This window comes from Dermochelys coriacea, chromosome 12 (assembly GCF_009764565.3).
Source record: "Dermochelys coriacea isolate rDerCor1 chromosome 12, rDerCor1.pri.v4, whole genome shotgun sequence".
NCBI classification, from domain to species: domain Eukaryota; kingdom Metazoa; phylum Chordata; order Testudines; family Dermochelyidae; genus Dermochelys; species Dermochelys coriacea.
This window is the reverse complement of record NC_050079.1, coordinates 16,806,564-16,950,742: the sequence shown is the minus strand read 5'-3', so window position 1 is coordinate 16,950,742 and position 144,179 is coordinate 16,806,564. Positions and strand designations below refer to the sequence as shown.

Genomic DNA, 144,179 nt, shown 5'->3' with positions numbered 1-144,179 from the left:
TGACCTCTTCACCAAAACAGTTGTTCCCCTGGGACACTATCATACTCCTAAAACCATGCAAGGCCAGACAGCTATACCTACTGCAGCTGTGACAACACATCAATGGGGACAGGGTGCCTGAAAGTGTCAAGTTTCAGGCCCATGTACTAGCTATTTGTATACCACCATCTGGTGGAAAACAAGAAACATGAATAGCCTCTGACTCTGAAGCACAGAGTCCTTTGGATGGAAAGAGCGGAAATATATGTGTGTGTGTGTGCGCGCAAAATGTTTAATTTTTTATTACTATACATATTTAGTCAATACAGTGTCGCCTGGCTACATGCAATCTTACAAATCATTCTGCTGACTCAGATCTAAATGTAGACTCCAGAGTGTGGGGATTTGTTACATACTCAGAAGGTCCTTATGTCCAGAAGCTAATGCATGGATTACACTCACTCACATGAATATCTAAATCTTTGCCAGACATGACCAATGCACTGTACAGGTAAACTGTAGTCTTGATTTCACCATGAAATGTGTCAAATTTTTCAGCAAAAACTGATGGTCTGGCAGAGACAGTCTTTATCTAAAGGTCAATGCAAATTTCCACTTGCAAAACATGTATTTCCCCCCCAGATAAATATAGATTCTAGCTCTGAGTTAGCCAAATGTTTTCACTTCCTAATAGCTGTCTGCTACTACAATTGTATGCATCTCTTTTAGCTCTAGCTATCCCTGCTGCTAAGGAGTTATCACATTTCTGCTACAGTGGGAAATCTGACATCAGATCTATTAAAAAAAAAAGGCTGTTGATGAAGCACTGTCATTTTTAAAATACAGCACAGCAAAAGTTTTGGCTTCTTCTCTACTGCCAGACATAGGTTTGCTGCAACTCCATATAAAGTTAGCTCAATAGAAATAGCACCCCTGCACTGAAGGAAAGAATTGGGCCCCTCTGATCAATTAAATTGGAGTTATTCATGATTTACACTGGTGTGAGTGATAGGAGACTCCGACCCTCTGTGACTGCTCTGCATTTTGTTCAAAATGCGTGACTGCCCATGGTCACTTCTAGAACTGGTGGTAACACCCATGCTGGTAATGGGAATGCAGATGCTGATAACAGGTGCCTCTGAAGTACTGACTAGTTTGTCCAGGTCATTAATTGTGCTGAAGAGGTGGCTATTTATTGTTGACAAAACAACAAGCCGAAAAGGTAGAAGGATATTTTAAAGTGGTTGCATAGAACAGGAGTTTGCCTAATGGGGCTGTCTGCTAATGCAGCTTGCATTGTAGTTACTTTTTCCCCCAAACATGATGGGTGAATTCCTGGCCCTATTTAAAGCAATGGCCAACTCCCATGGACTTCAGAGGGATCAGGATTTCACCTCCCTCGTATGAGAGCAAAACAAAATGAAAATTGTTCCGACAAGAACAAAAGAAGAGGTTGTAGCATTTTGTGGCATGTAACATGCCTCCCAGTAAAGAGATGAAAGCATGCCACAGACAGCTCTGACTGTAACTTGTCACTACCTCGGACAGAAAACTGCTCTACAAAAAAGTAAGAGGGAGCCTTATTTCTGGAAAGGCCATTCTGATGCAGTTGCAGATTGTGCAACACTTGGAATGAGGAACAGCATTTTTAAATGGCATGAAAGTCAGTCTAGCTTATAGGGTCCAAGAATGTAATTATATTTGGATTGTGGGCCTGGTCTTCCTCAGCATCATGACAGTTAAAGTGATTTTTTTTTTTTTTTTCAAAAAATAGGAGCTTGGACTGCAGAGTGCTTTTCCCTGCCAGGCTGAAGGTCTGCTGTAGAGGCCAGACATGTGTCTTTCTTGATCCCATAAACGTTTTGTGATAGGAAGCAGGCAGACTTTGAAGAAATGCCTTTTGTGATTCTGACTAGCAGAGATCTGTTCCCTCATGGAAACAGATTAGTTTTGGGGGGTTTTCCCCCTAAAAGTCATCTCTACTGAATTGTTATAACAGGATTTATATGTTGTTGAAAGTGTCCTTATTTATTGTAAGGACTGTTTCTTCTCTAGGAGGAATCCCAGACACTGATGAAAGTAGCATGTGTGTGCCCTTCTGTAAGATGTTTTTTTTCTAAGGCCAGATGTGCAAGTCAGAGCTCTGTATGCATACATGCTGCCCCGGTTTGAAAAAACATACAGCTCAGTTATCCAGTGTTTCTGTTACAGAACCAACCCTTATCAGAATGAGTACCACCTTTGCACAAGGTGTGGAAATGGGTCTCTCACCAATCTGTGTATATGATCATATTTCCACTACAGATGGTTCACTTTTTAAGAGTGACATGTAAAGGATAGATGTTGAGTTTGTGCCCTCTTGGCTTCTCTATGGGCTGTAGAGGACCCAACTAGTTTTTATTTTGTTACTCTGGGGGGAGGCTGGGGAAGTGTGTGCAGATCTGCTTAGTGATTAAGAAATTCAGATCTTGCTTACTTTGCAAGACTGTATGGGTTACTGGAGAACTAGAAGTTTATGACAGATATCAAGGAAGTCAAACTTGATTAACTGAAAAGGGGAGTGATTTTTAATTCAGATTGTTTAAAACTCTTGAACACATTTTTAACTAAAATGCCCTGGGCAGAAAGCTCTGCCCTAGTACCCATGCATCCCCTTCACAGTTAAGGGCTGAGAAAGTTCCCAATACTCAGCTGAGTCAGCCAATTGGTTCTCCAACAACAATCAACCCTTCTCCTCGCTGCACATAGGGTTGCCAGGATTGTCCTGGAGTCTCCAGGAATTAAAGATTAAACTTTAATTAAAGATAATGTCATGAGATGAAACCTCCAGGAATTCATCCAACCAAAGTGGACAACCCTAGCTGCACACAACATGACACTTCCTGATATTTTTTGTAAGGGAGATGGGCAGAAGCAGCAAAAAATAAATAAATAAATACAAATTAAAAAAACCCCACACACCACACACACAACACTCAAGGCATTTTAGTTCATTATAAAGGACACCACCATTTCTCCCCTCCTCCCATTCTAGTCACCTTGGTGTGTGCTGTACATTAGTCCACAGACCCACTTTGGATGGAGAGCCCTGAAGGTGCCTTTTGCCTGTACAAAGCAAACTATTACTTCTTATGTCTCTAACACCAATGCCAGTGTTAGTGCTGCTTGAGGGAAAATTAAGCACTCCATCTTTCATAAGATGACTTATGAAAGATGGTGCAGTAATGACACCACATGATGCTTTCACAAGCTAATGATCCTGAAGGAATTCTGGTCTTGCCCACATCTTGTATCTTTGTCCCACACCCTCTTCAGATAGATCATACTGGAAATGAGTCAGTGGCTGACATTGCTGATATAGTCATTGCTAAATCCAAAGTATTTGTAGCAGCCTGACACAGGGCAAGTGCACCCCATCCCCCTTTGGGGGAAGGGCAAAGGCATCATAGCCTCATGGTTAAGTCTACCTAACTACCCTTATTTTCAAGGCAGTGAGGGCAAATGGCCAAAGTCTATATGGTCACCCTTCCTCACACGGCTAGGTGACCTAGTGGCCATCATCACTAGAGAGGTCTGCCCTCTCCTTCAGGGCGGAATGGCCTAATGCCCAGAGCCTATGAGGCCACCCTCCTCTGCAGGGCTGTGCAGCCTAGTGGACAGAGCCTATGAGGCCACCCTCCATCACAGGGCTGCGCAGCCTAGTGGCCCATCAGAGAAGTGGACCACCACCTAGGTCTGGGCCCTCCCTACTCCACCAAGTCTCAGCCCAGGTCTCTGGCAGCAGTGCGTGTGCTTGCACTAAGTCATTGGGGATCTGACTGAAACATGCTAATGTCACCTGGCCCAAGGGCTAATCTCCCCGGGCTACTTCCTACCCTGTCCCTGATGCTGTGGTCTGGGCATCTCCAGGGTCTCTAGGTTCCTTGGTCTGTGCATAGGGTTGCCAGGTGTCTGGTTTTCAACCAGACCACCTGGTCAAAAAGGGACCCTGGCGGCTCTAGTCAGCACCACTGACTGGGCTGTTAAAAATCTGGTTGGCACGGAGCTGACAGGCTCTTTACCTGACTTCGAGCAGCTCCTGGAAGCAGCGAGTGTCCCTTGGCTCTAAGGCTGAGGGATGGCCATGGGGCCCCTGTGTGCTGCCTCCACCATGCCACGAGCGCCGGCTCCACAGCTCCCATTAGCCAGGAATCACAGCCAGTGGGATCTGCAGGATCAGTGCCTGCAGGCAGAGACAGCACACAGAGCCTTCTGGCCACACCTCTGCCTAGGAGCAGAGGGACATGTTGCCACTTGTGGGGAGCCACCTGAGGTGAGCACCACCCAGAGCACACACCCCAAAATTCCTCCCATACCCCAACCCCCATCCCAGCCTTGAGCCCCCTCCTAACTCTGAGCCCCTCGGCCAACCTTGAGCACTCTCCTGCACCCCAAGCCCCTCTTCCCCAGCCCCACCCCAGAGCCCCCACTCCCAGCCGAAACCCTCACCACTACCCCATACCCCAACCCTCTGCCCCAGCCCAGATCTCCCTCCCACACTCTGAACCCCTCATTTCTGGCCCCACCCCAGAACACACCACCCAGCCTAGAGCCCGTACACCTCCCACACCCCAACCCCAGCCCAGAGTCCCCTCCTACACTCCAAACATCTCGGCCCTAACCCAGAGCCTTCTCCTGCACCCCAAACCCCCCAAGTCCCCACACTCCAACCCTACAGCCCATATCCCCTTCCATACCCCAGCCCCCTGCCTCAGCCCAGAGCCCCCTCCCACATCTGAGCCCCTTACCCCACCCAGCCATAGGCACCGACTTCTGCTGGCGCCGGTGGGTGTTCAACCCCCCTCTGCCCTGACTCCATCCCTGCCCCTCCCCCATTCCAACCCCTTCCCCAAATCCCTGCCTCCTCCCCTGAACACAGCATGTTCCTGCTCCTTCCCCTCCCTCCCAGAGCTTGTTACACCACAAAACAGCTGTTTTGTGGTGGCAAGCGCTGGGAGGTAGGCAGAGAAGTGGGGACATGGCATGCTCAGGGTAGGAGGCAGAGGCCAAGGTGAGGTGGGGCAGGGAGCTTGGCTGCCGGTGGGTGCAGAGCACCCACCAATTTTTTCCCCATGGGTGCTCTAGCCCCAGAACACCCATAGAGTTGGCACCTATGCCCCCAGCCCCCTTCTGCATCCCCAAACCTCTCATCCCCAGTCCCACCCCAGAGCCTGCACCCCCAGCCAATGTCCTCACCCCCCTCTACACTCCAACTCCCTGCCCCAGCCTGATGAAAATGACTGCATGAGTGAGGGTAGGGGGGAAGAGGCAGTGAGAGTGTGAAAGGGGAATGGAGTGAGCAGGGGCAGAGCCTCAGAGAAGGGGGGGCAGGGCAAGGGTGTTCAGTTTTATGCAATTAGAAAGTCAGCAACCCTATCTGTGCAGCTTCCAGTAGCTCTAACCCCTCTTGGGTGTCCATAGGTACCTCAGCATCCACTTGGGTCTCAGCGCTTCTGGCTTCCACAGTCTGAGGCTTCAGGAACGCCCAGGCTGGAGCCTGCAAGGTACATCCTCTCTCCTCAGCAGTCAGCCGAGACTGAGCTTAGCTGCTCCCTTTTATAATGGTGCTCCGGTTGGAGCATACCCAGCAGGGACTGGGGGGAGAGGGGGGCGCGGAGCTTCTTCCACTCAGAATATGGAGTTAACCCCTTCTTGGCCAGTGCGGGGAAAGTGCACCCTGGCACACAGCCTAAGTTTTGGTGTTATTCATATATAGTACAAATCGAAAAGAACAGTGGTTGAGGGGGAAAAAGAGAATGAGGCATTTGGTTAGAATTGTGTTTTTTAACTTGTTCTGTAACGGCACGTCAGAGTAGCTCACAATAGGCATTGAAAGAAGAGTTAAGTCTCACTAATCCTCAGGTGGGAGAAAAGGTCATTGGCAGGATTTTCATTACAGGCTGCTGGCAGGAGGTGCGGGCTCTACCTGCTCTGATCTAACGTTTTTCTTTCTACATGCCTACTGATGCTTCCTCTTTAAGAGGAACAAAACAAAATGTTCTTTGCACAAAAATGTCTTGGTATCATACCTGGGTAAAGGAAGGCCAACCCTCTGCATCTTGCAGGAAGTTTAGCATCAAGATGACAAAGCAACATAGTGTTCTATACTAATGGTAGAGAAGCTGGGATGAAATGTCTACTAAGCCTCCAGGAAATTATAGCAAGCCATTGCTCTTGCTATCTATGGTACTTCTATAGCTATCCCCAGAACACCCTTGTGAGCTAGAGAAGTACTCTTATTTACCTTTTCTTCGGCGGGGGGAACTGTGGCAGAGACACTTGCCAAAGTCACACAGGAAGTCTATGGCAAAGTATGGAATTGAATCCTGGTTTTCTATGCCCTAACCACTACCCCCATCATTCCTCCTCTCCAGTGCACAACCTGCTCCCACTTGTCTGCTTATCTTGCTATTTCTTCTTGTCAGAATCCAAGATGCGAGCTCTTGGAGCATGGGCTGTCTTTATTTTACTGCAGTGAACACTGCCTATCACAACAGGATCGTGATCCTTCACCGAGGCCTCTTGTCAATACTGCAGTATAAGTAAATAATACTGAACGGAAAGGGAGGAAAATAATAAATAAATCATAAAAATATTTAGCATTTCTATAGCGTCTTCCATCTGAGGAAAGCATTTTGCAAATCTTATTGAATTCAGCCTTAATCAATGAAGCCTTCATTTCTTAATTAACAAATTAAAAAAACCACAATACTGTATATCTTATAAGTGGTGTAATAGGATATACTGAGTACATTAAATCTATTTTTTCTTTCTGTATGAAAAAAATTAATAAAAAAGGAAAATAAAAAACTAGTTTTATATTGAGTGGGAAGAGAGGGAAACTCAGTTCCCTTTGTTGCAATAAATTATGTATATATGTACATAACAATCTTCCCATCATTCCATTCAGCAAAGTACTGCAAAGATTTCCATTTATTTAAGTATGGACCTTGCTATTGCTGTTAGGAAATTAAGGATTGTGCATGGTCTTCAGAGCTGACGAGTTAAGAGGTTTTTTACTGGTGTAACCTTCATGCTCTACCCAGTTGGTCATTGTGGGTGGTACGGATTTGTCTCAGCAATATGATGAAGCAATCAAAACAGTAGGCGCACACCAATTAGCATAGATAATTGGTTTTTCAGCATAAATGCCCAAACGGTTAGTTTCACATTCAGGAACCTTGTGACACTTAGAAAACTAAAGGTTGAAGGTTCATTACTAGGGCAGGGAGAGTATGAAGTCTTTTGCAAAAGAAATCATCACTGGAATCATCTCTTGATCTAAAAGATAAACTCTTATGAGAGCTGATAAGAAGAACTAGATTCCTGTTGGGGTTTATTGCCATTAGGTTTCATTATAACTGACTTTTTCCACATTATTTCACTCTTTAAGAAACAGTCTTTATTTTTTTAAATAAAGAGCTGTTAAATGTATTACGTATCAACCAGGGCCTGGATAAAGCAATTCTAATAACAAAGCAAAATAGAATTGCAGATGTAAATGCTATTAATACATTCTAATTAAATTCCATCAGAAATCATACAGGGTATTTCTGGCCCCATCCTCATTCTAGTCTCATCATTTTTTGATTAACTACTCTCATGCACTAGGAATTAAGGTGTGTCTGCTAACTTTTTTGTGAACGATGTGCTGTTTTTAATATTAACAGCACCATCTTTTCACTATTCTCTGAGCAGGGTTGGGAGGAGAAATATAATTACACACAATGGGTGTATAATTCATACATTCAAAATAACATTAAAATGATAGGTAGCAAAATATAACAATAGAGCAGCTTGCCTGTCATTCTTTTATGGGTTACTGGCATCCTCCAACCCCATTACAAACAACTCTCTTGAATGAATATGTCATGAAGATGTGAGATAGATTAAAGCCACCGGGCATCCTTTGGGAACTCAATACCTAGGGGATCCTTCTGCATGAGGTTGCAAGATATCTAATTTACATTTATGCTGAAACTGTACTTAGGCACACTCTGTCTATGGGGCCAAGTGGCTGGAGTCCACAGTGTGCTAGAAATAATGTGGGGAAGTGAGCACCTATGACATATTTTCTGATTTTGCCCCTGTAGTCAATCCTTATGGAAAGGTATGATAGACCAAATATTGCAAATTTCTCAAATGTAATCTCAATGCTTCTACTGGGAGATAACATTATGCAGTTTGATGTATCTGGGGAATCAAAGGCCCAGTACATAGCTGACCTTTTGCATCCAGAAAAGTAATTCTGTTGCCCTCAATATATCCTCTTTCACCAGAAAGACGGAACTAAATTACCTCTAGTCACCAGGAAACCTAAGCACTCTCTTAAGTATGGAAGCATTTAAAAAATTAGGATTCTTTATGCACAACTGATTTATAATTACACAACCTCTACTGCTGGCATCGAAAGTTGAATGGAGTTGCACAGGGTGTAAATCAGTGGCTAAGGTGCATATCCTGAGTCCTGTCCATTGAATCTAGTCACATAAATAAAGGTTTCGTGCTTTTTATTCCTGTTAGTCCTATGGAGCCAACACAGCTATAGGAGATAGCAAGTTGGATTCCATTCTGTCTTGTGTATCATTAGCCAAATTGTTAACAACATTCCAGTTGCAGAACGTTCATTACTGGTTATGATGCATGAATTAAAAAGAACCCCAGCTTAACAGTCAGATACCATCTATTTACTTGTCAACCACACAAATGTGATATGAAGTTACTGAGAACTAACAAACAAGATTATCTTTTACCTACTCAGTTTTCAGAGTTCAAAGGTTTATAACTTGGGATAGTGGTGTAATTGAAAACAAATTGTTCACCTTTGCAGGGATGGAGAAAATTTTTAGTGATGGGCCCCTTTCTGAAATCTTGCTTCAGTCTTATAAATGGTTGGGACTTTTTTAAAAATTATTTGCATACTGCTTCATATAGGTGCATTTAAGCACAATATTTAATTCACAGATCTCATTCACTTCTTCCAGATTCTGCCCAGAGTAAGATTTATCTAAGATTTTCATAAATACATTACAGCAAGTTTTCTAGCTCTCATAACTTAGTGCATAATATTGGAGATGTACATTTCAGAGTAACTCAAAATCTTGGAGCACAAGAAACATGAAATATCAAGGTCTGAGAATAACAATACTATTACATTTTTTCCATGTTTTATCACCTTTTCTTTAAGTATAATTTCACTTTCCATTCTCCATCTCCCCATGTATATGTGTTATGTGGACGTGAGTAAAAGAAAGTGTGTGTAAGTGGATATATTTTCCAACTTTCAGTAGGCAGACATTCATGTATCTGTGCACCATAGCACCCTGGAATTCTTATTGCAATATTTTTGCATTAGCTATGTTTGTTTTGACCAAAATGGACCTTAAAATTCTGTAACACACACTTAGGACTTGATTTATTGGTCCACAAAGCAGCCCTCAAACCAGAGGATCCAGCCACTGGAGGATTCTCCCTGTGTTGGGGAATCCTTTGGGGGGTGTACAGCAGCTGGGATAGGAGACATGGCTGGCAGAAAGAGATTGTGCACTCCGCAGTCTTAAACTGCCTTAATAGCCTGTTGATCTCACATGAATTAGAGAATTTTTAAGATTACTCTAGTTTATGTCAGAGACCACCCTGGCATCTGGACAGCCCCCGCGCAGGGGCAGTACAAAGACAGTTTAATCCACTTTTGTACTTCTTTCTGTCTCCTGAGCAGCATTGAGTGCTTCTCAGCCATAGTCCACGACTGGGCCCTAGAGTTTTGGGATAACGACTTTTCAGTGTTGCAAGACTAATTTAATCCAATTTTATTAACAGAATATTTTAGTTTGTCTTTTTAATACTCTCTGCATTGTATAAATGTAACACATTTAATGACATCAGATGTAAGAATTTGATATGTTAATTACAATAGTTCCAGTGTTTTTACAGAGCTATATGGAAAAGTGCTGATTGTAATAACCCCTGTGGAAAATAGATCACTGGAAATGAAAATGCACTATTTCAAATTGCAGCACTGAAAGCAATCAGAAAGAAATGGGTTTTCTTGAAATCTAAAATTAACTGAAAACTTAATAATTGCCATGATGTCTGTCCCAAGTAAAAGCAACAGACTTTATATGACAGGAATTTAAATAGCTCTTAGATTTAATTTGTAATTTGCAGATAAATTAGATCCATCACACCTAAACTATGCCTCAGCCTCACCAAAACCACAGAACCTATGTGACTTCTTCAATATCTAAGACACTGATCCTGCAAATGGACACTTATGCTCATGTGGGGTCTTGCTTTCGTTATCGGCCCTTGGAGATAAATAATACAGTAACTGGTACCTACCTAGCACTTATCTTCAAAGTGCTTTACAAACATTAACTAAGCCTCATAAAAACCCTTTGTGATAGTCAGACGGTGCTAATAATATCTGGCTGAAGGGGAAACTGAATCACAGATGGGTTAAATGATTTGCCTGAGGTTATCCAGAAAATCAGTGGAAGAGTTGGGAGTAGAACTGCTGATACCTGGTATAGTGCTCATTCTTTTAGACCAGAAGGTCAGGGCCAAGAGTTTTAGAATTAGGAACCTCAAGTTAGGCTCCTAATTCTATAGTTAGCACCATATCAGCATTCTGACAAAAAAGGATTAAGACAGACTTTCATGACAATTTTTCCTTCAGTCCTATTCCACTTATCTGTGTATATAAAAATACTGTGTGCCCCTAAAAAGAAAAGCGTATAAAACACGCTCAAGGGTAGAAATTACAGTCTGTGAGACTTATTTTCTCTCTATGCAGACTCGAGTGAAATACATTTAGCAAAACAACGGTTGAATTTCATGCCTCTGTATTTCATTGCTTTGTACATCACCAAAACTTTCATGTCAGATGGTAAATTGTGATTATTCAGACTGAACGAGCCCCATAAAAAGTACATTTGTGACTTTGTTCCAAACAGCACAACTATATATGTTCTAGTTTCTAATGCATGGCACTGCAATAAATGGACTTCACATTAATTACTGATGGTCCATTTAAAAACGGTAAATGTGAGGTCGAAGAATAATTGACTCTTGGAAAAATGGAGTGCTATTGGAATGTGAATACAGGTTCAATTTTGTGATTTATAGCAAGACATGGTTTCATCTGGTATTTGGGTTGCATTTCATTTTCCTTGGGCTATTTGTTGCTAACAATTGATTAATTGTTAGTATGCCAAGAAGGTTAGATTAGAGAAAAGTTGGCTGTGCTTTTGAACTTCTATAGGAATAGCATCAGTTCTGTATTTTTAAATAAGAAAACTGTAAAATGTTTTCTGAGTACAAGTTTACCTCAAAGCATCTGTAGTTCTTTCCCTCCCCCTCCCCGCAGATCCCCACATACAAACACTTATGGTTTCCAAAAACTTATTTAGTGTTTTCTTGTGCTACTTGAATAAAGTACTATTTAACAGCATCAAGGCAAAGGGCATGAAACCCTCTCCATTTTACTGGTTTTATGGTAATGTGATGCCACTGACTTTAACTGAAGTACACCGGCAGAAACCGGGTGTAGCAAACTGGAAACTCAGTCCCAAAGATCCCAGCATAACAGCTGGAACAAGGTCCCTGGTAATAAAGAATGAATAGCTATCTATGTAGGCAATTATATCAAAATCATCACTCTGGCATCTAGCAGTAACAGGTGGCTGACAAGTATGCAATGCAATAATATCCATCAACTGCTTTTTTTACTAGAAAAAATTACTATGATTTTTTTTAAAGTATTTGGGGACCAAATCCTGAGGTTCTGTGCTCAGTCTCCATCTGGGAAAAAAAATACAGTGTTCTTCTTATTAGAGTAAGAACTGAAGATGAATCTCAAAGTTTATCCCAGTGGAAGTTTTAGATGTATATCCTCAGCTGGAGTAAGTTGTCATAACTTCATTGACTTCAATGTACACCACCTGAGGGTCTGCCCCTTTGTCAAAATAGGAACTTCAGGGTTTGGCCTATACAACTTGGAATAAAGTCTGTGATTTCCATATATAAGAGGCTGCTCCCTTTAAATGATCTGAAATTAAAATAATTAGAGCTATATCCTGAGCAGGTGTAAATCAAAGTTGCCTTTAAATCTGAATTTATGAAACAGCTTCCCTGTATTTATTTTACTAGCATAACTTAGTATCTTTAACTGCTCTAGATATGCTTCAGAGAGCCAAACTGTATATGTGCATTCCAGGAAACAACAAAAGCTAGCCATAAAAACATAATGGGCCATATTTTCAGTGGCCTCAACCCAACTTCTGCATTTGCACGCACAAGGTTTGGGGGGTGTAGGGAAATGTGCCTGGATGGCAGCTACCAGCCCACACAGCTGCCATTTGCACCCAGCCATCAGAGTTCTTGGGCACCCACAATTGCTTACCCATTTACTTGTGTGTACTATTCATAGCATGCAGATTTAGAGGTTACTTTTGAAAGCTGGTCCAATAGGGTTGAAATGCAATATCCTGGCTAGGGCTGTGCAAAGCTATTGCATGCTACTGACAAGTACAATTGTTAGGTTAAATATCTTACAAATACAATGTAAATACATTAAGGGTTTATGTGAAAGAATATGGTACTGTAGTACAAAGAATGAAAAGACCGAGGTGGATCCAGCCTGCTGGCTTTGTAGTAGCACAATGCTCTCACTCTCCAAGGGGGGAAAAAGGATTTGTTTCACTACTGAGCATCTCTGAGAGGCTGATTCTGATGGCATTATGTCAGACTTTGAGATGGTTTGGTTCTCTCATTTTCAGGCTCCAGGGAAGTTCAAGTCAGTATGTGCCTAGGGAGGAGGAAGGTTGAAATTCCAGCCCAAATCGTGATTTAAATTTTCACATTTACTTCAGTGGGAGCAGGATTGGGCCTTTTAAAAGGAAATTGAGCATGGTGAGTGAAATCCTGGTCCCCCCTTCAGTCAATGGCAAAACTCCCATTGACTTCAATGTGGCCAGGGTTTCACCAGTTAGAGTGTAAAATAAAGCCCTGCTTGACTTGTCCACAGCCCCACTTGAATTCTCACTGCCTTCAGGAGGTGCTTTTGATCAGCAAAGTGGCAAAGGAGAGCTAATCCTCAGGTCCCTGAAAAAGAACATAAGGAGAGCTTTCCACTGACTAAAATGTAAATTGAATTGGGCACTAAAAAACTGTCCACACACCCTCAGCTCCAGGAGCTCCTCCATTTGAATCTTAAGATGTACATTGTACAGCCTGTCTAGCCTGATTCTTCACCACCTTGCTCCTTGTGGAATCACCCAGATCTGCACAAAGTGAACGTAAAACAATGGCAAAGCCGAATGGCAGCACTTTAGCCCCACTTTACTCAGTGGCAAACCTTTATCCTTCAACATTTCTACACTTATCTTAACCACGACTGGGTGTGTGGCTTACTAATCCATTATCTTAACATGCACTTCCAGGAAATAATAATAATAATAAATAATTAATAAAAAAGACTCCTGGGCCAAAAGGAGGCTTCCAGCACAGTGCAACTACTTAATAGTGCAAATTCCTTTGTATTTAGGTATCTGTATTTAGGAATCATCTATCTCCATGTTTTGCCAGTTTATTCTTCTCATTCTCATCTTTAGAGTAGAAGAGTTTATTTTTGTTAGGGTTGCTGAATAGCATGATGAACAGGAGACCAGTCACGTGCCAGCAGGTGGTTTTATCAGCAGGTTTTACAAACAGAAGTGGGATCAATACAGCTCAGGAAATACTCACTACAGGTTCAAGATTGGTTTTGTGTACGTACTTTGTTCTAAAAAGAAGAGGAGGACTTGTGGCACCTTAGAGTCTAACATTATTTGAGTACTCCTTTTCTTTTTGCAAATACAGACTAACACGGCTGCTACTCTGAAACCTGTACTTTGTTCTGTAAGGTTTCAGAGTAGCAGCCGTGTTAGTCTGTATTCGCAAAAAGAAAAGGAGTACTTGTGGCACCTTAGAGACTAACAAATTTATTTGAGCATACGCTTTCATGAGCTACAGCTCACTTCATCGGATGCATTCAGTGGAAAAAACAGTGGGGAGATTTATATACACACACAGAGAACATGAAACAATGGGTTTTTATCATACACACTGTAAGGAGAGTGATCACTTAAGATGAGCCACAAGGTGCCACAAGTACTCCTTTTCTTTTTGTTCTGTAAATCCCCAATACATTTGTCTATTTAGTTGACTGTAATAATCATAAAAGTATTTTGCTGGGTTTGAATGACTCAGGGGATTAGGAATGGGCTAGGCTGCAGAACCTTGCAATTTTGGATTGCAGGTTTAAATCCAGTCAAGGTCAGTGATGACCCAACAGTGACACCATTGGATGGCTCTTTGGTGAGCTTTGAGAAATGCGTTGGATATCCTGAATCCAGTTCCCAGCTGGCAAGTGTCCACATCACAAAATGCACCACCACAATTGACAATTCGGAGCCACCTTATTGGTAGTACTAGCAAAGAGGCTGAAGATTTAATTGGCATAGAGCAGGTCAGGTCTGAGACACAGTAGGACTGTATGGAGATTCTCACTGCCTACAGAAACCCTTCTAGCTATGGATGCAAACAGAGTCTTCTCCCCACAGCTGGCAGGAAGACTGTCCCATTGGCCCATGAGCCCAGTGCTCTGCTTGCTGCATAGGCTCCATATGGATCTCAGAATCAAATTCCAAGTTTTGTTCCTGAGACTGGCACAGGTTACCTGAAGAACCTACTACGCACAACAGCTACCTTCCACTGGAACAACAGAATCTAAATCTGGGTTCTTGGCAAGGGTGCATACCACATAAGAACTCAATATGGTGTGAACATCACTTTGCTCACAGATATGTATTTGGCAACAATAAGTCCCATGGACAGACATTCATAGTAGGATGATTTTAGGAAGGAGGTTCAAGGGATGCACAGAGATACTGAGACAGAGTGAGCAGGCTGGGATTGTTAAACATCCTCAAAGACAAGTAGGCAGACAAACCAATTCAGAAAGAGAGGATAATATTTTGGTATAATCCACCTCTATATAAATCCACCTGTTTTTCCACTGTTTCTAATAGAAGGCTACTATACATTGGCTTTCACTTACACTAACCTTTAAGGTCTTCTGTACAGGATCCTGTATTTTGAGGAGATATATCAAACTTTGTGAGCCCAATTTTCAGAGATGATGAGCACCTGTAACTCTCTCATTGAAGTCAGTGGGAACTGCATGTGCTCACCAGTCAGCACCTCTAAAAATCAGGCCATGGGCATATCAGATTTGGCTTAATTTTTCATAAGAAAGAGTGTAAGAGGGAGGGGGAGAAACTATGTCCAAATCTTATGGTCATATGGTCTTAAAGCCCAATAACACACTTGTGACCTGATGGGAAAACAGTAAACCCATTGGATTGACTAATACTTCTAGGTCTTGGACTCCCACAGAGAAAATATGATGAACATACCAGAACCAAGAAATCTTGTATCTTGGGATCAATAGAGTGCTGCCTACATGGCAGAATTTATCATGAGAAGTTACACTTTGTTTTTCAGAACGTGTTCTAGAGAATGGTACATCAAGTTGACTAGGTATGTGCCCAGATTGCGCCTCGCCCAGTTTCTATTAGCCAGAGTAAGTATGTTGTTGCAACATATTTTCATTTACAGAATTACTTGATGGCAAAAAATAATCACAAAAAAATAATTGTTTTGTGACCCCATTTCCCCTGGTTTTGGGAGCCAGTGATTTCTTTTATTGTTGTTCATCCACATCTTTGTCTCCACAAGAAACTACATATTAAGGGAAGAGACTATGCAGCTTCTTAGTGATACATGATCACTAATATTTTGTGCCAATTTGTATTTTCATCTTCTTCTTTCTTAAGCTAGACTTTACTTCAAGAAAAGTGATGATCAGTTCTTGGGAATGCATTATTATGTAATGATATTTATGAAAGCTGATACTGACTTACCTCTTCTATGAAATCTCTTTTTACTTTCTAATTCTCCCAAAAAACTCAGTGACACAAAGCTCCAGGGTGCACTTTTGAGATATTGTTTTGACAATACCGTTCAGATGTCTTTACAGAATTGGCAACGCCGCAAGAAAGTTGCTAGGAAAAGTTTGTACAATGTTCTCCACCTGATAGTTGTATATATAATGGGAGCCCAAGGAGAAACCCACTACAGATGGCCAAGCAGCTAACATTTGCGTTGGATTAACCCAGGGATCCGAACTGTGTCATACATCCACATGCACAGTGCAAGGAAAATAAAACAAAGCACTTTAGTCAAGAAAATTGTTTTCTAAGTTAAGAAATTGATTCAAAACAAAGAGCAAGGGAAGAAAAAGTGGCAAGACACACTATGATTTTAACAAAATCAGTTTACAGCTCTTGTGCATGGAGACTCTTGGTGGCTACTTTTCTCCTTCTCTTCTCACAAGCCTTTGGGAAAGAGCAATTGCGATAAAGGAGATTCAGAATGCTGAGCAAACAGAAAAGTGGAGACTTGTCATCTTTCTTCTGGGGACAGTCTGATTTAGTTAGGTTTCAGAATGCCTTGTAACTTTCATTCCACCTCCTCTGGGACATGAGCAACTGCAGTAAGGTGGGGTTGTGGGGCTTACCAACTTGATGGTTGCCTGGATAGTCACCTGACTATTCTATTTAGTGTCTTGCTTATTGACAGTCTGCATTTATGAGTCTATATTATGGAAATCATGGACCGCAATAATAGGCAGCATCCTTGCCTCAGTGGCAGGAAAAGTTTTGCCAGTTTGTTCCCCTCTCATCTCTGTCTGCAGTTACCCTTCCTTGCTCTAAAATAAGAAGGTCAGCCAGACCCACACAATTAGAGGAGATTGTATAAGGTTGACCTTGTACCCTGTCAAATCCTTTCATGTGTGGGCAGTCCTTAGCAGTCGCAGCATAGAAAACAGAGTGAAAGATGTCTTATAGGTGTGAGAATGAGATTGTTAAGAATTTTTTTTTCCCTCACTGTCTGCAAACTAAGATAGTACCTCTGCCACTTGGGTGAACTTAGGTTATTCCCACTCATATCTAGCAGCCCATGGTTTCTTCCTTTATCTTGACTTCTGCTATTTTTGTTCTGTGATGTCTCTACTTTTGCACTATTGGGAGTGGATTGTGTGTGGATCACTAACTTTTGGACAGGTCAGCTATCTCAGCCTGAGCACCACTAGAAGGATACTAATAAGAGGAAACTAATACATCAAAAACAATTCTCCCTTTTTCACTCCATACCCCTTTCCCAGGCACACTGCTTTCTTCTGCTCTTGTTGTTGCTGCCCTTTCTCGCTCTGTGTTTATACTCCGGTTTCTGTTGATGGTACTGTACCAAGAAGAGATGAAGATTGACTTTTTAGGTCTGCTGGTCCTGCCTGAATAAGTCATAGTGGAGCCTGCAATTCAAAAGGGACAATGCAAAAAAAGATAATGGATATTACAAAATGTGCAAAATTATTTCAATATATATATATATATTTTTAAACGGTTGCTGTTGGAAGAAAAGTGAAGACGTAGTAGGGAATGTACCCATGGGATTTGAAAATGGCTCTCTGAATGTCAGATCTGATCTCTGGGGTGTTCTGGGCCCTCCAGTGCAATTAAGAAGCAGTCATTGACCACTGCCTGTTGCTGAAGGTTGTCCTAGGAAGACAAGGAAGACCTAGGATACATAAACTGTATCTGTCAATTCCTTGACTGAAGCGGAGGTGCAGAAACCTTGTAATAACTGAGCATGTGGAGGTAGCAGCTTCATTTTTCACGGCAGAATCACATGGAGTGCTGAGAACAGAAACCTGAGGGTGGGGTAGGATAACCAGATGTCCCGATTTTACAGGGACAGTCCCAATATTCAGGGATTTTTCTTATATAGGCGCCTATTACGCCTCCCCCCCCCCGCGCGCGCACGCGCACACACACACACACAGTCCTGATTTTTCATACTTGCTATCTGGTATGGGGGTTGCTTCAGTATTTTTTCATGTGGCTGGGAAATGTCTAAGACCATGCCGATATACCGGCCACACACTCTTCTCTCAACCTGCAATCTTGTGAACGCTTCAACATTTGCTTCAGTTTATAGAAAAAGGACTGTGCAATGCAACCCAAGTCCTGGTTTTTCCATGAAATCTGTAGAGAAAAGTATCTACAGCTAAATCACATGAGTGTCACATAAAAGGAGAGGTATGTGGAGGCCATTAGGAAAGGTTTGGCTGGGAGCTAAGTAATGAACCAAGTTTCTGTCTCCAGAGACCTCTAATATCCCTGACCTGTACTGAAAAAAAGAGACTTTCATTCTACTTTCACCATAGAGGGAATTTCACGCTACCAAGGTTCACTATAAATGGCCAGTTCCATACCCTCAAAATAGGCAAGACTACTAGTGAAGTCAGTGGAATTTCAATGGGGATTTCGTCTGCCTGGGGATATTGGACTGGTGTCTTTGTGAGTTCCCCTTTATTGTATGGATGGTGGAACCTGATACACCATTGCTCATAAAATCCTTTGCTTATCGTATATTATCCATGCTGGTTGCATGTGTTATTCATTTATCACCATAAATATGGGTTGGCCACATCACTCGCACTTGGAGAGCTGCACATGTCTTAGTTGGCATAAGAGTCTCTGGGGACTGAATTTGCAGAATCTTTGTTACCACTGATGATCCATGAAAAGGAAACAGCCCATTTGGACTCTCAGAGCCCAGGCTGTGTTTACAGGGCTGGCAGTTGAAAACAAAAAAACCAAAAAATTATCCTGTTACTTGTATAAAATGAGCAAATCGATTTGGAATCAATCAGCTACAGTCAACATGGAACCCCACAATAATATTTCTACAGTCACTGTACATTAGGCATCTGCCAGGGCAAAAAGCAAGCGTTGTGTCCATTGGAAACCTGAGAAACTCCTCTTTCCACTGGGATAAAGCTCCCACTTTTAGTCCTGATGGATTACAAGTTACCAGACCTTAAAGCTATCACTGGTCCAGCAATCAATATTTCCATGCTGTAGCCTAGATCACTGAGATTTGGCAGAAATTAGTACAAATTTATCTGGCAGAACGCTGTGAACAAATTAAAGAATGGCAGTTTGAAACTACTCAGATTTTTGGTATGTTTGAAGTAGTCTTAGTGGAAATAGGTTAGTACAGAAGTTCTCAAAGTGTGGCCAAGGACCACTAGTTGTCTGCACAACTTTTGCTGATGGTCCACAGAGAGCAAGCTGCTAACATGATACTGGATCTATGTAGATGCTTTTGACTCCATCAACTTTTCCAAACAAGTAGTTGCTGTAGTTGCCACAGGAATGTTAAGGAATCGCAATTGGGAGGAGAGGTAGTTGTGACTGGAAGGGGAGGTGGATGATAAGACAATCTTTCCACACTAAGTTCCACACTGTGAGAAGTTTCCAGACTCTTGGTTAGTAGAGAGGATGCAAGAGAAGCAGACAAATGTGCATGATAAAGTAATAGCTTTGTAGTTTGTCATGTGGATAACACCACTATATAAATGGTGCGGATTTATGGTGGAAAGATTAAACAGATACTGAGAACTTGTGCATACAAAACATGCAGGTAACATTTTTGGAAGCCAGATTTGAAAACTAGGTCTGGAATTTTATTTTTATTATAAAGTCCAAGTCTTCTTCAACTATTCATTGAAAATGGCTTCATTTTATTGTGGAATATATTTTTGTTTGGTTCACAGAAAGTGTATTCTCTTAATACGTTTGTTTCTTTAAGCGGAATTAATATAAATGAGTCCTGTTTTACAAAGGTTTCATTTAGATATGTTGTATTTCTTATTCCTCTTTATATGTAAAATACTGGTTTGAAATTGTTTTAATGTAAGTGCTATACATCATCACCCTCTATGTGATAAAGTATGGGCTAGTCATTCCATGAATAAAATTTTTATATGGCATCTCAATTATCTTTTCTTTTTATGAAATAATAACTATATCCTCTATTAAGTTATAGGGCCAGCTGTTAGTTGCAGCTCTAGTTATTAATGAGTTAACAGGAATCACGGCCCATTTATTCTTAGAGAACCTGATCCAAAGCCTATTGAAGTCAAAGGAAAGATTCATGTATTTTCGATCCAATCTATACTTACATTGTCAATGTTTCTGCAAGTCACCAGAAATGAAACAAGAAGTTGGGGCAGCTGTGGTTGTTGTATGTATAGACAGTGTGGCCTCGTGGCTAGACCATTAAACCAGGACTCAGGAAACCTGGGTTCTATTCTCGGCTCTGCTGCTAGGTGACCTTCAGCAAATCGCTAGACCTCTCTCATCTTCAGTTTCCCTATCTGTAAAATGGGGATAATGATGCTTACCTCCTTTGTAAAGTGCTTTGAGATCTATGAATGAAAGGCACTATGCAAGAGCTAGATATCATCATCATGATGAATGTTTGGAGCCAGAGTGCAGGGAGTTGTTATACTGTACTCTTTATTGAAACCAAGATCCTGACAGGCTATGTCTACACTAGAAGCACCTTGCCAGTATAGCTATACTGGTATGCTATACCTGCAAAGAGCTCGTAGTGTGGACACAGCTTAGAGCAGCAAAACCATCAACAGAGTTTATTCCAGCCCCGAACTCCTCCCCCCAAGTGAAAAAAAACAAAAAAATCCCAAAACACAAAACCCCACAGTTTTGCTAGTAGAGTTGCATCTATGCTCAGGACTTCTGCCAATGTAGCTCTGTCGGTCTGGGATCACACCTCTTCACACGCCTGACAGATAGAGCTATATTGGCAGAGCTTTGTAGTACTCAATCACAGTGGTATTACCAAAGTGTTGAGAGTCAGTCATTGGAATCTGTTCTGGTTTGTAGAGATCATTCCACTTCATTATGACTACATAAGTGGCACTTCCAAGTACATTCTTCACTTTGTGTTACCGACTCATATTTTTGGTTTCAAACAGCACTGTTTCTATGCAGTATTTCAAAGATGAAACAGTAGTCACCTTTGACACGTTTTTTTTTAAAACCATGCACATTTTTATCTAGGGCAACATTTTTATGTAGGGTTATGTTATTCCCCAGTGGCTGTACTGGCAAAGTGCAGTATGTTTAAATTTCTCAACAGACTGTGGAAGGATCCTCCTGAATATTTTCTGTAAGGCTGCCTGGAAAAGTGGGCGGAGGACCTCTGGAAAATGGCTTTTAATTTTTCATCAAAATTTCAAAATCGTAGAAATTTGCTGACCAGTTGTAATTTTCTGCATTCTAGGGCATTTTCAGCCTGCAGAGGGGGAACTGGAGTGTTTTTCCAGCACACCCGCGTTCAGTAGCAAAGCAGTTACCGTGTCACCATGATTAAATGTTGCCGTTCTGCTGTTGGTACTTCAATAAGTCAATTCATTTAAGCCGTCATGGTGATAGGCAGACTGGAATCCCTGAGATGCCAAGTAAAACAACTTTCTCCTGGAAGGATGATACGTGGATGGAACAATCTAGTGAGGGGGGTAGGAAAGTCCATTTCTGGACCTTTTGGCATGTTGAATTGTTCTATTTGTAACTTTTTGTATCAAACCTGTAGCACGGGACTGATGATGCAGTTGAATGAATGAATACAAATATTGGCCCAGATCGTACAGCTGTGCAGGGACACCCACATAGCAGCAGGAAGCACTGCCAGATTCTTCTTGAATCCTCATGGGGTTTCCTCTGCATTTCTCTATTGCGGGGGTGGGGGAATGGGGATTTGCTGACTTACGGGAAGAGCAAAGGATCAGATCCACAAATTCTGTGAATCTCCCAAGATCCATGTGGGCTGTATGAACTACAAGGGGACATAGAAGCCCTGTTCCTCTGCAGCAGCTCTGATGGCCATGCCCCCTGGCAACCTGAGTCCACTGTCAGTAACTCTCTCAACCATGCTTTACCTCAGAAGCGTCTTTCGAGGGAGTTCCAGTGTGGAGCGGCTCCCAGAGAGTGTTAATATATCCGTGAGTCCCCTGCTCATTCCTGGAGTACCCTTTTCCCAAACATGGATCCCCAGGCCTGGAAAACCCTCCTCTCAAGGGCATTGCAAGGCTCCAGAAGGCCCTGGTGCAATAATATGATAAGGGACTCTTTCCCAGTTTTAAAAATCTAAAATTTTGCTTTCCTTTACTACCTTGGAAAATCAGAAGATAGCCTGCACATTGTGTTTATATATTTATGGGTAAGATGGCTATCCAAAAGGTTCTACGTACACCTTTATACAAAATGCTGACTGGCAGGGGTGTTGTGCTACATCTTATAGTGCAGAAGTCCTGCAGAAGTGATCTCCAGCTTGCAGTTCTGTCACATGTGAGATATACGATAGATTTTGGAGACTGTGATGTCATCAAAAGATAAAGCATCTATATTCAAAACAACTTTTTACAAGTAAATTTTATCTAACTGAAAATCTGCACAACAGCAGTTGTAAGACTTCACCCATTAGTAATAAATACACACATCAAATCAGCATAAAACCCAAGTAACTCAGCTTTTATATGCCAACTTTCAACTAAGTAGCAAGGCACATCCAAAGTACACATGTAGTTAGTCAAACAGCCCAAGGGCTTGAGTCACCATTGTATTACTCCAGTTTTGAGTTCGTGCAACTCCTCTGGAACTAAGAGAACAGGGTTACACTGCTTTAAAATAATGCAATGGAGAATCAAGCCCCAGATCTTTAAACCTGAGCCCACAATTTTAGCCATGGAGAAAAACTTGCAATTTGAGCACAAAGCAGCTTTGACTTGTATTCACAAATCATGTGGCTGGGCACCAAAGGCAAACAAGTGTTGTCAGAAATATACAAAGCACTCTTGAAAATGTGGTGTCAGAGCAGAAAACAAGGATCCATACTGCCACACAACAAACAAACAAACAAAAACCCACCAGTCTAGTAAAACTACTACTCCCTCAGCACTTTTTCAAATATCATTATATCTAGCCCATTTTACACCTCTATCTAAATCAAGCACTTATGGTATGTCTGCTTCCATACCATAGAAATGTTAACTGACCTAGATAAAAAGCCAGCCATCACCACCAGCTGTAACATCTTCCAAGTATCTCTCAGATACACTATTCAGATAGGGTTTGATCCTACCCCGTATGGGGCAAGATTCACTACCAAGCCCCAGCTATCTTTGGGCCACTCCATAAACCCAACTAACTGGCTGATCAGACCAGGTTGATGATGGTTTTTCATTGTCAAAATGTTCCCTGGGAGCTAGAGTGCACCAGTGAACCTACATTCGGAGAATACATTCTAACAGTAAGGAGACAGATTCTGATCAAGGGCTGCTCCCTATCTGTCCCCTGAAATCCTCCCCTGGCTGCTGCCTCCTCTTTCAGTTCATGGGGCCGGGGACCATTCACCATCTGCCCTCCACAAACCTCCCCCAGCCTCCTCATCCTCCATCCCAAGCGGGGGGAGGGGGCCTCCTGCCCACACCTGCAATTGTTTCCCTGGCATTGCTCAATTCAACCACAACAGGACCCAGGAACCCCCATCCAGCCCCCTGCCCTTTCCACTGCGCCTGCATGCTGCACCCCTAGCCCACATACCCCGCCTGGGCCCCCATCCTGCCCCCCGACACCTATCCAGATGAGCTCCTCCCTGTTGTAGCAACGGTCATAGTGTGAGTCCATGGTGGCAGCCAGGAGCTGCCCAGATAGCAGGGCCCTTGGGGGCTGGGCATTGCCATGAAGCCCTGGCAGGACTGGCAGTGTCACCAGGAGCAGGCCCTAGCTGCTCAGAACCTGAGTCACAGCTGCAATCTTACCCAGGGTAGGGGTGGGGTGCAGCTGAGTTGTGGGCAGTCGAGCAGGGGGGCACTTCCTGCTCTTTGGAGCCCCATCCATAACTACAATGGTGCCGAAGGTAGAGAGGTCTCTGCTGGTTGGGTCCCCATATCCTCTTGGGCCCTGGTGTCACTGCACCACTTGCACTCCGTCGTAGATATGCCACTGCTTCCTCGGGGAGTGGGAGAGATCTGCAGGAGATCTGTTGTATTAATAAAAAAAATCCCATGTATCCCATGGTACAATATCTAGGAACCAGCAGATGGGAACTGTTGAAATAAGTGTTTGCTATGGATGGATTCTACTCCTTCCTGTGCATCATCAGAATTGTTTACTACATTGCAGTTACAGGGCCAATTAGTAAGTCCTGCGAAAACCCACTGAAAGTAAGGGTGCTGTTCAAGGCTTGACCAAGGGCATGATGTGGCCTGCAAAAGCTTTATCATTAGTAATAAATAAGAAAGAAAAAACCTAGCTTGATTTTCAGCCCAGGCTGAATTTCAAGGGCTGATCTCTGGGACGAAAAAACGTTGTGTGCAGAAACTGAACACACTGGATATAGAACAATGGAGATACCTAACCAAGCAACCCCACAATGCTATTTTTATTCATAGATTCATAGATACTAAGGTCAGAAGGGACCATTCTGATCATCTAGTCTGACCTCCTGCAAAGTGCAGGCCACAGAATCTCACCCACCCACTCCTATGAAAAACCTCACCCATGTCTGAGCTATTGAAGTCCTTAAATCATGGTTTAAAGAATTCAAGGAGCAGAGAAGCCTCCCTCAAGTCAACCATGCCCCATGCTACAGAGGAAGGCGAAAAACCTCCAGGGCCTCTCCAATCTGCCCTGGAAGAAAATTCCTTCCCGACCCCAAATATGGCAATCAGCTAAACCCTGAGCATATGGGCAAGATTCACCAGCCACATACTACAGAAAATTCTTTCCTGGGTAACTCAGATCCCATCCATCTAATATCCCATCTCAGGGGATTTGGCCTATTTACCCTGAATATTTAAAGATCAATTACTAACCAAAATCCCATTATCCCATCATACCATCTCCTCAATAAACTTATCAAGTAGAATCTTAAAACCAGATAGATCTTTTGCCCCCACTGCTTCCCTTGGAAGGCTATTCCAAAACTTCACTCCTCTGATGGTTAAAACCTTCGTCTGATTTCAAGTCTAAACTTCCTGGTGGCCAGTTTATACCCATTTGTTCTTGTGTCCACATTGGTGCTGAGCTGAAATAATTCCTCTCGCTCTCCTGTATTTATCCCTTGATATATTTATAGAGAGCAATCATATCTCCCCTCAACCTTCTTTTAGTTAGGCTAAACAAGCCAAGCTCCTTAAGTCTCCTTTCATAAGACAAGTTTTCCATTCCTCAGATCATCCTAGTAGCCCTTCTCTGTACCTGCTCCAGTTTGAATTCATCCTTTTTAAACATGGGAGACCAGAACTGCACACAGTATTTTAGGTGAGGTCTCACCAGTGCCTTGTATAACGGTACTAAAACCTCCTTATCCCTACTGGAAATGCCTCTCCTGATGCATCCCAAAACCGCATTAGCTTTTTTCACAGCCATATCACATTGGCAGCTCGTAGTCATCCTATGATCAACCAATACTCCAAGGTCCTTCTCTTCCGTTACTTCTAATTGATGCGTCCCCAATTTATAACTAAAATTCTTGTTATTAATCCCTAAATGCATAACCTTACACTTCTCACTATTAAATTTCATCCTATTACTATTACTCCAGTTTACAAGGTCATCCAGATCCTCCTGTATAATATCCTGATCCTTCTCCGAATTGGCAATACCTCCCAGCTTTGTATCGTCTGCAAACTTTATTAGCACACTCCCACTTTTTGTGCCAAGGTCAGTAATAAAAAGATTAAATAAGATTGGTCCCAAAACCGATCCCTGAGGAACTCCACTGGTAATCTCCCTCCAACCTGAGGTTCGCCTTTCAGTAAGACCCGTTGCAGTCTCCTCTTTAACCAATTCCTTATCCACCTTTTGATGTTCATATTGATCCCCATCTTCTCCAATTTAACTAATAATTCCCCATGTGGCACGGTATCAAATGCCTTACTGAAATCTAGGTAAATTAGATCCACTGCATTTCCTTTATCTAAAAAATCTGTTACCTTTTCAAAAAAGGAGATTGGGTTGGTTTGGCATGATCTACCTTTCGTAAAACCAAGTTGTATTTTGTCCCATTTACCATTGACTTCAATGTCCTTAACTAATTTCTCCTTCAAAATTTTTTCCAGGACCTTGCATACTACAGATGTCAAACTAACTGGCCTGTAGTTACCCGGATCACTTTTTTTTCCCTTTCTTAAAAATAGGAACTATATTAGCAATTCTCCAATCATTCGGTACAACTCCTGAGTTTACAGATTCATTAAAAATTCTTGCTAATGGGCTTGCAATTTCAGGTGCCAATTCCTTTAATATTCTTGGATGAAGATTATCTGGGCCCCCCGATTTAGTCCCATTAAGCTGTTTCAGTTTCACTTCTACCTCAGATATGGTAATATCTACCTCTATATCCTCATTCCCATTTGTCATGCTACCATTATCCCTAAGATCCTCTTTAGCCTTATTAAAGACTGAGGCAAAGTATTTGTTTAGATATTGGGCCATGCCTAGATTATCTTTAACCTCCACTCCATCCTCAGTGTTAAGCGGCCCCACTTCTTCTTTCTTAGTTTTCTTCTTATTTATATGGCTATAGAACCTTTTACTATTGGTTTTAATTCCCTTTGCAAGGTCCAACTCTACTCGACTTTTAGCCCATCTCACTTTATCCCTACGTGTTCTGACCTCAATTAGGTAGCTTTCCTTGCTGATCCCTCCCATCTTTCATTCCCTGTATGCTTTCTGCTTCTTCTTAATCACCTGTCTAAGATGCTTGCTCATCCAGCTTGGTCTACAACTCCTTCCTATGAAGTTTTTCCCCTTTCTTGGGATACAGGCTTCCGATAGCTTCTGCAGCTTTGATTTAAAGTAATCCCAGGCCTCCTCTACCTTTAGATCCATAAGTTCTTCAGTCCAATCCACTTCCCTAACTAATTTCCTTAATTTTTGAAAGTCAGCCCTTTTGAAATCAAAAACCTTAGTTGCAGATTTATTTTTGTTAATCCTTCCATTTAGTTTGAACTGAATTAGCTCATGATCACTTGAGCCAAGATTGTCCCCTACAACCATTTCTTCTATGAGGTCCTCGCTACTCACCAAAATTAAATCTAAAATGGCATCCCCTCTAGTCGGTTCAGCAACTACTTGATGAAGGAATCCATCAGCTATCGCATCTAGGAAAATCTGAGCCCTATTATTATTACTAGCACTGGTCCTCCAGTCTATATCTGGGAAGTTAAAGTCTCCCATGATCACGCAATTTCCATTAGTATTTACTTTATTAAAGACATTAAAAAGGGCTCTATCCATATCCAAATTAGATCCCGGAGGTCTATAGCACACCCCAAGCACTATCATCCCTTTTCAAAGTAGACCTTCATTTTCTGTAAATGTACAAGACTGATCATTGTGAAGATTAAAGTCCGCATAACCCCCCAAAAGTACAGCATGAGCAGCAAGTTCCCCCTTTGCTTTTACTGTCTTCTGCAGGAATCACTCCTATACAGTAACAGTAATATTAAATTCTGAAACCTAGTTTTTATACAGTGCTCTCCATCAGTAGATCTGAAAGTCTTGTACAAAGGAGGTCAGTGTCATTATCCTCACAGTTACAAAACTGGAAACTGTGGCCCAAGGAGGTGAAGCGACTTGCCCACGGTCATTCAACAGCCCAGCAGCTGACCCCGGTCTCCTGAATGCTCTATCCAATAGGTCACTGTTCTGGGCCAAGGTGCTCAAAGCACCACAGGCCTGGCAGGAGTACTCTGAGAAAAACGAGGCTTACACACAGCTGTGAGTTATTGGCTTTACTGAAGGTTAGTGACCCACCCGCAACGGGGACTCCAAGCGTTGCAGTCACAGAGGCGGGGAACCCAGCACACCGGAGCTTTGCCTGGGACGGAGTCCGACGGAGGGGCAGACAGTCAGCGTTAATAAGCACTACACAAAAACAGCTCATGAATATAGAATTAGGTGCTTCTTAAAGGGAGGCTTTCTACTACCTGGCGAAAGGCCATGCAAAGCAGCTATGTCCTTCAAGAAATATCTATATCCTGCAATAACACAGCAGCTGTGTCCTTCAAGAACTATCTCCTACAATAACAAAGCAGCTATGTCCGTCCCACAGTAACCTCTCGGCTCGAGAAAGTGAAAGTTCCCTAGCTAGGCCTTAAAGTCTTCCGCAGTCCCTTACACTCCTCCCCTCGCTTTCTCAAGCAATGTCAAGGACCATGAGGATACAGTGTGGAGGGGAAACCGTGCACAGCACTGGGAGAGTAGGCCACGGCCGCAAAGGCAGCAAAAAGTACAAGCCAAGAAGACAGAATGAATACATAGACGCGTCTACATTGTATTGGGTGGGACCCAAAGCATACAAATCCGTACATGTAATAGTCTTATCAATTGTCTTCAGTAAGGAATGTGCTGATGAGGGTCAGGTCTGTGCAGACACCGATGAAACAGGTCTCCATCACGGCATACGTATGCGGTTAGCAAAACGACGTCGCATTAACAGCACTTTGGGCTAACACCAACCAGGTATTCACGGAGGAGGTGGTAGCTCCTGCAGCGGTGATTCTCATAAGGAGCGCCACGACAAACAGGAGAGCGAGACCATGCGGGGATAGTCTTCCCCCTCCGGGAGTATGCCAATCCTTCCCCGGTGGTAAGGATTACGGCAGCTTGCAATTCCCGCTGCGGTACCGTCCACCACACGTTAGCCAATACTGCTTCTCGGTCTCGCTTGGGGCGGCTGGTTTCTAGACCTACGGGAGGTAAAGGGAACAGATTACACAGGGCCTCCCCTCGCTCCCATTGCATCAGCCACCGCATTCCAGTGGGCCTCGGAGGTTTTAGCCTTTGTGTGGGCGTCTACATGTCGCAAGGCCAGAGGGGCTCGTCGGGCATAGCACAGGAGTTGCTGCCAGAGCGCCACTCCCCATGAAGTTATCCAGGTCCAGAGGCCCTTGTATAATAGCTGGCCATATCTATCAATGCCAACTCGTGTTGGACTCCTCCCCTCGGCCAGCGAATCGCTAGGGGTACATAGGGGCATCGGTCCCCCACCTCCCTCCCGTGTGTGGCCGCCGCGACACACAGAATAGAGGACCTGCCATGCCCTCAATATGGGTGAGGCAGTTTCCACTCGGCTGGCAGAGCAGAGGGCTCCACTGGCTTGGTTCGCTCCACACTCTTCTCCCCTTTTCCTCGGGCACTATGTTTGGTAGGGAGCAGCTGCATCCATCGCTTATATAAGTCCGCCATTGGCTTTCCATTGATTTCCTTGTGAGAGACACCAGCCTGCAAGAGATCTAGCCACAAGGTCTTCCAGTGCACCTGCAACTCCCCTTTCTCCTGTCCCCTGCCTTGCTGCCCCTTCACAGCCCGTATGGCTCTTGGCCTCACACCTGCCAAGGTGGCCTCCAATTGCATAAGGGCGGCTGCCAAGTCTCCCATGCGCCCATTATCTGCCATGACAACGGCAAGGAGGGAAGGTTTTAACTCATCAGGAGCCAGGCGTAACACTGTGGCTTTAATTGATTTTGTCACCGGTACATCATCCGGCCCCATCTCCCCACCCATGGAGACAGCCCAGGCCATTCCCAATTGACGGAGGGCTTGCACCCCTTCCGGAACGGTCTTCCAGGGGCGCGCCTCTGCCTCCAACTCCCCCACCGAGGGGTAGGCCGCCTCCACTGCAGCCGCCAGCCAGCGGTACGAGGGGCTTTCGATGTCTTGCCCCCCGGCCTGCAGCCACGACGGGTTTGCCAATTGTGCACGTATCTGAGAGTCTTGCGATAGGATCCCCAACTGTTGAAATTCTTAAGAAAGCAACAAAACCATGTTACCTGCATTGTCCCAGACCCTCACGAGCCACTGCAGGATGCTCTCCCCGGGCTCCTGTTGGAACGTCTTCACAATGTCCTGCAACTCACTCGTTTTAAACGTGCGGACAACTTCTGGTTGTAGGGCGCCTCCTTGCACCCGCAACTCCCGGACCGGGCGTGCCAGAGCCATGGCAGGGGACTCCTCCCCCTCTCGTCCGAGGATGAGGAGTACCAAATGTTCCCATCCCAAGTCTCGGGGTCCCAGGAGGGGGCAGCGGTCACTGCGCGCACCCGGGCGATGGTGACCGGCTGCTGCCCGTGCCTGAGGTGCCTTTTATTGGCTACCCGGGCAACCAACACTTTGCAGCGTCGTGTCAGCTCCTGGGCGCGCTCTGCCTGGCAGGTGATGACTTCTTGAGCCACAGCCCGGGCCTCCGCCTGCACTGTGCATTCCTGAGTCTTCCCTTCCAGTGCCCGCTGTAAGCGGAGCACCTCCTTGTCCTGGGCCCGGACGGCAGTCAGCAGCAGCCACCCTAGCTCCCCCATTGCCCGCCGCTCCATCCCAGAGCGCCGGTTCACTCGTAACCAGTGTAATCCCTCAACCAGCTGCACGGGCGTGACCCCCGCAGCCTGTTGGAACTCCGGCCAGTCTGCTGGGGCAGCCCACCCGGCCATAACCCGCGCTACCAGCCCCCAGCCCTCCGTTGAGGGCCATCCTGGTATGCGCTGTAGGGAGTGGGCTTCCCCACTTCCCCTACCTTCGGCCAAAGCAGCATCACTTCCCAGAGTACCCTGCTCGCTGCGCCAAATGTTCTGGGCCACAGTGCTCGAAGCACCACAGGCCTGGCAGGAGTACTCTGAGAAAAACGAGGCTTACACACAGCTGTGAGTTATTGGCTTTACTGAAGGTTAGTGACCCACCCGCAATGGGGACTCCAAGCATTGCAGTCACAGAGGCGGGGAACCCAGCACACCGGAGCTTTGCCTGGGACGGAGTCCGATGGAGGGGCAGACAGTCAGCGTTAATAAGCGCAACACAAAATCAGCTCATGAATATAGAATTAGGTGCTTCTTAAAGGGGGGCTTTCTACTACCTGGAGAAGGGTCATGCAAAGCAGCTATGTCCTTCAAGAACTATCTATATCCTGCAATAACACAGCAGCTGTGTCCTTCAAGAACCATCTCCTACCATAACAAAGCAGCTATCTATGTCCCAGTAACCTCTCGGCTCGAGAAAGCAAAAGTTCCCTAGCTAGGCCGTAACAAAGTCTTCCGCAGTCCCTTACAGTCACGTTGCTTTTCATAACATACTGTCACTGCCCTTTCTGCTGAGAATACCAAGAATGGTGCCAATGAGTGCCAGTGAGGAATGTGGTTTTGTAATGTGTATGTCTGTCCCCTAATAACTATATGGAGACCAAAAAGCACATTTCACATAAGCTACCGAACACCTGCCAGTAAAGCTCGGAAAACATGTGACTAAACAAATGAAACAAAGTTCTTTTACCTTCCTAATTTTCTAAATGTCCAGCTGTTATGCATTTATTTAGAATTCATTGCCATGAAGTCATTGTGTATTCAGGTGGAATGTAAAGTGAACACCATAGGAGTTTGACAGTAATTCGGCATTAATTAAGCATTAGTTGACAGATGTACAAAGCAAAACTATTGTTTCTCCCATACATTCTGTCATGACTTTTTTTTTTTCCTATTATGGTTTTCATCCAATGAACTGCCTCTGCGCTTTATATAAAATGCTGAGATGAAAGCCTTAGCTTACAAGAAATGTTAACTATTGTATGGCTATTGTTGCTCAAAGGGTTTTCAACAATAATTAGAGGAGAGCAAGAGGGAAACAATTTTGTTTAGGATGGAAATATTTTGCAAAACGTTAGGATTTTTCATTTAATCTGTGTTTCTCTTACCCAGATTTCACCAGCCTGAGTTTCAGGTATATACAACATTTCAAATATAATGTCTTGCCTGGATATACTAGAAGAAGTTGTACAGCTAGATGTATTTAAAAAAAATGGAATTCACAATTGTTTATCTGAATCCCAAATTTTATCCAAGTCAGAGTTTATTTGAAATTCAGTTCATGATATTGTGAAATCACCAGAACGCTTTGGAAAATGTTGCCTTTAATTAGCACATTAGTATGTACAATACACACTGACCACAAACACTATCAATACTGAACTCAGGCATCTTGCACTGAAATAAGCAGGACCTATAATTATATAAAGGATAGATCCGTATTATTGTTCTATAAAGTAAACTTTTGAAAATATTAAACACAAAAACATTTTTAAAAAATCAATGCAAATTACAACTCCACATGAACTCAGATTGTGGTTACTGGGCCCAAAACATGGAGCTAAATTGAGCAAATCATTAAATCTATATGAAGTATTTGTATGTCCCCGTTTACCATAGTATCTGAGCGCCTTGTAATTTTCAATGTATTTCTCTTCATAACAGACATGTGAGATACGGAAGTGCTAGTATCCCCATTTTACATTATCATCATTAGAATAGATTGCGTATTTATATACTGGTATGGAAGGATTCGATTTTTATTGGTAAATGTCAGTAAACATCAATTTCACAACACACAAACTGCCAAAAAATACTTCCATTGATAATAATCAAAATTTACGGAGAGGCAAAGTAAGAAAAATGCTGCTTGAGAACTTAGAGTGTGATTTAAGGATATTTACTATGTATATTTTGACATGTGATGTTCACCATGTGTGTTTTAATGGTTAAAATGCTTTAACTTTTTGAATCTCAACATATACTCATTAAATAATTATTGTCCATCCTACAGTCCCACAGTGTCTGACCATCCCTATAATTTCCCACAACTGTGAAAATTTAAAATCGATTAAGAATTAAAAAATGTTGATATTGTCCATTTAAATTATTAAAAAAGAAAAAAAAATCAAATTCTGCCAAGCCTACTTAGATAGCACTTTACATCCTTAAATCTCAGAGCATTCTAGAGGTGAGAGAACATTATTCTTCCCATTTTACAGTCAGGGAAACCAAGGCACAGAGCAAATAAATGATTTGCCAAAGCAAGCCAATGTCAGAGCCAGGAATAATGCCTGTGTCCCTGACTTTCTGTCCGGCGCCTTAACATCTGACCCAGGTTGTCTCCATAAACTTTTACTGGTACAAGGAAAAGAATGTATACTTACTGTTTGACCTCAGCCTCAGTAGTATGCTAGGAAAAATAGATTGCACAGTTCATACCTAAATTCACCAGTGAGAAGACAAGTGGAACCAGACCCTGTGCTTCCATAAGAAACTACTGAAAGACTTTACCTTCTGCATTCATATTGGACTAGAAAGTCTTAAGACTTCCAAGTCCTTATGAATCTACTGGAGTTTATTAAATGTTTCAACCATTTGAACAGGAAAGTTTGTTATATTTCAGCAAGATCAATCCCTCCTGGTATTAATTTTTAGTGTTTTCCCCTATAAATTTTGCTATGTTGTTTCAGTCATTTTTGAGGATACAGATGGACAGTGCTAGTAGTAAAGATATTTGACTGTAATAAATCTTTTTGTTTTAGCTTTGTACAAAGGTTAATTGGAACAAGAAAATCAATTAGACAAAAACTGGCCAGCACACCTAAGCAACAACAGTCTATTGAACAGTTAGTGCAAGGGTGATCCTGGCATTACCATTCTTTGGGCAAGTGGAGATGAGGAATATTTTGGCATTTAGTGTTTGATTTCCAAGAGGGTTGTCAAGGTTCCTTCCCCACTCTGAACTCTAGGATACAGATGTGGGGACCTGCATGAAAGACCCCCAAGCTTATTTTTAGCAGCTTAGGTTAAGCTTCCCCAAGGTACAAACTACTTTACCTTTTGTCCCTGGACTTTATTGCTGCCACCACCAAGCGTCTAACAAATATAACAGGGAAAGAGCCCACTTGGAAACGTCTTCCCCCCCCATCCCCCCCAAGCCCTACACCCCCTTTCCTGGGGAAGGCTTGATAAAAATCCTCACCAATATGCACAGGTGAATACAGACCCAAACCCTTGGATCTTAAGAACAAGGAAAAAGCAATCAGGTTCTTAAAAGAATAATTTTAATTAAAGAAAAAGTAAAAGAATCACCTCTGTAAAATCAGGATGGTAAATACGTTACAGGGTAATCAGATTCAAAACAGAGAATCCCTCTAGGCAAAACCTAAAGTTACAAAAAAAAAAAAAAAAAAGACACAAAAACAGGAATATACATTCCATTCAGCACAACTTATATTCTCAGCCATTTAAGCAAAACAGAATCTAATGCATATCTAGCTAGATTGCTTATTAACCCGTTACAGGAGTTCTGACCTGCATTCCTGCTCTGGTCCCGACAAAAGACAACACAGACAGAGAGAACCCTTTGTTCTCTCCACCCCACCCCCGCTTTGAAAATATCTCGTCTCCTCATTGGTCATGTTGGTCAGGTGCCAGCGAGGTTATCTTAGCTTCTTAACCCTTTACAGGTGAAAGGGTTTTTCCTTTGGCCAGGAGGTATGTAAAGGTGTTTACCCTTCCCTTTATTTTTATGACAAGGGTCAAACACAAACCATTTCTCTAGCAGTGAATAACGGAGCATTAATGCAGTTCTTAAAAAGGCCACAGATTTTGCACACTAGCCCAGAAAATAAGTGCCAATTAAGAAAAAAAGAGAAGCCCCCAAATGGAATTTGCTCCAGCTTGGGGTTTCCTGCAGTCACACACACACAGAAAACAAAATGGAAGAAACTAGAGCATAGGTTCATCTCCCATGACCACACTTCCTAGTGTCACACTAAATATCCAACTCAGCAGCATGCCAGTTAATCAAACGTATTCTTAGGGCTTGTCTACACACAAAAGTTGTATTGCTTTAACTGCACCAGTATAGTTAAAATGGTACACACACGCCCTCCCACAGTGTGGATGCATTTATATGGGTATAAAAATACTTCATACTGGTAGAGCTATTTCCATATCAGCAAGGAAATAATGTCTACCACTATAACATACCTCGATACCAATATAACTGCATTTGCACTAGGGTTGTACTGGTATAACTAAATCAGTGTATCCTATAATACTTAACCACCTGTGCAGTGAGCTGAGACAAGCCCAGAGCAGAGGCCATAGTGTGGGATATGATTTGGTATGACTTGAGTACTAGTGTGGACAGGGTGGGGAACAGAGAGGGGCACTGAGTTTCCTTTAAATAAAAAGCCTTTAAAAATTGAAAATAAATAATGAAGCCCAGGAAGAAGAAAAGCTGATAAACGAGCAGTGGTTTGCTGAGACACAAAAATGCATAATGTGTCCTCAATGCTTTTTTAAAGTGTAATTTTAAATTCGAATACAGGACTCAGGTTGGTGATTTAATGACATTTTTATCTTATCCTGTAACTTTTGACTGTTAGGGTCAGACAAGTTCATTATTTCCTGCAAAATTTGTGTGGTATATATCACCATCCTCAACAAAATAAATGAAGGGCTAAAAGCAAGTCTGTCTCCCCACACTGCACATGTATCATGTTGCTTTAACTACTTAGACACCAGCTAGCTTTTAATGACTGTCTAGAATGTATTGCTTTCCTTTCCTATTTCATATCAAACTATCCTTTTTCACTTCCCTCCCATCTGTTAGATGCCCCTCTTAATAAATTATTAAATGCATTTATTTAGATCACAGAAGCAAGACAAAGAAATTAGATTAAATTGATCCATGGCAATTTGCTCTCAAGTCGTTTCTCCATGAAATCCCTCCCATGTTTTATTCATGAAGAGATCACTATCTAACTCTTATTGCCATAGTTCAGTAACATTTTCATTGTGCTCAATTTACAGTTACAACTGCAAGTTACACTTGGGACGGGCGTGAGTGTCTGTATATAGACACCACAATGGTCTGCATCTCAGTGATCCCTCAAATTGTCTAAGTGATGGTGTCTCAGCCAGGTGAAGGCTTTGAAGCATAACAGATGGTGATTATAGTAAGATCTACCAGGCTTTGGTCAAAGGGAAAAAGGTTTCAGAGGACAGTCTAAGAGAAGATACAGTGAGCTATAATGAAGAAGCTACTGCTCTTGAGGGAAGAAGTGCTGTGGGAGAAGTGGTCCCCACTGAATAAGAAGTTTCAGACAGCTGTTAGTGCTAAAGGAGAGAACTAATAGTAGTCTCTACCATGACCACAGGGTCAGCTTGAAGGAAGATGTCAGCCATGACCAAATCCATTCAGACTCAGGTTCTTACTAAGGCTGCAATGTGTCCCTAAAGAAAGGTTAAGCTTTTCAAAACTTAAAAAGTAATATTTTCTTTTTTCCCTGGCATTTTCATTAAAGCAGAAAAGACCAGACAGTTGGATTTTTTTTTGAGACTTTCCCAAAGAACAAATCTCTCACTGAAGCAAATAAATGTTGACAAATCCAACTGTGTTAACCTTCAAGGGTATAGTGTGTGACAGCAGACTTCTGATAATGTTTGGATAGCTACATTCCACAGTAATGAGGTTGGTATAGCCAGCCTCAGAGCTCTGGTGTTCTAAAATGCAGACATGAAGAGATATTCTAGCAAAATGCTTTAAAAAAAATTTTAATACAAACTTTATGTTGCACATTGAAGACTTGGTTTGCAAACACTGGCATCAAAATTAGGCTACCAAATCCTTCAGTTAGGTGCGAAGTCAGCAAAATAGCCAAAGAAGTGTTTAACTGCAGACACTGCCCAACAAATAACTCTAACAATAGTATTTTACATACACAGATAAATAGCATCTTTCATTAGAGGATTTCTAAGTGCTTTGCAACTATTCGTTAAGTCCAACTCATTCATAACCTCCTCTTTTTTAAGGCAACTATTCTAATTGTACAGAAGAACAAAATGAGGCACAGGCAGTTGAAGTGTTTTGCTCAGGGTCACACGATACTGGTCATCTCTGGTAAATTGCATTCCAGAAACTAACAGAGTGTAAAACACTCCATGTGGATCAGACCCATTTAGTTTAACATCGTATCAGCTAGCTGTGGTTATTCCTAAGGTATAGTTAGCCACAACCAGATAACGATGTTAAATAGGACAGACCTTGTCTACACCAAGTGCTAAGTTGTGTTTTACACACTGCTAATTAGCATGTGTTCTAACATGTTGTAATTTCCCAGTGTGGGCAAGACCACAAAGAGTTGGTATTAGGAATCCTACTCTGACCACAAGACAACACTTGACAATGGTCCACAATATGGAAAGTAGCCTGTTTTCCACTGTAGCCTTAATGACAACATATCAGTTATGAAATATGCTTATTTTTAATGCTTGTCATTTTGTTTATCTTGGGTCTAATTCTGCTTGCCTGACTCACAGCAGTAGACCTGACATCCAAGAAGCTATCGTGAGAGTAAGACAGACAGGATCTGGGCCTCATTTTAATATTGCTTTCTAGTGGGATCACATGTTTTATCATCTCTGTCTTAGACCTATAACAGTATCTTTTTATTACTTGAAATTTAGAACATTGGCCTGAGATTTTGTTTTTAATTTCTAGTGGCAATGGTGTAATGAAGCCGAGCTGGAATACAGTGGGTGATATTATTTCAGACAGCTAAGAATCCAGCTTGATACATTATTTTGATTTACAGTTTGGTCTCTAAGCATATTTATTTTTAAATCAATACATCTCTGCTAAATTAGCATTTTTTGGAGGCTGAACATGTGATATTCCACAGGCATAATGTTTACAGGGACGAATTCTGCCCTCACCTCTGTATGTGCACCTTTAGCAGCAAAATCAGTGCAGTGTGGGGCAGGACATAGCGAGACCATGCCGGGGGTGGTCACACCCTGAAAGTGGTTTCTGATCTGCTACACAGAGGGAAGTTGGGAGGATAATGGGCTGGAGATCTTTTGTTACAAAACTCCCCTAGCCCATCCTCCTTCCCTAATGGGGAATAAGCTGGCCCTTAGGCTCTGGAAGTGGATTCCTCTCCCCATGGCTCTCCCCAGACAAACTAATTGTTGGATTGGCAGAAGCATGCAATGACTGTTATTCACAGATGGCAGAACCACAACTGAGTCATACAGGTCTACCCACAAGTGCTATTGGAAGTGATAAGTCAGCGAGAAGTAGAGGAGAGAGCTGTTAAAGAAAGGGTACGGCAGAGCCTGCCAAAGTGAGTCTACAAAGATACATGCAGCTGCTCTCATCTTTCCTATCTGTCCAGGTACTTGCAAGGCCCTAGTCACCTTAGTGTGCGAGCACCACTGCTTCCAGGTGAGCCATCTCTGAGTGGAACAAGGTGGATCATCATCCTTGTGGAAGTCACCTGCCCATTAAAGAGGAAAGTAGATACAAGCTGCCCATTTATGTAAATTAGGTGCAGCTTCTTGTTGCCAATGCAGTGCTCACTCATTTGGGCAAAGTTTGGACATCCCTGTCGTATGCATTTTCCCCAGGCTTCACTGCACCACATCAAGTAAACTCTTGAGATGTCACAGATAGTGATTTTGCTAGCCTTCTGCATTTGCATCCACATCAAATCACTTTGTTTCATTTTGCCACTTTAGAAACTCGTGATAAAACAATATTGTAAGTTGACTTTGCCACTACAATGTGTTGGGTTATTACAGAAAGGAGCCCATCATGCCAGCTGAGTTTTCCACAATGAGGTAGATTCAGTGAAAAACAAATGCTCTAAAATTGTTAAAGCACTTGACAGACAGAAGTTGAGAAAGTCTATGATTCATAGGAGAACCAACACAAATTAAACTACATCTGCTACTGCTCAGCATGACAAATTAATACAACTTGTGATTTCAACCTAGACGTCATCTTCAAATCAACTTAAATTTTGCCATTTCTAGTTGGATGGTACAAGCTCCGTTTGCCTCTTCGAAGGCTTCATGCTACGTGGCTTAGGAGAAATCCGTAAGATGACAGGATTTCATCTGAAAGGCCTTGAATTTGTCCTAGCTGAGGCCTCAGCCTTTTCAGGTCCAGGCTGTTGGAGCTGGGCAATACATGCTATTGTCACTGAAAACATTCAGACAACATGAAAAATCGTTCCCCTTTTTCCACTGACATTTTAAATTTTTTTTTAACAAAAACAAAACCCATATTATTTGGGTTTGGGGGTTTTCAGAAACCCCAAAATGTTCAGTTTCTGTTCCCCTTCTCTTTTTTCCCCTCCTGTTTTTCCTATTTCCCAGTGGCCAAATGGAAAAAGGAAATGGGGAGGGGCGAGAAACTCTAAATTCTTAGAAGGAAAACTATTCGTTTAATGAAAATTTTCATTTTGTGGGGGGGAAAAATGTTTTGGTGAAATTTTTCTTATCAATGCTTTCAGTGAACTTTCCTTTGCATTTGATTGTCATAGATTCAGGACCTTGTTTTTACCAAGGGTGTAGCTGCAAGACTCACCCACAGAAAACAGCTTTTACAGATGTCATCGTTCTTCTATTAACACCATTTTCTTTTGGGAAATTTCAGCTTTTATCTCATGCTCTGTCTCTGCCCTATTTCCCCCAAACCTGGTTTTCAGATTGTTGCCTTTTAACTCTGTGGTTTTCCCCCTGGTTTTACAGTTTAATTTGAAAAAATCCCATGTTGTGCAGACTTACTTTTCCCTTTGTATTCATTCCATCTGCTCATTATTTTATAGTTTGGGAGAAAGAGCTGTTTATTGATTAAGCACACTGTAGAGTATCAAATCCAGCACAAATATTTACATCAATGGAAAGACCAAGACCATTCCTGCCAGCTTTCCCCTCCCTCACCCCCAAATCTTTAAACCAGATATCCTAGCGTTATCCTTTTAGAGCCTGTGCCACTAAAATCAGTGACTTCAGAAGACTGGCACATCAAGCAGCAAAATTTGGATGCATTTTTTTTTCCTCCTGGGAGCTTCCTTATGATCAATCTCACCTATAGTACCTTGGAGTATTCATATCACCTCTCCGCAAAGACCATAGCCGGTTCTTCTTATCTTTTCTCCCTTCTATCTTTCTATTCCACTGTGCACTTCTCTACCTTCCTTCTTGGTTAACCTTCAAGGAACCACTTAAGTAACCCAGTGAATCACAATAATGGAAGCTTTTGGCCAGAGCCCCAGATAAAGAGTAGGCAGGCAAAAACCACCACTGACAATAGTGTCCAAAGAGTCAACAGCATGGCACCTTCTCTGTTGTGATGGTTATTTTTACTTTGCTTATACACACACACACACACACACACACACACACCCTATTCTCTCTCTCCATCCAATAAGTTTAGTGAACATTTTTGCTTTGTCATTTCCTGTATTACTGCACTGTCTCTCGTTTTCTTCTTCTAAAAAATGGTTTTTGGGGGGTTTTATTAAACAAACACACTCTTCTCTATAGCCTCTTTCCCCCAACAATCCCATCCTTGGCCAAAAAAACCCCAAAAAAACCCTGATGATTTAATTCCTGTGAATATATAGTTTGCTGCTTTATCTGTTTTAAAAATGTTGACAATTTTGCCTATATGGAACAAGTGTTTTCCTGTGTATTTAGAAAAGCAGACACAAGAACCTAGTGATTTATTAATTTTAAAGCTGGAATACAAGAGCCTATCACATTTAAAAAACAAACAAACCATAAGATGATACAGATGTAATGGTTTGCATTGTTAATTCACACTGCTATTTGTTAAATTGTCTTTTAGTAACACACCTCTGGAATTTGCATAACCCCGCTTTCAAAAATTACAGAAAATACATTTTAAAATACCATCATTTTTTAGAAAATAGAATTCTGCTCGGACAGTAACATCCATTCCAGGATTTTTACCAAAGTTAAACATTTTAGTTTAGTCCCTTCTCTCCTTCCCCCCGCGTGCATTGGTAAGATGAGTGGTATATTTTATTCTCTTTGTTAAGGTTGTCTGATCTTTGAAGCAACCCAAGCTATTCTCTTAATTCACAAAGGGACAAATTAGTGCGACAAATCTGAGATCTCAGAGAAAAACAGTGAGATCCAGAGAAAACTTATGACAGGTTTCCTGAAGTAGATGCACCACAAAACTGCTAAAACACAGAGTCTGAGGCAGTTTGCAGAAGGGGAACGTAGTCCAACTGAGTCCAGTTTGGCTGGGAGAAAGGGTAAGCTTATACCAGTACTATGAGCATCTTACTGGCCAAAATCTGACAGGAATAGAAAGGAACTGTTAGATGTAACTCTGATATTTTAAAACATTTAAGAGCTTTTTAAAAAACCTAAACCGTAAAGATAAAATAGAGAACGTCATATATCAGTAATAGGATTTTTTCCATTGTTCCATGGAATATTTTTCTTATGGCCAGGGAATAATAAAATTATAGTTTTTATACTGAAATGTTATCATTCCTGCATTACCACGCTGTTTAGTGAGTGCAACAAAATTGTAATGTCATTATTCCTTGCACACAAGTAAATGGTAACTGTCCATATTTTAGTCAATGGATGCCCCCTTCTGGCAGAAAGAAAGTGTGGGCACTGTAATGCACTCTCACTTGAATTATGTGCAGTGTGATAGTGTAATTCACACAGGAGTTGTGGCTAAGTTGCTCCTTAGTTCATAGAAATAAAAAGTAAATACTTGTGCAGAGTTCTGAAAACAGGAAGAGCCAGAATATATACTGCCTAGTATGCAACTGTACCTTACATATAAATGTCTATGTACATTCAGAAATGCTATTTCTAACTTTCTTCCAGGGAGTTTTGTTTAATATCAATACTACCCTGTTTCATTCTTATTGCCCACATTTAAATTTTGCATTGGATCTCTCTGTGTGTGGGAGACAGAGTGGACAGATGATGTCTAAAAGCTGTTTTATCCATCTTTTTTCCCCCCTCTAAATCACTGCAGCATTCTGTCTTTTCTCCCCAAAGCAGAAGTGGCAGAAGACACGTCCTTTCCTGTGTACATCAAGAACTCCTGGGTCCCAATCCAGTGCTTCAGCTACTGGTCAACTCTTCTCTTTTGAAATATCTCAATGAAAAGGGGGGAAGAAAGAGGAAGGGACTAGAGGATCTTTTGCTTAGTTTGTTTCAGTTCCTTCCTTGCTTCTGCCTTGTTCTAAGGATCATTTTACCTGAGAAGAACTGGCTGGAAAATGGAGTTCGAGGGGACCAAAAACTTCACTTTTTTAGCCAAAAACATTTTGGCTGTCAAGTTATTGATGAAAAGTCAAAATTCTCCATGGAAGACAGACGCTTTCTGTGCAAATTTCAACTTTCCCTCAAAAACCTGATTTTTCATCCATAAAACTGTTTTAATGAACATTGTTGACCAGCCCAGTTGCTAAGGAAAGGGCACGGCAGCCTCTCCCTGATGACCAGAGCTGCCATGCCCTGACAACTACTATTGTTTGGCACAGGCTTCATTTGGAGCAAATTCAAAGGATCACAGGTGTGAGAATCAAGAACACACAGGAACGGAGGTAAGAAGGGGATTGTTGCTGTGTAAAAGACCTGGAACAGGCATGTCCTGCTTGGAACTCCAGGAAAGGGGGCCAGGGAGAGGAAAGCTCCCGCGCAGGTTCAGGAGTGGAGATCATAGTCTAGGATTCTGTTGTGCCTTTCAAGTATAAAGCTCTATTTTATTGGTTTTGTTTATGTGAACGGTAAAGGCAAAACAACGCTTGTGCTCTTGTATGCATCTTCACACCATATAAAAACCCTACAGTTTTTAAGCAATTCTGTTTCATTTTTGTCTTCTCTGGAAACACCTTAGACATGTCAGGTCTTTGTTTCCCTTCCTGGTGTTTGCTGGAGGAGTCTCTGGGAAGGCTAGAGAACTGAAGTGGGATCTTTCGCCTTCCCCAGATGAAAGGGGACAGGGGTTTCAAACAACTTCCACTTCAGTCTCCCCCTTTGCAAACTGCCTTTCATAAATATTTTATACATTGAGTCTTCTTTGGTAAATATAGGGGCTGGCCTGGTAACACTGAATTACCCTGAACCATCTTAAAACTGCAACCACTGTTCCAGCCTAGCACAGACACTGTAGGTGTGAGTGAATGTTACTCTTCTTCATACATTTTCTGTTCCTGGGCACATGCCAGGCTCATCATTCACATACATAAAATTTCTGCATTCTGGAAAGTGGCAATATAAACACAAGCTGGATATTTTAGGATGGGAAACAGTGTGTAGCTGTCACAATATATATCTATATTTTTAAATATTGGCAGCCCTTCAGGAATAATGGAGCCAAATCAGTTCTTCTCTCAGAAGTTTCCTGGTATCTCTGATCACTAAAAAGCATTTACCATCTTGCCAGTGTTTGGGCTTTTTTAACTGTTATGTGAAAACACAACAAAATGCGCTTAGTCAATGGGAGTTTATCTGCAGGAGTAGGACTGTGGGATTGTGCAAAGGGTTTCCCAGATTAGGATAGCTCAGAGATCCTCATCCGCCCATTCTCCGTTTCTGTTTCTTCTGCTTGTAACATGGTTCTCTCTGTTGCTGGAACACTGATCTGCAGAGCAGGTTTTCACTTTGTCCATTATTTACCCTTGGTCAGGGATTCCATTGGTGTCCATACTTTGTCTCTCTTCATTTCTGCATCTTCCAATGTCCATTTTTCTCACCATCTTCTCTTCCTTTCTCTCCAGTTCTGCACCCACTGAGTAATTCCATTACAGTTTAATGGTGACTGCACCACTTGCCATCATTGCCCAGGTTTCCATAGGATGCATGTCAAAAACCTTTTTAAAATATCCTCAAACTCCAAATAGGAATGGAGATCGAAGCCATTTACAAATAAAGAGGGGGAAATCAGTCCCCAGACCCTACAAAAGATCTTCAGTGCCTTTAAATAAGATTTTTACACATATGTAGCACAGCATCCTCAAAAAGAAAGGGGCAAGTACTGGTCTTCCTCTAGCAGGTTGGAGGAAGGAGAGGGAATTCTTTGGGAAACAATTTGAAAAGTAATGTTGCACTGGGGAGGTTAATTTTCATTCTATAGAATGGAAACATTTTCCTCCATTTCCTGTTGGGTCACTGCACTTAGGACTAAGAAAACAGGGAGCCATCTTAAGTAGTCAGGAAAGAACTCTCTATTCAGTGCTGGGTTTTGGTTCTGCCAAATCCTAAATAAAGAAAAAGACACTGTTTTTCCATCATTTGACCTCAGCTTCTTCAGCTATTCTTGAAAGAAGCTAGAGCCTAATCAAAGTGGCCATCCTCCCCCGCAGGGAAACCCTGCTGTAAGCCTATTACTCTGCACATTACAAGAGGAGCAGACCATTGGCAAGTGCTAACCTGGTACTGTTTTAGGACTTCCAAATAATGGTTCATTTTATGTATAGAAAAATTAGTTCTAAGAAAAGACTTTTGGCACTAAATGATCTCTGGCCTTGGATTAGAGTGATCCCTATAGAGGCAAGAAACCAGGATGTTCAAAAACATGCAGTCTTGCAATGAAATAGGTGCACCTCTGCGGCACGGGATTTCTAGAGAGAATTTTCCAGTCCCCTTCAAAGGTCAGGTGCGCAGTCCAACTGATACAATCAGCTTTAAATAAAACATTCCGGGGGTAACAGTCTCTCAGTCTCCCAAAGACGTAGATGGCAATAGGAGACCTGTGGAATGGTCCAGACATAACTATCCCTCAGTAAATTGCTTCTTCACAGCTCAAATGGAAACTATGACCTGCCATTCAGTTTGTTTTGGGAGGACTGAAGACAGGAGTGAAAGCCTGGCCCTGTTAAATTCAATGGTAAAACTTCCATAGACTTCAACAGGGGCAGGGTGTCACCCAAAATCTCACCTCATCAACTACAATTAGACACCTTCCAGCACAAATAGCAAGTGATATTTTGTACAGTGGGCTGTGGTGGGTTGGGAGTGCATTTGGCAAACTTGCAAAATTCATGTAATGAATTAGCAATATCATTAAATGGCCCAATAAAGACGACACTACAGCAAGACACTGCTTCAGCTACAAAGACAAGAATGCAGTGAATTAGCTGTGGAGTTGCATTAACACCAGAGAACAGTTTGACCCACTCTAAGAGACAGCCACAGGGAAAGGAGAGGGCTACCTCTAGTGTGTACTCTTTTGCTGTGTGACAGAATACAGTTTTAACAGTGTGGTGGTTGTGTTGTAGAGGAAGTTAATGTTTAAGAATGGAAGAATGGAACAAAAAAAAGTTACATTTTGACACAGGTATTAACTAGAAGCACTTTGCAAAGTAACCACTTATGGGGAAGTCCAGGAACCTATTAATTTAATTTTCACATCAACTCCTCTTGCTTGAGACTCAGCCAGGCAGGAGTTGCGTTACGGAAGTTTTTTCTGTCATACTCCCTGAATTATGTAACTTGTCACAAAACGAGACATTTATTTCTGGGTAATATTAGATGTACTACTAACAACAACAAAAATGAAGGGCTAACAATATTTCAACGCTGTGAGCTATTTTGTAATCTTTGAGGAGAGAATCTAAATGTTTTCAGTGAAAAGTTAAGACAGGGTGAAACCTCACCTTTTCCCTATTAAAAACAGTGATTTATTTGCTCCTGCAATTTCAGTTCAGCTCATGAGGGGAAGCAGGGCAGATGAACTTCCATCATACATATTCTCATTCCTAAATTGATGGGTCATATTTCCGTCCCTTACCTGTGCCTAACGGATTTTTAAATCTCCTCTGGCATTATCCCTTTTAAAAGTCAGTTTACTAGCAAAGTCATCAACAGAAAAGACACGCAGACTAGGAAAAGTTACTTACTCTTTCCATAATTGTCTTGTACTGTACTACACTTAGGAATTGCCATTGAGCAAATAAAAAATGGATTGTTGCTGTCAAGCATGTTACTCTGACAGTTTAAAAGGAACAGAAACTATCAAGAAATCTATAAAATATGAAAGATTGTGACAGTTACATTTGCTCATAATTGGAAGCTGAAGCTTTTAAATTATGCAAAAGTGCATCTTTTAACAGTTTTAACATTAAGCAGCAGCTCTAAAGGCTAATTTCAATGAAGTTCAGGAACAGGGTATGAGTGTCTCAGTTCAGCTCCAATAATTTCACAATTTTGTTACATTTGACAAGAGTTAAAGCAACACACTAACCTATGAACTATTCCTTTAGCAATGCACATGATACAATTATTTTGAAATCCACATAGAAAGTCACTGGAGATGGGGCCGGTTGTACCACCTATTATTTAGGTTGTCTGATACTTCACACAATGAGACTCTTTTTTTCAGTTGCTTATAACTTTGCCAGACTTTAACTGTTTGGACTGAAATTTTGAGTGCTGGGTGTTTGCTTCAGGCTGGACTTTTCTGAGCAAATGTCAGCCAGAATGGTTCAGCCATTTCCAAGAACAAAACTAGGAAAAAACATAATTTTGCTGATGTTAAAAAATTCAGATAACCCTTTCTTTGAACAGCTCTAGTGCCTGCATGCCTTAGAGCAGGGATTTGAAATTTGGAAGGAGGATGACCTTTGCATCAGGGCTGGATGTTTTGTCATCCCCATGAAAATCTGCCCAAATTTGGCCAAGTTATAAACCTCTGAAAAAAAATCATAATTTGCAGATGCTACATAGATACTTGATTTTAACAGCTTAAATCTCTGAAGAGTCTCTCCTGGGTATGCTCAAGCCTCTCATATCTCCTAATGCTGACCAGCCTATACATGCACCTTCCCCACAAAGCAACTGAGCATGCTTCAACCCATCACTGCTGGTGTGTTGACCGGACTTGACCCACCCCTACAAAGCAAATGAGCACATGCTCCCTCCAGCCCAATGCTACCAGGGTGAAGTTGGACTTTCTCTTTAAAGGCTGCTTTGGGCTAGGGTGAGTCCCGGCCCTGGAACTGAGAGCTGTGAACCTGTCTCTTCTCTGCTCACAGTGACCTCCCTGATGGCACTCAGGCAGTGTGAAGGAGAAAGCCAAGTGGAATGTAGAAGGAACAAAAATTAGAGTAGGATGGAAAGGGAAAGCCGTAGACAGAGACTGCTGGAGACTAGGACCGGGATGAGAAGCCTGAGTAAGCAAGGAGCTTGGGAGTGGAATAAGGAGCCAGGGATGGGAAGACCGAGGACTAGGACAGCGACAGATCAGAGAGGACAGGGCAGAAGAGTGTGTCCACTAGGAGAATTCCAGAGATTGGAATGGAACTCAAGATTCCCAGGTCTCAACATTCTTCTGCTGCTCGCACATATCTGTGAAACTCACTGGCAAAGCACACGTCACATACCATGCAAGTGCTGGTCCACATAGAGGATGACAACCTACTACTGCTAGTTACTCTGTTAGCTCAAGTGGCAGAGGTCTGTGAGATGCATCTAACAGTTTGGTAATGAACCATGTGGGATTCCTGTTTGTATCTGTCTGCTTTTTTAAAAACCTAGTAAGTTATACACCAAACCTGCTATTTTTTCCACAGGACCTCTGCCTCCTGCAGTGCATAGAATAGACCTGCCCTGGGGACCAATCAAGGTTGTGGAGTGAAGAACACTGTTGTCTGAAGGACCCCTGCTTCTTTTGTTGCAGAAGTTGGAAGGTGTGTGGTGAATGAGACTGGGCTGCAGAAAGAGAAAGAATGGTCATATGGCTAAGGAAGTTGAATGCTGCCCTGCAGAACTGGAATTTATCCCTAACTCTGCCACAGAATTTGTGTGTGATCTGGGCAAGTCAATTAAACTGAACTTTTCACAGATAGCCACCAATTATTTTCTGGATGCCCAAATTCTTACCCCAAGGTCTGATTTCCAGAAGAGCTGAGCACTCATAGCTTCAGCTGATGTCAATGGGAGCTGCACATATGACATGCTATATAATGCCAAGTACTCCAACAAAGTCGAGTTTAACAGGGACTTTTCATCTTAACTTCTCTGTGGTTCAGTTTCCCCATCTGTAAAATGGGGATAATACACACACACACACACACACACCCTTGCCTCAGGGGGTTGAAAAGATAAATCACTTAATATTTGTGAAGCACTCAGGTACTATAGTGATGAATACTACAGAACAGCCCAGGAGGAAATTAATAATTTTATCTTCAGAACAGAGTTTGAATAGTGTGCTGCAAATAAGGCCTGGGGTCACTCACTGACCAACAAGGGGAAAACAAAATATTGAATAGATGCTCACGTCTATTCTGTGCACTGAATGAGGCAGGGGTCCTGTTGAAAAATATAGTATCTGATCATGTAATTAAAGACTTTATCATGATGCATATTCATGCAAGGGCTCAATTAAGGTTGCAGAGGCAACATTAATTCTTGCATTTCTTAACTTTTAGTGCTTGATTTTGCAACCTTAATAATATTCTTTTAACATAATAGTGTTTATATGATATATTACACAGTGCTATAGCAATACACAGATAGCAAACCGATGTCCCCCTTTTATTAATTTCAGGAGCTGCCATTCAGTCTAAGATCTTCACTGAAATAAGGAATTGTAATTACAGCGTATACAGAATATGAAAGTGAACATGTCTGAATAACTAGTTCTCACTGAAGTGATATTAAGGAACCAACAAGGTATCAAAGCAGTTTAAGTACTGTTAAACCAACAATTTACACCATTTCATTCATGACAGACCTGAGAATGGAAATCCTTCTCTCCACAAACACATCCCTTAAATAGGTAGCAATGTTATAGTTCATTAATAATAAGTAGCAAAATAAGTTGCAAAAATAAAGAAGTACTAAAGAGAAAAATATGCAATAAAATATTTACTTTTACAAACATCAGAAAGTTTACAGTACACAAATGAACACAAAAGAAAGCATAAGGACTTTTTGTTCACACCATTTAACTTAGTCTACAACCCAAGAAAAATCAAGTACCATACAACATAATTATCTCTGTATAACAAGTGGAAATATCTCTTGCTGGATATTCATGCAGTCTTTCCATCTTTAAAAGAACTTAAGTTTAATTATTACAAGCTTTTTTACTATGTCAAAGTAAAATATTTTGTACAACTGACCCATAAGCTGACTGACTACCACAAATAATTTCCATAAAACTGTTTGGGGAAGAATGATAGAATTTGTAAAATATTTTTAAAAACTATTATAAAAAACATTAAATTGCTTATTTACCAAAATTTCAGCATGCATTAATAAAAGTAAACATTCACCTTTTCATAACAAGTACTACAATTAAAATATTAAGCTTCATTTGTATTTTTCAGCATATATTTGTGAAAGTTTCATGGGTGCAGACGGACGTTTACTGCCATGACAAGCTGAGTGAGGTAGCCAAGCTCCTGGGCTGTATGCTTTGCATTTAAAATAACTTGCAAATTAAAAAGGAAACTTACCCTTTTCTTCTTTGTGAGCCACATTAGTTGCCCTATATGTTTGGGGATTTGTTTGTGTGCACATCTTGGAGGTTTTTCCCCCTAAGGTAACAAAAGCATTGCAATTTTTGTTCTTAAAATAAGGCTCAGATCTCCTTTCTGCACTGCAAGGAACCAGCAAATGGGCACAAAGTCATTTTCCTCACCTTCACCCTCCAATTACATTTAAACAACCGGCTCAGATCTAAACTAACCTCTAACTGAAACAAACTGTTAATTCATGGGTTATTCTGATCATAGACACATGTATCATAAAATAGCCATTTTACCCAAGTACACATTTCCCCCTGTACAAATACAGCATTATGGCTCAAGGTGTTAGCTGCCATTACAAAACTGCTGAAGCTATGGAAATGTGTTAAAAGCTAGTTTGTGTTTCTTCCCCCCATTAAAGCTATCTCACAGAGACTGCAGAGGGGAATGAGACTGATCCCTAAATGCTAATGTCTCTGCACCTTAGGGTCCCCTTTGCAGTGCTGCCTCACTTGGCAGTAAACCTGAGCTCCCCATCCCAGACTGGTGCACAGCTCAGTGACACCCCCACAGGTCATCCCCACACACAACCCTTTTCCCCTGCCCCAAGCCTACCTATGTCTCTGGACAACCACTCTTATTAATGCCACTGAACTCCCCTAGATCCCTGCTCAGCCACCCTGACCCGCTTATAGAACACTCTTCCCTCCTAGTCTTCAGCCATAACCCACACTTTGCTCTCATTCACCAAATGTCTCTTCTGACCAGTCTGCCTCTAGGCTTTCCTAGACTAAGAACACTGACCTGTAGTCACACTACATGTGGAAAACCATGAAAAACAATGCTCTAAATATCACTTTACTCCATTCTGGGGCTGCAAATGCTAACATTCATTAATCCTAAATGTGTTATTGCACAGCCTCACTATGGGCAGAGTGAGGGTTGTTTGAGTGCCTAAATAATATATTTTCTCAGCATAACACATTGGAATTTAGGTTTAACCTTAACTCTGAACTTTCTGCATTTGTACCACATGGCTTTGGGAATCATTCCAACATCTTGGTTATGTTTATACCCTTACTTTCCTGATATTTACTCTCAACTTTAGCTCCCTCTTAAATTTTTTTGGTCTGGGAATTCAAATAGAATCCTTCAGAACTGGTCCAGGATATTGCATTCTCTCCACTGCAGCCTTTGGATAATGCAGGCCACCACTTCTAGCAAACATTCCTTAAACTGTTATGCTGAAAAGTAATTGTGTAAACTGGCATTGTGGGGTTCTATGCTTTGTCTCACCTAATTCCAATTCTATTTGCTGAGTGAGTTTACAAGAAAGGATGTTTTAGCTGCTAGTCCTGCAAACTCAGCCTGGAATCTGAAAGCCCAACTATTTAGTTTTGCTTGCGTATCATAACCCGTCATAAAAAAAAATTCAGGCCTAAATTCTTCCCTCTCAAGTAGTTATGGGGACAGAAGGAATTTAGTTAAAAATTCTGCTTGTGATGCACAAATGGACAATAATCCAGCACTCTCACCCCTGGCTCTAGTGAATGAGCAGCTATACAGGAGTAAAACACTTAGTAAAAAGAATGGGGTTTAGTAAATTGGTAAATGATCAATCATGGTCAGTTTCACTTTTTAAACAATTTAGCTCAATTGAGGGTTTATACTCAATTTCCCCTTTTCCAAATTAGGTATGTTAGGTACCACAGCAGCCAGCTGCGGCTCCCAAAAGAATGCTGCTTGGAGAGGTAGGTAGGCAGGGTGTGTGTTTGCGCGTGCACACGCGTGTGTGTGTGTGTGTGTGTGTGTAATAGAGCAACTGCTCCCAGCTCTCTTCAGCTGGGGGGTAAACACTATAGGTCTTCTTTATCCTCATCAGAATAAATGGACAGCTGAGGGAAAGAAATGATCTCCTTTGTCACACTCGCCTTGCTGAGATTGTAGCAACTGCAGGGTTTTCTCTACACTCCTGGTAGCCCTTTGATCTCTTAGTGCATGAACCCCAGACAGCCTTTTACTGCTCTAGCCTGTGCATAAATCCCAGATTCATCCGGAAAAGCTGGAAGAGAGGAGGGGGGTTCTGCTGTCTTTGTGTCAGCCCTTTAAACTGAAGTGCCTACAACAGCCCCTACTATCTTTCAAAGAGCTCACAGGGAGCCTCTCTTTCCCATTTATTTTGGGGGAAAGGCCATGGTTCTTGCCCTTCTCTCCACAATGTCTTCAGGCTGATGTTGCTTTTGAAAGCATTAGACTCATGGGGGTCTGGTATCAGAGAGACTGGTGTATTAAGCTATGGGCAAAAGGGAAAATTAATCTGATGTCCCAGAGTAGGGTGACCCGATGTCCCAATATTAAGGGCTTTGTCTTATATAGGCAACTATTACCCATTGCCCTGTCCCAATTTTTAATACTTACTATTTGGTCACCCTATCCCAGGGTGACCTTTTTTTTTTTTTTAAACTAAGAAATGTTGGTCATTAAGTCACCAGTTTCTTCCCTTTTCAAAAGGGGAGGTCAAGTGAATAAAGCAGTTACATTTCCCTGCCCCAGATTTAATGTTAGTTGCCAGAACAGGATCATTGCTGAATAGGAGACTTGGCTTCGTCAACAGGATTTTGTTTTACTCCAGTTCCTAAACATACAACACTGGGTTCAGAAGCAGACATGTATCCATTGGAAAACTAGTAAAAAATCAAGACATATGCCAGAAAAGCTGATCAGAACACAGATGGGGAAGGGTGAGAAGTCAAATACAGCTTTGTGAAACTATGATACTCAACAGCTAAACACAGAAGTCAACTCAAGTCTTGGTGGTGTGAGTGGTGTTTAACAATTCAAGCATCCTGGTGCATATTGGCGTCAAGGTCACAGTGAGTGTATCTTCACTTTTTTTACTCTAGTCCTAGACCAAGTTTCTGGTTAAATTCTCATCTGACTTTTTTATTATTTTAAATGTGATTGAATATTATAGTCACTAGACACTGCAAAGTAACAGAACTAAGCCAATAACTGCAGAGTATGTTGGAAGGACAGGAAAATTGAATAGACTAAATTTGACATGATTTAAAATCAAATTTACTTAATATGGGCATCAAGGACCTTTGACAACTTGCCTGTTGTCAATTCAGACCCATTTTCAACTTCAACGTACAAACGTTCAAAGTACTGGAGGAAGAATATTTGTTACACTTTCAAGCTTTTCCAGTTACCTCTTTCTTAAAAAAAAATGTACAATAGACACTGCAGATTTGATGCAGAATCTCTAACCAGGTGTCTGAAAGGTGAAGCAAAGCTTTTTAAAAGCCTCCAAAACCCCCTGGGTAGGCTTACAAGTTTACCTGCCAAGACTGTAGCCAAGGTTTGTTTTCACTGCAGCACTTGCACACACACTGAGGGTAAAAGCATTTCCATGGATTGCTTCAGTGCTTAGGGAAGTCAGCCTGCACAAGCCTTGGTAGAAATAATATATTTTGCCATTCTAGGAAGCCTTCCATTTGAGAATCTCCAAGCACTTTCCAAAACATTACTGAAGCCTCACTATTGTCCTATGCTTCAACAGCTAGACCATGCTTTCCAGAAGGGAAGCAGCATCAATTTAAGACTTCTCCTATTTAAGGACTTAGAATTGTTTTATAAAATCCTTGAATTTAACTTGATACATATTTAGATTCTGTCCTTTTCACAAATTGCCCTATAAGATGTGAATTTTTTAAACTATTTTTATATAATATATCCACAACAAATACCTGCTAAGGATGGAAATATAAAATCTTATTGGAGATAAGGCATTCTAGATTATACCTTGATGCAGCTAGTCGAAGTAAACTCAGGACCTTGTCTCCACTAAGATTTTATATTGAGATAGCTACCCCGATGTCAAAACCAAAACCCCAAAAAACACTTAAAAAAAAAGTGAAGACATAGCCTCACTTCTACTGGCTTTCATGGGAGTAGGATCAGACCCTTAATGAATACACACTACATTCATCTTTAAAACCTTCTTTTAAGGAGGAATGATCTTGTGATTAAGGCATTACACTGGGGTTCAGGAGATCTAGGTTCAATTCCTAGTGTTGTGACAGTCTTCCTGGGTGTTTATAGGAAAGTCCTTTAGTCTGTGCTTCAGTTCCTCATCTGTAAAACAGAGATAATGCTTCTGTACTTCACAGGAGGGAAGATACATATATTAATGCTCGAGGCCCTCAGATAGGCTAAGACTGCTACAATGTTAGCAGCCAGATAATGACATAGTAGGAACTAAATGGGCTACAATCACTTCAGAGGACCTTTGATAGCAGTTTAGTTACTGACATAAGAAACCCATACCTACTCAGATACAAAAAACCCACAGAAGTTAGGGTAAGAGTTGATTAAAGAATAAATCTCACACACACATAATTTAGTTTGAACAACAGTTTGAGTTATCTGGCAACTGGTTCCTAATTCAGGATGGTTTAGCTATTACTAGAAGCAAAAAAGTAGCAATAAGATTGCATAATGCCAATTAAAATAAATTAGCATGCTTTACAGCACTGTGCTTAATCTGCAGTAAAGACAGGACTATTTTCCTAGTCTGTGTTCGGGACTGTACTTTGTAGCAGCTCTGCGGAACTGAGACTTATAGGTGGGTCCCTAGTTAAGTAGTTAAATAAATGCATTTGTTGAAAGAAATGAATTTTGACACAGCTGGCCAACTAAATTCTTTCTACTCTGAGAAGAAAACTGCACTGGAAGCTTCTAATTGATCAAATGTTCTACTAAAGAATCTACAGTGAAAATGCTCAGGAGTGGCTATAAATAGGGTAGTGAAACAACAACAAAAATAGATTCCACATAAGTCAGTGGTGCTTTAGCTGGATGTGTTAAGACTTGAAAATCTTGCATCCATAAAATGATTAAGAAATTAATAACATATACAACTGACAAAATTATATGAAAGTAAGAACTCTCCAGGTTAATTCCTATTCTTAGGAAGGTACACCAATATACAAAAGGTCATATTTCTGTCTGAAACATTAAAGAAGTCTTTTCAGTTCTTTTAACTTGTGTTTGTCCAAAGTTTAATTACTGAGCTAGCTGATTTGCAATACACAAAAACATTTTCCCTTTTTGTTTGTGTGGGTCTTTCATAAAAGGTGAGATGAAAAGGAAACTCACAATAGAAAAAAACAAAATTTAAGGGGCTAGTATTGTAATTTTGAACTCTGTCACGATAAGTGGGTAACTGGGTGCTAAACTATTTTTGGCAAGTTAGTTATTTTTTGTGACAACTAAAAAATTACCTGTCAGTTGGAACTATACTTCATGTTTCAGTGAAATGACTGCACACAATTCTTTAAAAACATTCTACAAAACATAACTGTATGGCTCTAAATTAACAAATTAAATCTGGTACATTACTGGTTTGTGTGGAACTACATGTAAATTAAGGTAGTTCTCAACATTAATTTACTTAATTGCATCTGGGAGAGTACAATTAGTAGAGCAATTTCCTTAATCCTTTCATATCTTGTCATTAAACTTCAAGATACAATAGAAATGGATAGACTAACATTCCAACACATTGAAGACATAAGATAGCATGGCATAATATAGTAATAAACACAAGATCTCATTTTAAAATATTTCAAAAATATTAGAAGTCAGCTAAGCAAGTGACGTACTGAATAAAGGTTGATATACGGTCAATGTGTCTTCATCTTTACTCAAGGAAGATGCAAGGAGAATAGAGGCACCACTTTTGTATTATATATAAAAAAATCCCAACAACCCATGGAAAAGAAAAAAAGAAAGAAAATTCTATCCAACCCTACCAAGCACAAGCACTGAAATGAAGTCTGACTGGGTCTGCTTATCTTTCTAAAATAATCACATGGAACAGTCAGGTAAAACGTAACCACAAAAGAATCAGTGCTGAATTGTGTAAAACAAATAGTTTATTTTGTGACCGTATCTATTTAAACAACTTCTAATTTATAAGACCATGAATCTACAACACTGACCTTCCACAAATACCAATTTTGTTTGAACAGAAGAGCACCCTGAAATTTTAAAAAGTTCCCATAGGAATGTGTATAACAGAAAATGAGATACATTTAAGTTTGTCTGGGTGTACGGACACTAGCAATACAAGTTTATCATGCTCTCTGCTGTCTTGGAAGAGGGATGCCACCATCATGTTTAGTGTATTCCATTATTAGTCATGGTGTCTGTGATGTCGTCTCAGTTAAGCAAAGGCTTTGGTTTAGCTGCCCGTTGGTGTGGCACAGGTTTAACATGAACAGCTGTGACAAAGATAAAAAATAAATAATAAGGCCGCTGTTTTACAGAAAAATGCCCCGCCCCTTCCTTCCCCCATAAGTAGCTAGATGTACCACACTCACTGAGGACTCCTCACCGTCTTTCACTGGCAAAAGGCTAATAGCTACCTCCACTTTAGAGAGTTCTGTAATGCCCATCTCTGCAGTACTGTAAAGAACTTGATTCCTCTATAAACTTTCCCACTACTGCCTTCAGATTTAAGACCAATTGTCCACAGCCTTGGAGTCATCTCAGACTCCATGCCATTGAAAGCCCAAATAGCAGCCAACGGCAACTTCTTCCATCAAAAGAGATTGCACCACCAACCTTTTGACCATAGGTATGGCCACAGTGATCAATAGAGTGCAAAACACAGTGACTACCATGCTTCATTATTGCAGTTGCTATCTAGGAACAAAACCACCGCTCAATGAAAAGGCTCCAACATATGCTTGAATAATAAGAATATAGCAGTAGGGATATACTACTGATCACCTGACCAGGATGGTGATAGTAACTGTAAAATGCTCAGGGAGATTAGAGAGGCTATAAAAATAAAAAACTCAATGGGGGATTTCAACTATCCCCATATTGACTAGGTACATGTCACCTCAGGACAGGATGCAGAGATAAAGTTTCTTAACACCTTAAATGACTGCTTCTTGAAGCAGCTAGTCCTGGGACCCACAAGAGAAGAGGCAATTTTTGATTTAGTCCTAAGTGGATCACAGGACCTGGTCCAAGAGTTGAACATAGCTGAACTACTTGATAATAGTGACCATAACATAAAGAAATTTAATATCCCTGTAGTCGGGAAAACACCACAGCATCCCAACACTGTAGCATTTAATTTCAAAAAGGAGAATTACACAAAAATGAGGAAGTTAAACAGAAATTAAAAAGGTAGTGAAAATCCCTGCAAGCTGCATAGAAACGTTTTAAAGACACCACAGTAGAGGCTCAACTTAAATGTTTCCCAGCTTCTGGCAAACAGAGGCTTGGGACACCATTCCCACCCATCCTGGCCAATAGCCTTTGATGGACCTATCCTCCATGAATTTATTTAGTTCTTATTTGAACTCTCTTATAGTCTTGGCCTTAACATCATCCTCTGGCAAGGCGTTCCACAGGTTGACTGTGCATTGTGTGAAGATATACTTCCTTTTGTTTGTTTTAAACCTGCTGCCTACTAATTTTATTTGGTGACCCCTAGTTCTTGTGTTATTTACTCCCTCCACACCCGTCATGATTTTATAGACCTCTATTATAACTCCCCTTGGTCATCTCTTTTTCAAGCTGAACAGTCCCCGTTTTATTAATCTCTCCTCATATGGAAGCTGTTCCATACCCCTAATCATTTTTATTGCCCTTTTCTATACCTTTTCCCAATTCCAATACATCTTTTTTGAGATGGGGCGACCAGATCTGCACACAGTATTCAAGATGTGGGCATACCATGGATTTATACAAAGACAATATTATATTTTCTATTGCTATTTCTGTCTTCCTAGCTATCCTTTCCTAATGATTCCGAGCATTCTGTTAGCTTCTTTGACTACTGCTGCACATTGAGTGGATGTTTTCAGAGAACTATCCACAATGACTCCAATCTCTTTCTTTAGTGGTAAAAGCTAATTTTATATGTATAGAAGGGCTGTCAAGAGATTAAAAAAATTAGTTGTGATTAATCGCGCTGTTAAACAATAATAGAATTCCATTTATTTAAATATTTTTGGGTGTTTTCTACATTTTCAAATATATTGATTTCAGTTACAACACAGAACACAAAGTGTACAGTGCTCACTTGATATTTTTGATTACAAATATTTGCACTGTAAAAAAAAAATAGTATTTTTCAATTCACCTAATGCAAGTATTGTAGTGCAATCTCTTTCATGAAAGTTGAACTTACAAATGTAGAATTATGTACAAAAGAACGACTACATTCAAAAATAGAACAAAATCCACTCAGTCCTACTTCAGCCAATCGCTCAGACAAACAAGTATGGTTACAATTTGCAGGAGATAATGCTACCTGCTTCTTGTTTACAATGTCACCTGAAAGTGAGAACAGGTGTTCGCGTGGTACTGTTGTTGCCGGCGTTGCAAGATATTTACGTGCCAAATGCACTAAAGATTCATATGTCCCTTCATGCTTCAACCACCATTCCAGAGAACATGCATCCATGCTGATGACTGGTTCTGCTCAATAACTATCCAAAGCAAAGCGGACCTACGCATGTTCATTTTCATCATCTGAGTCAGATGCCAACAGCAAAAGGTTGATTTTCTTTTTTGGTAATTCGGGTTCTGTAGTTTCCGCATCTGAGTGTTTCTCTTTTAAGACTTCTGAAAGCATGTTTCACACCACGTCCCTCTCAGATTTTTGGAAGGCACTTCAGATTCTTAAACCTTGGATCGAGTGCTGTAGCTATTTTTAGAAATCTCAAATGGGTACCTTCTTTGTGTTTTGTCAAATCTGCTGTGAAAGAGTTCTTAAAACGAACTGTGCAGGGTCATCATCCAAGACTGCTATAACATGAAATATATGGCAGAATCTGGGTAAAACAACAGGAGACATACAATTCTCCCCCAAAGAGTTCAGTCAAAAAAATGTGTTAATTAAATTTGTAACGAGTATCATCAGCATGGAAGCATATCCTCTGGAATGGTGGCTGAAACATGAAGGGGCATACGAATGTTTAGCATATCTGGCACTTAAATACCTTGCAATGCTGGCTACAAAAGTGCCATGCAAATGTCTGTTCTCACTTTCAGGTGACATTGTAAATAAGAAGCAGGCAGCATTATCTCCAGTAAATGTAGCCAAACTTGTTTGTCTTAGCGATTGGCTGAACAAGAAGTAAGACTGAGTGAACTTGTAGGCTCTAAAGTTTTACATGGTTTTGTAGACCATTTTTTTGTAGGCCTTTTTGCCTCTAATTGCTTTTGTTGCTTAGCCACAGTGGCATTTTTTTGGTCTTACTATGTTTTTTTAATTTGGGGTATACATTTAAATTGAGCCTCTATTATGGTGCCTTTAAAAAGTTTCCACGCAGCTTGCAGAGTTTTCACTTTTGGCACTGTATCTTTTAATGTGTGTTTCTCTAACCTCTTCACTTTTGTGTAGCTCCCCTTTCTGAAATTAAATCCTATTGTGGTAGGCTGCTGCGGTGTTCCCCCTCACCCCCCAGATGTTAACACTTTTTATGTTATCGTCACTATTACCAAGCGGTTCAGCAATATTCACCTCTTGGACTGATCCTGTGCTCCACTTAGCATTTTGCTTAGAGTATAGTACATAAACAAATAGAAACGTTTTTGTTTTAAAACATCCTGGTTACTTGGAGACAGTGTAATTAGTACAAGGGTTTTCTGATTCTATGTGTTGCTTTCACACTAATTGCAATCATTATACATAAAGCAAACATCCCTCGTTAGCAGATTAGCCTTTTTTAAGGAAGATTATCGCATTTTTTCATTGGAAATTTCAAAGCTTTTTAGTTAGGAGAGAAATCTGGCTGGCTAGCATCAGAAAGTTTTTAGCTACAAGTGTTGCTTCTACTACAGTAGATATTAAATCGATATTCAGAAAGACAGCAAAGTAGCTGGTCTCAAAATATAACAGATTCTTAGAATCTGCAAAGCTTTCCCACCCTCACCTGGTGTTGGCAAAAGTCCAGGTTTCTCTCCAAGCAATGGTCGTTTTGCAGGCTGATGGGGTGAATATCCTAGAAGACCAGGTCTTTTAGCAGGTGCTGCTAGAAGAGGTGGAGGTTTACCCTTTGCACCGGACATCCCTGTTTGGAAATTAGGGTGATTTTTTTTATTTTATTTTTAATAAAAAGAACATTTAATTTGTTTGAGCAGGATACCCACATTAATATTTAAACAAACATTGATTTTAATTATAACAATATCTGGAAACATTCAACTTGTAAATGCTGCTCTACTATCTGCAGTTTCTATAAAAAGTAGAGTTTCAGACACTAGCAACTCTACTAGCATCATTCAGATTTTGCTAAGTCTTCAACCAATGCCAGTAAGTGCATTACTTTATAAAAGATCTAACACTACAAAAGTATAAGTAAAATCCTTCCAAGCTATTTAACAGTACACCTACATGCAGGCATGCATATTGGAAAGTTTTACATCTCTACCACAAAGTACAGTTTTCCGCTGCATCAGTGGTGACCTGTAAACACGTTTACATTACAATACAGACTGACACAAATTAAATAAATAAAGTGACCTAGTTAGTAAAGGAAGATTGATAAAGACAGCAAGTAAAACAGGACTAAATTACTATGTTACAATTCATGTCAAATATATTTGATAAAAGACCCTAGGCAGACCCAATAACTACTAATTTAAGACAGCACAGCAGGACACAAGTTATGATGCAAATTTGTGTCTAGTACACCTCTACCTCGATATAACGCGGTCCTCAGGAGCCAAAAAAAAAATCTTACCGCATTATAGGTGAAACTGCGTTATATCGAACTTGCTATGGAGGTCTAGGTAGGGAAAGCTGTGCCTCCCCAAACAGCCTGGCCCCGCCCCTATCCAAGCCTCACCTACTTCCTGTCCCGACTGACCCCTCAGAATCCCCGACCCATCCAACCCCTCCTGTTCCGTGTCCCCTGACCTCCCCCCAAGACCCTCTACCCCTTATCCAACCCCCCAGCCCGGCCCCCTTAACATGCCGCTCAGAGAAGCGTGCCGGAGCCAGACACACTGCCGCCATCGGCGCCGACTCCGGGGCTGAAGCACCCACAGAGAAATATTGGTGGGTGCAGAGCACCCACCGGCAGCTCCCCAACCCAGCTCACCTCCGCTCTGCCTCCTCCCCTGAGCATGCTGCCGCCGCTCCCCCATCCCTCTCTCCCTCCAAGGCTTGCCGCGAATCAGCTGTTTGGCGTGGCAAGCCTAGGAGGGAGGGAGAAGCAGATTACTCTCTCAGATCTTGGGAGACAGACCAATCCTCGCTTACAGACAGCCCTCCCAACCTGAAGCAAATACTCACCAGCAACCTCACACCACACAACAAAAACACGAACCCAGGAACCTATTCTTGCAACAAAACCCGACGCAAATTCTATCCACATATTTATTCAAGTGACACCATCATAGGACCTAATCACATTAGCCACGCCAACAGGGGCTTGTTCACTTACACAGCTACCAATGTGATATATGCCATCATGTGCCAGCAATGCCCCTCTGCCTTGTACATTGGCCAAACCGGACAGTCTCTACCCAAAAGAATAAATGGACACAAATCTGACATTAGGAATCATAACATTAAAAAACCGGTAGGAGAACACTTCAGCCTCTCTGCCCACTCAGTAAAAGATTTAAGGGTGGCAATTTTGCAACAGAAAAGCTTCAAAAACAGACTCCACTGAGAAACGGCTGAGCTTGAATTAATATGCAAACTAGATACCATTAACTTGGGTTTGAACAGAGACTGGGAGTGGCCGGGTCATTATACATATTGAATCTATTTCCTTAAATTAAGTAGCCTTACACCTTCTTGTCAACCGTCTAAATGGGCCATCTTGATTATCACTACAAAAGCTTTTTTCTCCTGCTGATAATAGCTCATCTTCACCAATTAGCCTCTCACAGTTTGTATGGTAACTTCCAACTTATCTGTATGTATGTGTGTGTATATATTATATCTATCTATCTACCTACATGTTCCATTCTATGCATCCGATGAAGTGGGCTGTAGCCCATGAAAGTTTATGCTCTAATAAATCTGTTAGTCTCTAAGGTGCCACACGTACTCCTGTTCTTTTTGCGGATACAGAGTAACATGGTTGTTACTCTGAAACTTGTCAGTATGGCTTAAGTCATCCAACTTTTTTTTTTTAAACTATTGTAGCTTTTTTTTTTTCTTTTTAAATTTAATACCAAATTACTAAATTAAATATAAACTCCCAAGGGTTCAGCTCCTGGTGCTACAGTTTCAAGCTCAAAGTGAGAATCACCTCTGGTGCTTTTCTCAAATTTGGAGAATCCAGGAACACAAGACGACCACGGATAGTGACCACAGACACAATCACAAGTACAAAGTTTTATCTGTACTACAAGTTTTATTAAACCAATAAGTGAAGCTATAATTACCCATGCATATATAAATCCTACAAAACCCATGCAATGACCAAGACTGGAATCATATTCACATCCTCAGATATTCTAGAGTCCAATGGACCTCTCAACAAATGATCATCGACAGAGGGATGGTTTCTGCTGGATCTTCCCACTTTTACCCAACCAGGAAATATCTTTTATATTGTTGTTCTGACCACACGTAACACTCTATGCACATGCTGAGCATTTCAACCCTCTTTTCCCTTATCTGTACTTCCACACCCCATGAATACTGGGTGGCTTATTTTTCATAGGTTATTTCTTTGTTCATCTTATTCTCATTAGCATCTACAAACAACATGTAACCTGTGGTCAGGACATGACATTCCATGATGTTTCAATCAGGTGTTTCGTGGTCATGGACAATACACTGCACTCTATTCCAGTTTTCTGTAACATCACCTAGCGCAGAGGTGGGCAAACTACGGCCCGCGGGCCATATCCGGCCCGCGGGACCGTCCTGCCCGACCCCTGAGCTCCTGGCCCAGGAGGCTAGCCCCTGACCCCTCCCCTACTGTTCCCTCCCCGCAGCCATGCCACCACGCAGGGAGCACTCCTGCCGGGCAGCATGGCTTGCGCCCACCCACCTCCCAGGCTTTCTAATAAGCCAGTCCTGCCGCTTCAAGCGGCATGGTAAGGGGGTGGGGAGCGGGGGGGTTAGACAGAGCGTGGGAGTCCCAGGGGGCCTGTCAGGGGGTGGGGGTGTGGATAGGGGCTGGGGCAGTCAGGTGACAGGAAGGGGGAGGTGTTGGATGGGGGTGTTCTGAGGGGGAGTCAGGGGTGTGGGGTCCCAAGAGGGGGCAGTCAGGGGGCAGGAAGTGGGGGGGGCAGGCTGTTTGGGGAGGTACAGCCTTCCCTATCCGACCCTCCATTCAGTTTCACAACCCCGATGCGGCCCTCGGGCCGAAAAGATTGCCCACCCCTGACCTAGTGGCACATCTTTTGCAGTAATCTTGTGACCTTACTGGCATAGGGTTTTTTCTAGGTCAGCCACTCATGTCAAGCATTCTTAAGCCTATGGCCTAATATGGTGCAGCTAAAATCTTACAAGCCTCAGCCTGAAGGCCTTTCATTCCAGCCATGCTTTACTTATATACCCAATACACACACACCACTCCTAAATACTTGTCAGTCTTACACTTCTATAATCCAACAATTTAATTCTATTTAGCATGCACTGATTATATATGAAATAGCATACGAATTGAGCATAAAAACAACACACAATGATATATGGATGATAAAATAAACTAATTGGCTATGCTATTTGAATCACCACTCTAAATATTTACAAATGACTGATATTTTTGGGTTCCACATCCCCTCACTTGATTATACTTCCTGTAACTCTGATTATATTTCTATTACATTTTTGTGAACAAATCTATTAAAGCGAATGATCAAATCAGTCATGAAAAAAATCAAGGTAGTAAAATAGTTTTAAATATAAAATTTGACATAGGAGGAAGTTAAATTGTTACTGACCTGGTGTTGGAAGAAGAGCTCCCGATGGCCTATCACCCAACAATGCAGGTTTACCTGGAGGAAGGGGTGACTGGCCTAAAAGAACATTCCTGTTGGGTGTCGGCAGAAGGGGTGGAGGTTTACTTAAGGTATGGGTGGCAGTGCTTGTACTTGGCATCACGTTTGCTTGATACAATGTGTTTTCAACGTCAGTTGAAGGATCAGTTTGTTCAACAAGGGCTAGTTTAACAAAACAACAACAACAAAGTAAGTAACTCTTAAGAGTACATCATTACAAAGACTGCGTGACCTATAATAAGATTATTTCTAATTATTAACCCCTTAACCTAGAGTTCAAAGAGTTTCTATAGGGCTGCTCCTAGGGATCAAGAAAACACCAGAATATCATTCCAAAATACACATATTCTGCAACTTATGCAAGTTTGTTGGTTTGTTTTATCTGTTTAAGTTGTTCTGCTGAATTTCTCTTGAATACTTTGAAAAAAAAATAAAATGGTTGAATTAATTATTTTTATTAAACCAGATGTGAAATTCTGCATAATGGTTCCTTCTAAGTGACTTTAATTTAGAATGCTTTTATATGTGTATGTATTATCAAAACTTAAATGCATGTCAGTGTTAACAGAAGAGCTACAAAACTTTACTTGTAACAGTGAATCTCATGGGAGAGTGATTGTCATTAGGGGTCTTGGATATAAAGATGAAGTGTTTGATGTGTGACCATTTCTATAGGGAATATGTATCTGATTTTAGGATAGATATACATGTGCTTTAATATACATTGACATTTACATGTGGACTTTTGACCTTTATCATTTATATTTGTAGACTATTTATGTGTAATGTATCTGAGAGCTGGTTTTGTAAGACAGGTTGATTTAAAAAAATGTTTACAGTTGTATTTTGGGGAAAAAAGCATGAATACCTTCAAGCTCATCTTTCCTGGTCTTCAGGTAGTCACATATTGAGTTCAACTCCTCACGATATAAATATTTTCCCTCACTTAATAGAAAGAGGAGATGTCTAATGCCTAGAGGCACACTGTAACTCCCATAGAGCTCCCGTTCTAGGTAGTCATCCGCCAGATCAGCTGCTTTGTGTGAAATTTCGGCACGCTCCTGCTGCTCACGCTCAGCAAAAATTTTCCCAAATGCTTTAACTACCAGAGCCAATGCATCCTCCATAGGCATATTACGGTGTACTACAGAGAAGAGAGATAGCTTGCTTTATCAGTCGTGTTCCCATCTACTTGACACATTTACAAAAAGACAAAAAACAGAGCTGTTAAGTCTGTGTTTAATTCAACTGAATAAAATTTAAAAGGTTTCTGTTTCAGTATTAACATGGTTACCCTGTAATTACAAAAGTTAGTTTGATTCAGCCCGGCTATGTGCAATGTTACTTAACTACAAGTTACATTTTAAAAGTTTCCCCAATTAAAAGATACAGGTCACTTGTCATCTTAATTTAAGTTTGGGCTAAAAAGATTCCTGGTTTCACATTTGAACAGTTATGCACACATCTGATTGAAATAAGAGGAAAAGCAGGATTAGCATAGACTTTTTTCTTAAATTCGGAACATATTTTATCTGAGTGGGAGAACAGGACAGTTAGGTATTTTTCATTTAAAAAGAAAGTGCCTTTTTAATAATGACTAGAACAGCTGCATTCTTGTTAAGGCGAAAGATGGGAAATCTGAGGGAAGATGGGAAATCTAAAGTTTTAGAAAACTGAAGACTTAAAACAGATGGATTTTAATTTGATCCATCTATGTAGCAGTAAGATAAGAATGTGAACTGTAATCATGTTATTTATATATAATGCCCTACTATTACTTACTATGCTTGACAGCTTTTGATGTCTATTTCATGCCATTTAGGAAAAAGAAATTCAGGGCAGAGGGATTTGTGTTTTGTGAATTATTGGAAATTAATTCAATGAAGTATTTACAAATTGTCACATCTTAACTAGGTCAGGTTGTGTTACCAAGAGGTGTAATATGTCAGTATTTAATATTTTAACATGTTCAAAGAAAATTAAATTGCAGTTTTGAATGGGGACTATTTTAAGTGACATTTCTACATGAAGCTAAACTTACTTTTGATAGACTCATGAAGCATGATTACGGTGCAAGAGGAAAGTGCTACATTTGACTGTTCAACAAGAATACAAAATGGGGAACCATCATTTTTAACTTCTTGGAGGGCGCGTGTGAGACCCAACTCAGATGTAAGGTATATCATTTCCACCACAAGGCCATGATCCTGCAACCGATGGCCTATGACTGTTGCATATTCCCTTAAAGAAAAAAAAGAGGCTGGTTATTTTACAAATAAAAGTCTGTGTCATTGTTAGTTGTTGCCATGCTGTAGTTCATGTTTTGTATGCTCTAAGTTACAGGTAACAATTCTAGTTATGTGAAGTGTAAGAAACAATTTTCTTTCCACAAATGGCATGTTTCTTAAATCAGACAAGCTCTTTTAGATGATAGAATGGAGATTTTTTTAAAAAAACATATACTGTACCAACTATTTTAGAAAATATTTGTCTTAAGGTTCAACTGTTTGGAAATCTGATCCCTCCATATATGGGAATTTTTTATTGAAGATCCCTGTGTGGTCATGTATTAAGTGCTATTTTTGGAACGTATGGATATATATTAATACATTAAATGATTGAAACTATTTATATTTAGCATTTTATTTATTTTAATTCATCATCTATGTATCATCACTGATATAGTCAATTAAATGTATTCAATTAAAACTTGATTTTTCTCTTTCCACAACAATATAAACTGTTATGACTAGCATTAGTGTAAGCCTTTTAGTTACGTTGACTAGTTGGCTTTTTAAAAATAAATGTGTAAAGATAAAGAAAGGACATTGAGAATTAGGTTTAAAGGGTATTTATGCTCAGCAAATGTATAGCACACATCATACTACATGTACACTGCTCCCTATGTAACTTCTGAGTCTTATCTGCTTATTTTACAGTTGAAAGTTTATTAGTATCAACACTAGAGAATCAACATAGATAGGGAAAAGCAAGCCCTGTTCATTTCAGCTTCCTAATCAGAACTGTTAGCTAACAGCCAATAACTATATTATTATATACACAAGACAGAAATACAGATAACTTTTTGTGTACCAAACTGTTTTGGCAGTTAGGAAGATGCTGCTTTAACATTTAAATTAAGTATCTTTGATGTGAAAGCCAGTGAAGGAAAATGGAGATCAAGATGTCAACTTTACACACAATTATTTCTAACTGTATCAACTTTAGAAGTCTATTTTTACACACTGCTTAGAGAATTGAGTATGATCACTGCACTTCAGGTGACTCAACCAACCAGGCTCAGTTGTTCCTTCAGACAAAGCTATAGCAATGGCAGTGTTTTCACCATGATTGCAAGTCTCTCTACTACTGAATACAGAACAGACATTTCACAGAGCACTGACCCCTGACATCATCCTATCCTGGGTACTGACAGAGGATTTGCCAGCTGCATTTGAAGTGATCACCCACCATAACATCTTTCAGATGGTGCCACGAATTAAGAGATTAGCAAAATCTCTAGTGTAATCCAAGTAACATCTGAATATCAAAAGACTAATATGTCAGATGGAGGGAGGAAAGAAAGGGGATTCAGGTATAGTTTTTAAGCAACAAAATTCAACATTCGAAGGAGAGCAGCAATATCAGCACTGCTTTAGACTGATGAGTTTGTTGACTCCTTTACTAGAAGTTGTGTAAGATTCTAAAAAGTATGGTTTATCATCTACAAGTTCCCATGTAGTTAACCCATTTTAAAATAGCATATTGGTAATTAATTTTGTACTGGACACTAAATATAAAACATTTATTTTGTTACGGAAATGTAGGAGGAGGCAAGAGAGAAAGGAAATAAACGGAATTTAAGTGGTGATATTGAACATTAACTAAATATTGGATGCTAAGGTTAAGCTTTCTTGCACCAGTCCTCCTTGCCCTCAAATAAATCCTATGACAAACGTATCAATGGATTGTCAAGACCTCCATATTGAAGTTGATCCTGGTCATCTCCAGAAGATGGACAATTATGATATGAAAATTAATAGTTCTATAATAACCAAGAAGAAAGTTCTTTGCACTCTGCCTCATTTAACTCTTGTTTTGCCATATATGTAATTTCATGATGTTTCAAGCCTTTACTTTGTATTTGTTAGAAAATGACACTGAATGCTTTAAATAGAAAATGTAAGGTCTTGCTATGAAGACTTCATTACTCATAAGGATTAATCTGCAAGAAAACCAAGTTACCTAAGAGGAAAAAAAAAACAAGAAGGTTTGCTTTCAGTTTAAAGGGATGTTACACTTAAAATTTTCACAATTTTTTTTTAATTTCTTTTGTTATAGGCACCATTTAACATGACTAAAAGATTAGAGAATAAAACCTATTTGAGTTTGCACATTTGATAGTGCCTTGTAGTGCCAGTTTCCTTTTTGTTTATGGGATCTTTCATTTGGCAGCCGCAGAGAAACACATTTTTTAAGTTAGGAAAATATGTAAAATATTAAAAATTGTCAAGGTGACTCAAGGACAGGTGTAGGATCTGAAGCTACTTTTAACATTATTTTATATTGATTAGATTTCATGGTTTCTAAGAAGATTCTCCTATTAAATGCTAAAATGTAAACAAAAAAATTAAGAGTTGCGTCAGAGTTAATTTCCTTTAGAAGTAACTTTTAAAAAGTTCCTCCGTGTGCCCCCATGCACACTTAATATGCTCAGTGGCTTAGGAGATGCATAACAATTTAAAATACTTTAGAAAAGACTAAATAGAAGTATGTTAAGGAACTTCAGAGAGGAAAAAGTAGGCTTAACATTTAATTATTACTTACATCCTCAGCTCTGAGAGAACAGTATCATTAACTGAACGTCTTAACTGGAAACCTTAAACACCTAATTTTTAAATTAGAGACCTACGTTTGTTCCTTGCTGATGGCCACAATGATACAGTCAGAAGGTCTTTCTTTATCATACTCTTTCTGTATCTGCTGGTAAAACTGTAGGTATAGCTTCTCCCTACGATCATCCCTGGTATAGTCATCATCTAAAATCAAAGAACAAATTGATTAAAAGGTAACAGTGACTGGAAACCAGCATCGGAGCTTCAGGTGTCTTTTCTACTCAGTTAAATATTGTGGAAACAGAAGTCCACTAAAAAGTGAACTGTGAAACTAGTAAAAATGTATGCGTCTTGGACACATAGCAAGACAGACATGACGCAAGGAATGTGATTTAACTAGGCAGCAATTTTATTGACTCATCCAGTAATAACTAATCCTATGCATGTCACCTTCCTTCCTAAATCTGTTCTACCTGGTAGAAAACTGTCTTCAGACCCCCCACTGCAAACCGGATCCCAGCCCATTGTTGGCCCACTGCCCACCCCTCATATTAGGGCTAAAATGCTGGGGGAGAAGGGTTGGTTCCTCACTGTACGAGACATTCGGAGGCCCAACCCTGTTCCCCCATCCTCTTTAGAAGATGCCTTCCCTTAAATCCACTTCCTGGATCAGGAACCAGACCTCTATTAAAAAAGTACTTGCAATGGAAACATGCAACCAGGAGATGGCAGCAATTAGCTTGACTACCTCCCCACATCCCTAACCAGGTTCCCACATGTTAACAACTCCTTCCCTAACATTGGCAAAAAATATACTCAGTCCCTGTCAGAGTCTTCCCTGAATAGCCCAGGTAACTCAACAGATGTTTACAAATTTAATCACTTCTGATTTACACATTTTCTGGCCTCATGAACACGTGGAGGCCTAGTGGCTCTTTGCCATAATCTCTGATGCAATATTTCAAACCAGATTATAGTTACCCATAGGAAAAGGTCCTGATTCTGTCCTGTCTCTTTGCCCTAGTTGTTAAGTTAACCCCCTTACAAGATCCCAAATTGTTTTCACCTTGGTACACAATAATCGTTTCAGGTGGCTACCAAAGGGTGTAAACGGATATCAGCTAATCGCAGGGCATGCTCCTCCTTTTATGCAATCATCCCCTCACCAAGGCCTAATATTGTGCATCTTCTGGGCAACTGGCTGCCCACTTCTGGGCCCAATGAACAATATGGTGCCCACAGATCTAATCATTATCTCTTGTCACCTGCTCCCTTGATCCAGAAAACTAGGTATGCAGCGAAACATAGCACATTCACACACCTGGTCTCTAATTCTCAACTGGAGGCCTCATATGCACTGAGTATTATGACATCAACCAATTGTATCCCTCAAGCCCGTATTACCAGTTGCACTGCAGAAGTTGCTGCCCTGATCCTGAAAGAATGGCACCCAAATTCACCGCAGGGAACCCTGATAGTGTAAGCCTCTTTTATAAGACTGCCACAAACTGGAATTTTCTTGAGAAACTCCTGTCAACAGGAAGAAAGAGTGGCCCAGAATTAGCCAGCCTCAGCAATATGTAGGTCCTTAATGCTCTGACTGGGCAAGACCCTGCCTTCCCAAACTCTTGCAGTACTATAGACTCCCCTTCCTCTCCCTGATCCATTGATATTATCAGAGTCAAAATGACTGATCGCTCCCCCAATACAAGTCCCTAAATTCCAAAGCTCTACCTGAAATACCCCCTTGCTGATCTAGGCACGAGCTCATTGACTACATTTTTAAAAAAAGCCCATTAAGATGGCTGCCTTGTTCAAGTCTGCATACTGGCTCTATTAATATACCTGATAAACTCCCACCAGATCCCAAAGAATCTGAATAACAATCATCAGGGATCTTCTATAAGGCCTGTGGGATAAGACCACCCATCTAACAGCCTCCTAACTAAAAACCCGCCACAAGGTTCCAGAAAACCCAACATCCTGCTACAAAAGGTGATGCTGATCAACAACTGAGACAGTCATTGATGCCAGCCCACAGTGTATCAGACACCACACACTTCAGCAACTGTCCAAATCTTGGGCAAGCCTGCCCCAAAATTGAGTCAATTCCCTAAAACCCTAAACGTTTATGGGGCTGCTGATCTCTGCATTAATCCAAGCACAGTAATGAGCCATGGTTCCAAAAGGCCAGTGACATCTGCTCACGCTCCTTGTCAGCTCCTGGTGCCAAATCTTGAAATCCATCCACCTGCAATCGAGACAGCATGGGCTATGCCATTATTAATCCCAGGCACATGTTAGCAGTAAAAAAGATTTAGCAAGTTAAGCACTGCAGGACAAGTGCCCTCACCAACCTTGTAACTCAGAGTGACCTGGAGGAGTGGGTGTTAGTATGTACCAGTGCCATGTTGTCACTATAGAATTTCACTTGTTTATGAGCTCCTCTCCTCCAGATCATCACTGCAACTAAAATGGGGGGAAAAAAACCCAGTAATGTTATGTCCTTTACTATCTCCCAGAATATATGATCACTAGGCATCTCCATGCACACTACCTGCCCTGGTAAAGGCCCCAAACCTGGTGTCCCTAGTGCATGAGTGCACTTTCAGGTCTGTCTCTACCCCAACTAGGCATCTAGCAGGAGATACTCCTCTCTCCAAAAAAGTAACTCCATTTAAGTGATTTAGCAACTGAGCTGTTCCCATGACCATAAATTCACCTTCATTTTTTTTTTTTACCTCACACTTATAAAATGGTTGGGCCTAGCTATCCCTCACATGGCAGCTGATGGCATGCAAAACTAAGAAGGCAAACAACAACCTGCAGTTCATGCAGCGAAATCTACTTGGCTGCTCTGTCCTCTTTAATCCCAGTAATTCTGCAAGTTTATGCACAGAAAGTCTAGAGATGTCAGTCTCTATATCTAACTTGATCCCTTTTTTCTTCTGCTAGTAGTAATCACAGGCACTGGTTAAAAGGAGATCAACAAGCTGGCACACTTTAGAATCTGAAACAAGAAGGCACCCTGGTAGTCTGCTATTTGCTGTAAACCCAATTCCCATATCACTGACCTCCAGCTTTGGGCTGAGCCCACTATTGAGCATCCCACTGCTATGGCCTTGTCAAAATAAAAGCCGACCAACCAAATAAAACCCCACAGGTCTGAAATCTGAGGGGGTTTACTGGTAGCATCAAAAAGCCAACCTGATGTTACATTTCACTAAAATTGCCCTGGGGCTGCAAGTCCTCACCATGTTCACAATGGTACCAAAAGAAGAGTAATATACTGAACACAATTCCTGGTCTATTGCATCACATATGGAGCTTCCAATACTCCTTGATGCCTTTTTGGGGACCAAACCCGAAGGAGAAACCTGCAGATCAGTCATAGGTCAGTGCATGAATAGTCCTGTAATTCTGTTAGAAACAGTTTCTTGTTAAATCTTGCCCCTTATTATGTCTCTCAAACCTTCTACAGATGTCAAATTTTGAGACGTGAATTCCAACTCCTTCATATGGTATCCCAAATCCTACTACAAACTCCTCCCAAAAATATTCCCCATCTGTCTTGTTAGGGTAATCCCAGGGAAACACCCAAAGCACCTTGAGCTGGAGATAAAGCTCCTTCCTCCATTCCTGCTACTTGGTCCTGTGTGTGGGGATAGAGGGAGCATCTGACTGATCCCTCCTTCTACTGGTCTGGAACTTTCCACAAATGCTGTGGCAAATGAGTGCCCCGTGAACACCGAAACACTTCTCGCATGTGATTTTTTATCTGCAGAAATTCCAAAAACATCCACCTTCACTGAAGTCCCAGCATACTTTACTGCAAGAATCAGATCTCTGGTTAGCCTGCTGTGGAAACAATAAACTGCTGTTGGTATGTATGAATGGCACTGACCAAGCCAGGATCATCTGCTCTAACCAGAGGTCATTATCAGCCCTGTCACACTCATTTGTGGACATGTTGCATGCAGCCTGTAACTTAAATTCCTTGTCTTAATGGGCCCATGCTATACCCCCAAATGTATTGCTGGCCCAATAGAATATGTACATATATTTGTACAAGGCTGAGCCTCTCTGGTTATTTGCCAGGCATCACCCCAGCATATATCAAAAAGGCAGGTTATCAGTTTTCCCAGGTTCAAGACACCATTTGATACCTCGCATTCTCAGTGTCCCTCTTATTCCTCCACACTCTACCTTTCATCAATGCTTTCCTGTACAATGAGAATATTTCTGGGGGTTTTTTTAAGTGGCTTTGAGAAGGTGCATCCCCAACTGGAGATGCATTCCTGTACAAGCCTGTCTTATTTTCACCTGGAAGATAAAAAACTGACAGCTGCAGTGGAACCTGCCACATAACCTGCTCCCCACCACTCTAATGTACTCATCTCTATGGCCTTGCCACCTACCCCTACTTTGCAAGTCTAAGTGAGATTCAGCACCTGCATTCCTACCCTCCTTGATTGGTAGCTCTTACCCTGCTGATGGGACCAGAATCGATTTGGCTGCTGCCATTACCCCAAACCGGAGTTCATGTTGCGCATGCAGTGGTTCCCATGCTAGATTCCCCAACAGAAGTTAAGGGGTAAGGAGAACAAACTTCTGTAACTTGAGTACCAGAGAATCCACAACCGTGTTTAAGTTTGGCCACCTGGCTGGAAGAGTAATTTCACCTGCAGCCTGTACCCCAGACTGCCTGGAGAACCCAGGGCAAGTGGGTTAGAACCCTCTGTGGAAGACCACCCAATCTCGCCAAGAGGAGCTCCAGGGGTATCCTCCAGGTCAGAGGCTCCCTCCATTGCCCCTGTGTAAAAATCTGCTGCCCGCCTAGGTCTCTGATTCTGTCCCAGGGGGAAGGGGCATGATCCTCCACACCATACTGTCCTGTTCCACCCCCCACCCCACCTGTCCGGGTGCATCTTCCAAAGTACATGCCCTCTGCACTCCCCAGAGTCCAAACTCACCCACTACCGGCAAAGGAGATACCCCTGCCGGGGGGACCACACTTGCAGCCCTTGCTGTTCTCCACTTCTCTCGGGAGCAAGGGGTGGTTGGGCCAACTTCCACTGCTGAGGATTCATGCTCCGGATCCTGTCGCCTGGAAGAACCTGGCTGCTGGGCTGCCACTGCTGCCTCTTGTCTTCCGGGTATCCCTGGGATCTCATGCAGACTGGGACCTGCTGGGACCACCGCCGTCAACTTGATGTATCTCGGGACTCCTTCACTCCAGGAGACACCCATGCTCCCATTTTGCTGGACTACTTCCCTGCCAGCATCTAAGCTATTGCTTTGAGTGTGTAATGATGTCCCAGCCAGGGGGAAAGGGCTTGGATACATAGGAATGCCTGGGCTTCTACTGTGCTGCTCAGACCAGACAATCATCCAGGATAAACCCAATCATTCCTTCCAAACCCAAGAGGAAGCTGAGTTCCAACAGGGCATGGGAGACCCTTAAAGAAGCGTGTAGGCTGCTGGCCTGTCTCCCCAGCCAGGAAGGACTGACACCATAAATAGAGTGTGATTCAGGCCCTTATCTCAGGCTTCAGCTTTATTTTTCCCACATAAATTAACACAGTACTTCAACTATCCCTTCTTCTCAATGCAAGGTCTTTTGGAGAGGCCTACTGATTCCCCACACGATTTTTTTCCCCAGCCATTTGCCAGAGTCATCCTGCTCCAGGGCCTGCCAAAGGCGCCAACCTGCTTCCTGCAGCTCTCCCACGACCCAGAAACTTCTTACCAGAGCCTCCCTGCTCCGGGCCTGCTACTGAGTCACCTGTTGGCTTTTACAGTAACCTGATCCCTAGCTGATCAGCCACAGGTGAGGTTGGGCCTCAAGTTCCCTTAAGGGCCAGGTACCCTGAGATAAAACCACCGAGTTCCTCTTTCTCCTGCAGACCCACACAAACGCTGCAGGGGGTATAGTCTAACAAAGAAATATCAATTAGTTACAAATTCTTACCTTTTTGGGAATACTGGTATCTCTCATAGTAATCTTCATTTCCTGGTGAATAGTCATACTGTTGTCCAAATAGTTCTTCAAAACTAAGGAGGAAATAATATTTTGAGGGAAAAAATATATTCAAAACATGGTACCAGGCCAATTCATACAGATATCCACACAAACTAGGAAGATAAAGGTTTTAAACAGTTGTAGTGTAAAAGTTATCGACATCGAGTTTCAGAATAGATTACTTTAAGCCATGGAGAGGTCAGAAATGTTAGTCTTTCCATACTTAAAGACTAAATTAATTTTCCATTAAAAAGCATTTGACCTTCCAAGTAGCTTCACTAAAACTAAAGTACATTTAAAAGAAAAAGATCATTGCACAATGATCTATAAAGCCCTGAAAGTTCTTGGATCTGATTGCTAGAGTTCAATCAAGACTGGTGGAGGCATTTCCGCTCTCTGCTTCAGAGACTGAACTCTAAGATCAGTGGCAGGGCATCTTCAACGGACAGCTCTTGCCTCCAAAATTCACCCCTGTGAATATTCAAATTTTGGTGTTTTCCGGGTGCAACTTTGGTAAATTTTACTACTGGAGTCTTACCATCATATCGAAATTGCCTTATTTTAACTCTATTTTAAAACAACTGTAGCGTGCCCTTGTGCTATAGCATTAGATACCATGGACAAACTAGGTGTTTAAAAAAAGCCCAACAACTATTTAGGAAGTTTTAACTGATATAAAAGTCCTTGTCATGTAAATATCAGACAAAACCATAGTCATTACAAAAGTGAGCTTGTTTGTCGACAGAAGTATTTTCTTACAGACACATGGGTTGTTCACAAAGACTTTAAATAATTTAAATAGTTATCCTATTGAAAAGTCTTACCTATTCAGATCTTCAAAGTCCTTTGAATAACCATCTTGGGGAGAATAAGGACTTTTCTGGTATGGTCTGTAAGGATTTATGCTAAAAGAGGTAAGAAATATGAGATTAGGTATGTTCGGTCAAAAGAGCTTTTGCATAGCTACAATGAAAAAGCTTAAGTTTTACATACTGGTACTCTAAAGTACTTAATGGACTTTCCAAATTCCTATTAGTTTTGGTTTTAAAACAAACATTATAAAACATTATAAAACTATCTGCTTAATTCCAGGGCTGCAGTATTATGGTGAAGCAAAACATATCTTCCTTTCAGGCAAAGGAAGACAAAACATTCCCAAAAACTTTCCTTCACAAATCTTGGACATCTGTAAGCCAGTGACACTTTCATATGTCCTTGTAAAGTTTTGCCTGCATTGAGCTAGGTATACACTGCAAGCTAAGGGTACAATTCCTCTGCTCCTCACACATACTTACACTAGCTCTCATCAAGATAGCTCAAGTATAAATAGCAGTGCAGCCACAATACCACTGGTAGTGGCCAAGGAGGCATGACTGAGCCGGGCTGAGTACGTACCCACCTGAAACCAGCTCAGCCATGCCTCGATGGCCGCTATCAGCGCTAATGCAGCTGCACGGTTATTTGTACTTGCGCTATCTCAATGAGAGCTAGCATGTGTGTAGGAGCAGGGGAAAAATCACATCGCTAGCTTGAAGAGTAGACAGTCTTAGAAAAATGCCTTCTAACATAAAACAAGGCAGCTACATTTTGTTTACAGCCAGCTTCTGCTGACGTTTTATTCTTCCTTTTAATGAAATGTTGATGTCATACCAGCTGTCATGAAGTTTTGCAATCACCAATGAGACATTTTAGGGCAAGTGACATTTACATTCTGCTTACACCACCTCTATCTGAAGCTTTGGATGATCTATCATTTTCCCCTGAACCTACAGTTGCTAGTGAGTGTAAAGTCTGAAGCACATGCTGTTAAGCACAAGTTAACACAACTAATTTTGGATCTTGCAGTTACGACTTAACTGATTTGTTGTCCATAAGATGTGGTAAAATCTAAGTATATAAATGTAATTTAAGCAAGGCTTTTGAATGGTAGTAAACTTCAGCTTACCTATCATTTTAAGCATTTAATTTGCTTTAAGAATACAATCCTATACACTGGTTCATTTTGTTCTGCAAGAGATGCCTATGCTACCAAAGCCAAATACATTTTCACACAAAGGTCACAGGTGAGTGCTTAACTATCTTATTCTTAATATTTATATTATGGTTGTAGCCAGAGGCCCCAGTGAGGATTAGGGTTCAAGAGTGCTACATGTTGTACAAACTGTTAGACAAGGTTCCTGCCCCAAAGAGCTTACAATCTATGACAAGCAACACAAAAAGAGTGGGGGAACAGGGAGACAAACATACTGTTTTAGTTGTCTTGATGTTGAGACACCCTGAATTTGCATACAAATTAAGGACAGAAAATGAGTTTAGTTTATGTATTAAATAATTAGTTCATGTATTACAGTTAGGAGAATTAAGTTTTTCTGCACTGGCAAGAGGATTGAGTAAAAGTCCTAATAGAACTTGATCTCTAACTTCTATAATATTTCAGTTCTACTTCATCAGAAAGAAGAGCAAGATAGGATTTGACATATAGAAAGGACTGAACACAAAGAAAGGATCACAAGAGGTATTTGGGAAAATGTTCTTGCTCTGAGGTGAATAGGGGAAGGCTAGTATGAGAAACCTAAGTCACGAATAGACCTAGTGCCTGGGGATTTGATAAGGATCACATAGACTTGGTAAAGTTTGTTTTGTGAAGATAGTGCCAAATATGAAGTGCATAAGATAAAAGGACTAAGCAGATGGCTCAACCTGAACAAGTCAAAAGCAAGTTACTTTGAATGGGAACACAGGCTGACTAGGATGATGTCCAAAACCAAAATCAGTAGCCACAAAGAAAACCACCACGATATTTGGATGCCAACCAACCGATAGGAGAAGAGAGATTTTGTCTTAACTTTGCCTTGTCAAGAGATCAGGAATCTTGCAACACCGGTAGAGAGCCAGCTTCACTTGAAATAAACACTGTAGTTGACCTAAGTTATTCATATTTTTAATTATGTTGTCAAAGTTACAAATATTTTATCACCTGAAAACTGGAACTGATAGCTATTCATGATAATTAGAAAACTGCTTTGGAAATCCTAGCACATCAAAAAACTATTCAGATACTAACTATATATAAACTGGATGTGCCTAATGCTTTGTTGCATGCCAGGAACCTTGACAAGGTAGGGCCAATCTATCACAAGATAAATGATCCCAGCAGCAGGTAATACAGATCATCACATTGCTCAAGTACAGAAGTGCTAACATCCAGGGAGATGTCAGCCATTTGAAATGGACGGGGACCCTGCAACACTATCCTGTTGCACCTTCAGCCAGCTCTACCAGTATCAGCACTTTTGGGCTTGCTATTCCATGGCTGCTGCTGAGATAGCAAGAAAGAGACAAGGATGAAAGGATGACTGGATAGACAAGAGTGGTGGTCCCAATACTAGTCCAAAAATTCTTCTGTAAAGAATGAGAAGAGGACACTTCCATATCCAAAAGATTAGAAGTTTAGTTTTAAAAACTTAGTTTCTCAACCTAATTAATAAGAATTTGGATTCTCCAGGAGTCTTAATTATTTTGATGGAATAATCTGATATAGCCAGGAATCTAAGGTCGAAAATTCTAAATAAAATATTGTTTGTTTCCACAAACACAAACCTAGTAACTACTATAAGTTTTCACCCATTATCAGAAAACTTTTGAGAAAGCCAGTAAAAGAATGCAACCATAGAGTTAGTTCACATTTCAGGATTTCTTCAAAAATAGTCATTCTGGGAAGGTTATTCAAAGTATCAGTGTTTATCTCATAATAGGGAGAAACAGACAAAAGTCTTAAATCACTCTGCTGGTAATATAAAACAGAATATGAAAATGTGGGAAGGAAATGAAGAAGGAGATAAGATACTAAGGAGGCACTACTTGGGAAAAGAAAATGGTAAGAATAGAAGAAACTAGGAAAAATCATATGCACATTGTGAAGACCTGAAGACTAATCAAGAACTCACTCATGCTAATACTAAAGGAACATTAAGAAAAAGTGAACAAAAACTGTAAGATTGTCCCCTCTAACATTTACTAAAGGAGTTTTGTTTACTTTGATACAAGTAACTTATGAAGACATCTAGAAGGGAAAACAAGTGTACGCTTACAAATAGAATGCACAATAGCGTTTTTACACACAAAACTGGATGAAGAAAAAGTCCACCTTTTTATAATCTACTTAAAAACTCAATAAATCTGTTACATATTACTTACTCCAGAAGGCGTGGAATCCATCCGGGTCTATGCCTGGACCCAAAATGAAAAGAGCTTGGATTAAGTTATATTGAAGACAAACCGTAAAAAAAACAGCAGTTAAATCAAGATTAGTAAAACGTGCTGAGTTTCTTCAGCAGCACAGACCTTATGCACCACACTTTCAGATTAACACAAAATGTTTTAAAGAGCGAATGATAAACTAAAGAAAAAAAAGTGGAAATTATGTTGTGTTTTAAAGGAATCTGATTTTTGGAGTAGGTGTGTTCCTTGAAGCTATCTTTTGTAGGCCCCAAGTATCCAGAGGCATATGCAAACCTTACTCACCTCAACTGTAGAAAGAGAAAAAGAGCAAAGAAAGGAGAATTAGCGATACTGATTAAATGAAATTCAGTACTAACACTAGTAATCTATATTATATCCCTCATGCCATAAGCCATATAGCAGGGCATTAGATTGCTCCTAAAATTGCTATTCCTAATATTCTATCAAGAGATGTGTACAGAGAAATTCTTTTTTACGTTTTTATACACATATCCAAAAAATGATCCAGTGGATGCTCTGCTACTGTCTAACAAAAGGTTTCCCTTTTTCCAGATGCAGCTAGTTGGTAAAGCTGGCCTTTCCATGACGAACTTCAAAGGGTTTTGAAATACATGATTTTGTTCACTTAGCAAGAATAATTGTTGGCCAAAATAAGAAATCCAAAATTCTGATCTCCTTACCAAAAGGCATTCTTGGAGCTGTATATTAATTTTACTTAGGGAAATGAAAGTTTGGAAAGAAATAAAGGTAATTGCTTGCGAAACATGAAATTTAGAAAGCCATTCAGAAAAGTATTAGAAATTGAGTAAGAAATTACCCTTGTGTAACTGAACAAAAATTAGGATAATAATCATAATCCTCCAGAATTTCTGGATGAAGTAGCTGCAATAATAAATAAATAGCCTTATGAAGAAGTGGGCCTGACTGAAGATCTAGTCTCAAACAACTTCTACAATAGCTTGAAATTTTAACACGAGAACTTTAAAGTGACATGATGCATTAGGAAAGTGGACTGTACAGAGAAACAACAAGACAGGCACAGGAGGAAAGCAAGAAACAAGTGAGCCTAATTATCTCCTATAGACACTGCTACCAGATGTTCTTGGATTATGCTCAAAGTACCACTATGAGATTTAGAAATGGATACCAAAAGATCCTGTACCAATGACTGAGTTTTTTCCTCTCTGTATCACAAAGAAAAGACATTTCATATCTAATTCTGTGCTGAAAATCCAGGGATCTTCTCACACTGAGTTTCAGATATTCTATGCATTTAATTACTGAGCAATCAAAATTTGCTCTAGCCTTTCTATTTAGGCTGTTAGTTATAAGGCTTCACACATCACAGCAGAAAGGTACATCTAGGATTACACGGACAGATGTATTACTTAGAGGAAGCAGATTCTTCAAGCTACAATGGTAATATAATGAGGACAGCTGTTTGGTCTTACTTCATTTACTTTGACTATTCTCAAATGAATGGCATTGGATAGGAGAATGTAAAAGCTACTTAAATTCAACTGATGGTGTCAGGTTTTATTTAACTGCTTAAGTTTTAAAAAAAAAAAAAAGAAGCAGCAGCAGCAACAGCAGCATTTTGAAATATCCTGGAAGTTTTACATGAGATCTGAAGGAAAAGAAATAGGTTGTTACTTAGTGCCTCCTGGGTCAATTCTCATTGCTCTAAACATTGCTTCTTGGTGTAGGTCAAGACTTTTAGTGTCCCAAAGGTCAGAAAATTGACAAAGTTACTAAATATCTACTAGCTGGAGGAGTAAACCTACTAGTCAAAGACAGACACAAAAGATAAGTAGAGAGCCTCCACATCAATGAGCTCCAGGAAGAATCACATGTTGTAAAGTACAACCTCCTGCCATAGGTAATGGAAGTGCTAGAATTCATGCATTGGGCTCCAGCTTTCATATCAGCATCTAGCTATTTGATATCTGATAAATGTGAAGCTTCACCAACTTCTAGATACTAAAAAGGAAAAGAGGCTCTCTGGATACTGCAAGGGTAAGGAAAACACAGAAAAAGCTTCTGGTACTCTAGTCTTCTCCCACATCACAGATTGATTGATTTTTTTTGGGGGGGGGGCGGGGGGAAAGAGGGTTGTGAAAAATTCTAGCATTGATTTATGCTGATGAAATTTTGCCAGATGCCGGCAGACCAAAACCGATACTCTCAATTATTTAATTGCTGCCCACACCAATAGGAGAGATTAGTTTTGTTAATTTTACATTGCTAGCGGGCACAGCTATGAGGTACTGCAGACTCAGGAAACCACCACCACCACATTAGCTTATGTTCAGTAGGTCATCTTCACAACAGAACTGGTTAGAAACTGTTTGGTTTTTTTATATGAAAGTTTGAATTCTGCAAAGAACTGATGTTAGGCCTCTCCATGCAGAGAAGGCTTCCCACTGGTGAGCAGGCACATGATTTTTTCAGTCTCTACCCTTGATATGATAATGCTTTGATGTCTGTGTTACCCTGAATAGGTTTGTTCAAAAGATATTTTGTAAAGATAGTCCATCTTTTCTATTTTAATATACTTTTAATTTAGACAAGTTTTAATCTAGTTTCATTCTGGTCCTTTATTGGACACCTTAACCTCAGCCATAACAACACTTGAGCAAACTAGGGAACTCTAGGCCACACCCAACCCCTTAACCTTTTCTTAAGCAAATATCCACATTGGCTGAAAGGCCAAAACCTTTCAGGACATTGGCTGATAATTAATGACAGTAGTTCCTCCGTAAGAAAACTGAGAATTATTGCTTCCCAATTCTTGGAGACTAGGCTCCTCAACAGAACCCAGCTCCCTACTTTCACAATTCATCCATTTAGCTCTAAATTATTGTGACCAATCCTTTCAAATGTTTAACAACAATTACAGAAAGCAGTGTATGAAATTCTTTGAGTCGCAAACTGACCTTCCACTAGAATGTCAAATTTATCATTGTGCATGAGATTTCTCATGCTTAATTTCAGTGCAAGATTGCTTTTTGTTATGCAAGCACAAAAAGAAGCCTCTTTTACACAGTGATTTCCCCCCATCCTTCAAAAACAAAGAGATATGAAATTTGAAAAACAACCTATTTTTCATGTACTAGTCCTCATTGATAAAATGTTCAAAGTCTTGATCCTGCACTTTACAGCATATAGGAAAACTACTGCACCCTCACAGAGCCCCACTGAAATCAATATGGCTCTGTGTGGGCACAACAGTCCATCCATATGATGTAAATTGCAAGATCTGGGTTTAAGGGTGAAATTCACCCCTGTACAGAGGGCCAGCAAAAGTTCTCATAGGATGTAAAGACTGCTTTTGGAAACTAACTGGGATTGAAGTGGTGCATAGACTTTTTGCTAGTCTTTGGCATAGGTGTGAATTTCACCCCACAGAAGTTAGAATTCAAAATGTAACTGACTGATTGAAAATGTGTTGTCCAAGCACAATATTTTAGGAATGTTTTTGAACACCGACTCGCACAGACATCTGAAAGGTATACTCAGAATGTGTTCAAACAGTACAGTACTATTGGATAGTACAATTGGATAGCATAATTCCTTATTCCTCTATAAATTACAAAAATGACACAAAACAGTATACACAATATTCATTTCAGAAAATTTTACAAATTGTAGTTCTAATACTGTCTACAAAGTTCCTTTCAATCTATTGTTTCATAACACAAAATGCACACGATAAAAGTAACAATTTCCAGAGGATATCAAATGTTCATATGTTGATATTTTAAATGCTTAGCTAATTTGTTTTCTATATTATAGAAGTAAAATATCACTGATTCATGTTAAACATAGGCTCCAATTTTAAGCATGTGATTAACTTCACACACTAAGTAGTCTCACTGTAGTCAATGGAACAACTCACTACATCAAGTTAATATGCTGAAGTCTTCCCAGGAATGGGGCCTTAAAGAAAACAATTATGTATTTCATAGAATTATAGTAAGTAGAATTGGGTGTGACTGTTTCTATTCCCCTTTTTATATATTCTTTATATATGCACGTTTGTTTTGTTAAAGACATTCAACTCTTTAAAGTGGCTGAATTTTAAAACAATGACAGTGAAATGACCACAATTCTCAGATCCGTATATGAAAATAAGCGTTAGTGTTTTCACAAGTATCTGTAGAAACAATTGAAGTGTTTATATTTATCTTACTTTACCTTTTATCCACAATAGGTTTCTGAACTTGACCCCTGGTAACCTTAACCCAAGATGACATTTTAATTCCTAGGAAAACAAAATACATTGTATTTATTCTCTTCACAAGTGAAGTGAGAAAACAGTCTTAAAACAGCCATAGTACATTGCAGTTTTTTAAACTGACAGCTTGCAACTTGTTAAAAAATAATGTATTTAATAATCAAGCTTGTGGATCATCTCTAGTTGAGAGATCCCTTTGTAGGTTTTTGCAGTAACCTTTGGACTTAACTATATTGAATAATTTTTTTTTTATCATCTGTAAAAACCAGCTCCCTGTTCACTCCCTTTTCCAGATCATCTATGAATATGCTGAACAGTACTTGTCCCAATACAAATCCTGGGGGGACCCTGCTATTTACGTCTCTCTACTGCAAAAACTGACAATTTATTCCTACTCTGGAAGTTTCCTGTCTTTTAACCAGTTATTGATCCATGAGAAGCCCTTCCTCTCATCCTATGACTGCGTATTTTGCTTACGGGATTTTGGTGAGGGAGCCTGTCAAAAGTTTTCTGAAAGTCCAAGAACACTATATCCAGAGGTTTCAGAGTAGCAGCCGTGTTAGTCTGTATTCGCAAAAAGAAAAGGAGTACTTGTGGCACCTTAGAGACTAACACATTTATTACAGCATAAGCTTTCGTGAGCTACAGCTCACTTCATCGGATGCATATCCGATGAAGTGAGCTGTAGCTCACGAAAGCTTATGCTCTAATAAATGTGTTAGTCTCTAAGGTGCCACAAGTACTCCTTTTCTTTTTATATCCAGAGGATCACCCTTATCCAAATGCCTGTTGACACCCTTAAAAAATTCTAATAGATTGAGATGGCATGATTTACCTTTACAAAAGCGGCGTTGACTCTTCCCTAACATATTGTGTTCATCTAGCTATTTGAATTTTATTCTTTACTACAACCTCAACCAATTTGCCTGGTACTGAAGTTAGGCTTCATGATCTGTAATTGCCAGGATCACCTCTGCAGCCTCTTTTAAAAATCCAGCATTACATTAGCTATGCTCTAGTCATCTAATACAGAGGCTGATTTAAGCGATAGATTACATACCACAGTTAGAAGTTCTGCAATTTCATGTCTGAGTTCCTTCAAAACTCGAGTGAATAGCATCTGGTCCTGATGACTCTTTACTGTTTAAAGTATCAATTTGTTCAAAAACCTTCTCTATTGACACTTCAAACTTGGACAATTCCTAAAATAGGTCACCTAAAAACAATGGCTTAGGTGTGGGAATCTCCCTCACATCCTCTGCAGCAAAGACTGATGAAAAGAATTCATGTAGCTTCTCTGCGATGGCCTTGTGTTCCCCAAGTGCTCCTGTAGCACAGGGGTGGGGAACCTACGACCCATGGCATGGATCCAGCTCACTGCTTCATTTCATCGGCCCGCAGCAAGTCTCCATGCTGCAGGCCGGAAGCCCTGAGCTTCAGTGCCCTCCTGGTGGGGCTGGAGCCACGAGTGACAGGTCGCCAGAAGTCCAGCTCCCAGAGGCAACCGGCATGTCCCTGTGACCCCTAGGAGCTGGGGTGATCAGGGAAGCTCCGCATGCAACCCCTGCCCCCAGCGCTGGCTCTGCGGCTCCCATTGGACAGAAACCATGGCCAATGGAAGCTATGGGGGTGGTGCTTGCAGACGCAGGCAGCACGCATAGCACAAAGCAGACTGACTCCTCTGCCTAGGGGCCGTACATGGTGGCCACTTCTGGGAGCGGAGTGGAGCCCCGGTGGGTAGGGAGCCTGCCTTAGCGCCGCTGCACCACCAACCGGGAGCTGCCCAAGGTAAGTACCACCTGGCCAGAGCCCACACCCTGAATCCCCTGCCGCAGGTCAGAACCCCCTCCCTCACCCTAACTCCCTCCCAAATCCTGCGCCCTTACCCCAACCTCCTGCCCCAGGTCCTGCCCCCTCCCGCACCCCAACTCTCTCCCTGCACCCCCACTTGCACCCCAACCCCCTGCCCCAGGTCAGAACCCCCTCCCGTACCTTAACTCCTTCCCAGACCCCACACCCCCACCCCAACCCCTTGTCCCAGCTCTGAGCTCCCTCCCACACCAAAACTTCCTCCTGGAGCTTGCATCCCAAACCTCCTCCCACACCACAACCCAGTGCCCTGAACCCACTCCCACACTCCAAATCCCTTGGCCCCAGCCCAGAGCCACCCCCCGCACCCCAAGCTCCTCATCCCCAGCCCCACACCCCAGAGCCTGCACTCCCAGCCGGAGCCCTCAACCCCTCCAGCACTCCAACCCCTGCCCGGAGCCCCCTCCCACACCCTGAACTCCTCATTTCTGGCCCCACCCCGGAGCCTAGGGGAAGCCCGGAGCCTTCACGCCCCCCCACCCCCCGGGCTGAAGCCACGAGAGCTGGCTTGACCCGCTGTGGCGGGGGAAGCCCTGACCTTACTGCCCTCCACGGAGCAGCGTGTGGCCTGCGACCAATTTTTTCTGTTGTCAGAAAAAAGGTTTCCCATCCCTGCTGTAGCACCTTTATCCAGTGGCCCCTCTGACTTTTTGGCAAGTTTACTGCTTCTGAAGTACTTAAAATTTGAACTGCAAATTTTTTTTTTTTTTTAAGAGCAACTAGCCAAGAACACAAAAACTTTCTTGGACTGACTAATCATACTTTTACATTTCATTTGCCAGAGTTTATGTTCTTATTTTTCTCAGTAAGATTTTACTTCCAATTTTTAAAAGATGCCATTTTGCCTCTAGCAACTTCTTTTGCTCTGCTGTTTAGCCCTAGTGGCATTTTTTTTGGTCCTCTTACTGTTTTGGGGGGGGACTTTTTTTGGGGGGGAGGAAAGGATATTTAGCTTGAGCCTCTATCATGGTGTTTTTAAATAGTCTGCATGTTGTTTGCAGGCATTCTACCTTTGTGACTGTTCCTTTTAACTTCCATTTGACTAGCTTCCTCATTTTTGTATTAGCCCCCTTTTTTTAAGTTAAATGCAACTGTGGTGGGGTTCTCTGGCAATTTCCCCCCTACAAGGATGTTAAATTTAATTACATTATGGCTGCTATTACTGAGCGGTTCAGCTATATTTACCTGTTGGACCAGATCCTGTGCTCCACTTAGGACTAAATCAAAAACTGCCTCTCCCTATGTGGGTTCCAGGACAAGCTGCATTCATTCATGTCGTCCCTGCTTCTAGTGACATACCTAGTCAATATGAGGATAGCTGAAATCCCCCATTATTATTGTATTTCCTGCCTTTGGAGACTCTCTAATCTCCCTGAGCATTTCACAACCATTGTCACCATTCTAATCAGTAGTATATTCCTTCTACTAAACTCTTATTGCTCAAGCATAGAATTTCTATTCACAGAGATCCTACCGTACCATTTGATTAATTTAAGATTTTTATTTTGACTCTACGCTTTCTTTTAGTGCCACTCCCCAAACAGCATGACCTACTGTGTTATTTCTATATATTTGAGTCCTTGTATTACCGAGTCCCATTGACTATCCTCATTTCATCAAATTTTCATGATACCCATTATATCAACATACTCATTTAAATGACAGGCACTCTAGTTCACCCATCTTAGTATTTAGACTTCCAGCATTCATATATAATAAGCACTTGTATATTTTATCAATATGAATTTGAAGTCTAGTACTGATAGGTGACCATATTTCCCCAAGGGAAAGTGGGACACTGTGTGGGGCTGGCCTGAACCCATACAGGGCGGGCATCACATGTTCTGCTGGACCCCACTTTTTTGACAAAAGTGGTCATTTGTCCTGTTTGCTCTTGCCAACTGATTAGGGCTTAAAAAAGGAACTGTCCCAGCCAAAACAGGATGTACGATCACCCTAAGTACTGGTTTCTTTGCAGCATAATTTCAGAAGTAACCAAGCGTGCAAAATGGTCTGGATACGTGCACACTTAGATGTATTCTCAAAATATAGGTTATGAAAATAGCGTGACCTGATTAGAGCAGCATTCTAGACACCAAAGCCCCACCTTGACAGGGAAAACGGTGTATTTGAAATTTCAATCATGTTAGCTCAATTGAGTAAGCCTAATACTGACAGGGGTGCCAAGTTCAATGGATCTCAGAACGGTGCAATATAAAAGGAGAGAAACAAATTGATGCATCTCTGCTTGGCTTAACAAATGGGTGGAAACACACAGTTAGAGAGAGAGAGAGAGAGAGAGAGAGAGAGAGAGAGAGAGAGAGAGAGAGAACTGAATGGCAGCACTCATTCAATGCTCGCTAAAGAACCGGAAAGCGCCCAAGCCCGTTACCGCGCCAGCCGGCTCCCTCCAGCCCTGAGATGGCTGCGGGTCGGGGGCGGAAAGGGCCTGGGGATAGAGGATGCTCTGCACGAACAACGTGAGTAGAGGCGGAAGGTTTCACACCCGCCAGCTCTTCAGGGCTCCCCGCAGCATCCCGAGCTCAGGCGGGACCCAGAGACAGGGCGCACAGGGGGGCCGCCCCCGCTGCGCCGGGCTGGGCTCCCGGGCAGGGCGGGCAGCCCCTGCTCCAGTTCCCCAGCGCGCCCCCCAGCACCCCCGCCAGGACCCAGCCGACCTGCCGCGGCCCGGCAGGCCCTGGGAGCCCCGCACTCACGGCTGGGGGACTCCACGCAGCAGCCGCCGCCTCCGCTCCGCTCCGCTCCGCTCCTCGCGCACAAAGCAACGGCGGCCGGCTTGCCGGAGGCTGGCTGGGGCGAAATGGCAGCACCGCCCCTTCCCCCTCGCGGCCAGGAGAAGAGGGAGCATCGGGGCCAGCAGGGGCTGCAGCCTCCCGCCACAGTGCCCCCTATTGGTGGTGCCGGGGAACTGTGTCCCAGAGAGAGAACCACGGGGGCAACCTTCTCTCCTCCGCCCCCTGTGGGACCGTGGTTACCATGAGAACCCGTCTCAGCACCCATGCCTCCCCTTCTGGGGCCCTGGTCACCATAGGAACCCCTCCCAGCACCCATCCCTCCCTCTGTGGGATCCCATTTACACTGGGGACCCCTCCCAGCTCCCATCTCTCCTCTCCCCCATGGGACCCTGACTTCCAACAGAACCTCTGCCAGCACCTCTCCTCACCCAGTTGGGGTCAAGGCAACTCATCTCTCCCTTCCACTCTGTAGAGCCCTGGATACCATGGGATACCCCTCAGTCACCTATCTCCCCCCCACCCCCATCCCCATCCCTGTGTGGTCCTGGTTACTGTGCGGGACCTCCCCTCCCCTCTCTTCCCATCCCCTCTGTGATGCCCTGGTTTCTATGCAGGATGATTGTACCTGCAAACAGGGATCAAATTTATGAATTTGTGGAAGTGCCAGTTTTCTAAAGTCGACATTTTACAAACTGTATTTGCTAATTTGATAAACATTATTGCCAATATTTGAATGGAATTTAACTGGATAATTGCTCATTACTGAATCCATAGAGTGTTAGATTACTAATGTTAGTTCTAGATTATTTTCAGGTCAGCTTTTACCTTGAACAATACTTTTCAAATCAGGACACTTATCCAGATCCTCAAAGGTATTTAGGCTCCTAACTTCCATTGATTTAAATGGAAGTTAGTAGCTTAAATACCTTTGAGGATCTGGGTAAGTGTCCTTATTACGATGAAACTTAGGAGCCTAAGCACCTCTGAGGATCTGGACCTTAGTTACTCTTAACCAATCAATATACTGTATTAATTGACCAAGAACCACTTTGGTATATAATCAACAGTTTAATAGATTAAGTTTGGATATTAGCCTACCACACACTATCTTGAAGGCAATGGACATAGATGGCATTGAGATCAAGCACAAGCAGTTATGCCATAGAACAATAAAAATCATCAAGATTTCTTATTACATTTACTTAAAATCATCAGTTATTGATTCTTTAGTATTTCTACATTTATCATACTTCAATTTGCCAAGGAGTAAAAACGTAGTTAGTCTTAAGGCACTCTTATGAATGGTGTCCCTGTTATTTCTAGTATTTGGTTTGAAGGGGACTAGTTTAAAGCATCAAAAGAAATAGTTTAGAAAAAGTTTTCTTTGAGGTTCTCTTAGGCCAATTTACTTGGATTTATAAGGAGAAACATATATATATATATACTCTCATAATACAAGAACAATGGGCCACCGAATGAAATTAATAGGTAGCAGGTTTAAAACAAACACAAGAAAATATTTTTTCACGCAACGCACTATCAACCTCTGGAACTCCTTGCCAGAGGGTGTTGTGAAGGTCAATACGATAATGGGGTTCAAAAGGAGCTAGATAAATTCATGGATGATAGGTCCATCAATGGCAATTTGCCAGGAGGGGCAGGAATGGTGTCCCTAGCCTCTGTTTGCCAGAAGCTGGGATTGGGTGACAGGGCATGGATCACTTGATGATAACCTGTCTGTTCATTTCCTTTGGGGCACCTGTCATTGGCGACTGTCAGAGGACAGGATACTTGGCTTGGTGGACCTTTGGTCTGACCCAGTATGGCCGTTCTTATGTACAGCATTACATTCTAAAACATTCTAAACATTACGTTCATGTTAAAATCCTAAAATATAGTTCCTTGGGGCCTCAACAGAAAGACTGCAGATGCAGCAAGATAACTTTCAGTTACTTACATTAAAGAACACAGAGAAATACAATCTCTGAAACAAAGTTTCTTCTTAATCCTGGTTTCAGAGTAACAGCCGTGTTAGTCTGTATTCGCAAAAAGAAAAGGAGTACTTGTAGCACCTTAGAGACTAACAAATTGTTAGTCTCTAAGGTGCCACAAGTAGTCCTTTTCTTTTTTCTTAATCCTGGTAACTTTAAGAGAATGGAAAGGCTATTGGCTGGTATAAGCATCCAATAGCACTACAGGGTTCTGCAGCTTCTTTGATGGGTTCAGCAAACTCTGAAGTTCCACATTGAGGTTCCACTGTTTCAGTTTTAATTGGAGGAGAGCAAGTCACTTATTTTGTACTGGACATTTGTCAGACTCTCACTTTTCTGCTCCCTCAGTTTACCTTGATATCCAGTAGATGGCAATGGTGTATAACACACGTCGTTTATCCTTTTCTTTTCGGAGGCTTTTTATTTTTTTTTAATTTCAATTACTGTCTTTCTGAATTAACCCAGACTATTAATTGGAATGTCCCCTTTAAGTAATTTATTTTACTTATTTATTTTAATATTTTAAATGCATACATAGAGTAGGTGCTTACATCTTTCAATATTCTTTTTCATTCTCATTCCACACAATTTATATCACTTCAAGAATCTAACAATCATTTAGAAAAGAAAAAAACCTTTACAGTTCCTCTAAATTTAGTGGACATAGTCCATACATTCCTTGATTATATCTTATGGTTTTCATTTCACATCCTTCAGGGCTTACAACAGAAGAGACATTATACAGTAGTGAAGGAACAAGATAATTAATCATAGATAGAGAGATGTCAGAAATTTCCAGTCAAATATTTCCAGTCAATTTCCCTGTGTAGATCTTAGACAATGTGTCTTACAAGTTTAAGGAGTGTATTGGACTTCTATTCTGGACAAACAGAGGTGGAGTAAACAAAGGTACATTTTGAAGCCTTAGTTGTCTTTAGTGAAGAAAGAGTATTTCTTTTCTGATATAAAGACCAGAAGAATCAACCTATAGTTATCAACTATATATTCATGACATATTTGACATTTGTATATCTCACAGGACTCTCCAACAACAGCATCCATTTCTTCTCCTTTCTCAATATCAGAAAATTAAGGACAGTGCAAAGCAGTCTTCTCTTCTACCTTCCAGCCCCATAATCTACTCTTAGGGCATAGTCAGAATGGGGAACACCCTTCATTCACTAAGCACTCACTTCTCCCTATGTCGAATCTGCATCTGTAGGGGCTCCCGTTTACCTTCTAGGTACCCAACTTTTCCCTTTGACTGATACAGGACATCACTCCAACCCCATTGTTATGGAACTAAAGACAACCAGGTAATGCTATTTTAGATGTATGTGGCATAGTTTAGAGATGTCACCTTCTGAACTGGTCCAAGGAAAATGTGGCACTAACTAGAAAACCTTGCTGTTTGTATGGGAAAAAGGGATTAGGCTAAGCACCAACATTTTTGTAGGAGCAGCAACAATTTTAATAATGTTAGAGGAGGCCATGAGAGCTGACTTCTAATAGTTCAAGAGAGACTCCCAGACCTAGGAAAATGTAAACTTTAAAAGTTGCTGTTGGCCACTGTCTTTTCTAAACAGAAATCAACAAGCCATCTTCTGAGTGTTACATTTAAAGAGCAAAGAAGTAATCCAGATTAAACTCAGGCATCTTTCATGATAGCGTAGAGGTAGCAGCCAAGCATTTTTATAATTTCTCTACTCTTCAGATGCTTGTCCTCTTTCCCAAGCAAATGGCAGCATTTGCAGAGCATCATTCTATAGATGCAGTTGTATATCGATAAACCATTTCAAGGCCTCCTCTGTGATGTCATGGGTATCACCCAATTCACCTTTGAATCCACATTTGGGGCATTGCATTATGATTGGATGGGTTGGATGTTCTCATCGCAATTGCATGTAAGGGAGTCTTTGATTTTCCACAAGTAGTTTCATCTTCCATGGTTTACTTGGATGCAGTTCAATGTGGTCCAAAGTCTGCCTGGCAGGTCAAAACCATGAGGTTGGCTTTTTGGGTCCATAGTAGCATGCTTCTTTGGAACGATAGCTGTGGTCCAGACACTTTGCTATTCCTGACAATAATTAATATCTTTCACAAGCAAATGGGAGACAGAAAAGGAATACATCTGTGTGAATTTCCACCTTGTTGGCTTTGAAAAAATCAAATCCATACATAAAAAATACAGGGAGTTTGTTTTTTGTTTTGCATTCCCTAGTCATTGCACAGGCCACTACTTTACATGGTTGTACAGGCACATGTAAATTGCTCTAATCCCTGCTGTGTGGTGAAAGTGTCGTCTTTGTAAACTAAACATAATTTCTAATGATCCTGAAAACTAGGCTCTCGCTGTGGAGTTTTGGCATTACCCAAAGGGGGCATTTCAACTTTGTTATTTTTACTACATATATTGAAGGCTGACATCAACTCATTAATCCTCATGACTAATCAAACCTACTTGCAACACTAAAACAAGACTGAGGTTTGATGGTAAAATAGTTACCAAAATAAGTTATATCGCTTTTTGGACTACATTTTTAAACTGGAACCTATTAAACATAGAGTCAGTGTGCCAATATAATAGGTGTTCACAGAATCATAGGGTTAGAAGGGACCACAAGGATCATCTAATCTAACCCCCATTTATAGTGACTGACTTGTCGTGTGAACCAGATTGGAGGATCGGGGCCAGTGTATGCCCCCACCAACAGAAAAGAGAGGTATTAAATACTGTAACAAAGAACTATGGGAGAATTTCTCACATTTGTTTGCAGCTGCAACCTCCAACCCAAGCAATTATTTTTCTGGCCTTTTATATTCCACATCTGAGAATAGCTCATACAGATTTATTTTTTTGATTAACATATAATAAATATTTGGTTTAAAATGTATTTTCTTTCCCCCCCCCCCACAACCCAATGCAGGAATTTATAGTACTTAACATTAAGGATATACATTTATTGAAATGGAAAATTATCCAGCACACATTTTTAGGGGAATAGTCTGAAAGAATTGCAGAACTGTCCCTAGGACTATAAGTGTAAGAGACCAAGGAGTCTTTCCATTGATTCCAAATGGCCTTTGGATCAGGCCTCTCCTCCTCGCTCTAGTTTTGCAGGTGGAGACCGATGCCCTCAGGGCTGTGACACATACAAAAGAGAGGTTTCAGAGTAGCAGCCGTGTTAGTCTGTATTCGCAAAAAGAAAAGGAGGACTTGTGGCACCTTAGAGACTAACCAATTTATTTGAGCATAAGCTTTCGTGAGCTACAGCTCACTTCATCGGATGCATTTGGTGGAAAGTGAGCTGTAGCTGACGAAAGCTTATGCTCAAATAAATTGGTTAGTCTCTAAGGTGCCACAAGTCCTCCTTTTCTTTATACAAAAGAGAGGCAACATCCGCACAGGTTTCAGAGTAGCAGTCGTGTTAGTCTGTATTTCCAAAAAGAAAAGGAGGACTTGTGGCACCTTAGAGACTAACAAATTTATTAGAGCATAAGCTTTCATGAGCTACAGCTCACTTCATCGGATGCATTTGGTGGAAAAAACAGAGGCGAGATTGATATACACACACAGAGAACATGAAACAATGCGTTTATCATACACACTGTAAGGAGAGTGATCACTTAAGATAAGCCATCACCAGCAGCGGGGGGGGGGGAGGGGGGGAAGGAGGAAAACCTTTCATGGTGACAAGCAAGGTAGGCAGTTAACAAGAATATCTGAGGAACAGTGGGGGGTGGGGTGGGGGAGAGAAATAACATGGGGAAATAGTTTTACTTTGTGTAATGACTCATCCATTCCCAGTCTCTATTCAAGCCTAAGTTAATTGTATCCAGTTTGCAAATTAATTCCAATTCAGCAGTCTCTCGTTGGAGTCTGTTTTTGAAGCTTTTTTGTTGAAGGATAGCCACTCTTAGGTCTGTAATCGAGTGACCAGAGAGATTGAAGTGTTCTCCGACTGGTTTTTGAATGTTATAATTCTTGACGTCTGATTTGTGTCCATTCATTCTTTTACGTAGAGACTGTCTGGTTTGGCCAATGTACATGGCAGAGGGGCATTGCTGGCACATGACGGCATAGATCACATTGGTAGATGCGCAGGTGAATGAGCCTCTGATAGCAATGGACTATAGTTTCCTCAGGAAGTCAGTGGTGTCTCGAAGATAGCTGGGAGTGCTGGTAAAGTAGTGCCTGAGGAGGAAAAGCAGCATCGCTTTCCCCATAACCTCAGCCATGCAGAACACAATGCCATCCAGAACACTGCTGGAAATAGCCTACCTTGCTTGTCACCATGAAAGGTTTTCCTCCTTTCCCCCCTCCCCGCCCCCGCTGCTGGTGATGGCTTATCTTAAGTGATCACTCTCCTTACAGTGTGTATGATAAACCCATTGTTTCATGTTCTCTGTGTGTGTGTATATCAATCTCCCCTCTGTTTTTTCCACCGAATGCATCCGATGAAGTGAGCTGTAGCTCACGAAAGCTTATGCTCAAATAAATTTGTTAGTCGCTAAGGTGCCACAAGTCCTCCTTTTCTTTTTGCGAACATCCGCACAGTTTGCTCGGCCGAGCTCCCGCCCGCAGCTCCATCGCGCGCCCCTCTTGTCGAACGCTACAGCACCGCCACGAGCCGACCCTACCCCACCCCACCCCACCCCGGCCCTTTCCGGAATCTTTCCTCCTGTAGCCCCGCCCCTTCCCTTCCCAGCCAATGGGGATGGGGTTTGCTAGGGAGGGGTGCGATCCGGAGGGGATGCCCAATGGGTTGCGGCGTTGTTGTGGGGGACGGGGGACTGCGGAAGGGGCGGGGGGGGGAGTAGGAGCCGGCTCTCTCGGCTGCGATGCGAGCGGGTTCCAGACGCTAAGGAGGGGGCGGCCGTGCGTGGTGACCGCCCTCCCCCCACCCGCCATGAATTCGCTGGAGCAGGCAGAAGGTAATTGGGGTCGCGGGGTCCCCGCCGCCACTGACCCTTCCTCCCTTCCCGGGGGGCCGCGGGAGGAGCTTGTCTGCGCGGCTCCCGCGCCCCAGAGCGGTCTCCTGCCTCTGACCCACCACTCCGGCCCCTTCAGCGGGAGGCGTCAAATGGCGCTGGCCAATAGCAGCTGGGGGACTGCGAGGCCACCCCACCTCCGTCCCGGAGTGGGGAGGGACGTTCTGCGTCCTGTGGCCCAGTGACAGCGGGAGCCAGCGAAGGGTGTGTGGGGCGGGGAGCGGGAGTGAGCGGCGCCCCTCCCCTGGGGGTTCCGGTTTTCTGTCGGGCCAGTGGCGCACTGGGCAGACCGGCCACAGGACGAGGTCCCTGGTGCCGACAGCCTCACGCCCCGGGGAATGGCTCAAAGGCGAGGAGCCGGTGAGTCGTGTTTTGTTTGCTCGCGTATTGATGGAGGAGGGGCACGTTCCTGCTCTGCCAGCGGCGCTTGGAGCAACGATAGAAAGTGGATTCAGTTGCAAAAGGGGAAGGTTCTAACACTTAACTGAGCCAAGGTATTTGAACGAGTATTTGCATCGGCTGTCTCCACCGGGAACAGACTAAAAGATCCCCAGGAGTTTGCAAACCTTCCTTTTTGTCATCTTTCTTTGCTTGGGTTGTTTCATGACCGAGCCTGGCTTTTACAGTGTGGTCTATTAAGTCTGTTGTTTCTGCGTTGATAAGAGATTTGCTGTACAAGTTGGAAACTTGTCATAGACTATTCACTAATTCCTTTCCTTTTTGAATGTAAGCTGTGTGTTCAACCCAGCTGTAGTTCTTTAATTGCATTCTATTTCTCAAATACATTAAGATGTAATAATCTAACCAAGGAAGTCTTTTCTTCAGGAAAAATACAGCTCACTGAGCTTCACTTCCTTATTTGCTAAAATAGATCCTTGTTTTAAGTTTTGGTGCAGATTTGTAGCAAAGGATATTAAAAAGGAACTTAAAGCTGCTTTCTTCAAAAAAAATCAATACAGGAGAATATTTTAATAATACATTAGTAAATGTCATATAAAACAAACAAGATACGTTAGCAGACATATTAGAAATTATGGGAATAATGAAGTGACTGTCAACATTTATTGTAACACTGTAAATATCAGAATTATCTCTTTGGTTAGAACTGGTAGACGTGCATTTTTAAAGACCAAGCCCATCCTTTTTTGGAAAGAGGTCCTTATAAAATGTAGCTCAAGCCTTTATTTTTTTATATACATTTCATTTAAAACACTAAAAATCATATCTAATTTACAAATGCTTTCTATTGGTTAATAAAGTAGTTATATTTTTTCCAGTTGTTAAACAAGGGGGTTGGACTAGATGATCTCCTGAGGTCCCTTCCAACCCTGATATTCTATGATTCTATGATTGAAATAATCTCTGCATATATTTTAGAGTCAGTACACACTTCAGTAATAGGCATGCATTTTAATGAAGGTATTTTTCTTGTAGTTTTTGCATTGTCACCTTTATTAGAACTTGACATTCTAATATAACATGAAATTCTTTCCAAGAGTAGTAGTTGTTACTTGAAGCCAGCTTACATTTAAAGTATATATACCTTTTATTAATAAAAAATATCAAACGTCAAACAATAAATTAGTGGGACAGTTTTAGGCCCAAAACTTCTCTGCTGGAAAAAGAAATCTTCTCAAATGAAGATTAAAATGAATAGTTGACTTTTTTTTTTTTTTAATCAGAAAATATTTCTAAAGCAGACTTCTCTTCATATTAAATAGTTCCCCTGTAATATTGCAAACCAAATATGCTATTTCATGAGTCAGATTCTAAAGCTGGCTAAAACTTAAATAATTTATTATTGTATTTTCATTTTCCAAGATGAGTAGCATGTAAAAAAATAATTATTGAAACTGAAAGGACTGTAAAAATCTCAAATGATGCCAACTGAGGTAAGAATTTTTGTAGTGAGTTATGGTGATTGTGTCATTCTAATCACAAACAAAATACCAAACTCTCCCTATCATTAGCACAGACCAGAGAATATAACAAGGTTTTCTGACACATTTTACATTTCAAAATATACCTTGTTTTAGAGTATTTTAATCTATTTAATATTAATGGCTTGCATTTAGATTAACAAACGGATACCATGTCAAGGTATTCTAATCTCTTCTGTATATGGAAATACCTGTCATTTAATATATTCCTTCTTCGTGGGGAGCTTAACCAAAAAGTGTGGTAAATTCTAAAGCTAATGTGCTGAGATGCAGAGCTAAACATCTTTCCGTTAACTATTGCTTAATCTGAGATGCAAGTGATTTTTGATCACTACATCCTCAATGCATTACAGCTTTCCTTTGCCAGTTATGAGTTTGAGCTGCACAGGGCATAAGTAACAGAACAGAATCTGAGGCATTAACTATCAAAGGTCAACTAATAGACCAAGACTTATTAGATCTTTGTCTTTTCCTCAGATCTCAAGGCTTTTGAAAGAAGACTTACTGAATATATTGCATGTTTGCAACCAGCTACAGGACGTTGGAGAAGTAAGATTAATATTTTAAAGGAGAAGTTGGATTTACTTTTTAATACTTCATTTGGCATTTACCCATGTATATGCCTATGGATTTGTGTTTACAAAAACAAATCTGTGCTTTAAAAATCTTACTGTATATATTTTGTATATGAGCCTAAAAATCTTTTTAATATTTGATGGTATCACACATACACAAATTTAACAAAAAATAGCAAAAGTAAAATAATGGATATATGTTATTGCATCTATACCATGTGCACAAAACGCTTATAGCATTTGTACAGATGCTATTCAAAAGTAGATATTGGCAAGAACAACAAAGCTAGAAGTGTTAATCAGTATGATGATGATCTTATAGGCAGCCTCAGCAAAGAAGGCCAGGACTGAATTAGTCTTTTTAAAAGGAATTCTTCAGGACAAGTTCGAGGCATATTGAGGCTTTGTGATTAAGGCCATATCTACACTACCGCTTATGTCAGCAAAACGTATGTCGCTCAGGAGTGTGACGCCCTCCCTCCCCCATGGGTGACATAAGTTTCACTGGCATTAGTGGCAGTATGCATGCGCTATGTCAACGGAAGAGCTCCTGCCAACATAACTACTGCTGCTCTTTGGGGGTGGTTTAATTATGACAACAGGAGGACTCTCTTCCATCAGCATAGAGTGGCTACATGAGAGATCTTATAGGCGCGCAGCTGCATAGGTACAGCTATGCCACTGTAAGCTCTCTAGTGTAGGCATAGTCTGCACTACCTTTTTCCATTCTTGTATCTATTTTGTGGCTGTATATAGGGGTTTGGTTTCCAAGTTGGTCTGTTTTTCACCATGATAACTTAAAATCATTTGTTTATCGATGGCTTTCTCCTATTCCTTAGTATATTTTCCAAAGTTTCCCCCAAAATCAATATATTAAGTTCACTGGTTCTATAGTTTGTTTTTTTAAATGGGTGTGTTCACTTTCCAACTGTTGGCAATCTCTTCCAAACTTGTTCAAATATATTTAAATGCAGGCTAAAGTTTTACTGACTTAAAGCACACTCATGAAGAAGTTTTAAATAAACATTGGATGTGGCATCTAGTGACTTCATAATTCTGTTATCTGTATAATAACTACTTTATTCCTGGAAAGCTGGTCATGATATAGGTAGAACTTTACTATCTTTCTGTGTGAAACTGGAGAAATAACTTTCATTTTATATGGCATACTAACTTTTTAAATTCCCGTTCGAATGTGAAAATTCCAGCTCCTAACTGGACCGTTTTTATTTTATCAGTATTACCAGCCCCAAAAATAAGACATCATGAGTCTGCTTTACAAGCAATGAGGTTTGAACCTTGAGAATGTGCACTGTTCATGTCTTTCAGGCTTTTATCCACAACTATGAGTGGAGGGTTGGAAATAAAACTTTTTTTTTTTTTTTTTTTTTTTTTTTTTTTTTTAATAAAAGCTGAGATTCTCACATAATCACTTGCCTCCTGGAGCTGGAGTACTGCTACACTTTCAGTGAAATTGAAAGAGTTGGCGAGGCTGCCTGCCTCCTTGCAGAGTAGCTTGCAGGACTGGAACCTTAGTGTTATTGGTCCTTGGAAGTTACGTACAGAATACTGTGTGGGTTTTTAGTGTATTGCTCAAGAAAGATATTCTGTACTATTTTCCCTCAATTTTCTGACTAATGTTTCTAAATCAGTGTGTCTAGTAGAAACCTCTTCTCTTTCTCCCCTCCCCCCCCCCCCCCGCATGTCTTTACTTATCAAAACACTATCTGGTACTACTTTTTTGTCCTCTCTAGGAGGCCGATAGAATCTTGAAAGGGTTGTATTGTTTTAAACGGTAAAACATTTTTTTATCTCCTTCCACTTTGACTGCATAAATAGAAAGGTGGGAATCCAGATGAGAAACAAACATGATTTGCAGGTAGAACTCTTTTTAAATAAATCTCGCTCTTCTTTGGACATTCTTAGAAATCAAGAATGGGGAGGGAAAATAAAATAGAATGTAATCTCTTTCAAAGCTTTTCATGAGACCTTAAATACTTTCTAATGAATATAAACCAGATGTGTTGCTTATGACCTTTATTTTTCATCAGTGATTCTTATAGTGGTATCAGTCTGCACAGCAACAGGTGCTTGGAACTGGTTAATAGATCCTGAGACACAGAAGGTAAGTTATACTCTAACGTTGAAATAGTAAATGTCTCATAATGTTTGTAATTTAGATAATAAAATCCAAGTGTATGTAGTCAGGAGTTGTGGACTGCCTTGAAGCTAATAGCAGGGCTATTTCTCTGACTGATTCAAGACACTAGTGATGAAGAGCAAATTCAGTGGATTATTTACATCACAGGAATCACACTTTGAGGGGCAACTCAGAATTTTTGAGGCATTCCACAGCTGTGCTGAATAGGGGTGATTTCCCCAGAAGAATAATTTCATTCTCTCTATCTATAGAGCATAATCTGCTGACGCCATCTTCAACTAGATTGATCCATGATCAAGAAAATTGAACTTGTGAGAACAGTAGCAAATTAATTAGTCCTAAAAGTTTTTTCTTATGTACCTCTGCACTTTGGGAATATCTTCCCCCTTTCTCCTTGAAATAACTTTTTGTAGCAGTGGAACAATTTAAAATTTGTCACCCTAGATATGCATACCCAAGCTATGCATTTAAGTTCTTGTTTAACGTGAATATCCAAGATGATCAAACTTATGTTTTCCTAAATTGTGTGGGTGGAGTAGCCTGAGGCTTGGTATTCGCAAATTTCTGGTCTGAAATTTAGGCTTGTATTGAAATGATGGCAGACTTCTAGGCTAAATTATATCTGTGAAACCTGAATCTTAAAGTATAATTGTTCAATGAATTTTATATGGTGCAAGAGAACTTCTGAGTTTTGAGTGGAATATAGGAGATTCGCTTTACCACCAAACTGAAGAAAAATTGGTGAAGGATTCTTCACTTATTTTCATTTTTACACCTTAGCAATAAACTGAGCTAGAGCTATTACATTTTCAGAAGTGGAAAGAAAAATACAAGATGAGTAATGAACAATTGATTATTTTTGTGTCATTAACAGGAAAGTACTTTTTTAATTTTAGACTTTCCCATAGAATTTTAAAACAGAAACTTAGCTTAATTGCAGAGACTCAAACAGCACTACTACAATGAGAAATGTTATCAAAGCTGAAGATTAAATATCCTCGGATCTCACAGTTTTAAAAACGCTCTTCAGATGTTAGCACTCTATTTTGTCTCCACTTTAAAAGGGATAACATCATGGATAGCACATCTAAAATTTTACTTAGGTTATTTTTCTTAAACAGTATATATCACTTAGTCGGGCAGCTGCTCTAATTGGGACTTCTCCCAGGAAAATCGGAGACTGTTTTCTCTGTTACCTTCCAAAATATCTGAAAACAGAAGGGATATTCATTGGGAAGACATTTGGCAGAAGCACTTCTTGTAAAAAGTAGCAGGGTTATAAAGGAGTAGTAAGTTCTGAGTAACAAGGGAATTTTCAAGAGATCTATTCCAGTTTACATTAGAGGCCTAAATATCAGGTTTGAAATACTTAGTCTCCAGCTTGATGATGTCCCTTCAATCATGGAATCTTTTAATAGTTTTTCTTCAAGATAATTTTATTTCTCTCCTAGGTGTCCTTTTTCACATCATTGTGGAATCATCCGTTCTTCACAATTAGCTGTATTACTCTAATAGGCTTGTTCTTTGCTGGCATACACAAAAGAGTGGTGGCACCATCAATGTATCCTTTGATAGTTTGTCAGGTGAAAGTTGAGGTAATTCTTACTGTAACTGCAGCCCACATAAAATCTTTGTTTAGTACTTTTCTTTGACGAAATCCACACAGCATAGCAGCCCGATGTCGAACAGTCTTGGCAGAGTATAATATGTCCTGTGATGATGTAAGTGACTCTAGTTTCACTGAAGACATGTACACGTTTAAGGCAGGAATAAATGCAAAAAAGAGGAAATTGCTCTCTCTTCCTGAATAGACATTGCATTCCCAGCTGGCATGGGTATAAATAGCAATGTAGATGGTGAGACAAGGCTTAGGTGTGTAGACTGGCATACTTGCATGAACCGCCTGAGCAGTGCCTCCCATGACTATACTGTGAGATACTATCCTGCTATTTTTAGCAGCATAGTATCCTTGTATTGGAGCTTTCTCTGCTGCAGGGAAAGGCCCTGGTGGGGAGGATGCAGCAGTGAGAAGCTCTGGCAGTTCCCTGTTGCCAGAGCCTTTTACTGCAGCATGTCGCTACGTGTGTAGTGCCTGTACTCTATATGCTGTTAAAGGGTAGAAAGCCTAAGAGTGCATATTTACATTTTTATAAATAATGTATGGTTAAAATATGAAACTACAAGTTACTTAATGGTTCCATGGATGCAAACTCTTAGTTCTCACCCCTGTTGTTGCAGACTAAAGAGAAATTAGCACAGATAGCCCTACTACAAAGGTGAATGTTATGTTAAATTTCAGGGTTTGTTTGAACTTGAATTTTTCTTTTGCAGACTGGAAAACTAATTTTGAAACCTAGGCCCCATGTTCAATAATCGCAATCTTCCTTCAACTCTGTCCACAGCCATGGAAACCAAAAATGACCTTTTCTCAAGGTAGTGTGGCACAAAAAAGTCAAACAGGACTGGTTTTCAGTTGCCTAGGAGTGAGAGTCTTACTTACAGTTGACAGCATAAGTGTGCAATATTACTGTCTGGCATATTTATCTAAATTCTCTTTTGACTATCCTCATATTATCAATGCTTTTGCTACTTTTGATTACCTCTTTTTCAGTATTAGTGTCACATTTGTTCTTCAGATAGAGCAAAACATGCAGGTGAAGTATGTTAATTGGTTACTAAGTTAAACTTGGAAACCAAACCTTGTTTGTTTCTTATGTGTTTTTTGCAAACTCCTGTAAATAGCAAATCAATGCCAATGTTAAGCAAAGAGTAATACATGCTGTGTGAATTCTTGTTCTCATGAACCAGTATTTAAAGGGATGCATATCTGCCATTCCCAGAGCTTTTTATTAATTACAGTTGTCTCTTTCATTCCTGGTTACAATATTTTTGGAATCCGCAAACAAAAAGAGACTTAAAAGAGATATCTATGGTGGGGGAAAAAAGGTCTTATTATGTTTAAGAATATTACAAATATGTTAAAGTATCACTTGTCTGTCTACATACAGTACTTCGGCCACTTTCACTGTGGTTATACTTAATTCAGTGCTTTCATCTAATTCACAGTACAACCTGTTTTTAATTATTTTAAGATTTTAAAAACTCTTAAATATACTTTCAGATTATAAAAGTTCTGTACTGTATCTGAATTCCATAATCACACTGTTTTAAGAGTGGATTTTATCCTGTTATAATCTGGCCATGAAACTAGTATTGCAAATATTTAACGTCGGATTCAAATAATTTGATAAAGGAAATATATGATCAGTGCCACAAATAAATTAATAAAACTCTCTAAAGTGTTAAGAGAAACGAAGTGTGGCTGTTATGTATACAAAGTACAATAGTCCTTGAAATATGTACAATCATAACAGTTTAATTTTAAGTGTTCAAGGTGCCTTTTTACCTGTTTCAGATTTTTGTAATTTAATTGAGCATACATCAGCATAAAAATACAAAGCTATTGCCGGCACAGTAACCTCTCACTAAAGATAAGACTAGCAAGGCTGCCTCTTAAAGTGAGCATAGTTTGACTTTTATGTATGTTAAATTTTTGCTCAGTTGAGGCAATAAAATCCTTTGCTCCTAAAGGTTTTGTACCTCTGTCCTTCCATTGTTTTTAACTGATGTAAATTTTGTAGGTAAATATGTGCATTAAATAAATACTTTATATATGTTAGTATGTTTGGGGGTTTTTTGTATTATAAATTGACAAATGTGCAGATATAGGATGGGAAGTGACAAAAGCTGAACAGTTGTGTACTTTAGTTATGAACAGCTGAAGACTCCAGTGACGGAAGTATCGTGGCTTTTGTTTTTTTGTGAAATGTCATGTTTGTAATTCTGGATATTGATGTCACCAAAATAGGGACAGCATGGAAAGCTGCAGCCCGTGGTCCCTCTACAATAATCCACCAGTCTACTTCAACCCTGTCCCAGGCACCTTCTCATGCCTAGAGCGGATATTGTCTCTGTCTCCATTCAGTCTTTGTCCTTTCTGAGGCCTTAGGAAGACCCTAGATTCAAAAAAGCACTTAAGTATGTACTTTGGGTGCTAACAAGGGTGCCATAGACATTAATGTGATATGACCACTTGTTGATATGGTGGGTCCCTGTCCAGTTCCTGGTGAACATATTTATGTAGGCTCCTGAATCATCATCGGATGGAAATTACTTTTAGTCACCTTCCAAACTGGGCTGGATTTGAACTAAAGATCTGCAGGTCATCCAGCTTCCCTGGAATGCCTAAATCAGTGGCTCTCAATCTTTTCAGAATGGTGTGCCCCTTTCAGTAGTCTGATTTGTCTTGTGTACCCCCAAGTTTCCTGTCACTTAAAAACTACTTGCTTACCAAATGAGACGTAAAAATACAAAAATGTCACAGAACACTATTACTGAAAAAGTCTTACTTTCTCATTTTTGCCATATAATTATAAAATAAATCGATTGGATAAATACTGTACTTGCATTTCAGTGTATAGCATGTAGAGCAGTCTGAACAAGTCATTGAGCGATTTAAGTTATACCGTTCTAAACGCTATGTCATTAGGAGAGCTTAGAGTGTCTCCTGCGTCACTGTAAGTGCTGTAGTGTAGATATAGCCAAGCTTACACAGAGCTCTTCGGGTCTGGGAAACGTCACAGCTAAATACAAGGTTTCAGAGTAGCAGCCGTGTTAGTCTGTATCCACAAAAAGAAAAGGAGTACTTGTGGCACCTTAGAGACTTAGAAATTTATTTGAGCATAAGCTTTCCTGAGCTACAGCTCAGTAAATAAAAGGTGGAACAGATTGTTTAGCATAAGTAGTTAGCACATTTCAAGGGCCATTCAAGGTAAAGTGGCTTGTTAACACCAATCTAGTCATGGGGAGGGAGTGCGGAAAGGAAGCGGAGGAGCCTGTTTTGAGGGTTCGCAAAAAGAAAAGGAGTACTTGTGGCACCTTAGAGACTAACAAATTTATTAGAGCATAAGCTTTCGTGAGCTACAGCTCACTTCATCGGATGCATTCGCTTATGCTCTAATAAATTTGTTAGTCTCTAAGGTGCCACAAGTACTCCTTTTCTTTTTGCGAATACAGACTAACACGGCTGCTACTCTGAAACCTGTTTTGAGGGTTGTTAGTGTTGGGTTACAGATTGTTGAAGCCATAAATCCAGTGTCTCGGTTTAGTTCATGATTTTTAGCATCTAGCAAAGTTATGAATTTAGCTCCCAGGTTTATCTTTCGAAAGTGTTGTGAAGGTTTCCATCGAGGATGAGGACTGATGGGTCAGATATAGAGTGGTCGCTTTGTGAAGTGTTCATCCACAGTTGATTAAGGCTTTGTTTACACTACATCTTATGTCTGTATAATTTATATCAGTTGGGGGTGTGTGAATAAATCACCCCCCTTGAGTGACTAAGGCTATGTCTACACTGGCAATTGAACATATTAACCTCCCCCCGCAGACAAAAGTTTTGCCACGACAAGTGCCAGTATGAACAGCGTGTTGTCGGCAGGAGAGCAAATGCAAATGCCACTTGTTGCATGTGGAAGTTTTTTGTCCGCAGGAGAGCCAACGAACAGCGGCTACACCGCATGACATTTAGCGGCACAGCTGTTGCGACACAGCCACGTCGCTAAAAGCTGTGTAGTGTAGACCAAGCTCTAACTTACACTGACATAAGCACTGGTATGGACAGCACTATGTTGGTGGGAGAGCTTCTCCTGCTGACATAGCTACAACTGCTCGTGGGGACTGGAGTAGTTAAGTCAATGGGAGAGCGCTCGCCCATTGGCTTAGAGGAGTGCCTACATCAGTGCAGCTGTAAAGTGCCCAAGGTGGTTTTTTTTTTTTTTTTGGTCGTTTATCATTTTCCTATGTGAGTTCATACAAGAGTTTACTGATTAGTTTTGATGAGATACACTTCACCTGGAATGGCCCTTGAAATGTGTTAACTACTGTAGTGCTTTAATGAAGATACTCTAGGCTGATGGGAGAGAACTCTCCTGTTGGTATAGTTAATCCACCTCCCGGAGTAGCAGTAGCTATGTCAGCAGGAAAAGCTCTCTTGCGGATGAAACACTGTTTATATGGGGGGTTAGTTATACCAAGCTATGTTGCTCAGGGGTGTGGATTTTTCACACACCTGAGTGACAGTTATACCAATATAGGTGTGTAGTGTAAACCAGACCTGAGGAAGAGCTCTGTGTAAGCTCGAAAGCTTGTCTCTCTCACCCATAGAAGTTGGTCTAATAAAAGATGTTACCTTCCCCACCTTTTGTCTCTAATATCCTGGGCCCAACTCGGCTACACCAACACTGCATATAACTACGGGAGATAACTTTCAAACATGGTTACAAACTATAAAATGGAAAAATATTAAGCCTGCAAAAACTAAAACTAGTGTGCCACATGTAAAAGGCAAGGATAATAGCTCTGGATAATTTAGGAAGAATCTGCCTACTCTCTGTTGGAATCTGGATGTTTTTATTTCCTATTGTGTGCTGCTCCAGTCTGTGGTTCCAGGGTTGGATACAACATAAGGACAGTAATTCAAAAGTATTTACTTTAACAATCTAATCTGCCTTTGCTGCTGTTGTACAAAGTTTTAAAACCTACACCCTCGTTTAAGTCCTGCCCTGGTCTCCATTACTCTGTAACAGCCCGTAGTAAATATGCAGCTCAGTGTTAGGGAGAGATTAAAAAAAAGCATCCAAATAATTTGTATCTGATATTGCAGCAGTTTGTGCATGTTTTGTAGCTGTATTATGTAGCAAACTGTCCACTGACTGAAACATCACATTTGTGCAGAAGTGTCCATCTATATTAATCACTTATGCTGTCCAGCTGTAATCAAATGAGATGTAGTTTACTCTAGTTGATAAGGTATAGTAATAGACTCGGACGTTTTATTATTTATTTGTATTTAGTGGAGAGCCGAGGAGCCCCTAGTCATTTGAGTAAAACTTCCTGGGGTTTGTAGGAACCCAGAACGAAGACTATTCCTTTGGCTGTGTCGACACTACTGCAGTAAGTCAACCTAAGTTATGCAACTCCAGCTATAAATAAAGGAGTACTTGTGGCACCTTGGAGACTAACAAATTTTTTGAGCATAAGCTTTCGAGAGCTACAGCTCACTTCATCGGATGCATAGGCCCTCTGTTTTTTCCACCAAATGCATCCGATGAAGTGAGCTGTAGCTCAGGAAAGCTTATGCTCAATAAATTTGTTAGTCTCTAAGGTGCTACACGTACTCCTGTTCTTTCTGTGAATACAGACAAACACGGCTGCTCCTCTCAATTCCAGCTATGTGAACAATGTAGCTGGAGTTGACATAGCTTATGTCAACGTACTGTGGGGTCTACACTGCGCTGGGTCTATGGGAGATGCTCTCCGGTCTACTTACCTGACTCCTCTCGTTCCCAATGGAGTAGTGGGGTTGACCAGAAAGCACTCTGAAGACCCGCTAAATCAACCCCCGGTGCACGGGTCACCGGAGCGTCCATCCCGCAGTAGTGAACACATAGCCGAAGGGGATTTGAGGCAGACGTAGGCTATGTCTACAGGTGCACTTTTGTCAGTATAACTTATGTCACTCAGGTGTGCGGAAGACACCCCTTAAGTGACATAATTTACACCACCAGAAGCAGGTGTGGACAGCACTATGTCCACCAGCGAAAAGCCTCGTAAGCTGTGACTCTAGGAGTGGGAGCTTTCAGAGAAACGCCACTGCCCGTCTCTTCTCAGCTGTGCAAAATGTAGCAGGGGCAGCCTGGGAAGGAAGGAGTGGAGGGTTTCGCTTCCTTCCATCCTGGTAAAGCAGCAGCCCGGGCTGGGCCAAGTCTCTCAAAAGGCAGTGGGCGCTGCCCGTGCCCCAGGCGGGCTCCCGGCCCGCAAAGCCGGCGGGAAGCTGCGCAGTTGCGCCCAGCCCAGGGCGCTATTGTGCGCCACGGCGTACGCTGCCGGGCCGGCGCAGCGCCCCCTAGCGGATCGGGAACCAGCCGCTCCTTCGCCGCGTCGGGCTCTACGGCGCCTGCGCCAGGGTCAGGGCCGGCCGGGCTGCGGCCACACACGTGGGGGCTCTGCGTTCTCCTCCGGCCCGGCGGGCCAGGGTCGCCGCGCCGCCGTCCGCGGGCGGACACCATGGGCAAGAGCAAGGCCAGGAGGTTTCGGAGAGCCCCGTTCTCCCCGGCCGGCCCGCAGCGGGCGGCTAGCGGGGAGGGGCCGGCCGGGGAAGACGGCGATGGAGGCTCCTCGGCCGCTGAGCTGCTGGAGAAAGTAAGTGGAAGCAGCGCCTCCCCTTCCTCCCCGCAAGTCTGTGTAGGGGGCTTGGGCACCCTGCTGCTTCCCCCTCCCCCCACTCGGCCAGTGCTCTGCCAGCAGCTCTCCCAGCAAGGGGGCCTCTCCTTTTGTGGGCCGGGCCCCCCCCCGCCCACGTGCCTCAGGGTGGAGGAGAAGGCCTGTGTGTGGCTTCAGTGGCATGCTTTGAGCCGTGCAGGCACGGGCAGATTGATGGGTAGGGGTTCTTTGAGCCCGGTTTTACCCTCCCCTGAATCTGGGAGGGGACCTGTGGTGTCTGTGCCGGAAGCAGCTGCACTCTGCACCTGGCTCACGCTTGATTTGTGGTGTAAAGTAGCTAACCAGTTTCCCACCCGGGATGTGTATGTGAGCACCATACAGGGAGATGGACTTTTTTTTCCTCCCTGCAACCACTTTTCAGAGAGAAAGGAGCTAAAATGTGTGCTGTACCTTCTGTGATAGAGAAATGCACAGGTTGCTGTCAAATACTAAGGGGGGGGGTGTCATGTGGTCAGTATAGAATCATACAAGTGTATTGAGAAGTCAAGTCTAATCTGAGGCAGAACCAAGTAAATCTAGACCAGTGGTTCTCAAACTTTTGTACTGGTGACCCCTGTCACATAGTAAGCCTCTGAGTGCGAACCCCCACCCCTTATAAATTAAAAACACTTTTCTAGATATTTAACACCATTATAAACGCTGGAGGCCAAGCCCGGTTTGGGGTGGAAGCTGACGGCTTGAGACTCCCTCCCATGTAATAACCTTGTGACCCCCGAGCGGTCCTGACCCCCAGTTTGAGAACCCCTGATCTAGACTATCCCTGACAGGTGTTTTTCAGCCTTTGTTTAAAAATCTTCAATGATGGTGATTCCACAACCTCCCTTGGAAGCCTATTCCAGAGTTTAACTGTTTTTATAGTTCAAAAGTTTTTCCTAATATCTAACCTAAATGTCCCTTGTTGTAGATTTTAAGCCCATTATTTCTTGTCCTGCCTTTAGTGAACACATAGAACAATTGATCACTGTTGTCTTTATAAAAGCCCTTAACATATTGGAAGACTGTTGTTGGTCCACTCTGTCATCTTTTCTCAAGACTAAACATGCCTAATTTTTTTTTAATCTTTCCTCATAGGTCAGGTTTTCTAAATCTTTTATCATTTTTGGTGCTCTCCTCTGGAGTCTGTCCAGTTTGTCTGCGTCTTTTCTGAAGTGTGGCACTCAGAATTGGACACACTACTCCAGCTGAGGCCTCATCTCTGCCAAGTAGAGCAAGTACCTTATGTACCTTACGTATGACACTGCTGTGAATACACCCCAGAATATTAGCCTTTTTCGAAACTGCATCACATTGTCAACTCAAACTAACCTCCACATCCTTTTCAGAGGTACTATGACCAAGCCCAATGGTGCACAAACTTTTTCAGTCACCACCCCTCCTTAGCATTAACAGTATCTGTCCGCACTCCTCCCTCCATTACTGCATAGCCAAGGCTTCCTCAGCAGTGGAGCTTGGACTGAAGGTGGAACTGGGAGGGGGGGAGGAGTTGGGGCTAGAGGCAGAACTGGTCTGGGGGTCAGAGAAGGAATGAGGGTAGAGTTGGAACGGGGGTGGAGTGGGACTGGGGGCAGATCTGGCTTGTTAATATTAATTGTGTTGCATATTTGGTCACTATTAACCTTTTTAGTGATGACTGAAGCAAAACCGTAGCTGCCTGGATATCATCTGTTATTATTAGCTTTCCTTCCCCACTAAGTAGAGGACCTACATTTTCCTTCATATTTCTCTTGCTCTTAATGTACTTAAAGAACCTCTTATAACGTTTTAAATCCCTTGCTAGGTGTAACTCATTTTGTGCTTCAACCTTTCTGATTTTGTCCCTATGTGTTTGTGGTATTCTTTTTTCACTCCTCCTTAGCAATTTGTTCACGTTTCCACTTTTTGCAGGATTCCTTTTAATTTTCAGGTCATTAAAGAGCTTGTGATACAGTCATATTGGCCTTTTACTAGTCTTCCTATCTTTCCTTTGCATTGGGATAGTTTGCAGTTGTGCCTTTAATATTGTCTCCTGAATATTGTCAGCTCTCTTGAACTCCTTTTTCCCGTAGATTTTCTTCTCAGGGGACCTTACCTTCTAGTTCTCCGAGTCTCTTTTTTTTGAAATCTATTGTCCTTATTCGCAAAAAGAAAAGGAGTACTTGTGACACCTTAGAGACTAACAAATTTATTAGAGCATAAGCTTTCGTGAACTACAGCTCACTTCATCGGATGCATTTGGTGCCACCAAATGCATCCGATGAAGTGAGCTGTAGCTCACGAAAGCTTATGCTCTAATAAATTTGTTAGTCTCTAAGGTGTCACAAGTACTCCTTTTCTTTTTGCGAATACAGACTAACACGGCTGCTACTCTGAAACCTGTCCTTATTGTTGCTTTCACTCCTTCCTTTTCTTAGCATCATGAAATCTGTCATTTCATGGTCATTTTCACCCGAATTGTTTTCCACCTTCAGTTTCATTGCCAGTTCCTCCCTGTTGGTCAGAATCCATCAAAAATGGCTGTCCCCCTGGTGACTTCCTCCACTTTCTGAAACAAAAAGTTGTCCCCAGTATGTTCTAAGAACTTACTGGAAATTTTGTGTTTTGCCAAATTACTTTTCCAACAGATGTCTGGCTAATAAAATAATCCATTATTACCAGGTCTTGTGTATTGGATATTTCTGTTATTTGTTGTAGAAATGCTTCATTCACCTCCTCTTCTTGATTTGGTGGGCTATAGTAGCCCCTCCAATGACATCACCCCTATTTTTTATCCATTTTATCTTTCCTCATATACTTTCCACTGGTCTGTCTCTCACCCCCTGGAACTCAAAACAAGTATATATATTCTTGATATATAACGCAATACCTCCTCCCTCTTTACCCTGCTTGTCCTTCCTGAACAAGCTGTACCCTTCTATACCAGTATTCCAGTCATGAGATTTATCCCACAAGTCTCAGTGATGCCAACTAAGGCATAATTTAGCTTGTGAACTCATATTTTCATGTCTTCCTGTTTATTTTCCATACCTCTTGAATTTGTATATAGATATCTAAGATGTTGAGCAGATTTCCCCACTAATTTCCCTCTTGTTGCTCCTATGGCCCTATTGTAATTTTCCGTCTCTCTCCCTCACATCCCCCCCAACAACTAGTGCTCTATTAAGGTCATCTTTTTTCATGCTTACCTGTGAGCTTTTGTCACCTGCCCCTTTTGAATGTAGTTTAAAACCCTCCTTGCTAGGTTGGCAAGTTGGTGCTTGAAGATTCTCTTTCACTTCTTGGTCAGGTGGACCCCATCTCTTCCCAGCAGACCTTCTTCCCAGAACAGCATCCCGTGGTCGAGGAAGCCAAAGCCCTCCTGTTAACATCATCTGTGAAGCTACCGATTCATCTCCAGGATGTGCGTGTTCCTCCCTTACCTTCAACCGGGAGGACAGACGAAAATACAGCCTGCACTTCTGATTCCTTCACCCTCCCTCCCAGAGCCCTGTAGTCATTGTTGAACTTTTCATGGTCAGACCTGTCAGTATCATTGGTAGCCATGTGGATGAGCGGCATGGAGTAGTGGTCAGAGGGACAGATGAGCCTCAGCAGCTTTTCTGTAATGTCTCAGATGCAAGCTCTAGGCAGGCAGCACGACTCTCAGGATATCATGTCAGGTCTGCAGTTGGATGCCTCTTTCCCCCTCAGAAGAGAGTCCCTGACTACCAGCACCCTACGCTGCCTCCTCTTGGGTGCAGTGGTTGTGAGCCTCCAGTTTGGGGGCACCTGGCTCCTCCTCAGCCATTGAGGTCTGCTCCTCACCTCCTGTAGCTGGTACTGCATACTGGTACTTTACCTTGATGAATGGGGGACCTGGGTTGAAGGTGGAGCACAGTCTATGGTCTGAGGTGGCCATAGAGCAGCCAGTTCTCCTTCTCTGGTGCAGTCGTTGTCTGTAGTTGGCTAGCATTCTCCATCTCAGATGTTTCCATGTGCATTCTGTCAATCAAGTCCTCATGCTCTTGGATGCTATGCAGACAAGCTGCCTCATCCTGCAGCTCTCTTACTTGCTTCCTGAAAGACTCAACCAACAGACACCTCTCACAGCAGGTGGGAATGCGCAAGCTGCATTCTCAGCAAGTCAAGACCAGGGCTTGGGCGGAAGTCTCCAGGGTCAGGTTGTCTGTCTGGCGAGGGCCCCACAGCTGCAGGTAGAGGAAGATCTAGCAGTGGTATTGGCAACCCATTATTGTCCTCCCATGGCAGGTGGTTCTTTGTAGAGTTAAGGGAACTTAACTTCTTAAACAAGTTAAGGGAATGGGGGTGAGGAAATGAAAACAAAACCAACAACAGGAAGGGGGGCGGGAATGTGATTTGGGAAACCACAGTCCTGTTAGTTTGACCTCAATTATATGCAAGGTTTTGGAACACATTTTGAAAGAGAGAGTAGTTAAGGACATAGAAGTAAACAGTAATTGAGATTAGATGCAACTTAGTTTTATAAAAGGTAGATTGTACCAGACCAATCTGGTCATCTTCTTTGAGAAGATTACTGCATTTCCTTTGTCTAAAAAATCAGTTGATCTAATCTACTTGGATTTCAGTAAAGCATTTGATACAGTTCCATATGGGACATTATTAGTTAAATTGGAGAAGATGGGGGTTAATATGAGAACTGAAAGGTGGATAAGGAACTGGTTAAAAGGAAGACTACAATGGGTCATACTGAAAGGTGAACTTTCAGGCTGGAGAAAGATTACTAGTAGAGTTCTTCAGGGATTGTTTTTGGGACCTATCGCATTTAACATTTTTATTAATAACTTTGGTACAAAAAGAGGGAGTGTGTTAATAAAATTTGCAAATGACACAAACTTGAGCGGTATTGTCAGTACAGTGGAGGATTGGGATATCATACAAGAAGATCTGGATGACCTTGAAAACTGGAGTAACAGAAATGAGATGAAATTTAATAATGCAAAGTGCAAGGTCATGCACTTAGGAACTAACAACAAGATTTTTTGCTATAAGCTAGGGCCTTATCAGTTGGAACTGACAGAGGAGGAGAAAGAGCTGGATGTATTGGTTGATCATAGGATGACTATGAGCTGCCAGTGCGATGCAGCTATGAAAAAAGGCTCCAAAGATGGACCAGGCAAGGTTTTTCCAGTAGAGACAGAAAAGTGTTAGTCCCATTATACAAGGCATTGGTGATACCTCATCTGGAATACTGTGTGCAATTTGGATCTCCCATTTTTAAGAAAGATGAATTCAAACTGGAACAGGTGCAGAAAGGGGCTAAGATGATCAGAGGAATGGAAAACCTATTTTATGAGAGGAGACTCAAAGAGCTTGGCTTGTTTAGCTTAATCATAAGAAGGCTGATAGGAGATATGATTGTGCTCTATAAATACATCGGAGGGATAAATACTATGGAGGGGGAGGAGTTATTTAAATGCTAATGTTGAGACAAGAACAAATGGATACAAACTGGCTATCAGCAAGTTTCGATTTGGAATTAAAGGAAGGTTTCTAACCATCAGAGGAGTGAAGTTGTGGAATGGCCTCCCAAGGGTAGTAGTGGGGGCAAAAAACATATAAAGACTGAGCTTGGTAAGTTTGTGGAGGTGATTGTATGATAGGATTGCCATCAATGGCATGTAGCTGATTTGTGACTGCTAGTAGCAGATGTCTCCAGTGGCTGGTGATGGGAAACTAGATAGGGAGGACTCCGAGTTACTACAGTTAATTCTTGCCTAGGTGTCTGGCTGGTGGGTCTAACTGATGACCATATTTGAGGCTGGAAAGGAATTTTCCCGCAGGTCGGATTCACAGAGACCCTATGTTTTTTTTGCTTTCCTCTGCAGTATGAGGCACAGGTCACTTGCAGATTTAAACAAGTGTAAAGGGTTGATTCTCTGTGACTTGAAAGTCTTTAAACCATGATTTGTGGACTTCAGTAACTCAGCCAGAGGTTATGGGTCTATTACAGGGGTGAGCAGATGAGGTTCTGTGACCTGCAACGTGCAGGAGGTCAGATTGATGATCATGATGGTTCGTTCTGACCTTAAAGTCTGAGTCTAATACATAACCATACCGCTCTCCCTTCCTCCACTGGCAAACTTCTAGGTGCCTTCATCTCACCAGCCAGCTGTTTTGCCATGTATACCTCAGCTCTTCCCTTGAGTCTTGGTACCATTCTTGAGGAGGGAATTAGGAGGCAGCTGAACATCTGAAGTTTGAGTCTCTCTTTTTTTTTTTTTTTTTCACCGACTGTTGATTTTCATAAAAGGGAGGGTCATGCAGAGTAAATGGCTGAACTTGCTCTCCCTTTGAAAGAAAAATAGTGTAGTTTAGTCTTTAACATGTTAAGCTCCCTGACCAACCCACTCCTCTATGTTCTTCCTGTTTGCAAGCAGAAGCCCTGCCCGGGGAACTAGTACGTCGCTGGAGAGGGCAGGGGCAGCAGTAGTGGCCAGTCTTTGGTGGGTGACGCAGCTGTGCGTCTTCTGCCTCTTTCCATTTCTCAGCTGCTCCTGCTCTTTGAAACAGCTTTTGTTGGCCCAGCAGGCCGTAAACTCTGTGAAAATTTGAGTCTACCTGAGCAGAGCTTTCGCCTGCAGACTGAGACAGGAGATCATCAAGGACTCAGCAATATCAAGAGAACAAACAAAAAAACCACCCCCAAATAGATGTAGCCACTCACTCATCATAACCCTTTACTTTTCACTAGTGTCATTGAAGAGGATTGCACTTAAAGCTCATGTAGACATGTTATGAGTGTGAGTAATCAAAACTGTTTTTCCATAATCAGACTTTTGGTAGTACATGATTACTTAAACTGATTGAACAAATCATTGCTTCCCTTTTCTCTTATATGCTCATTTTTCTTTTGATATGATTTTTGCCTTTCAGAGTTTAAAATCTAGGTGAAGATCTTTTGATTTTTAAAAGTGTTTATTTTTTTAAAAATTTGTTAAGTCTTCTTCCTTTACAGAAATAAGAAAACATGATAACGAGGGGGAAGACAGTGCAGTTTGGGGGTGAGGAAAATGACAGGTTTTGTCTCTTGCTACAGTGTAACTTTCTGGTGAATTTGCTTTCTAATCTCCTTTGTTGTATCTCCTCAGCTGCAGCATCCAAGTGCTGATGTAAGGGAGTTTGCCTGTGCCAGCATTTCCAAAATATTGCAGCAGAAGCATGCAATCCCAGCCTTTCTGCAGAGAGATGTTGTCCGGTGTTTGGGTCCCATGTTGCTTGATCAAAGTTTAGCTGTTCGTGAAACAGCTGCTGGAGCTCTCCGGTAAGTGATTTTTAATAATGTATTGTAGAAGAAGGAGTTACTGTTGGTACAGTAGAGAAGAGGAGTTTCAGATACAAGGAAACAACCTTGAATATTGTCATCTTTGGGGTTTTTTACTTTAACCCTATTATGTATATTGTTCTAATCAGAAAAGTCTTGATGTATGAATGCCTACATTCCTGATCTCCCAATGAGATTCTTATGGACAGATGCTGATTGCCTTCAGGTAAGCTCAACAAGAGTCTTGTTGCAAGATCACGGCTGTTGCTACTCTGGTTCCCACTTCTTGTTGCATGTTGTTTTCCATCTCTGTAATAGAAAGAAATACTAAGGGGCAAAATTTTATGGGATTAACTGTACTGCACCTAGACCTACGGTTGTTGTTTTTTTTATTTGCACAAAAACATAATGTCAGTGTTAGTGTTTCCTTTAGAAATGTGTTCAGTAACAGTTTCCTGTAAATATTTTGCGCACACGTGTTAAAGATTAGCTTCCAGGATATCAGAAGGAAGGGCTTGGGGCTATGTTTCCCAAATGAAATCTTGCCATATTTTAGTAGGATTAAAAGTAGGCTCAGTGTACATCTACACTGGGGGGGGAGGGGGGGAAGACTCATGACAGAGTCTGAAAGCCCAGGTCAGGTGTCTTGGGTTTGTGCTACAGGACTAAAAATAGCAGTGTAGACATTTGGGCTTGGGGTTGGGGCCTGGACTCTGAAACCCTTTCTCCTCAGTAGGTCACAAAGCCCAGGCTCCAGCCTGAGCCTGAACATCTACATGGCTATTATTAGCCCTGTAGCGCAAGCCTGAGTCAGTTGACCTGGCCTCTGAGACTTGCTTCCGTGGCTTTGGCTCATTGCTATGCTATCTACATACGTCTGTATTTTTTTTTAAAAAACTGAGTTTTATATATTTTTAGATTAAGAAATATAAGAGACTAAAAGCAGGTGATTCATGCAGTATCACCTTAATAATTAAATGTTACTTTAAAAAAAAAAAGCAAAACCTGTCATAACCTCTAAATCTGTTACTGTAGAAATATTTAAATATATCATCTTTGAAATATTCAAGGCAGGTAACTTTATAATATGTGATCCAAGGCATTTAACTTGTTCCAGAAATCTCAGTGCTTGTGGAGGATTTGAAGTTTGTGATGACATGGTGACTAAAGATATCATGACACCCCTTGTAGCGCTTTTGAAAGAGGTATGTTAATTTTTTTTAACTTCTATACAATTTTTAAATTGTCCTGGTCTTTCTTTTTTCAAAACTACCATGAAATGTTTGTAAAATTGTTCTGAAGGAGTCACTTGAAATTTAGACAGAAATTCTGACAAGATTAATGTATCTCATAATGTTAGAATTGTAAATTTTTTTTTTATTTGTAGTAGATACAATCAAACAGAATTAGGATATTAGCTGAAAATAAATTGCACATGTGACAGTCAGCAACCAGACACCCCAAGAGGAGAACAGGGGGGTTGAACCCTAAAGAATAAGCTGTTGAATCAGCTGATTGTATATGATGATGATATACTAGACAAAAATGTCAAATAAACTTCAGCTCCACCTCCCAGCTGGACAGTGAGCAATCAGACAGGGAGAGGCACCTCCCAAGCCAGACTCAAGTAACCATTGCACAATCCAGGAGAAGACAATGATGGGCCATTAAAGTTAATAGAAAGTCATTGAAACAAGTGGGTATTTTCCCACTTTGAATATCTGTAGTGATTGAAGAAAAAGAAAACCCTGCAAAGCCTTTTAAAATGGAAGGGGTTGGAAGTGAAAGGCAACTGAGGGACCGTCTTTAGATGGGAAGCAGTCTGTGGACGCTAATGCCCCCCAATATCTAGGCTGTATGCTAGGAAACTGTTCAAAGGCAATAGGTAACTTGTATTAGAAAAGGGATTTTATTGAAGATGGAATTGTAAAGTCTAAGGGCAGTTCTGCGCTACAAATTTACATTGGCACAGCTGCAGCAAGTCTGGTGAAGATGCTCTAAACCGACCAGAGAGAGCTCTCCCATCAGCTTAGTAACTCTACCTCCACGAGAGGCAATAGCTATGTCGGTGGGAGATACTCTCCTGCTGACATAGCACTGTCTACACAGGAAGATAAGGTCAGTATAATTACATCACTTGGGGTGTAGATTTTTCACACCTCTGAGTGATGTAATTGTACTGAAGGAAGTATGTGGCGTAGACCAAGGGTGAGGTCTGTTTGTTTGCTGGGTAACTTGTTTATAGATTCATAGATATTAAGGTCAGAAGGGACTATTATGTTCATCTAGTCTGACCTCCTGCACAATGCAGGCCACAGAATCTCACCCACCCACTCCTGCGATAAACCTCTGAGCTACTGAAGTCCTCAAATCATGGTTTAAAGACTTCAAGGAGCAGAGATCCTCCAGCAAGTGACCTGTGTCCCATGCTACAGAGAAAGGCGAAAATGCCCCAGGGCCTCTGCCAATCTGCCCTGGAGGAAAATTCCTTCCCGACATCAAATATGGCGATCAGCTAAACCCTGAGCATATGGACAAGATTCACCAGCCAGATACCCAGGAAAGAATTCTCTGTAGTAACTCAGATCCCACCCCATCTAACATCCCATCACAGGCTATTGGGCCTATTTACCATGAATATTTAAAGATCAATTAATTGCCAAAATCATATTATCCAATCATACTATCTCCTCGATAAACTTACTGAGTTTAATCTTAAAGCCAGATAGGTCTTTTGCCCCCACTGCTTCCTTTGAAAGGCTATTCCAGAACTTCCTCTGATGGTTAGAAACCTTTGTCTAATTTCAAGTCTAAACTTCCCGATGGCCAGTTTATATCCATTTGTTCTTGTGTCCACATTGGTACTGAGCTTAAATAATTCCTCTCCCTCTCTAGTATTTATCCCTCTGATATATTTATAGAGAGCAATCATATCTCCCCTCAGCCTTCTTTTAGTTAGGCTAAACAAGCCAAGCTCCTTGAGTCTCCTTTCATAAGACAGGTTTTCCATTCCTCGGATCATCCTAGTAGCCCTTCTCTGTACCTGTTCCATGTTTGCTTTCCTTTACTATTTCATCTTTGAATCTGGGGTTTTTCTATTAAATCCACTACTTCTTTTTTTTTTTTTTTTTAACCCCCAAGCAGATCTGTTGTACAAACTGTATGGCGTGTGTGCGCCAAAGTAAACTGATAACTAGTGGGTCTGTTTCATGCCTTCACGGGAATGGTCCAGGTGTCTGGTATTTATGAACTCGGGAAGGATGGATTTGGGAAGACTCGGGACTCCAAGGGCTGTTGGAGTCACCCCTCAAGGAGTGACTAAGCTGGAGGAAGCCTGGGTGAGACCTTGTGCTTGTGGGCTAGCTACTGATATCAGGGTTCTGAGCCATACAGCGTTTAAGGCACCCCAAGGTACAGGGCGGGTGGTGACAGAGCTCCTTACTCATTTGGATGATCTCCAGCCTGTCACAGTAGTGTAGTGGGTACAGGAGTTGCACTCCAGTATCAGTGAACTGAGGTTCACCCTCCAAACACTTGCTGAACAAACCCTGGTGGATTCAAAAGTGAGGGAACAAAGTACAATCTCACAGATTATTGTATTCCTTTGTTTGTTTTGGGTCAAGAGGAATAATGAAGGAAAGGTTGAGAATGAACAAATTGGAGTCCTGGTATGCAATGGATAAAAAGCAGCTAGGGAGCTTATGTTTGAAATCTGAGCCATAACAGCAGAGCCTGAAGGCACCACAAGGTCAGAAGGCAGACAGTGACCAAGCCCCTTACTGGTTGGGATGATCACCAAATGTCTCAACTCCCTAAGGAATTGCTCCTAATCCCTTTTCACATAAATTATTACACAACTGGAACACTTTATTTCTATGAGAGTTTACCAAAATTGTATGCAAATCTAGAGAGAGATCCCAAGCAAGGACCTGATTCTGCACTCTGATCTGCTAGCACGGATCCCTGTGCCCACACAGAAATCCGTTGAAGTTAATGGACCCCACACAGGTATAGGGAGGGTGAATCATGCAAGCAAATCTGATTGCAGGATCTTTACAATTTGACATTACATGCCATGTCTACTGAGGTTCACAGTGAGTGCTCTAATTCAAATTAATGATTGAATTTACAGTTGGCAACGTTGTTGTTGTACCAGTCATAGTAAGATAAAGTAATACCTAATACTTCTAATTGTACTATATAGTCTCCATTTGGTCCAGTGAATAAGGACCAAGACTGGGAGTCAAGACCTGGGTTCCATCTATCCGCTGACTTTACTGTGTTTTGGACAAGCTATTTAACCTCTGTGTCTAACTTTCCCCATTTATAAAATGTGGATAACTGTCAATCCCTGTGTAGACTGCCCTTCTGAGACCCTTTTCCAGTCCACTGAGTGCATCCCTTTTAACTGGAAGGTCTCCACCTTCCCTTTGGGATGGGATCCCATGATCATCCACTCTCCCACTGGGTCTCTGATTTACATCCACTAGCTGTCAAGCATATTAGTAGGCCCATAGGCTTGGCACCTTCAAGAGTTTTCTCTGGGGGTTTGTGGACAGGAATAGCATGCTGTGATACAGGAACAGGTCCTTGAAAACAAAGTATATTTGTTTTGCCAAAGGGTACTCAGCTCTTAGAGAAGTGGATTTAAATTAACAGAGATCTACACATACTATCTTACCTATACTTGGCATTCCCCTTGAGGCCCTGGATAGACCTGACTTAGCCCTGGTGCCCCTCTCTTCTCTTTGGGTACCAAGTTACAGCGTGGTTGCTGCAGACCCCTAACTTCCAGTAAGTCTCTGTGTCAGCCTGACAACTTCCCTCAGCATAGGGGCAGTCATTTAAGAGAACAGTGTTTCTTGAACCCTAGATTCTGAGCCTTGAGTATTATTTTACCTTTCCAGTCTGGTTTCTTCAACAATCTTTTTTGGTCTAAATATGCATTCAGACAGGGTGAGTACACAGAGGGGAAAATGACATTTATAAAAAAAAACAACATATTTCCCGGTTCTCCATATTAGCCATGTTTGTAAAGTGCTGTGAGATATGTAGATGACATTCTGTAAAAGCGTTTGATTATTAGTATTAATGGACATTCCAGTGTTCGTGAGAAGCATCTGCCAATCTTGTGGCAGTCAGACAAAAGTTTAACAAGTTTATTTGTCTAGAAGAAAGTGCTTTTGAAAACGAGGGGATGTGTGACAAGACATAGTAAAAGGTGATTTTGTAAAGGTGTGTAATTTCTTTTCTGTAGAAAGGAATAGTTGAATTCGTATATGACCCTGTTTGTCATGAAGAGTTGCAGATGAACTGTAAATTCTGTCATTAAGTAGCTGTTCTGAGATCTCTGCTTTTAATTTTTTTCTCTTGTCCAGTTCTTTTCCAATTCCTTTTTGCCTATTCGGTTACAGTGCAGTGCTGGACTAGAGGCCAATGAGGTCTCTCCCACGAAATGCAAAGATACGAAGAAAAATTGTGTTGAAGACATAGCCAATGAGGCTGTTAATGTGCTCTGGAATGTATGGTAAGCTTCATTTTAATATTAACACAGATGCTTTTCTTATATATCTAGTTCTTTGGAAAAATGGTTTGACCTGATATGCCCCAGTGAAGATAAAAGCAATAATAGCTGGTTATTTAATTCCTGAAAGTAGTTTGTATATTAACATGGTTATCCCTTTTCAAACTTGAAAAATGTATTTATATACTTTCCCCCCATAAATGGCAAATAATATAAAACATGTTTTTTAAGTGAAAGATCGTGAAGATCCACAAAGTTATTATTTTAAATTTATTATTAATCAAGCAGGTAGGACTGTGCTGAAATCTGACTTCCAAGAGCTATTCAGCCTAAATCCTGATTTTGGCTTTTGTGCAACTACTAGACCATAGTCACTTTGAAGGTGAAGACTTTCTGCAATTCATGGGAGACTGAAGACGACACCTCCCAAAATTCCTGTAGGACCATTCTGTAATGGAGAAGTAGGGGAACATTATATGCCAATCAGGAGACTCCAGTGCTTTCCCAGCCTCGATGGGGAATGTAGGCCCCACCAGAGTCCCTACTGCTGGAGCCTAATGTTTTGCTACAATTAAACTACTCTCTGTGGGCCTGATCATGCGCTCAGTGGAGCCAATAGGAGTTTTATAATTGATTTTGTTGAGTTCAGGCCTCTTGAGTTCTGGAATGCTCCAAATCATGGATTATATAAATGGGAGTCCGCTAGAATTCATAGCAAAGCTACAGAATGGAAACCTAGGGTGGCCCATATACTGCTGGGCTCTGCATTCTCCACTGAAGGGGCAGAGTGGAGCTTCCTGATCTGCATGTGCTATGCCCATTCTATCAGCGCCTGGAGATCACTACATGAAAGTGTAAAGAGTGCTGAATCTACAGGGAGAGGACATTAAGGAGAATGCAGAATGTCTAGATAGAAATATGGAGTACTGAAATGGGGAAAGAATTAAGACCTTTAGAACATAGAGGTTAGTAAGCCTTTGGGGTTTCTGTAATGGAGAGAATGTTGCAGAAGAGTAACAGAATAGTGAAGAGCGTGCTGCGGTATGAGCCTTAAAGTGACCTATGCAGATCTGCAGCATAAAGAAAGGGAACACTGTCTAGGAACTAAGTTTAGCACAATGTTAAAATCAAAGGCAACTGAAGCAATGCGCAACACAGATTTGTCCACCATGTGCTTTCCCCAGGTACTGCAATCCCAAGGGGAAGATTAAAATGGTTGATCATGCCACCAATGCTAGAAATAGCTTCCCCCTCCCTCCTGCCACTTGTTTCAGGCAGTCATCTCCTCTGTTGGGTCAAATCCTTCCACCTCCTGTGTGGGGATGGACAACCTTGTAGCAATGGAACACCCATTATCCCGTTATGCTACACATAAGAGCCATGATTTTCTAGCTATTAGGCTTCACCATGGAGCCACTCTGCGGCCATGTGGGGGGAAAGAGTGAGGATTTCTTTTCTTCCTCCTCCCTCTGCAGATGTTCCCAGTGCCCGCTAGTGCTTTGGTGCAGGAAGGTGCTTAAACATATTTAAGCATGTGACTAGTCCCATTAGTAATTTACATCCATTTGTGTACCTGACATGAAGAAAATTACAGGTTGCACAAAGAGAAACGGAAACAATATTAACAGAAATTCTAGTGCAGACATTGGTATGACACAATCTGACAAAGACTTGAGCTAAGAGTTCAAATTGAATTTCAACCTAGAATGGTTTTTTGTTGTTGTTCATTTAGGCTCCATCATGTAAGCTGCTCCATGGGGGTGGAACCTTGAGACCATATTAAGCCCTACAGCCTTCATTGGGTCTGCAAGCATGGAGTAGTAGCAGGGTTGGGGCCTTCGTATCTAACACACACACACAACTATAAAATAACGGCATGCACAAGTCTCCGTGCTGCCACGTAACTTTTTGTTGTGTAACCCTTTCCCTCGATAGAACTGGATTTCTTATATTCATTTGTCACTTGTCGTGTCTTATTTCGAATGTAAGTGACTTTGAGACAGGGACCATGTTTTGTAAAGCATTTAGCATATTTTGGGCACTAGACAAATAATAATTCTCGCAAGTTTCCTGGCCATTGGCTGGGTTCTGTGGTGTTTCTGATCTATAGAAGTCATGGTTCCGTCTTAATATTTTAGTTCTAAGTGAAATAAGTGAGGTAACTTTAAATAAATACAAATAAGGTCAGTAAGATAATTAAAGTAAATGGCACCTTTCAGATAGTTTTAGAAACATAGTACAGACGTCTGAATGTCAACTATCTGTGCTGGAACAATGACTTCTTATTACTGAGTGGAAAATAACCACCCTTCAAAGTGGAAAACGTGTCTTGGAGCTGTTAGTTTTTTAAAATGAATTAATAAAAATATACATTCCAAAACTAAAATGTTTGAATAAATTGTTAAAGTTCTATTATAGTGACTTTTGTTAAAAGTGAAAAACGTTTTATCATTCTTTGTTTTACTTAGTGAGTGCAATGGTACGGCAGTATCTATATTTAACAAAGAAGGGTGCTTGGATGTTGTGTTACAATACTTGAAGAAATTTTCCACAAACGTAGATCTGGCTATCTCAGTAGGTAAGTGGTGAAAAGGGTAGTGATCATCATGTAGTGTTTTGAGCTACGAATATATACTTAGCCTTGCAATACACTGTATTGTGGTCATATTAATGATCCTATAGATTCACAACTGAAACTAAGAACTTCAGAAAGCCGCCTTATAAAAATTACACTTTGGAGTTTGAAATCTTGTATGCTTGTTTTCAGTCTAAAAGGGAAGTGGTGTATTGTAGTGCTTGAGTGAGAGGGAAGGTTTTCTGGAGAAAAATTAACTAATTTTAGATTTTTTAGGGATGAGTTTGTAATGCAAGGGGGCACCATCAATTGAAAAATTACACTTCTCTCTGAAAATGTTTGTTCTAACTAATATTGTTACAAGTACTTCAAAACATTTCCACTGTTTCTCTTGTACAGTCAGTCAGGGCTTGATCCACATACTTCTTCATGTGAGTAACTGAATTCAGTGGGACTGTTCTCTGGGTAAAATTATTCATGCCCAAAAGGGTTTGCAAGACTAAGCTCCTACATTGCTTTCACCTGTTTGTGAGTATCTTTCATGCAACAAAAAAGGAGAAGAAAACCCTTTTTTAGTTGGAAAACGGTTATTGTTGGGGCAGTGTAGTACCGTAAACTACTTTTATCCCACACTTGTGAAATTTAGCAGCTTTCATGATGATAGTGTCTATCCAGTTAGCCATCTGAAAACATTACATTTTTGGTTGGTTGGTTTTTGTCACTACAGCACATTGCTTGCAGGCAGTGACAGAAGATAACCCAGAGCTGCATTCTTCTTTCAATGCTTCTGCGCACCAAGTATTGGAATCCATAATGTTGTCCCAAGACAGTACCATGGAGCATATCCTTTTAAGGACATTGTTGGCAGGTATGATCAACTGGACCCTAACTTTTATATTTGTATATGCTGTATAGAAGGTAAAGTGGGATGGGAGAGGCAGAGGTTTTAGTTCTCCATCATGCCAAAGTAATAGCAACAAATTATATTGTTGCCAAAGTGCCACCTTAGAAGCAAGAGCTGGGTAGATTGTTCTCAAATCTATTCCTGCCACTGTTATGCCTTTGTCAGGGAGCCTGGGGTTTCATGTCATTTTTCACAGCCACATAGCGTAAGATAGCCAATATCCGAATCATGCCTAAAGGCAATGCTGCCTCTTGATTGTGACTTCAATTCCAATTTGGTTTGGTGTTACTCATTCATTAGTTCTTACTAAGGAAATAAGGCAGTAATAAATATTAAAGAAACTATGTTGCTCTTGACCTTATCTACACTGGGCTTTCAAGCATTTGGAAATAGATTTTGAACTTTGCTTTAGCAAGAACAACATTTAAACCATTTCTAATATGATTTATCTGGCCACTCTGTGTGAGGCCAACCTATTATACTGTAACAGAGATTTTGAAAGCAGTTTTACAGCAGTTTGGCCTGTCCAGGCTGGCCAATCAAGACTTGTCTGAAATTGGTTTAGCTGGAAGAGTGTTGAAACAGACTTTGAAAAACTGTTTTCAAACATGGTTTTTAAAACCCAATATAAAGTGCCTGGGCCATTGAATACTTTGCCTTCAGCTTCACCATCTTGTGTTACACCTTCCAGTTAAGATGCTTAATTTATGATCATTTCTGACATTGAAGTACAATTAACTAGAATTCTCCTATCTAAAGCACTCAGTACCTGTGCTTGGACAGGGAGGGTTTTATTTAATTTATTTTTTGACTGTTTATAGGTCTGACGAATAATAAAATCAAGCAATGTAATGGGAAAGAAAATCTCTCCCTTCGTCCTTTTAAGACCATGAATAGCTCAAAATTAAACTCATTCAGTGTCCTGAAGATTTGCTATATAAATCAGGAAACATGTCACCAGGATTGCCCTATGGAAATATTTTGTCCATCTTCACAAGATGAGGTTTGCCACAGCTTAAGGTTTTGGGCCTTGAATGTTCGATATAGATTGGCACTTGAAAAACTGAACAGAAAGGCACAAGTCTATAGGAAACTCCTGAAATTTCAATTCATAAAGGACTCATACCTTTCTGAAGGAGGCAGTTGTTTCTCACTTTATGCAAGGGATTGGAAATCGGGGGACATGGGTTCTGTTTTCAGCTATGCCATGAAACCTCTGATCATGGGGAAACCTTTATGTGCCTTAGATTCTCCTTTTGTAAGATGGGGATCTGTATCTGTCTTTGAAAAGTACTTCGAGATTCTTGATGAAAGATGTGGCATGGATACTGAGAACTATAGTTAGCACAAGCTCTGGTTTTGCAATGGCTACAAGAAGGCCATGCACCATGTAGCTTAAAGGTTTTGACATTCTAACTCTCCCATGTTTAGGCTCTGTCTGGAATATAAAGGACACCATTCCATCCAGTAGCCAGGCAAGCACAATTAATGCTATCCTGAAGATTTTCTCAGAATCACTAGTGGTGGATGCTGGTGAAACAGTTATTCACATGAAGGAAGCTGAAACACAAAGATTAAAACTCACTGCAGAGGCAGAAACTGAGGAAAATGTGGGTGATACAATAGGCAACTCTGTATTGAATGAAGATGATGAAATGGAAGAACCACCTAAAGGAAAAATCAAAAGAGACAATGACATTTCAGATTTACTTCCAGTAAGTATGGCAGATTGTGGCTGACATAGCGCTTAGGGCAGTGTTATGCTTCTGATAGTCTTTGGTTAACTGCCAATCTCATTTTCCTGTAACTCATTCGCAGAAGGGTGAAACTTTCCCAAAAAATTCAGCCTCAGACTCCTGGCATAGAGAATTTTAACCTGATCTGTTAAAGTTTGGCAAAATTTTATAAGCAACTGAAAATGGGGTCCTATAATGGAAGGTTCACCCTTAATTATAGGCAGAGCTACCAGGATGGTATCAGTGCTATCTCCTTTTCTTTGCCAGCTGGCCACCCAGACAGGAAGTAGCAGTGGCTGCTGGGGCTGGCGCGTGGCTTCCCCCCCTTCCTCTACCCGTCCCCCTCTGGCATAGGACCATCATGCTAACCCCCATCATGCAGCCACAGCCTCCCCATGAAGTGGGAGACGAAGGAAGCCTTGGCATTTGTGCCTGTCCTGTGAAATTCCAACACCTACCATGGTTCTGCTGTGATTTTTTTTTTTAATCCCTGCAGTTTACAAAGGGCCTTACAACTAGACCAAATTTGGGCAGTTTTTCATTGGGACAGCAAAAGGCATATGCCTGACACAAAGCCCAACCCTTGCCAAGTTTCAGGTCCCTGCTCCAAAGCATGGGAGTGCTAGACCTTTTCAAATGAAAGATTGCCAGAATTTAACAAGGGCAAAACAGTAGCCTCCTTCTCAGAAACTACTGAGTCATTTTGGTGAAATTTTTTAAAATAAATTCAGCCCGAGGCAGACACCCAGCCTGTCAAATTTCAGCCCAAATAGTTAAAGTTTATGAAGTAACTGAATTAATGGGAAGTGCCGGGCAACCTTAGTAGACAGTGGTACCAGTCACACCTATAATTCTTTTTTACAAATTATAAGAATTTGGACGTATTGAAAAGGGGGAAAACAGAACAACTCTGAGATTTTGGCAGGTTTTGATGAGATTAGACCTTTCAGGATGACAAATGATCTGTGCCTATTAGTGGGGATAGAGGTTCTGTTAGTCTGCAGAACAAAATACTAAACAATTTCTGAAGTTTGGCACACACCAGTATTAGAACATTTGATATTCTCTTTTCTGTTAGTTTTTTATGCGACACCTATTCACAATTATCGTATTGTATCTGTTTTGGTTGACAATCTAGCTACTTTAAAACTAGAGTGCTATCCTCCAAAATTAAGTTTGTTCGTTTTCTATAGGCTGATAAGTGGGAGCTGAAACAAGTGACAGCCTTACTGATGGCTCAGCAGACAGCCCTGGAAATCATTGTTAATATGTGCTGCAGTGAAGGTATGTAGGCTGCTTTTTCATTGTTACCAAGGCTTCCATTTTTAGTAACATGGTAAATTTAGTTGGACTGTTCTGGGATCTTATCTAACTTGACCTGCTAATCCTCCTGTTCTTAAAAGTGAACAAACCATAGATTTGCATCCTTTAATGCTCCTTACTGTATATAGATACTAAGGTCAGAAGGGGCCATTCTGATCATCTAGTCCGACCTCCTGCACAGCGCAGGCCACAGAATCTCACCCACCCACTCCTATGAAAAATCTCACCTATGTCTGAGCTATTGAAGTCCTTAAATCATGGTTTAAAGACTTCAAGGAGCAGAGAAGCCTCCCTCAAGTCACCCATGCCCCCTGCTACAGAGGAAGGCGAAAAACCTCCAGGGCTTCTCCAATCTGCCCTGGAGGAAAATTCCTTCCCGACCCCAAATATGGCAATCAGCTAAACCCTGAGCATATGTAAAGAATCTCAAGATGTTAATTTCTAATCTTTTTTTCTGTGTGTTTGACATTGCAGATTTGAGGTGTATCAGTTTCAAACTTCCCTTTTTGTTGGAGTCCTTCAGCAAAATTGTACACAATCTGAAGCCAGGTTTCCACTTAAGTTTCACCAGACTTAGCTATGTTGATTAGGGGTGTGTTTTTTGTTTGTTTTTTTTTTTGCCATGACATAGCTGTGCTGTCAGAAGCCCTAGTGTCTGCAGTTATATTGGCAAAAAAGTGCTTTTCTGGTGTAGCTTATTTTGCTGGCTGAACACAGAAAAACTGTATCAACTTTTGCTGGGATAACTGCATCTACAGTAAGAAGGTTTTGCCAGGCTTTCAAGTGCAGGCAGGGCCAAAGACTCAGCAGCTCTTCCGTCTTCAGTTAGGGGCTGGGTGCACTGCAGCTCAGGTTTCAGCTTTTTGTGGTGTTGCTATCCAGGCCCCACCATCAAAGAGGGAAATTTGAACTTGATACCATTGATACTTCTAAATTTATTTAAAAAAAAAAAGGGGGGGGGTGGGAGGGAGGGAATGTTTTAAAGAGTAATGTAGCAAATGTCTTCTTTATGGCTCTGGAGCAGCAACTCTTTTGCTTACTCACTAAATGATAAAATCATCAATGGTTGGTTTTAAAAGAAATGGGACAACACCATTGAAATGTGCATCGTTTGTCCTTTGGACCTTCAGTGTGAAGAATCTCTTAGTTTCTTTTATGACTGCAGCAATGCGAGAGAATCATTAGTTTGTTTTTAAATCATGGTTTATATATAATATTCTATTTTTTATCTCCATTATTGCTATAGGACTTGCTATAGCAGCTGTAGTTGAGCATCTTAGTTGCTTTCTTTAGATTTTAAATAATTACAATAACTCTCTCTGCTTTTTTAATCTGTGCACTAGACATTTTTCTTTTGCAGATATTAAGAACTTTCCTAGTTGTCTTGCAACTATTTAAAAATGTCAGCTTGAACTTCATGAAAGTAATTTCAAAAATTAACTGTCTGATAGAGCCTTTTTTAAATAGTACGTCCTGACTTTCATTTTTATTTAATTTGGAGGGGGAGGGGGATAAATAAATAACAAAGGTTTTTCTAATCCCTCGTTTTGCTTGTGAGAGTTTCCTGGGCAACCCTGAGAGCAACACCACTAAACCTGCCCAGGCCCACCTCTCCTCCATCCCCTTCCTTTATGTGCATAGATCCGCCTCTTCAGTTTTAGCTTTGCTGCTGTTACTGATAAACACTCTTCTTAGGGAAGAGTATGTGGATAAACTCCCCCTAGAGCAATGCATGAAAGTGATGATACTAACCACGAACAAAAGAGAAACTGATTTATGCATGCACTTCTGTGCAAATATACCTAGTACATTGGAAAGAAATAGATTTTTTTTCATTAATTTTTTGTTCTAGTAAACTTAATGGTTATTTGCAGGAATAGTAGGTACAACATTTTCAGCTGGAAATGTGGTTTTCAGGTTGATAATGGCTCTTTAAGAATAACTTACAAAAACCTCTTTCCCCTCGCTACTCCCCCCCACCCCTCCAGTTCTTTTTGTCCCAGGACATTCAGTGCTATTAAGGCTTTGATCCTACATTTGGATCTGTACGGAGAGTGGAGGAAGGTGGCTCTTGAGCAGAATCCTGGACAGTAAATAGGATTCCATGAGCACCTGGATACACTTGCAGGATTGGAGCCTCAGTTTGTTACAGTAGATCGATCTTCTGCTGTGCAATCACATTCTTGTTATGGAGCTGCTATCTTCATCTTGCATTGGCTTCCTTATTCTCTTTTGTTTTGTACCATTTGTCCTTTAGTGTCTTTGCATCCTAGAATTATGGAATGCAACTTCAAAAGTCGGAGGAGAGGCAGCTTTGTACTGTGCTGACAATAGGAATTATATGCGCACAATGTGGCTTAAAAAAGAAAAGGAGTACTTGTGGCACCTTAGAGACTAACAAATTTATTTGAGCATAAGATTTGGTGAGCTACAGCTCACTTCATCGGATGCATTAGGTGGAAAATACAGTGGGGAGATTTATATACACACACAGAGAACACAGGTGCCACAAGTACTCCTTTTCTTTTCTATGAATACAGACTAACCCGGCTGCTACTCTGAAACAATGTGGTTGTTGAAGTATTTCACAGGGCTCTACATACATGAAGCTTTTGAAAACAGGCTGCTTTACTTTTAAAAGGGGGAGGGAGAAATTTTTTTTTCAGTTTTGACTCGTCTCTTCAGCAGTTAGTCTGCCTCTTCTTTTCAATCCTAGTTTATTAGTCATTCTTCTGACAGTTAATAAAATAATCAAATAACTGAGGAGTCCTCAACATGAATATTAAAATGAGTAGCTGAAACTTATAATCTCTGACATTACTGCTCCTGACCATAACGTAAATTTGATCCCCAAGCTACCCACATGTAGGTGATAACTTCTTAAGTAAATCTTGCTGGTTCTGATGAAAACCCTACTAACACCATATATATTCTCTTTGGTAATTTCTACCGTGTGTGAAAATCTGCACCTAGTAAATGAAGATCTTTTTAAACTGAATATCTCATCTAATGAACAGTAATTCATAAGATTTCCTCATTTAATTAGAAAATCTCTTGTGGGTAGCTGCGTATGCTGCTGCTTGTTTACTCAGTAGAAAATACAAACCCCTTGCATTACTACGGTACTATCCAGTCCATGATTAGACGGAAATAAGGTCTGTAGGAATTAAGAGGAATCCGGAGACGGGTGTTCATTTAATTTTCAGGTTGCTTAGGGACTAAGATATTTTGATTTCCGAACTTATCAGCCAGTGTACTGAATTCAGACATACCCTGCTCACCAGGGGGCCCAGGGGAATTAGCTGAATTGGCATGAGACAGACTCCACACCCCAGGTCCTGGCTTCCTTTCAAGGGGGCATAAGGCAGGGAGCAGGAGTCGTCAGGTGGGGTTGAAAATGTGGGTTTGACTGGGAATCATCTGTAATGAGGAAATATATAAATATTTTGTTATATATGTATATTACATATGTATATATGTAAACATATCCCTTGCCCTCTACAGATGCAGTCTTTGAATGAATACAAATATTCCAAACTCAGCATTCTGTTCCATCTGTAGTACTTGATAAACTGAATAAGCTTAACCTAAACATGAGCCTTTTATTAAAATAATTCATATGAAATTGGTTTAAAGTGTCATGCATAAGGCTGTAGGCTTGAAATGTACTAGAGCACTAGTTCCTAGAGACTGTCGTGTAATATTTTTCTGGCGTTAAACTGGGCATCAGACACTAGTTTGCACACTAGATAATTCAGGAGTTGGGGTGCCTAGTTTGTGCGTGACTTCAGATTTCATTTTTAAATCTGTTCTATTCTTAGATCCCTCTGACGACGAGTGGGAAGAACTCTCGAGCAGTGATGAGAGTGATCTGTTTATGGAGAACTCCTACGATGAGGGCAGTGGGCAGCCCATGTCACCCCTTTGCCTCTGTGCTGAGGTTCACGCAGCACTCATGAACAACCTCATTCCAAAGAAGGTAGAACTGCTGTATATCATCTGATCACAACTCAAATTCAATCTTTTCACTTTTCAAAACTAGACCCTAGTTTAGACCAACAAATTATTCTAATCCAACTATAGTACAGGAAGATTTATCTTTAATCAACCTTTAGCGTTTTTTTAAAAATCCTAGATATACCGCATCATTCATACAAGCTGACTTAATAATTCTGTGGTGTAAATGGGACTAGAAAATTCCTCCAGTATGTCAGGAATGAAGTCAGATATTGGGCTTTTCTGAAACTGTACAGGATTTTCCAAGTTGGATATATTAAGGGTGACCTGCATAGAGAAAATGGAAATTGAACAAGCCATGGGAATAAATGCCAGTTTTCACTCCTATCTAGGCTGGGGGAGAATGCCAGAGAGCAAACTGAAATAAATACAAACTTCTCCCCCTCCCCCTCTTAAATTGTTAATTTCTATAGTCCACTTGCCAGTTCTGAGTTTGCTGTTGAGTCCCTAGAACTCATCTTAGTAGGATTTCACAGGCATCAGAAAATATGAAACATTCATTTTTAAAGTGACTATAGTAAAGATTTTCTTAAACACTGTACACCAGTCCCTGTGTGTACACACTTGGAGGCTCTCTCTGCTGCATCAATGCTTAGATTGATTCTCCAGCATGACCATTCTGGAACCTCAACAATTAGCCTTTAACTAGTGAGAAGATTTCTGTATGAGCTGTAAGAGAGGCAAAATAAACCGTCTGTGCTGACTACCCTTCACAGGCTAGATAGAGACAAGGTGGGTGAGGTAATATGTTTTATTGGATCATCTTCTGTAGGTGAAAGAGAAAAGCTTTTAAGCTCCACCTGAAGCTGGAGGTCACCTGAAGAAGAGTTCCATGGAACTTGAAACTCCTTGTCTATTTCACCAACAGAAGTTGGTCCAATAAAAGATATTGCTTCACCCATCTTGTGTGTGTCTTCCTGGGACCAACATAGCTACAACAACACTGAAAACTTCATAGCCTAATCACATCATATAACATTCTTTCTAATCTATTAATTGCTCAAGAGGATGTTAAACAGTGGCTGTTAAAGGTAGACATTTTTAAATCCAGCAGTTCCAGATAACTAGCACCCAAAAGTTTTAAAGGAGGTGGCTGAGGAGCTTGCAGGACCATTAACATTGATTTTAGGTGTTGGAATGCTGGGAAAGTTCCAGAAGACTGGAAGAAAGCTAATGTTGTGATTTAAGAACATAAGTACGGCCTTACTGGGTCAGACCAATGATCCATCTAGCCCAGTATCCTGTCTTCCGACAGTGGCCAATGCAAGGTGCTTCAGAGGAAATGAACAGAACAGGTAATCATCAAGTGATGCATTCCCCACTTCTGACAAACAGAGGCTAGGGACACTTCAGAGCATGGTTTTGCATTCCTGCCCATCGTGGTTAATAGCCATTAATGCACCTATTCTCCATGAACCTATCTAGTTCTTTTTGAACCCTGTTATAGTCTTCGCCTTCACAACATCCTCTGGCAAGGAATTCCACAGGTTGACTGTGTACAAATACTTCCTTTTGTTCGTTTTAAACCTGCTTCCTATTTTTGTTTGGTGACCTCTAGTTCTTGTGTGATGAGAGTAACACTTCCTTGTTTACTTTCTCCACATCAGTCATGCTTTTGTAGACCTCTATAATATCCCCCCTTAGTTGTCTCTTTTCCAAGCTGAAAAGTCCTAGTCTTATTAATCTTTTCTCATATGAAAGCTGTTCCATACCCCTAATTATTTTTGTTGCCCTTTTATATACCTTTTCCAATTCCAATATATCGTTTTTGAGATAGGGCAACCAGATCTGCTCACAGTGTTGAAGATGTGCCAAATATGGTGCCACTATTTAAAAAGGGTAAATGGGACGTTCTAGGTAATTATTGGCCACTCAGTCTGATATTGATTCTGGGCAAGATAATGGACTGGCTGATAAGGGTCAATTAATAAAGAATTAAAGGAGGGTGATATAATTCATGCTAATCAACATGGGTTATGTCAAATAGATCCTGTCCTACTAACTTGATATCTTTTTTTGGATGAGATTGCAAGTTTGGTTGATTAAAGGTAACTGTGTTGCTGTAATAGACTTTTGTAAGGCATTTGATTTGGTACTATATAACATTTTGTTTTAAAATTAAAACAATATAAAATTAACATGGTACATATTAAATGCAATGGAAGCTGGCTAACTGATAAGGTCTCAAAATGTAATCGTAAATGGGGAATCATTATTGAGCGGGTATGTTTCTAGTGGGGTCGTGCAGGGATCGATTCTTGGTCCTAAACTATTTTACATTTTTATTGATAGCCTGGAAGAAAACATAAAATCACTGAAAGTTTTCAGGTCACCCAAAAACTGGGGGAGTGGTAAATAATGAAGATGACAAATCGTTGATAGAGAGCAATCTGGATTGCTTGGTAAACTGGGCGCAAGCGAGCAATTAACATTTTAATACAGCTAAATGTAAATGTATATGTCTAGTAACAAAGAATGTAAGCCATACTTACAGGATGGGGGACTGTCTATTGGGAAGCAATGACTGAAAAAAGATTTGGAGGTTGTGGTGGATAACCAGTTGAACATGAGCTCCCAATGTGAACTTGTGGCCAAAAAGGCTAGTGCAGCCCTTGGATGCATAAATGGGAATCTCAAGTAGAAGTAAAGAGGTTATTTTACCGCTGTATTTGGCATTGGTGTGATTGCTACTGTCATACTATATCTACAATTCCAGAAGGATGTTGATAAAGTGGAGAGGGTTAAGAGAAGGGGCACAAGAATGATTAAAGGTTTTGAAAACATGCCTTGTATAGTGATAGACTGAAAGAGCTCAATCTATTTAGTTTAACAAAGACGAGGTTAAGGGATAACTAGATTACAGTTTATAAGTACCTATGTGGGGATCAAATATTTGATGATGGGCTCTTCAGCCTAGCAGAGAAAGGCATAACCCATTCAATGACTGGAAGATGAAGCTAGACAAATTCAGACTGGAAATAAGGAATAAATTTTTACGTATAGGTTATCAACCAGTGGAACAATTTACCAAAAGTCTTGGTGGATTCTCTATCCCTGGCAATTTAAAAATCATGATTGGATATTTTTCTAAAAGATAAGCTCTAGGAATTTATTTAGGGAAGTTCAATGGCCTGTTAACAGGAAATCAGATGATGATCACAGTGATCCTTTCTGCCCTTGGAAGCTATGAATCTAGTTACTTCAATTCCTACCCTTCTCTGCTCCTATCTCAGCACCGGTTTCTGTGGCTAGCACAATTTTTGTTTTTGCTCTCTAGGCCACTTTAACAGAAGCAGAGCCATGACTTACTGTTTATTTTAAAATATATGTACATATACTTGGATCCTTCTCAAAAATACACCGTATTTTGTTAATAGGTTAAGAGATTTGGGTTGTTAAAACTTGCTTCTAATTCATCTTTATAACTGATGCATCCCAGGAAAATAACTTTAATCCTCCAGTACTTAAAAGGACACCAACTTAAAAAATCGTGTTTCTGGAAAAATATTTCACCTGCTACTTTTACAAGTAACAACTCAGATAACTGTAACTGGCAACATGAGAAAAATACTCGATTTAGTTTGCTTTATTTGACAGTGTTTTGGGGATTTTTTTGCTTAGTCACTCTTGCTTTTTCTATGTAAAGTCAGGTGAGTTTCCCCTGTGTGTGTAGGTTTTTCATGCAGTGATAGGGAAGAGGGAAACATTTTTTTAAAATAAGAAAATGGGACTGTAAAATAACAAAAATTCAAAGGGGATCTTCAAGTTAGGTGTAAAATCTGAGATGAGTTTGAGTACATTTTAAAAAAAAATTGACTGATTTCACATTGAAGGTGTGTTCCTTTGTAATAAAAAGATCAAACTTCCAAACATTTTGTTCAGTGATAGTATGTACTATAAAGTCATATTGGGCACTCTGCCATTAGGGATTGGTGTTTCCATAAAGATGCTTCATTTAACTGTGTCGGTGAAGTAGTTTGATTTCTTTCAAACGAGGATCCAGAATGGCACTGGAGGATCTGAGTAACATCTGATTTTTTTTAAGCCTTTCCTGTCATTCTTTGATAGTCTAATTTGGTCCCTCTTTGCTACCAAATTCTTTGTGTGAACAACAGGAAGATCTTTGGAGGGTCCTCTGGTTAATCTTTCTGTCTTTTCAGCTGCGGGAATCCTACCTAAACTTTTTAACCTTAAAAACTTGATATGAAGGATTGGCAAAAGTTCAGAGTTGTTTATTTTTAAAGTGCCTTGCTCATTCTTAACTGTGAGTTGCGAAGGTAACATGCCTCATATTGTTGTAGTAGTAGTAATAGTTTGGCAGTGTGATAGAATTGAGAACAAAGGGGGTGTCTACATAAGATAAACTGTGTATCTGTGGCAAACTGAATCTAAAATATCTGGCAAGATCCCTGGATTCTGCAGCATTGTGGAAATCATGCAGCATATTTATTTTAAATTGTTTAAAGAGGTTTTCAGTTAAATATGGAAACAAGTAATTTATAATTTAATATAAAAAATATTATGCTAAACCCAGGGCATAACTTCATTGTAGAAGTTGTCAGGAGAGAAGCTGTAGATTCTTTAAGTTGAGTGAACCATGGTTGGAGTTTCTGACATCTGGGGAAGCACTGGAGGTCGTTTGGGATTGTGGGATAAATATATAGGTTAATGTTTCTGCTGAGTGATCAACAAAGAAATACACATATTGAATCTATTTCCCTAAGTTAAGTATCCTCTCACCTTCCTATCAACTGTCTAAATGGGCCATCTTGATTATCACTGCAAAAGTTTTTTTTCTCCTGCTGATAATAGCTCATCTTAATTAATTAGCCTCTTACAGTCTGTATGGCAACTTCCACATTCTCTGAATGTATATATGTATCTTCTTACTATATGTTCCAATCTATGCATCCAATGAAGTGGGCTGTAGCCCACGAAAGCTTATGCTCTAATAAATTTGTTAGACTCTAAGGTGCCACAAGTACTCCTGTTCTTTTTGCGGATACAGACTAACACAGCTGGTTCTCTGAAAGAAATAGCTAACATTAAACTGTCCTTCACCCCAAAAAAACCTATTGCTGAACTTTTTTTTCCAGATTCTTGAAAAAACAGCTTTTCTGAACAGCGTTGCTGTAGACATCTGTATGCACAGTCCATCTTGGAAGCCATTAATTAGAAAGTAGGAATTTCTTTGACTTTTTTTTTACATTTTCAGTGTATTAATGTAACATCAGATCTTCAGTTTCAAGATCTGTTGTACCACAAACATTGATATTTTGTGTGGTTCATCTTTGGTCACCCTAGAGAACTGGACCTTGCAAGTCTGCTACATTGTTTTAGTAACAAGATACAAATATTTACATGCAGATAGTTTGTGATCCCCAGGAGAATTATACCCACCGCAACATTGCATAATTAAATTAAAATTCCTTGTTTATATTGATCATTTTTAATTAATAGAGCCTCAATAGGCATATTTCTTTTATTTACTTTGTTCCAGAATGAACACAGTACAGTGCAGAGCTCTAATATGTCTCCATAGCATTTTGTTAGTATCAGATGTGGATTGTCTTGGAGGAGCTTCAACACTTCAGTCACTTGCACAGCACCTCTCCCAGCTAGTTTTTTCTCAACCAGGTAAGTTTAAGGCCATAGTGTTAAAGAAACTTAACTCAGAAGGGTTTGATTGCTTCTATTATAAATACATTTTATACATAGCATTTAATTTAATACTAGTTTATTACTAATCCCCTCAGCACTGCTTTCCAAATGCAAGAAAACGTGATGTTGGGAATATGCTGCCATGCACCGAAGCTATGTAAACCTCACATAATCTACTTACCCAGGAAAGCTCTGATCGAATAAAGTTTTTGGAGTGCGTAGTATATGCAAGCACTAAAATATAAAGTGACTTAACCTATGAGGGAGCCCCATCCTAACGTGAAACCACAACATCTGTATTTGGCCATCACTACCTGTGATGGTGACAGTTTTTTTTCATTGATCACATAAGGCAAGCTATTTTCAGAGAGAACAGGTCTTCTCCCGAATATGTCTGAACAAATCTGAATTTGAGAGAATTCACTTCTCTGAAATGACATGTCACCAGCATTATAATTCAGGTTAGGCACCACAGGAAGCTATTCCCAAAGTGATTTCCAAAGCTGAAACAAACTCTAGTATTTGCATACTTATCAAAATAGGAAATATAACAGGCCTCCTTTTCTCCGGGGCATAAGTTATGTGTGTATTTTTTGTGTACCACTTTTGAAAGTGTGTATATCTAATAAATTTAATCATTTGCCCCAAACATTTTACATTTAGAACTAAACATCAGAGCTGCTTATCAGATTTCCTGGAATGATGATGATTTAATTTGAATGAAGATGATAAACCTGTTGGACAATGTTTTTTTAAAACAGCACTGTTGTGGAGTAGCAAACTTATCCCTGTCTCAAAAAAGCTTCTGTTAATTCCACTGAAGCTATTATGAAGATTTTTCAGTTATTAATGCTGCTTTTAGATTGAGAGGTGACCAGCTGATAAGCAAGCATGCTGGAAATTAATAGTTTAAGGGTCCATCTACACTACAAGAACAACATTAGCCCATGATTCTCTGCTGTGGATAGGAGTGTCTGATGACAGATGCTCCTAGCTGTAGCAGATAATCATGCTAACACACAATTATTGCTGACAAGCCTAAAAACACTGTAGTGAATTATGTGGACTACTGGTATAAGTAGCTGTTCAAAGCTCCAGTTTCCTAACTGGGATAGGAATCAGTAAGGTGCCACAGCAGGTTTTTACTCTTGCAAAAGCCTGTAAATAGCAACAAAAGCATATTAGGGGAGAATGAAAAGTGTTTAAAATACAGAACAATATGCATGCAAGAAGATGGTTGGTATTGGGGAGCAGTTGAGTATTCAAAATTTTGTGCGCACGATTTGAGACTTAGGTTTCCAGGGTTTACTGCATGCCAGGGGGAAACTAACAGGTGAACATGTTCTTTGCATTAACTGGGGAGATGTTAATATTCTGGGTGCATGTTGGAGCTCAGAGTCCCAGGAAAAAGACTGGATGTCTTATAAATCTGCTTAAGAGAGCTAGGAATTGAGTTTTAAAATACGCACTTAGCTCTTTTGCAGTGCTCCTCTTAGTGCTCCGGTGGTGCTTATGGTCTGAAATATTGTTGTGGGACACTTGTGCTAAATTTTCAGTTTTGGCCTTAATTAGGTCTCTTTTTTTGCGTGCATTATTTTACACCTATATTTTATGTCACTTAGAAGTCCTAGTCCTGGATTGTTTGGGAAAACTAGGACTTTAGACATCTGTGGCATAAGTTGTAGATACAAATACACCTTTACCCCGATATAACACGGTCCTCAGGAGACAAAAAATCTCACCGCGTTATAGGTGAGACCGCGTAATATTGAACTTGCTTTGGCCCCCCCCATTGTTTGTTCCCTGACCGCCCCCTCCAGAGACCCCCATCCCTAATCACCCCCCACCTCCCGCTCCCTGTCCCCCGACTGCTCCGACCCCTATCCACACCTCCCGCCCCCTGACAGGCACTCACCGGCAGCAGCAGGAAGCGGAGCGACGCGGCCCCAGCCCGCTCCACTCTGCCACCTCCCAGCCGCTGCGCTCCGCTTCCCGCCACCGGTGAGTGTGGGGAGGTTGAGGAAAGGACGCACTCCGCACTCACCAGCAACGGGAAGCGGAGCGACGCGGCCCCAGCCTGCTCCACTTTCCTTGCCCCAGCCCCAGCCATGTCACTGCGGGGGGGGGGGCAGTTGGGGAAAGGTCCCGCACTCACCTGCAGCGGGAAGCAAAGCGCCACAGCTGGGAGCTGGCGGAGTAGAGCAGGCTGGGGCTGGGCTGCTCCGCTTCCGCTGCTGCCGGTGAGTGCGGGGGCATCCCTTCCCCCAAGCCCCCTCCTCTGAGCGACATGGCTGGGGCCGGGGTGAGGGAAGCAGAGCAGGCTGCTCCCAGCCCCCCGCTAATCCTCCGGGCTACTTAAAAGTGCCCCCCTCCACACAGCTTCTGCCTCCCAGACCCTGGGGGGAGAGCCCCTGACCGCCCCCAAGATCCTCTGCCCCTTATCCAACGCCCCAGCCTGGCCCGGAACCCTGAACGTGCTGCTCGGAGCAGTGTGTCGGAGCTTTACCGCGTTGTATGCGTTATATCGGGGTAGAGGTGTATGAACGTGAAATTGTTGGCAGTTTCCATCCACAAAGCTAGAGGCCCAGTTTCTGAAATCTAGGTTTTAACATAGAGCAGCACCAATAGATGTGGAATAGAAGGAAATTTTTCTCTGCTCTCAGTGCAGAAAGTCTTTAAAATGATTTGAAGTTTGTTCTGACTCTTTGGCTTTGTGTTTATTTTTGAGCAGAATTTCCTACACACACTGAATTCCTGGAAGCCATAACTAGTGCTATGAGGGCTCTCTTGCAAACAATGGCATCAAAGAATATATCTCAGGTGAGAGATTTTTCTACCAAACGTTGGGCATTCTGGTAGATCGAGGTACAGTAAATTTGTATCAGATTGTACTTGAATGGTTTTGAAACAAACCAATCTTTAAAGAGCGCTAGATTCTTGTAACTTGATGTTTAATGTTTTAAGCATTGTGACAGTGCTTATTAACGTTGCTGGAATTATAGGTTTAACAAAATTCATCCTACTTTTTCTCATAGATAAATAAGGTTGCTGAAAATAATATGCTCCTGCAGCAGGGGTGGACAAACTTTTTGGCCTGAAGGCCACATCTGGATATGGAAATTGTATGGCGGGCTATGAATTCTCACAAAATTGGGGGGTGGGGAGAGGATGAGAGTTCTGGCTGGGGGTGTGGGCTCTGGGGTGGGGCCAGAAATGAGGAGATTAGGGTGCAGGAGGGGGCTCTGGTCTTGGGCAGGAGGTTAGAGTGTGGGGGAGGCGGGCGGATGAGGGCTCCAGCTGGAAGTGCAGGCTATGGTGTGGGGCCATGGATAAGGGGTTTGGAGTACAGGAGGGGGGCTCTGGGCTGGGATTGAGGATTTTGGAGAGCAGGAGGGGGATCACGGTTGGAGCTAGGGGGGTGGCTCGGGTGCAGGCTCCAGGTGACGCTTACCTCAAGCAGCTCCCTGAAGCAGCGGCACGTCCCCCCTTCGCCTCCTATGCTGAGGTGCAGCCAGGTGGCTCTGTGCGTTGCCCTGTCTGCAGGCACCGCCCCCACAGCTCCCATTGGCCATGGTTCCCAGCCAATGGGAGCTGCGGGGGTGGGGGCAGTGTGCAGAGCCCTCTGGCTACCCCTATGCGTAGGAGACGGAGGGGGGACATGCTGGCCACTTCCCGGGAGCTGCACAGAGCCACGGCACATGCGGAGTGGGGCAAGCCCCCGACCAGCTTCCCAGCAGGACCTCGAGGGCTGGATTAAAAGGTCTTGACGGGCCGGATGTAGACCCCTGGCCATAGTTTGCCCACCCCGTCCTAGAAACCTTTCACGCTAATTCTGAGCCTGGTGGTTATTTCATATACATATTTAAAGAAAAACAGTTGGGTTAACTTTTTCAAAAACAAATGTAAAACCGAGTAAAATGTAAAAGCTGTATCTGTTTGTGCAGCAGCCACAGTTTTTAACTTTTTGTGTGTTAAACTACCAAGGCTAGTGGTGGTTTCTTTCTCACTTAATAGCTTCAAGACTGTATGCCTTTCTAGAAGATGTACTTGAACCAATAACTTGTATGGCTAATTATAGCGGTTACTGGGGGAAATGTGATATTCTTATCAGACTAGATGACCTAATGGTCTTTTCTGGCTTTAAATGCTATGAATTTATGAATAAAGAGTTTCTGTAGTGTTTATTAATGGCTTAGAAGGAGTTATTCAAATATTTCAGGTAAATATGTGGCTTTGGTTCAGGCTTTTTACTTACAGAGACATGACAATAAGTCTTGAGCCTTTTCTGGAGGAAATTCCTGAAGGAGTAAAAGGATAGTTTAATAATCTCCATGCTGATTCCATCTTCAGTTTTAACTTTTTTCATAATATACTGATGCTGCTTATCTGCTATAGGTTTGTCTGTCTTATATAGATGCAAATGACCTAAAGATTTTTCTTTGAAATAGTATTTCTCTGGAAATTTAAATTTGTCTGACATTTACTTTTCTTCCCTTTTTTTTAAACAGTGTATGACTCCTGAGCAGCTGATAACTTTATGTGAAGCAGGTATTCATAGCAGTAATATCAGTGTTAGAGTAAATGTAGTTAGCATCCTGGGAATTGCTGGCAGCGTGCTGGCAAAAGTAGAAGATACAGCTGAAACACTAAAGGTAAAAAATACATTGGTAGCAACCCCTAAACTGCTTTAGTGGAAATTATTTGCCATTGTTTTATAATGCCATGGTTTTAAAAATAAGTATCTCTTTTCAGATGATTGGAAAATTTCTTCTTGAGGTTGCTATGAAGGATTCTTCTCTTGTGGTAGCTGGAGAAGCTCTGGATGCTCTCTTTGATGTTTTTGCAGATGGGAAAGAGGCTGAAAAAGCAGCAGTTCAAATTAAATTGCTCCCTGCACTGAAAGAATTCCAGCCAGTCTTCAAAATGAGGGTAGGCATCTCACAAACAAGTAACCAGTCCAAGGCCTCAAAACACAGTGCAAGTTAACACTTGAGATTAGTTTAGCTGCTTGTACTACCAGGAAATGTATGTGAAATATGCCCACATGATTTTAAACAATTCAGTGCACAGAAGAGAGCACAAAAACAAACCTCACTTACTCTTAGTATGCTTTAGATGGAAAGAAAAGTTCCTTTCTTGACCATCAATTTAATCAGAGGCATAAAGAAATAATCCCATATTTACTATGAGGCACCTTTGGTGTCTAAGTTATTGTCCATCTTTTTCTGAAATCCTGGTAAGTTGATTCTGCCAATTCCTCCATGGGTAGAGAGGGCCAAACATGGTTAACCTTTAGAGAGGAATCCTCTTCTGAAACTAGTTTGACTTCTTGTTTTAATTTGCATGGGTGTCCAGATGTGCATATATTTATCCTATTGCTGCTTAGTTAAGATAGGTCTTAACCAGAATCCTTTACTGGTAAGTGACATTATACAAGTGAAACTTCCGATCTCTCAAATTATTATTTTTTTCCTTTAAAAGGAGGTAAATTTTCAAAGCATTGTATTGCTTTAGCCAGGTGACACCCAGTAGGCTAAAAGCTCCAATATACTTTTAAAATAGATACCTTTTTATTTCTGTAGTTTATTGCTGGATGACCTACTGTCTATTAGCCCATCATTCTAGGGCACAACAAATTCACGGCTGTCATACTCCACCAATTGACCCTTCATTAAATGTGGGGGTGCTTTGCACTTTATTTTATTTCTGAATGCAGTGCTAGGTCTTTTCCCTAAAATATCTACAGAGGATAAATACATGTTTATACATAAATACAGATTTAACTCTGAAATCGGATACCAATAATAGTACTGGTCAGATATCTGGCAGTGACCTGTCTTCATTGTGGGGGGATTCTGTGTTGCAGTAAAATGTCTTATAGTATGAATTGCTAACCATTTTGTGTGTGTGCGCGCACGTGTGTGCTGTGAATTGACTGTTTTTGAATAATTGAAAGGCAGGAGCATCATATCCTGCCAGAGAGTATCAGAGGAGTGCTTGGCTGTCCTAATCTGAAAAGCTGCCTTCTCAGTTTGTGTGTGTGTGTGTAATTTTTTTTTTTTATTGCAGATGCGGAAAGAAGGAAAAGGACAGTACAGTACAGATCAGTTGTGTGTTCTTGACAATGTAAAAATGAATTTGAGAAGATTCATTGCCTATCAAGAGAAATTAGGAGGGAAAAAGACTACTTGAAACGGACTTTAAATTAAGGTTTTCTTTATTGATTGTCAAATATGTAAGTTTTGAATTCTAGAATTTTGGGGAGCGGGAGTTCTGTTTTTATGTTAACATTGCATTTCTTACATTATGTATATTTTATACTCTCTGAGAAGATGCACTATTAAAGCTGGATTCAGCATATTAAAATATTGCATTACTTTGAAATTCCATGTTAATGCTTGTAGGAAATGGTGTTGCAATCTTGGGATATGTAAATACAGTTTACTCTCATTGTGTGGAAACCTTCATATACCCTGGCACAAAACTATACCACAAGGAATTAGTTAAAAAAATAAAATCACAGTTACCTACAAAGTTGAGAAAACCCATAAGAAGCCTAGATTTTTTTTTTTTTTTTAGATCTAAGTAGCGGCTGAATGCCTAAGAAAGTTAACGTGTACTGTCAGCTATGTTTAAAATTGAAAGGGCAGCTTTGGCAAGTTTCCTGAGCAAAGTATGATAGGTACATAGATTGTGATCAGCATTTGGACTTTTTTTTGTCCTCCGAGGCTTATCAAAGAAGAAGCTATGTCAAATTCACTTTCATCCAGTGTAATAAATTCCTACATGACAAGTAATTATTGTGGAAGTTAGTTTAGAAGAAACCTGCAAAAGATATTTGGCCTGGTTTTTACTTCATTTTGTGGGTGTTCAACTTTCTGAAAATCAGTTCAATAGGCTTTACTTCACTTCTGTAGATCCTACATTTAAGGTAAAAGTTTGGATTCGGGAAGTAATACACCTAATAACAAATACAGCTATTTTTGTAGTGAAATGTGATATAAAAAAGATTTTTATAAAAATTGTTGAACTGATATCTACTCAAATGTGTTTGTTAGAGATTTTAAACTGAGACCTGTGAAATGCCTGTAAAATACATTACCTATTTTTGAAGAAGTGTCATTGATTATGGATGCATAAAGGCAAAGATGGACTTTTTATATATGAAATTTTTTTTATTAATTTCTTACTTTTGTTTTCATGAACAAATTATCTCAAATACATGATGTAGAAAAATAAGTTTAGGGGATGTGTGAATGTGTGGCTTTGGAGAACTGGGAATGCAGACATTACATCTAAAAACCAATCAGTTATATTCATTATGTGAGGTGGGGACATATTCAAAGACCAGTAAAATTGGGAAGAATTGAACACTTTGAAGATGTCAAATATTGTATAAAATTTTTGGAGGGTGGAGAGGTATTTTTAGAGCTTGCCTGTTAAGCCTTGTTGCATGATTGAAATGGAATATTTGAAGACTTTAGTGTTCTGATGCTATTGTGCCAGTCCGCAGAGATTTTAGTAGCTAACACTAAAATGGATTCTTCTAAATACTGAACATTTTAACTCTAATGATCAGATTTTTACCCCTGTCAGCCCTGGAATTTTTACCAGATTCCAGGAATGGATGTATTTTGCTTTACTGTTCTGTGTCCTAGTCCCAGTGAGGAGAAGAAAAAATATATTACTTAATTCCTCTGGAAGAGGAGATTCTATTAACGGCTTCTGTGTGGTTTTCTTTTTTGGATAACGTTGAGTTTGTCCATAGGAATGATTTGTATATTTACAAAGTGTGAACTAGCAGACTTTTAATAAAATATTTTTTGCAGTAAAAGTTAGAGAACTTAGTGTTGAAAAATTAACTTGGTGGTATTCTTCAAGAATTCTTTAGTTCAAACAGGAATTAATTCAGGGAAGACCTATGACCTGTGTTATGCAGGTTGTCATTCTGCATCCTACAACTCAGATACCTCTGGGCTAGTCCCCTCCTGTCTACAGTTTCTGCAGGCAGTGAGAATCTGTAGCACAACCCATGCTATCCATGCCCCTTCTCCAGCCTCCTGCCAGATCTTCTGCTTCTGCAAAA

At 41.1% G+C, this 144,179-nt stretch overlaps 3 protein-coding genes across 16 annotated transcripts; 2 read left to right on the top strand and 1 right to left on the bottom strand.

Annotated features, from left to right (window-relative positions):
- Positions 1-55,052: 55,052 nt before the first annotated feature.
- LOC119841237 (nuclear receptor coactivator 5-like) lies at positions 55,053-87,261 on the bottom strand. 10 transcript variants are annotated; one of them, XM_038368498.2, is made up of 12 exons: positions 87,058-87,212; positions 82,432-82,498; positions 78,190-78,222; positions 74,817-74,897; positions 73,942-74,024; positions 72,944-73,159; positions 68,048-68,174; positions 65,177-65,376; positions 64,004-64,279; positions 63,079-63,297; positions 59,097-59,234; positions 55,053-55,418 (listed from the first exon to the last, which is right to left on the bottom strand). In XM_038368498.2, the coding sequence occupies exons 2-12, from the start codon at positions 82,488-82,490 to the stop codon at positions 55,357-55,359; spliced, it is 1,494 nt and encodes a 497-aa protein (XP_038224426.1). In that variant the 5' UTR covers positions 82,491-82,498; positions 87,058-87,212; the 3' UTR covers positions 55,053-55,356. The 10 variants fall into 10 exon arrangements, with proteins under 10 accessions (XP_038224426.1, XP_038224429.1, XP_043350785.1 ...); XM_038368501.2 differs by having other exon boundaries at positions 72,944-73,156; positions 87,058-87,211; XM_043494850.1 differs by lacking the exon at positions 87,058-87,212 and adding an exon at positions 86,517-86,609.
- A 6,560-nt stretch (positions 87,262-93,821) lies between these two features.
- On the top strand, positions 93,822-102,434 carry CNEP1R1 (CTD nuclear envelope phosphatase 1 regulatory subunit 1). Of its 2 annotated transcripts, none has more exons than XM_038368083.2 (6): positions 93,822-94,022; positions 96,497-96,568; positions 98,646-98,719; positions 100,207-100,316; positions 100,422-100,476; positions 101,087-102,434. In XM_038368083.2, the coding sequence occupies exons 1-6, from the start codon at positions 93,842-93,844 to the stop codon at positions 101,126-101,128; spliced, it is 534 nt and encodes a 177-aa protein (XP_038224011.2). In that variant the 5' UTR covers positions 93,822-93,841; the 3' UTR covers positions 101,129-102,434. The 2 variants fall into 2 exon arrangements, with proteins under 2 accessions (XP_038224011.2, XP_038224012.1); XM_038368084.2 differs by lacking the exon at positions 93,822-94,022 and adding an exon at positions 94,034-94,439.
- HEATR3 (HEAT repeat containing 3) lies at positions 101,137-143,931 on the top strand. 4 transcript variants are annotated; one of them, XM_043494750.1, is made up of 15 exons: positions 101,137-101,265; positions 114,181-114,353; positions 115,471-115,558; positions 119,732-119,880; positions 122,346-122,455; positions 123,180-123,320; positions 124,788-125,071; positions 126,286-126,376; positions 130,237-130,394; positions 135,529-135,611; positions 135,933-136,069; positions 138,825-138,913; positions 140,602-140,745; positions 140,846-141,022; positions 142,163-143,931. In XM_043494750.1, exons 1-15 carry the CDS (start codon positions 101,173-101,175, stop codon positions 142,283-142,285), a joined length of 2,040 nt encoding a protein of 679 aa, XP_043350685.1. In that variant the 5' UTR covers positions 101,137-101,172; the 3' UTR covers positions 142,286-143,931. The 4 variants fall into 4 exon arrangements, with proteins under 4 accessions (XP_043350685.1, XP_038224010.1, XP_043350687.1 ...); XM_038368082.2 differs by lacking the exon at positions 101,137-101,265 and adding an exon at positions 106,710-107,014 and having other exon boundaries at positions 119,768-119,880; XM_038368081.2 differs by lacking the exon at positions 101,137-101,265 and adding an exon at positions 106,762-107,014.
- The last annotated feature ends 248 nt before the right edge of the window (positions 143,932-144,179 follow it).

Coding starts and splice junctions, on each gene's coding strand:
- LOC119841237 (XM_038368498.2), bottom strand. CDS start 82,490: ATGTCATCTTGGGTTAAGGTTACCAGGGGTCAAGTTCAGAAACCTATT. Junction 73,160..73,941: donor ATACCAGTATTCCCAAAAAG/GTAAGAATTTGT, acceptor CGGTGGTCCCAG/CAGGTCCCAGTCTGCATGAG. Junction 59,235..63,078: donor AGCTCTTCTTCCAACACCAG/GTCAGTAACAAT, acceptor ATTTCCAAACAG/GGATGTCCGGTGCAAAGGGT.
- CNEP1R1 (XM_038368083.2), top strand. CDS start 93,842: ATGCCCAATGGGTTGCGGCGTTGTTGTGGGGGACGGGGGACTGCGGAA. Junction 100,317..100,421: donor AGAGTGGTGGCACCATCAAT/GTATCCTTTGAT, acceptor AAATCCACACAG/CATAGCAGCCCGATGTCGAA. Junction 100,477..101,086: donor ATAATATGTCCTGTGATGAT/GTAAGTGACTCT, acceptor TTTCTTTTGCAG/ACTGGAAAACTAATTTTGAA.
- HEATR3 (XM_038368081.2), top strand. CDS start 106,880: ATGGGCAAGAGCAAGGCCAGGAGGTTTCGGAGAGCCCCGTTCTCCCCG. Junction 123,321..124,787: donor TTTAAGGACATTGTTGGCAG/GTATGATCAACT, acceptor TCCCATGTTTAG/GCTCTGTCTGGAATATAAAG. Junction 140,746..140,845: donor ATACAGCTGAAACACTAAAG/GTAAAAAATACA, acceptor ATCTCTTTTCAG/ATGATTGGAAAATTTCTTCT.